Raw genomic sequence first — 144179 nt, 5'->3', positions numbered from 1 at the left:
CTCCAAGCTACTAAAACTGCTATTTTGAGAAGTCACACAGGTATTTCACGTGATGCAGCTCACATCACCTACCTTCAGCTCCTCTGCTGAAAGTGATTTACTTTCAAAGGAGTTTGTTTTTTCACAAGAGTTTCTGAAAACGTGGGGGTGAAAGCAATATAACAAAAATGAACAAATATGCCCCTTGCATCCACCAGAACACAATATATTGCTTAGTAACTGCTTGGGGCACATGGTGGTATCGTGGTTCTGACCGGTCAGTGATGCTTCACACAACCTCTGCTTAAAGAAACAACCCAGGTCAACCTGGCTTGTGCCAGCACCTCCTAAAATTCCTCACAGATGGCATGATAGCTTCATCATTATGATCAGCCTTTTCTATTAGAAATAAGTGTTATTGCTTAACAGTCAGTTAAGATCCCATTCTGTAGTCTCTTCGTAGGATATTTCTGCTTATTAAAGGAAGCTGCAGATTTCTGTTACGTGCAGACAGCCACTCGTGGGGATCGATGAAAAGCAGGAATCTTTACAGTTAAATCAAATAAGAACATCCTAAACCAACTCGCCAGCTCCCCATAGAGCAATTGCTGTGTGATCAGTCTCAGAAATCATATAGGAATTCTTACAGTGAAAGGACAGAGCATCTGGACTTTTATTCTCCTCTCAAGCTCTTTAAGGTTTGATGGTTGGGTTCTTTCTTGCTGGGTGAAGCAATAAACCGATTTTACAGTTCTGTCAGCTTCACTGCAACAGGTTGCAGCCTGTAAGACGAGAGCTCTGAAAGCAGCTTGCAAGCATTACAGATCTCTCCTTTCTGCACAACGCAATATATTAATTTCAGATTTGGAGGCACTGGTGAGCAGGAAGCCCTGCTTAGGCATCTCGTGGCTTGGGAAAAGACCAGAGAGGGCAAGGAAAGAAAAAGGCATAGCCTGACTTGTGCTACAGCTGCCCCATCCTGCAGCTCAAAGTGCCCCACTGAGCTGGAGATAGCTCCGGCTACCCCCTGCCGCTTTGGCACGTGAGTTAACATTTGCTGCCCTTGTAGCCTACTGCCAATTTTAAAAGATCTATACTCTCCAAGAGATAAGTCTCCAAGGAGTTATGTAGGGGCTGGTCCCAGTGCAAGAGGTCTCCCGAGTTCCCTGGTCCTCTCAGAAAGAGACGGATTGTTGTATCCCCACAGGGCCAACACATTATTCATGTGCAGCGTGGAAGAGAAGACCCTTTCTTTCCTTATCATTTTCGGAAGGGAAAAGACAGTGGGACACAGGAGGCCTCGAAGACCTTCTCCTCTTCCAGCTTGCCCAGCAGAGCAGTAGGACGCAGCAGATGTGATCCTCACCGCTCCATGCCGTACATTTTCGCTCTCAGCCGAAACTACCAAACTTCTACCAGATTTGGGGCCGAGGTGGCAGTTTCCCTATCCTGCAAGGAGTCCCACCGCAGCTGGCACTGGCCCCTGCTGCAGTTGGCACGGAGCTCCGATGCCCGGGGGAGCTGACAGCTCGCCAGTTAGGATGCTGTGACAGGGTACCGCCAAGAAGCCTGTGTGACTGCTCTCTTGCTCTGGGGATTAAGAGAGTTTTGCTACCGGGCTTGCCTGTGCTTTACTGAGTATTTAAAAGATGTGTTCTCAATGGTGATCAAAACAAATCTTTACTCTCTGCACAGTATGTATCAGAATGGTTTATTCTCTAAAGGAATAGCTTTTGCTCTGTGTTTGTCTTTCTTTTTGATTGCTACAATATTGCACAACAGAGTAAGTAATAATATCAAGCTCCAATATAGCTCTTTTCAGACAAAGCCCATGTAACGATCCTTTGTAGCACATGAATGCTATTAAGGAGCCTTGCTGCTTCGCTAAGCCGTTTCTCTGTTAAAAATACCATGAAATCTGATGTAAGCTTTTTCCGCTTTGTAAATATGGAAACTACTAACATTGTTCCTGTCTACCCCGGGTGACTCATGCGCTGCTGGCGTCATGCACCGAAGCGGCAGCTGAGCTCTGAAGTCAGTGCGTGCAGCCCAGCTGCATACCTGTCACCTCCGATTGACCACCCGCTCCATCACGCCGCAGTCGCTCGGGCACGAGTGCCATCGTCACCCGCGGACGCTGCTCCGGGGCTGGGGGCCAGGGCACGGGCTAGCCCCCAGCCTCTGCCCCGCTCCCGTGCTGCCTGCGGGGAGAGCTCGGAGGGGCTGTCTTGACTCTTTTTCCCCTCTCCATACAAAGAAGCTGTTAGGACATGCATTACTCAGACGGGAGCAGATCTTGCTCCAAGTCATCTTCCAAATCGGCAACTGCTTCCTTCCTTACCATTCACTCCTCCTAATTTCTTTGTATGCCTTCCTATACTCCCTGCCTGCTTTTACTGCTGCCTTTTTGCACAGGTACCCTTTGGGGCTGTATCCTCTTCTCTTCCTCTGTCCCTCTTGTAGGAAGAAAAGTTTAAGAGGCTGCTTGACTCCGGAGTCATGAGCCCGCAGATCCCGTGAAGTCACCATCAGTGCTTCAGAAATCATGGGCCTTGAGGCATTTTTATGGGACCTTTAGTCTTGCTCCTAATCTTTGTGCCAGAGGACAGGCAAAGGCTGAGAGGGTATGACATCCCGTGATTCCCAAGGATCTTTTTCTGCAAGAGAAACCTTTCAGTGGATAATGTGAATTTACAGCCAGTTAATGCTGTTATAACGGCACAAACGAGTAGAGGCTGCTACGAAATGTGCAGCGAGATGTGCAGCCGGGCGTTACCACATTTGGGGACATTTCCTGCTTTTAGTCCGTAGCTGAAGTGCACGGTCCAGGTTGCAGAACAGTCCCCAGGGCAGAAGCAGCCCGTCTGGAGTTTGAGGGTGACCAGCAGAAATTTCATGATATCACTCGAGTACTGATGCAGGAGGGCATTTCAGGAGCTTCTCTGCTGGTCTACGGTATTTAGGCAGGATTTCATTCTCATCCCTCAGGTGCTCCAGCGTGCCCTACACACACAAACAAATTATTTGAGCTTTACTAGGAGAGAAGATTGGATTAGCTAAACAAGCCAGATCAGGTTATACATTTCGGTGCAGTTTTATTTTCTTCCCTGCCACCACTGGGATATGTCCAAAGGGGCACATCTATAAAACCACCAGCATTTGCCATACAGGGAGAACTTGTTATAATGACCAAACATTTCTTAAGTGTGAACAGTTTTATTTGGGATCTGATAAAGGAGTCAGAGGTGAAAGGCACACGCAGTGCTTGTCTTGCCTTCTGACAGGACAGTCAGGAAATAGCATTTCTCTGAGCTTCCCAGCTGTCCGTCGATGATGAATGACTGCTTGTTTCCATTTAGCTCAGCTTCAGCTGGTCTGAATATATTCTATTTACAAGTGCCATGAGATTAGTTCAAGTTGCTCCAGACTTCAGTGTGCTGACGTTGGAGGAGATAAACAGAAGTAATTTGCTGATTCACCGTAATAATTTTCATAAAATATGAGTCAGGATTTTCTTCTGTCATGTAATGATGAAATTAGGTTAGCATGCTTTGCTGAGCACTTAGCTCTACTCTGTGTGTTCCCAGTGGCATCTAATGCTCCTACAGTATATTTTTGGAAGTATAACCAGATTTATGAGGCCACATCTTCTTCTGTTTCCCTTGACTTCCCAATAAACTAACGTTCACTACTCTGTGTCTTGAATTAGAAGCCTCTTCTTCACTCCAACGTATAGTAACGATACCAAGTGGATTTTCTGCAGGCTCTCACCTGTTGGACTATTAAATCTCCGTTTAAATTCTATGCTTATGTGAGCTTCTCCAAAACTGGACAGCTGGAGTAAAGTTTGCTGAATGTCCCAGGATCCACCTCAAATTACAAAGTAGGGAGATGCCTCTTTCCTCAGATTGCTCATTCATCTCGGAGCAGGGTCTTCTTCGCATCCCTTCCACATCGGACCTTGCACATGCATTACCCCTTCAACATGTCTTACGGTGTGTCTGCTGTCGCATTGGCAAACCTTCCTCTCCCTATGATTCTGGCGGTGCCTTTCTAGTTTCCTACAGTTAAAGAAGCTATTTCAGATTGAAGTAGTTACTGTAGAAAATGACATCAGCATTTAAATAGATTTCCTGAGGAAATGTTTTAATGGTCATTTTTATAGCTTATTTTGCGCTTTTTAACTTTTTCCTCTCTGGCCAAAGGTCAAGAAATTACTTCATGCAGACCAGAGCTTGAGCATCGGTACAGGAAAAGAGCTAATTCTGACTAATCTCATGGTTTTGATTGTTTTGATTCATTTTCATTCCAAGCACCAATGGCAGAAGAAAAAGTGAATTGCATTCTGTCTTCAGAGGGACCTTTTTGGATGAATGAAAGCATTCTCTACTTCTAGGTTCAGGCAATAAATAAACCTAACAAGTCTCTTCACATTTAAGAGTAAAACTCCATAAAGGGTAGCAGGAGCTATAAAAACCCTGACCTCAGTGGACTTCTCTCCTTCCACTTCCTTTAAGAGAAATTTGCACATCAAGTAGTTCGCAGTACTTTTTTTTACTCAGTAAGATCCACTTATCCTGCTATGGCTACCAAATGGAAAAAACAGGCAGGGACAGTTTAAATTCCTCCGAAATCTGGCCGAGCACTCAATGCAAGGTGCCTGGTGATGAAAGAAAGAGCTTACAGTGCTCTGACAGTCGTGTGTGCAATCTGCTGGCTTCACCCTGGCAGGATGGAAAGGAAAATTTCTTATGGTTGTGTTTCTCTTTTTGTGTCTGTGTGTGTTCAAAAGTGAATGCCTAGTTAACCTGGAAAGTGCACTTTCCCCCCCCCATGTTGTCTCAGAAGCATACACTTAAAATTAAGGCCCTGGGGATTTTTTTTTCTCAGATGATTTCCTTTGAGACAGAATATGCATCATTCATGACATGAAATTCTGGAGTTTTGGAAGGAAAAGGTAGTCCTGTGATGGAATTTTCCAAAGGTAAAGATGATTTTCTTCCACCCTGCTGAACTGCAGAATGGAGAGCTAAATGCGCAGGATATCTCAGATCTAAATACACGTGAGAATTGGGGAAGTGTAGATCAGGATCTGACCTTTACAGTTCCAAGCTTGGTAATCTTCAGCATTTTGCAACTGCCTTTATTGCTATCACAGTTCGAACTTGTTCTGCACATCAAAATCCCTATGAAATTTGATAAAATCTGAAAGTAGGGCTGGACCCCATCGTCACAGTTGAGGATTTAGGTGCTGTTATTCTAGCAAAACATGACCTTGCATTAGGTTATCCACTGCATGCTACGGACCTTGAGTTTTGCATTCATAAAACCCGATAAAGGGCACGGTTCCAAGCCTCTGTGAAAAATTGGCTGTGCTTCTAAAATTTTATTCAGCAAGAAATCAGTGCTGTGCGTCACTGGTCAAAAGATGACTAAGCTCTGGTTATAAATGATATAACGATAAGGATTTACAGCTAGATTACCCCACTTTATACTCTTCCCAAGTAATACCTTACTTCTTAACCAATGAATTAGAGATAAGCAAATCTTTAAACTAGGTGTTTGCCCCAAAGCTTTGCTGAAATGTATTTATGTATATGTTAATTGCTTTCTTGAATTAGGGCCAAAGTAGGAGGAGGCAGCCAGAGTCCAGGCTTTAGAGAGCGTTTCTTGTACATCACATCGGCAGAGAAGACCTGTCCTCAGAGGTTACCTTTAAAATCCTTATTTCCCAAACAAAGTGCTCTGGGTGAGATCCCGGCTTTACTGAAGTCAGTAGCAAAAGTCCCAGCAACGTCAGTGGCCCCAGGATGTCCTCACACAGACCTCCTTCTCCTTCGTTCAGTCTCCTGCCACTTTTCTACGTGTTGAAAAATATATTGCTGCCAGCCCTGTGATCACGTCCCTGGCCTGCCTGCCTGTGGCCATTCACAGCAGCCTGGTGACATCACGATGGCACGGACTTACATCCGCCTCCCCCAAAATGCGCAAAGAGGTAAAGGCACAATTCCAAGAAAAGCCAGCTCTTCCTGCCTGACATTAAATTAGGTTTATCAGCCATTGAATATAAGCTTTTCTCTGTATATTAAACACTATTCCCTTACCCAGCCATGCCATGGGGCTGGCAATTACCTAGTGATATGGAGTGAAAAAAAAAAAGATAGATATGTAGCTTTTACTTAGTAATTCACTGTTTTCAAAGCGCAGTAAAACCATTAACTAATTAATTTGCCCAATTAATCACTCAATAGCTAGATATACAATGGTTGGGCAGAGCTGCGGGCTTCATCCTGGCACAGGCTGAGTGTGCGCACTCCCTTCTTGTTCATCTCTCTGGCAGCGCGCTGCTTGTTCAGGGCCACTGGCCTCTGGCTCGGCTGCGGTGGCCCAGAGCCAGGCAACCGGAAAATACAGTTGTTGTAGCTGACATTTGGGTTGTGTTTGGAGTTTATTAGGATTTGCGAGTTACAAAAGTCTGGTCACCTTTTTTTTTTCTATTTTCACAAGTAGGAATATAAGTTAATATAATAAATAATAAACTAAGAAAACAAATAATAAACTAGTATAATACTATAATCTAATTTAAATATAAATACTTTTCAGAACTAGGAATATAAAATAATATAAACTAACTCGGTGTCTATGACATAAAATGAGGTTGGCTCATGAGTGGGATTCTTCAATTGTGAAGTGCTTTGTAATTGCTGCAATTGCTCTATCACTAGATTCATAAAAATGTTCTCAAGAGGAAAGAGACATTGAAGATGTTTTTAAAGGCCCTAAAGAATAACAGCTGGTTTGGGGATATTTATGTTTAACCAGGGTCGTATATCATTGCTGTGGATTCTTTTGAGATAAACAGTTAAAATCTTGCTTTGGCATAATACCAAAGAGCCAGCCTAGAAGTATCTGGGTGCTCTAAGTTAAAGTACAGACACGGCTATTTAAGTTTATTACATATATTTGCCTATGGTAAAACTCAGCTTAAAATACTTGCATAACCTTTTTGTGCCAAGGTATGCTTATCGTTATGAGTCACCGTAGCACTAAATCTGCACTTTTTCAAAAATAATCATGGCTTACCCATTCAGCATAGATTCTCAGAACAGTAAAGTAAATTATCTCTCATTTTAGTTCTGTGTAGTGGCAAAAAGCAAACTTAGACACTGTACAACAGCAAAAGTAAGGTGTTTAGTACTACAGTGGGATGGAAATGACCAAAAAAGGCACAAATGCCATAACCTCATCCCATACAGGGTTTTATTACATCCATCCAGTTAAGTAACTGATCAAAGATAATACATTTTGGAAGCCCACAGCTGGAAAGCCTGGTTTTCTAAATCTGCTGTGTAAAACTAGAACCCAGTCAGTGACATCACATATCGCACATAAAGGAGCATATGGAATGTGTCGAGAGGGACCGTCTCCTAGCAAAGCCGTGGCGGAGGGAAAGCCTGGTCCAACAGCTTGGAGGCCACGCAGCGGCCGAGCGCCTCTCCGCTGCGGGAAGGACTGTGCTGCAGGTCAGGCAGAATTCGGGGGTTCGAGTGACCAAACCGCAGGTGCTGGTGCTCACGTCGCCGATTTCTTGTGTGATTTTAGCTAAGTCACCTTAATCCTTCTGTTTGCATCCCTGGAACTTCAGGTTTCCTTACTGAGATTCCCTCGGCGACTTTATGTCCTCTTGCTCTGCGTATGTATGTATGCAGAGTGTATCTGTCTATTTATCTCCAGCGTATAACCAGGCGAGGGTCTGACCTCGGCTGAGCCTTCCCAGTGCTCCAGTAATACCAATAGCGGGGCCAGACCCACCAGCTTTTCCTGCAGGAAGGCTCTCGAAACTCAAGCAAGTTTTGTTCTGCCATTTCTCGGGGCGAATGAGCTGAGAAATGGGTCCCCAGAGGATGAAACCGTCTGCCGCCAAGCGACTGGGACCTTCCTTCCCCAGGGCTGGTGAGGTGATGGGACCTCCGATCCCCCGGCCGGTGGCCGCCACGTCCCTGCCTCAGGGCTCTGCACCCCGCCGGGGTCGTGGTAGAGAAACGCGGGTGGTAAAGCCGATGGCTTCGTTAAACGCCACGGTCCCGCTTCTCCCGCCCAGTCTCGGGCCTTCCCCTCACCTCCCGCCGCAAACGACCCGCGGGGCTTTGAGGGAAGGCTTGAGAGGGAGCGGGGAAGGGCTGAAGGCGGGGGTCGCCGGCGGCAGCCCCTCAGGGACGGGGGAACGACGACACCCTGTCAGCCCGCCGTGAGGCGGCGGCGCGCGGCCTCCCCCGTCAGGCGGCGGGCGGGAGCGCGGCCGGTTGGCGGGAGCCCCGGCGGCGGCGGCGGCGGCGGCGGCGGCCCCACCTCGGGCTGTGTGACGCGGGGTTGCCATGGCCACTGGTTTACGCTCCAAGGGCCGGCGGGGGCGGGAAGGAAGGAAGGAGGGAGGGAAGGGCGGATCGCTTCAGCACCAGGGCGGCCGCGGACAGCAGCGGCGGCGGCTCTCCCGTGAGGGGGAGCAGCGCCGGGGCCTGCGGCGGAGGAGAGGGGGGGGTTCCCTGTACGGTAAGTGTGGGTGTCCCGTGTGTCCCACCCCTCCGCGGCTACCGAGGGGGCTGAGGGTGGCCAGCCCACGCCGGGGTGACCTGCGTGGGCCCCTCGGTGAGGGAGGAGGGAAGCGGGACCGGGGATCGTTGGGCGGGGAGAGCTGCCGGAGGTCGGCGGGGATCTGCGCCCGCCCGCCGGGGCCGGCTGCCTCAGAGCTGGAGGGAGAGAGGCGGGAAGGCAGCGGGTGGGTGTCGGAGGGATGGGTCCGTTCAGTTATAAAACTTTGCAAAAACCGGGCACGGTCGCCTCGGGGTTGGCCTTTCGCCTCTCTTTGTAAGGCGTTTTCCGGAGAAACTTGTATCAACTGGTAAAAAGAGCGGTTTGGCGAATTGGCAGTGCTTTGGGGGGATGGGGGGGGCTCGTTGCACACGAGCTCTGTTTTACTACGGGCGTTTGCTGCACGAATCCTAAAAACTTCTTGAATTTTGGGCAAGAGCTTCCCTACCAAATTAATAGGAGAAGCGGTAGAAGCGTAGTACTCGCTACTCACTGTCCGATTAGATGCTGGGAGCTGTATCATCTCAGCTGGGTGGCATCAAGTAGCCCGAGCATGTTAGGCCTTTTCAGGTGTTCAGAAAGGGCCCTCCACGTTCCCCGGGGAGGAGAAAGCCTGGAGGTGACAGTCAGACAGCGAGCTGGGATTGTCTGCCCTAAACTATTTGCAAGTGCTCTTCGAATGAGTATGCCTGCATGCAGAGCAAAACGGGTTTCCAGCAACTCAGGGCTGGTATTCTGTGTCTTCCCAGCCAGGAAATCGCTCTCCTGTGCTCACTGCCTTCTCCCATCCACAAGCATGTCTGTTTGATACATCTGTTAAGCCGCTTGCAAATCTTTAACCATTTTTATTACTCCATCAAAAAGAGCATGGTTGACTACACAGGCGTACACATTGTCTTCCGCGTGCTGCATTAACAGTAATAGTTTGTTCATGGCTCCCATAAAAAGCAACAAGGTAGGTATGAAGGATGATGTGCATCACTGTTAAAGGCCAAGAAACTAATAATAAATGAAAGTGAATCGAGAGCAGGGACTCTCCCACACTTTATGTTCTTGTGTTCTCCTTAAACTGTAGAGTCAGATGTGATTTGTGTATGTCCCATTCAGAAGTGTCAAAATGATCCCCTTGTCCTTTCATCCTCCCGTGTGCTGTGGCTGCAGCATCCAGGAGTGAGGAATAAGGGCTTGATGTGTGGAGGGGAGAACAGCAGAGTCTGGATTATACCTTTGACTCCTTTATATCTTAGCCCTTTTGCATTCCCACAGCTTAGTTAAAAGAGAACAGTAATAATTTCTTTAATTTGCAGTTGCTGCAGACCTTTGACCTCGTGGTAGTGTTGCTTGCACACCGTCCCTGCTCAGCTATTCATTAGAGGCATAACTTTACAGCAAATTTGGTTTTGTTGCCTCATTAGGCATCAGACATACAGCACTGTAGTAAGGACTATGTGCTCTATAATGATTCAGCTGCCAGAAAGAGAGACGTCTAACATCGACCCTTGCAAGCAAAGGCCTGAACTTAAATTCCTGCCCCGGAGAGCATATCGACAGCTCCTGCTCAAATTCAGGAGTAACTGCTGACGCAGTAGAGTCTGATCATTTATGAATCCACTATAAATCAGGGAGAGATAAGTGGACCAAGTTCCTTGAAAGATCACATTGAAATCACATTGAGATTGAGTTATTTTGGAGAGTAAATTAAGCAGCACTTAGGCTGGCAGTGGAAATTCATTCATTAATTAACACTGCTTGAAGGAGTGAAATTCTACCCGTATTTTCAAAATGCTCCTAATCTGGATTGGTTTCCTGGCCTTCCTTGTTCTGGGCTCTGATGATCAGACTCCATTCTCAGCTGCAGCTGTGGGACTTCTGGGTGTGAATCAGGGCTCCTCACCTCCAGGATGGGTTTGGTCTGTGCCATCAGTGCTTGGCCATAGCAAGGGATGAAAGTATTGGTAGCTTGTGCTCTGCTTTGCCTCTTTCATTCATGTTGAGCAGCCCTTGGTGGGTCACCCTGTGGTTATTGAGGGTTGTTGAGTTCCCATGATGACTAGCTTGATAGTCATCTGCATATGGGGATAGAATTTGTCTTATGGATTTAGGACATATGTATGTCTTACATGTCATATATATCTTACATGTCTATGTTTAACTCCCACTGGTTTTAATGGATGAAGCTTAATGTACAGTTAAAAGCTTTGTAGGCAAACTCCAACCCAAATTTCACCATCAAACGATAGGTAACATGGAATGAGGGATGGTCCACATAAAGTAGAAGTGAAGTCAGAATTTATCTTACTGAAGTCAGATGCCTAGCCACGCGCATGCTGGGCCAGTTCTGCTCTCATTTACACCAGAGCAATTTCTGGTGTGAGAACTGAATTTATGCCACTGGGATTCAAACATAAAAGAAAGAAAGCTTTTGAAAATTACAGTCTGGCTTTTCCCCTTTGCCACCACAATCTTCATGCAAAAATAATTATTAAAAGCATAGGTACAGAATCTAAGATACCACAGGGAATCAACAACGTACCTATTGTCTACTGCCTTGCAGCATTAGAGTGCAGTACATAAAGGGAGAACATAGATAGCTGTAAAATTTGAGCATAATATTGAACATAGTTTCTTCATGTTGCAGAATTGCTCACAGATAAACTATCATTTCAGGTTGTTTCTAGCCAAGATATATTTGTGATCCTAAAAACCGTTCATTCAGTACATATTAACAAAAGAACGGTTTTCCTCCATAAAACACTACAAACTAGTACAGCAGATGTCAATTTATGTCAACATCAGCTGATTTTCTTCTCCATTACCCTTTCTGCTGGATCTTTGCTTGTCTAGCAGGTCCTGTCTTCTTGACATCCAATGTCATGTTGAATATTTTTTCGCATTTGGTGATAGAAAGCTTGACTCAGTCTTTCTCAAAAATTGGTGTCATCATCCACATGAGGGTCATTATGCATTATTGATAGTGATGGAAAAGTCACGAATACACACATCTTTGCTGCAGGGCCTTAGCCTTTTTCTTTGGTTTATCATTGCTTTATCTTCTCTCTGCATTTTAGTAATAATGTCAACAGAGACATTGCGTGCTGCCTTCACCATGACAGCGTAGCAGTACCCTGGTCCTGGTGCTGCAGCCATAATCTTTTTTCCTGATGTAGTTTCAGTGGAGTTACACAGTTTTTTACTTTATCACAGAACTCTAGAAAACATTGCAGTTATCAAAAAGCTGTTTTCTAGGGGGAACCTAGCTTTTACTGATGCAGAAATAAGAATAAACTCCCGTACAGCAAGTACTTTGAAGTTAATAAATAATTCATATATTTTTCCCCACTTGTACAACGTAACTCATGAAATTGGGAAAATAGCATTAAAAGGAAGTCCCACTAGTGTATCGTGTAGTCAAAGAATAACTTTCTTACATAAGCATGGAAATTAATTCATAAAAATATGAATTATATGTTAACATTATAAACATAAATAGTAATATAAATGAACAGTGGAAGACAGTAATATTTGAATAGGATCCCAGCTTGCCCTCTTATCAGTTCTGTGAGACACATTTCTGTGGAGGGTGCCAGCCAAGCCTGATCCAGGATACAGAAGTTTTTTCCAACTCAATTTAAACTCACCACTTGCTGTAGCAGTCACAAAGAGCCTTTATTTGGAGGGGTCCTAGACTGCTTAACAAATCAACCTGGAGCCTGTGCCTAGAGTTCATGTCTTCTGCCATAAAATGAAAATACTTCTGGAGTGAAACAGGATAATTGCTTAATAGCAAATACTTTTCTAAAATATGCAGAGCAGAGCAGGAGTGATGTGGAGAGGGCTTTATGGAACACGAGTGCATTTGTCTTCAGCTTTCTGGCTCACCCCAAGGAAAACTCTCCAAATCCATTGTACTACTGTATGTACTATCAACATCCACCCTCGATACTTCATTGGCTCAGTACTGATTCAGAAGAAAAAAAAAAAAAAATTGACTGAAAGAGCTAAATGCAGCTTCCAGCAAGGCACAGCATTTTTTGGTATGATCAGTAGAAAAAAGAAATGCATGCAATTTACTGCATGTGTTGTGTTGGAACCCTCTCAAAACAGACGTGACTGCAAACCTGGCAGTATCCTCTAATGCTTTCATGACCAAGGCCATCCCACAAGACAGGTTCTTGGGGACATTCTGCCACTTTTGTAACTCGCCGAGTCTCCTTTGGTGTAGATGGAGGCGGGGAAGACTCTGGAGAGTTTCTGGAGGGAGCCTTGACTTTGTAACACCCTGTATCCCCTGAAAACTGCCCAGAATTAGGACTGTAATGGCACGCTGCATAGCTCATCCCTCTTCCTCTGGCATCTGACGAGGAGAGATAATTAGGAAGATGGTTAATAGATGGAAAAGGAGGATCGTTTCATTCTTTACCTTGCCTGCTTTTGCTGCAGTTTAGTCATAATAATGAGAGTTTTTGATAAGTGAGCTTTGGATTGAGTCACTGGTATCTTGAGTGAGTAAATAGATTTTGGTATTAGTCTGAGGAGCTAAGCAGAGCAATCATGCACTGCTCTTGGAAGCTGGCAGGCAGAAAGGGGGAGGCAAGCATCTCTGGAGAGGGGAGGCAATCCTTGGCTCTCCTTCTTGCCGACTTGGGCGAATCACCTTGAAATGCCCTGGGTCAGCTGATGAGGCGTCCGAGCAACCTCCACGCTCACTGAAGCCCGTGGGACGTGCAGGCACCCAATAGGTTTGAGGGTCAATATGCCTCATGCTGGGACCTGGGAGTGGGGACACCCAAAAGCAGTGACAGACTAGGGACGTGCTCTCAAGCAGTATTCATGGCACGGGTGTCGGAGGGCGAAGCCCAAGGTGCAGAGCCATGAATTATCTCGTACACCCTGCTGGTTCTCATTATAGTCTTTTGCTCGTTATGCACAGAGACACAAGACTCTTTCAAGACTTTGAAATGAGTTTGTTGGTGCATCTTATCACAATTTACATTTTGAATTCAGGAATGGGGAAATGTTATCTTTGAGGCACAAGGTAGTTGTTGACATACATAGTCAGTTTTATTTTTGTTTTTACCTGAGTTAGAAAAATCCTGGAAACCAGGAGTACAGCATAATGAAATTACACACTTTTTCCTGTAATGATGGAGCCAATAAAAGGCAGCCATTGAGAATAATGTCCCAACAGCCAAAGCACTTCATCAATCTCAGCTGCTGCTTCTATGAACATATTATATAATAATGGGTGTTCTTCTACAAAAAAAATATAAAGGTCTCTCTCTCCTTCCCCTAAATATCACCAGGGGAAGCCATTAATTCTACTCTAGTGTTAATCTATTCTATCATGATGATATAACCATTAATGGGTATCATATATTCATTAAACCTTCCACCCTCACACAGAAAGAAATAACAATAGTTCATTGTTAAAAAGACTAAATGATGTTGTGAGGTTGTTTTTTTTCTAAGTAACTGATTATATATTTGTCAGACTTTTCCTCCAGGAGACCAGACTCCACATACTGAGACTCTTTTATCTAAGCAGTCCAGAACCTCTTTTCCTTGCCATTGAAGACATAACTGGCTTCTCACTTTGAGGCTAACTGAAGCTCAGCCCTTGCCAGTCTTAACCCTTTATTCCCAGCTGCAAACATGAGCCATCACTGCATGGATTTGGGGAGCAAGTCAGGGAACATGCATTCTTTCAATTAGTAGCCCATCATGAGCTGGAAAGCAAATGAAAGCTTCAGACAGGTCCTGGCACAGCAGACAGGTCCTCACAGAGAGAGGAAAACAAGTACTGGTCTTCTGGCAGCAGTAGAACAGTGTATTCAGTGATAAAACTCTGACTGCTGTAGCGTGGAGGAAAAATCCATAATATTCTTAATAAAATGAATAATACAGTCCATACCTCCTTGGGCTATCATTTCAGCTTTTCCTTCAGGTTATGCATATATTTACACTCAAGTCATACTTGCAAAGTTATCTTTACTCAGAAGCATATATACTTTCAGCATAAAAGTTGAGATTGTGGAACACAACTCAGCAACAAGGAGTAAATTCACATGTATATCAAATCATACAGGGGACAGGGCCCTACTTGGGAAGTTAAGGAACCTTGTGTAGGTGGTGTGAACTTTGTAGGTTGGGGTGCTGGAATGGAGGTCTTTGAAGGAAAGCCTAAAAAAGGCTACCTAGCTGTCGGCACGTCTTTGAAATGAGAAACAAATATAAAAATGTGCCTTTATGATAGCATACAAGTATTTACAAAAATAGTTGTAATTCCTGCATAGCCAGCCAATGGGCCATTCAGTGCATGGAAATTCCAGCAACAGGCTGAATCCTGGGCTTACTGTAAATGAACCAACAGCCTAGACTGCCAGGAAACAAGACCTTCCAGTCATCTGCATGCATTTTTAGAAAGAATATGAAACCACAACACAATTCATAATATTCAATTTTGCTGAGTTGTTATTAGTCCTATTTTTTATTATGATTCCACTACGTCCCTGCTAATCTGCATGTCTATTAATAATATTAAATTCTTACTCAATATCTCATAGAGAAAATAGCAAGTTTGTTAACATCCTTGCAGAAGATTAAGTATGACCTGAAACCCAGAGTCTTTATAAGCACTTCTGTGCCTTTCCACTGCTTTTACCTTATCATTTCCTACTTAAAAGGCTATTGTTATGACTGCAGGACTGCCAAGTTGTAATGCATGATTTATTATGTACAGCAGGTGACTGGTAGTTAACATTTATCTCAAAATGAATGTTATTTTTTGTTGGGGTTTTTTTCCTGCAGCTTTCCCCAGGAGGTCCGTGTTTTTGTCAGTGACAAGATGACAATTCATATTTTTTACCAAAGGATCCAGTGAGTCATCCTATTAACTCCACTGAAATACATGCTTGCCAATCGTCCTGCCACGGTAAGTCTGTGAGATTTTGCCTTCTGTCTGGAAATGTTATTCAGGGGTTAGTCCATTGTATGCATTCGGTAGTACAAATAATCTTTACCTAAAGCAGTAGCTTCTCAGTGATGACCACAGCCCCAGATAGACCAAATATTCCATATCACACCTATTTTCTTTAAAGTTATTAAAGTATTTTAGAGCAAATGAGAAGACTTGACTGTGCCTCATACCATGCTATTTGCAAGGGCTTGGTTTGTTTGAACCTGGAGGCCGTGCAAGAAGGAACCTTGTGTATTGCGGGAACTGATACAAAGGCATAATATATCTGGCCTTGAAAATGTTGCCCTGTGAGGGGATCCACATGCAGCTAAGAACAAGTGTACTGTGAGTCATGATGGAAAAATTTGACATCCAAAAAAACCCAGATCTCCAGGATGACGTAACACAGATTATGTATTTGTACTGGTTGCCCAAATTAAACTCCTTAGTTATGTTGTCCCTTCTGAGACCTCCCAGCTCATTGAACCAATATCCTGTAACGTTCCAGTAGAGGTGTAGGCTACTCAGTTCCTTTTCCCAGCTTTGTGCTATAGGAGACTATGGCTGCCCTTGGGTGGTACTTCTCTGCAAATCGTTTTCATTTGGGAGAAGGGGCAGTGCAGGCTGGTACATGACTCTGTTGCTTTTCCCTGTTCCTTAGGTTGGGTTGGAGAAAAGGTAGGACACATTTTTGTTGATAAAGTCTGTCCTTCTTTTCTGCTTACTTGTTCTGTCCCTGAAGGTGATATTCTGTGGCATAGTCCATGGAAACTGCTTGCAGCTTAAGTGTATTTTGCACACCATGCAACCTTATCTCACAGGAGAAGAGCATATGGCCTTGAGTTATTATTTGTTATTTCAGGGTAACTAGATGGTAACTGTACTGAAAACTTATGGCAACTCATGCGTTATCTCATGATAACGGGATAAATAAACACTATCTTCACTGCATGCATTAACATTAATGGAAGGAAAAACTCATGAAAAACACTGTCAAACCAGTTTAAATATGTCCCCATTTAGGATGCCCCAGATGCTTTACTGCTTCTACTTGTCTCATACACATTTAAATTATGACTGGGACTCCTTCTGCATTTGACATTCTTGCCTTCAGAGCTTATGCCACCTGCAGTCCTTAAGTCAGTGAGCATGCAGAATACTTTAAAATGTCCAGCTTAATAGAGAAATGTATCTTTGAATTAAATAAAGCTTTAGCAAGACATCAGGGACATTATTAGTGATGGATATAATGTGTATGCAGGAAAACCAATACAGAGATCTGAGGGGAGAATTGCAATAGTTACTTTGAGCATCTCTGGGGTAACCCCCAAAAGCAAGGCAACTACGGCAGCTGACAAGACATTTTGCTTGATCTGTAAAAGGTCCCTTTGCGACCGATTTCGAGTGCAAACAAAGACAATTGGAGCATTAAAGTATTCCATATAATCATTGTAAAACAGACAAATAGGGGAGCAGATAAAAGCAAAGGGAAGAGAATGGAGCTAACACAGCTGCACAGAAACTATTTCAGATGTATTCTGTTTGAGAATATCAGCACATTGAAAACCTTTGAAAATACACTGAAGCAACATTATAGCGTATATAAAAAGAGAACTGTAAATAGTTTATTGGTAAAATATGAGCTAAATTTGATGAGACTGTCCTCTAGACTGTATCTGTTTCTATAAAAGTTGTGTGGAATGCGAAGCTATCATTAGCATGGCAGATTTTCTTCATTCAGATATAAAACCAGATCTGCTTTTATTTTTTTTATGAAGCTGGTGTATGGCAGAGTGCTAAGAGGTGTTTAACTAAATCTTTTAGCATCATTGTAAAACCAAACTCATAGTTGTTTGGTCCAAACCCTGCTGAAGAAAACTAGAGCCTCTAATTTCAATATAAAAATAAATAATAAAAATTAGCAAAACTATGTTTAATGATCCCACAGTAACTAAGCACTTTTCCACATTGCAACCACTTCATCAGCTGAAGGTGACCATTCAAGGACAAGTTGGAACTCGAAGCAGGGAAATATTTTTCTAAACTTATAGTAAGGATAATATATCACAAAACTTGACTAGGTTTGATCCGTCTTATTCTGTGCTTCTCTAGCCAGTATACGTAAAAGAAAACATCCCGAAAACTACTTTTCCTCATCACTTTGTCTGACAGAGATCTTAAATAGAGCAGGATTCAATGTCCATTGCAGTTTACAGAAACATTTTAAATCCCATAAACAAAAAACTAAGAAAAATCACTAGGAGATAGTCTCAGTAAGTTACAAATACTGATGAAATGAGGAAAATAAACGCCTCTTTACAATACACAATTTCAAAGGCTATTTGTTCCTTTCACTGCAGTGGTGCTAGTGTTCATGCAGCCTTCCGTTTGCCCATGTATGGACTTTAAGATAGGAAAACACTGAATGTGAAACACATGAAATGCTTTTAGGTATTCAGGTGGAAGAAGTTACAGAAACTGAATTCTTTGACAGGGTGCAGCAGGGCAGACCTAGCAAAGGCTGGGACTGTGGGTGCTGGCGAGTAAGAGGTTTCAAAGTCTGTGTCGCATATATGGTTACCCTAAATGGCATAATGCTGCTGCTGGCAAAGGGGCAATGACATATAGCTGCCTCCAGGGATCATCCTCCGTTGCAAACATCACCAGTTTCCAAAGAATGAAGTGGTTTTCCAGCCTCTTTTCCCATTAACCAACCCAACCTCAGCACTTGCTTGTGTTCGGCTTCGTCTGGCTGCTGTGGTCACGTGCAGTGAGTTGCCTTCCCTTCATCCCTTGATCTCTCTTGTTTTACAAAATGCTTTGACTAATTGTAGCCTCAATACTGCTGCTGATTTATTGTAACTGAGGCTTACTTGCATTAATAATAACTCCTGACTTTAGCCTGAGCACCTTTGTAAATAAATTTGCCACTGCCTTAAGAAATAAGGTTCCTAATAACTATAAAATTGCCTGGAAATTGTTCTTGTTGCCAGACAAGATTAAGGAAAAGAACAAGAGAAAGTCCTGCTAGGAAAGTGCAGCATTGTGTAGTGGGTTGCAAACTGGAAGCAAATCAGTAAGTAATAGTAATAATAATAATAATAAAGACTTATTTAGGTCTAAAAGGTTTACTTAGGTCTATCTGTAAATTAATTATATTCTTGACAACTTAATTCCTGTTTTTCCTAGGACATTTTCCTTACTTGTCAAAGTTGAAGGCATTATTTCAGCACAAAATTCTTAGTATTTATTATAAGACATTTCCCAGACATTAATATTGAGGCTCTGAACTCACAAAGCATCACCGGATTCTCCAGGAATCACTTTAGAGAACTGATATTTTGAGGCATGACTTTTCAACACAGAAGAGATATTTACTGACATTACCTTTTCCTGTAATTTTTAAATCTTAGTATATTGCAATAAAATCTAAAATAACTAAAATCATGTAGCAGTAAAGGAAGGATTTCCAAGCTTATTTAGGGATAGGTCCATCTTCTGACTTTCAAAAAGTGTTTGAAGATGGTCCCTGCTAAAAAAGGGGATTGAATTTTAGCATTCCCTTCTCTAAGCCCTCTCTTTGACACCGCAGCATTAACCTTGAAAAACTCTCTCAAAGTTTTGCAATATCAGACAAATCACATGACAAAAACTACTGCTTATACAACAATTCTGACAACTGTAAGCTTGCTAGTAGATCGCTAGAGCTGGTCCACCATAATCCGACACATCAATAACACAGATGACAAACATGGCAGCAAAAATTTTATACAAAAACCTCTCCTCCCAACCTTCTCACTCCATCCAGTGTTGTGCTACTTCCAAAATTCAGAGTGGCTTTCTGTAACAGATGTTTTTTATGATAAACTTGTACTGGGATGTCATAAAGGCTATGAAGCATGGATAGAAGCTTTTGGTAATTTTGTGGTAATAAAGGAATAAGCGTGGAATCATAATAATAAATAGCTAATGGTAAAGTCATAAGCATGTAATATAGGCAGTGGTATGGATGGCAATTTCTCTCCCTTTCAGTTCAAATGTTGTATCTTCTAAATGCCTGCAGGAATGTGTGTATTTCTGAGGATGTACGCAAACATAAGTATATTTGTATGTTACGTATATGGAGTTACATGCTACGTAAACAATGCCAGGAACTACATGGTTGTGCCAGAAGTATAGGACTGAATCCAAGAGCTTCACACTGACAGTTCAGTGGCAATTAAACTACCAAATTTTTGGTCCTGATTTAGCCAACTTTCAAGGCATGCATTTAATTTCAAACATATGGTTAGTTCCATTCTTCTTAATGAGGCCAGAAAGGTGCTTGAAATTACGTATGCTCTTGATTAGCTTTCTTGGGAGCTGAAACTCTAGTAGAAGTATGTGAAAAATAGCTCTGTAATATTCCCAAGCCATTTGTCAGTTCACAAGTTACTTGAAATTACTAAAATATTCCAGAATGTGGAATCTGAAGGCGAGGGAAGGAAAATATAAGACAACGTACACATGTAGTCACTACTGATTAAGAAACAACAGCGTAGACTTTTTGGTAGTGTTATTACTCAGTATGATTTTATTTTTATTCTTGAGCTTTAGCTGAAAAAGTATGTTTTAGCCATCTGTCTGCAGAAACACTTCTCGATGTTTCAGTAGTATGTTTGCAGTGTTGGCAGATACCCGAAAGTCACTTCTTTCACATGGCTGGTGACTCACTGAGCTGTTTCAGGTCACACCTGACTACCACCTGAGTTTCGCATCTGCAGTCACTTTTCTTCAGTCTCTCCAAACTCCAGCTTTGCATCAGCCTGGCTGGGAGACACACCTTTGTCTGGGCAGCGGTCCTGATTGCTGGCTTCTGAGAAACAGCCATCTACCTGCAAGGGATTTCGTAGTTCTTCTGTGGCAAATAGATTATGAAGTTCAGTGTCATGGTATAATTCCCATCCTGTTTGTATGCAGTATTGAGGAATACAATGATCTTTATTTCTGTTTTCTTTTTAGTTGCTCAGGTAGTGTTTCAACAGCAATGACCTAAACACCCTTTCTATGTATCCAATACTTTATTGCAACGATTTTAAAATTATTTTTAGTTTCCCTGAATTTTCACTGGACTAAGCTTGCAGAAACCCAACAGAAATATTCTTAAAACAAGCCTTGGCTAACACACACAACATTAAAGGAGAAAGCAAAATTATAATATTTGTGCAGAAAAAAGAAATTCCTTTTAGTAATCAAAGTTGTTTTCAGTATCTGTACCTCCACCTATAAACTGTCTAAACAGCAGCTTCCCATGGGTTGAGGAGACCCGCATCTGACTCAGGAGAGTAAAGAAATGCCCCAATAACAGTATTGACTAAAGAATTTTTGCTCTCTTGAGTGATGGAGAACAGTCCTGCTATGTCCATAAATGTTCTCCTTCACCTGTAGCTCAGAGCAGCAAATACAGCTTCAGACTCAACGCACTGAGGCACAGCAGCCAAGCACTGGGGTTAATGAGAAAGCTATCAGTGAATCACAGTATCTGCCTGTGAGTTATTATGCAATTTATGAAAGAGTATTGAAAAATTGTATGATAGGATTTAGCAATAAACCTTTCTGATTTAACTGTCTGAGCATTAACTACCCCAAAAGAACTGAAGAAGCGTAAGCAGACATGAGGGGGCACAGCATGAAATGATACCCATGGAGTCTGGAAGGTTTTTAGCCCTCTGAACTGTTTCTGTTCTGTAATACTGACATTAATGTCAGGAGACAGTAAGATGAAGATTTGTATCTTTCATTACACCTCAGACACCTAATGCGCATCAATGGTTTTCTTTTTTGTAGTTCCTTAAATGCAATTCTTATATACTTACTGTAATCACATAATTGTATGATTGTGTTTAATTATATTCACAGTATACATAAATAAAATTACAAAAATAAAGCATTCAGATTTCCATTACAAAAATGTAATTAAAGTTTGCATATGATCAATCAGAAACATTTTAAAACCAATATGGTGGGGTTTGCACCTTTTTTTTCTCCTCATTGTAAAATGTAAATAAATTATCCATGCTAAGGTCTCTCTGATTGCTAAATATGATGATATGGAGACAGAATATAATATTAAACTGAGGAATTCCAGAGCCTGAACTTTATCCCATGTATTCTATAGGTGCTTCTTTACAGGCTTTCTTGAGAAGTTTTAGAATATCAGTGCAGACTGGAAGGGGTTTTCTTATTGGTTTTGCAAACCATAACTTGCAGCATTGGCACATTAATCTAGGAACACGGTTAATGGCTTAGAAGGAAAAGATTTTGCCTCAGAAACATAGTGGAAACAGCTTAAAAATTATCAGATATCCAGTTCTTAAACTGTAACAAGTGGTATTAAGGGACACATGCATATAGATGATCCATAGAGACTAAAGTGCATCCAAGATGTGGCTAGATAAACAATGAGCATGTTGCATCATTCCTGCTTTTTAAAAAAACTTCCTGATCTTTCAGTATTTTTAAGTATGCAAGTCACTGAAGATAGAGGGAGATTTCTAGGCAGGACAGAAAGAACAAATTTGCTCATTTTGCTCATTTTAGCTCTTCACAGTGAAATTTATTTGGACTTTCATTATAACCGCCAAGTATTTCATGTTATTAACCTTTGAGTAGGTTTAAATGGAATCTATATGGTTTACTGCATTTACTTTGAGTCATGGATTATACAATAACACAATGGTTTCTCAGCAGGATTAAAACCTGAGTACATTAAAATTCAATTAAAAGCCTGTGACAAGTGTAGTGGTTGACTCAGACCATTAACTGGGATTGTGTCTCTGTAAAATGAACTGCTTTGTCACTGTGCCGAGGAAGGAAGTTATATGTTTGTTATAACCGAGTGAAATGTCAGGCTCTCTTGTATTTGAGTAAGTTCTAACATTTGTCTCTTAATTTCTGTTTCTCCCTAGTTAGCCAACCGACATCACAATGACTGAGGACTCAGACCACAGATTCAGTAGTCTCACCTGGGATCAGATTAAAATCCTGGATCAAGTTTTAGCTGAGGTCATACCTATTCATGGGAGAGGAAATTTTCCAACACTGGATGTAAAGCCAAAGGATATCATTCATGTGGTAAAGGAACAGCTCATTGAAAAGCAAATCAATATTAGAGATATCCGCCTGAACGGTTCGACAGCCAGTCACATCCTAGTAAAGCAGAATGGAACCAGTTACAAGGACCTAGACATCATTTTTGGGGTGGAACTTCCAAGTGAGCTCGAGTTCCAGGTTGTTAAGGAAGCAGTTCTTAATTGCCTATTGGACTTCTTGCCAAAATGTGTTAATAAGGAAAAAATTACTGCTCAGACCATGAAAGATGCCTATGTGCAGAAGATGGTCAAAGTCTCTACCGACCACGATCGCTGGAGTCTCATCTCACTGTCAAACAACAGCGGCAAGAATGTAGAATTAAAATTTGTGAACTCGCTCAGACGGCAGTTTGAGTTTAGCGTGGACTCCTTCCAAATCATACTGGACTCCATACTAAATGTTTACACAGCAATGGACTGCAAACTGACAGAAGACTCTCACCCCACTGTCATCGCCGAGAGTATGTATGGAGACTTCAACGAAGCAATGGACCACTTAAAATACAAACTGATTTCCACAAGGAACCCGGAGGAAATCAGAGGAGGTGGCCTCCTGAAGTACAGCAATCTCCTGGTTCGTGACTTTAAGCCAGCAGATGAGGCTGAAATTAAATCTCTGGAACGTTACATGTGCTCCAGGTTCTTCATTGATTTTCCAGATGTTGCTGAGCAGCAGAGGAAAATTGAGTCATATCTGCGCAACCACTTCATTGGGGAAGAGAAAAGCAAGTATGACTACTTGATGACTCTGCGTGGAGTTGTAAACGAGAGCACAGTCTGTCTCATGGGACATGAACGAAGACAGACTCTGAATATGATCACAATTCTGGCTTTAAAAGTACTTGGAGAGCAAAATATCATCCCAAATGCAGCCAATGTAACATGCTATTATCAGCCTGCTCCATATATCAGTGACAGAAACTTCAGCAATTACTACATTGCTCACGGACAACCACCTATCATCTACCAGCCATACCCATTTCACATACAAATGCAAAGCGGCATGGTTTAGGAACACGATAACCTCCTCAGCACTTACACGCCTCTCTCTTTCCAGTTCTCTCCATAATAAAGGCCTCATTAAAGCAAGTTTTATCATCACGTTTGATTTAAGGACATATTTTTGTGCAAGTTGCCAAAGTTATTTGGTTCATCAATGTCTAAATCACCTTTAAGCAGATTGTAAAAGAAGCTAAACAGCTATCATTCATGAAGTATTTATACCCCTACATGTGTTTGGGCTATACTTTTTTTCTTTTCCAATGAAAAGAGAAGGATATAAATTGTTCTAATTTTATAAAATGAAATGCACTAAGTTCTGGGTTCTAAAAAAATTCTTAAGCCAAATTTAAATAGTGTAAATGAAAAATTAAGCCAATAAAATACCTCTCAGTAGAAATGCCTGATTTTAGAAGTGATAGTGTTCTGGGTACATTAAAGCAGATCATCCATTAGTTATACCCATGCAGTTCCAGCAACATTTATTTGCAGCACCTTTTGAAAATACGCATTGATGGGCTGTCTCTTGTTGGTTTGGGCTCGGCTTTACAGGCTCTAGTCTGATCACTCTTCAGGTCCAATTAGAGATGTGAGGTCCCTCTCCTCACCAGAGCACTGTTTAGTAATGGTTAATAGGAAACAGCCCTACCAAGAGCAGACTCAGCAGTTTTGTGTATCCAAAATTTCCACTGATCTGAGTGAGAGATTTGACCACTTAAGTAATGCAGCATTGGACCCCAGGATCTGCCTCACAGATAATGAAAGTTGTAAGAGATACAACGATTCTGATTAAATTAGTCTTGAAAAAAAAGGTAATAGAATGAGAAAGCAGATGAAAATTGAGCATATAGGCCTTGCTTTCTATTGCTAATTTGTTATTGATCAGAGATGCTTTAATGCATAATAAACAGAGTCAGGAAAAACCCCAAAAGCCCAGGACTGCATTGTTTTTAGGTGAATTAAAACAAATCCTTGGCAGTGGCATTTGAAAAAAATATTTTATACTAGCAATGTCCTGTATATGTTTAGATACCTGCACACATACACTAGTAGCAAATGAAGAGTTCTCTTATATCAGGAAGTAAAACATTAGTTACAAGTTTTTGTGTGTGTGAGTGTTTACCAAAGATAAGTTTTAAACATGTCACATAAGTGCCTCCCTGTGCCAGTTGCTCCGTGAAAGTCATAATGCTGTTGGCAATCATGCTAGAGAGCTCCTGAATTACAGAAAGGGAAACATATGCCCTTGGTACTGCACCGATGGGTCGCAAAGCGTTTGTAGCACTGATAGTCAGAGAGGTGTGCACCGCTTGCTTCAGTATGAGCAGGTTTGGGACAGATGGATCTAAGGTGTTCCCACTGAAACTCCTCTGGTGTAGATGCTGGATATGCTACAAGAAGGAATAGTATGAAAAGGAGATTTAGAATGGGTGCGGTTGTAAAATTGGAACAGCCAACTGGAAATGCAAGCAGTAGAGTTTCTTACATCTGATGCTTAACATGTCAGTGTGTCGTACTACGAGTTCATTGCTGGTACTTCACTATATGTCCTCATCCTCCTCATGTTTAAAAACATTGACTGCATTTTGTCTATTAACAACAGGTGTCAGGCTTTAGAAATTTCTTCTACTTGGGAAAGAGTGTTTGATGTATTTTACACAGAAATATGCTACATACCACTATTTTAAATCAATCATTTCTAAAATTTCTAAGGTCTATGAAGCCCTATTGCCAGTGAAATGTAGCTTTCCTTTTTCCCATTATATGCCTGTACAGTAGAACAAAGAGCTGTTTAAAGACAACTTTGCTGACCATCATCACTAAAGTCAACTCTTTTCTGTAAAATATATTGCAAAAAACAATGTTTCTGCAACGTAAGAAGGATATACTAATCTACTTGGAAGCTGATTTATTTTGTGATGTCTTTCATGAAAATAGTACTATTATTTTCGCTGATTTTTCAAGTATGTTCAATTCTGTGTCTAAAAGCACACTCTTTTTCACTTCCACTATTATCCTTCCATTGGCTAAACGATATTTAATAAAATCAGCAATTCTAATTGCTATGTTATCAAAAATGATAACACTATATTTGCATGTAAGCACTTCTAGGGAATTACCCCTGTCAGAAGGAAAATGGAGTGAAACATGGTGGATTTTTTTTGTTTTTGTTTTTTTTTAATTGAGCTGTTTAGATTACAAAAGGAACCTTTAAATTTAGTTTGGTATTTGCCAAATTAAATAGCACTGTGAAATTCTGAAAGAGCCTTATGTAGGTTATGTCCCTGCTTACGCTTGTGCTTCAACAAGGGCTGAAGAGCTGAAAACTGGACTGGGCAGAGCCGGGACTTTCCAAGGAATCTGCAGGAGTCAGGCATCCAAATGGCTTGAGTTTCAGGAGGAACTGGGCTCCTAAACTCCCTAAATTTGTTTGAAAAATCTCAGTCCATCTGCACTGGCCTGTGACCTTAATGTAATGTAGCCACATCAACTTGTTACTTCTCCACTCCTGGTTTCCTCGCTTGCTGGGTGGAGAAAAGGGTTGATCTTCTCAAGAACCGGGAAACAGATCCTCCAAGAAGGCATTTTCAACATGTCACGTATAGCCAATGATCCACTACGTGAAGAAATGTTTCAAAAAGGGGTTTTTTAACCAACAAGTAGAAACATGTATCACCCTGTATAAAGGACTGTAATTCTTTTTTTGAATCAGAGATTGTGAAGAGTATCAGGAATGGTGTACTAGCTCTGGATTTGCATAAACCAGCCTGTCTGCTTGTATAGCAACTGTTATTTAAATATATATATTTAATTCTGTTACGCCTCTGTTTATCCATCCAGGTTAGGTAAAGAAGGACTCAGTCAAAGTCCATGGAGTTAGTGGGAAGAATCCACCTAACTCAAATGGGCTTTGTGTGAGAACCCAGAAAAGAGTAAAGGACTTCTGTGAGTACCTACAGGTAAAGGTACAAAGACATCAATATGCAAAAATGTCTCAGGTATAAATAAACCCTTTAAATTTATTGAAAAAGGTCTTGTATTTCTTACCTAGAGGTAGTTCAGTTTTGAAGGTTAAGTGAGGTTTATGATTTTATGTATGTAAGTATATATATACATATATAAAATCTACATATCCACACATACAGGGGCAATTAACAAAATCTGATGGTTTTAAGTATTACCTTCCAAATGTTATAGTGACCTGGCAGCAGTATTTGACCTGGAGAGGTTTTTTTTCAAGGTAGTAGTGATTTGGTAAACTAATATTAAAAAGGGAATGATGTTGTATAGACTGCAAAATGCTGATATCAATGTGTAAGATGAAATACTGTAACCTCTTCTCCAGTTCTTACTGATTTTACTATGTGCAGATAAAAATCTACAAAGAATCGAGAGAGTTTTCTCAGTCACAGTCTCCTGAGCTTCATGTTTACATTATAATTATATCTTGTTGTTACAATCTGTTCAATAATTATAATACCTGGAAATTGTAATGCTGATTTTATTTAATCACATAAAACTTCTTAAGGTTTACAGCTTAAAGTAATCTAATGTTGTCAGGACATAAGTGTTAAAGTTTCAAGTGCTTTCCTAAAAAATGTCATTAGAATTTTGTGTTATATTGTAAAAGGTCTATTTGAAGCATATACTTTATGGTAGTTCCTTTAAAATGTAATTTGTGAGCTTTATACTCGACACATTACAAAGGTTTTTGCAATGGATAAAAGAAATGTAAAATTGTCCTCAGTCGAGATGTTATATCGTCTATTGTGTTATACTGAGCCTGCAGATCTGTGAAATAATGGATCTGATTTACCACCGCGTCACTTCAATTTTCTCGTTGTGTAATTTGACTGATGTTAGAGAAGTTACATCAACATAAATTCAGAGTTACACAGGGGTGTATCCAATATGATTTGCAGAAATATCTGGAGAAAGGACAGCAGAGAAAGTTTGGCAGGTCAGCACGATTCTTACAGCTCAGTTTTTGTTTGATACATTTTTCTATTAAACTAAACAAGAGGAAGGGTATTCAGGACAAAGCTGTTGCAGATGAAAGAAGTATTTCACTTAATGTGCCATCTGAAGCTGTTGAAAAAATATTGTAATGCTAAAAATGTGTACTAATCACACTAATTTGTAGGTCATTAGTCCACAGTGTTGACTAGTGCCTTTGGGTATTTGGGGAGCAATCATTAAAATAATTTTCTTGTTTAATGTATGGTTTGCTTGAAAAACCTTCATTATTCTGGTTGGACATCGATTCTAGCATGCAGACTTCTTCTAGCAGCCAAACTGGCATATTAGAACTGCAAGAGTGCAAAAGGTTCGGCTACGGTTCGTTAGGTCAATAAACCACCAACTCAGATTTGCTGCTGATCTGCTGTCAGACCTACACTGAAGGTTACAGAACAACGGATTCTTATGAATATCTTTGATACATTTGAATGGCTCTGCGCTAGTTGTCAAACAGGCTTGTGTCAAATATTCACATTTTAAGTGCCTAGATATATATTTATATAATAAAAACATGACTGTCTGCTGGGTAAATAAAATACTTGACAAACAATTTGACTTTACATATGCTTAAAAATACATTTTACCTACGCTGAATGCAAATTCCTGTAAATCTAAACACATATTTATACAGGCTGTAGAATTTCTGTTGAGTATGAACACGGCCAATGCCAGTGATGTTGGACCAAGGTCAGAGAAACTCCTACAAATTCAGAGTTTTTAGCTGGGAGACATAACCACATTCTTCACAGTTAGATTTCTGGTTGCTTACTTGGATTTTCCAGTTTTTTGGAGTTCGGGTGTTTTTGGTTAGTTGGGGTTTTTTGTTTCATGGGCTGGGTTTTGGACTACTGCTTATTAATTCAATCATATTTTTTAAAAAGGATAAAACAATATTGTTCTTTCTTCCTGGGAGTGTCAATACGCTGTTAGATCCTCTGGTGCCTTAGAGAGGAGGGGAAGGAACATGCCGGAGGTTTTAGCCCCATGTGAGAGCTTGGGAATTCCCGACTTGGGATGTTTATTGCCTTTTAGCCTCTTGCGGTGTTGACGACAGAGTAGAGACTTGCTGCCGTTCGCATACAGCAAAGATGCTGCCATTTGGTGGAAATGGGGAGGAAAAGCAGGCGGGATCGGTGTGCCTCCGCAGCCGGAGGATGCCGGAGAGGCTCCCTTGCCTTCGGCAGCACCTTCGAGCTGCTCCCCAAAACCCCTTTGCTACCAAACGCCGGATGAGATTAAAGGGATGGGAAGGGGAACGGCAGTCTGTTGTGCAGGGGAATCTGCAAATCTCCTCTCTGCTTTAATGACACTCATAAATTGCCTCAAAATGGTCTTCAATGTTTTACCACTTTGTTTCGTGCACGCGTAGCCAGCTCTGCTCGGGTCTCCTTTGGGCACCCGGTGCTGTCCTGAGCTCTGGGTGCGGGAGGGCGGTGAGACACCCACAGTCTGAGGAAATTTTTTTTTTTCTTTTTTTTTTTAACATTGCTCAAAACATGCTCTTTCCCCTGTTTTTCATAGTGGAATGGATAAATTTTTGTAAAAGCCTTCCCATTTGTTTAACCAGTAATAACCATTTAATCATAATTTCATTTCCTGACTATTTCTTTTCTTTTATACAGCCAGATTTTTAACAGTTTGCCTTTTAATAAAACAGTAAGTGGAGAAATGGGAAGGCAGCCCACATAGGGGGTTTTCCTTTCCTTAAATATTCACCAGACACTTTCCTGAGGAATTCAAAAACTAGGGAAATACATGAAGGAAATGGAGGGCTGTTTTGTTTTCTAGTCCCTGCCACCCCCCATTTTTTCTGCTCCATCAGTCTCCGTCATTAAATACTATTTCATAAGCAAGTGATTTTCTTCTTACCAGCTGCTTCCATATTCAGCTCCGTTTCATCTTGTACCATTGCAGAACCTGTGTTTCTGAAATCACAATTAGTTACCATGGAAAGCAATTCAATACCGTAATAAATACACTCGAAGGCTGCTCACTCAGCTATGTATTACAAAATAAAAATTAAAAAAAGTCCTCCAGAGAACTGGATCCAGATCACGTGCATATATGTTTATGGGCAAGTGTGTGCTTGTACATACACAGGTTAATGCAATTTTTTATTCTATTTTCCTTGTATGCTGGGTGTGTGTGAACACAGACAGCATGGCAAACCCCACCGAGATGCAGCCCTGCTCCCTCGCAAGCCCTACGCTCTAATATGAGCTCCCTTTTCCCCCATCCTATGTTTCATTTTCCTGTAAATATTCTCATCCTGTTGTTGATAGGAATTTATTTCGCACTCGTTCTGTTTTGCTTTCTGGAATAGACGGGAACATGATGCTGCCCATATGTTCCTGTATTTCTGCACGCACACAACCGGCAGCATTTCGGCGTCCACGGCAGATGCCCGGAGCCGGCCTCGCCATCCCGTTTTCCCCGCGGAGGAGACCCGGTGTTGGGAGCACAACAAGTCTCGGCTCAAGACACTGATGCAGCCCTGCGGTGCTCTCACCATTTATGCCAACAATTTCTTCCTCCAGAGTTTTATCGGCTCCTGACATTCTCCAGACAATAGGCTGAATTTGCAGCTCGTAGTTTTGCCTAAAGGATAAAACTGGATGTTGAAATATATCTCTTTTTATTGTATTGCCTGCTTATCCCTGGCAGTTCCCAGGTAATGACATTTTCCAATCAAGGGTCTGGATTCATTACCTGCCTTGAATGGCCTATATACCCCATCAGGTAAGCAGAAAGAACTGTGAACTTCTCGTATTAAAGTACAAACAACTTGTTACGCTTCCTTAGAAGTTGATTAAACTGTAAATTCCAGCCCAAGATGACACTCAGTCATGTTTCAATCAAGAGGCAGAAAGATGACCATAAGAAACAGCATCGCAGTTGTCAAATTTAATAGTGTGGGACAAGCACAGCTGCTGTAATACTAAACTCTAAATAATTTATTGCATTGATTAGTTCTTTCATTAAATAATGTATTCAGTCAATTAATTTCTCGACTCTTATTATAGGAAACCAGAGCGTCAGTAGTCTTTACATCCAACATGCGAGCCAGGCTCTCACTGGGGCTACCCGCAGAGACTCGTTTGGGTGTACGTTTATGTGCTTTTCTGAACTGAAATGTGATGGTTCTTCCATGGTCTCTAAGTAAGGTCATAACAAGAAAACAGGTCATAGTATAAAAACTAACAAAAACCTGTGGGAGAAGCATGATTTAGGTAAAAGTTTGGCTCCCCTTGGAGTCAACAAGGTTATTAAGTTAGACTATAAAGCAGACCTACAATAAAATATGATTTAAAAAAAATATTTTAAAATGGGAAGTGGTTTTGTTCTTCAGATTTAGAAACTGAGTGATTTCTCTTTATTAAAACTTGCTTTTACCATCTTTAGATTAAAAATATTTTTTGTTTGCTTTCTTGCTTACTTTGTTTCTGACACTTTCTCCCCCCCCAGCTTTTGCTGCCTCTTTTATCTCCCCTTTTGTGCTGGGATGTCCTTATGGCTTAAAACACCAAGCAGGGAGTCAAAAACCTCCCTCCTACATGTTCAGTGTATACATCTGGGCTGGCACCTCATCCCGAGGGTTTTGCAGGGACAATATTACAGGCAACCCCGTCACCTGAAATACAATTCAGTGTTTGGGAAGTATAAAAACCTCATCGATCTCCCCCGTTAGTGATTCCGTTAAATAGCAGAATGCGAATAATTGAAAGGTATTTTGGCTTTCACGGTGATTTGTATTTGCATAACAATGTATTAGTCAATGCATGTTTGTGTTAAACAACAAAAGGAAAATAATTTATTTTGTAAAGTAAGGCTGACTAATGAAATGTCGCCGTGGCAGCTGGGTCCCGTGACTGCGAAGGGATGGGGCTTTGCTTCAGGGCTCGTGCTGCGGTCTGGGCAAATGGATGTATGCACCGAACAGAGACGTGGTCACTGCTGGAGAGGAGATGTGATAAATTTAACTGTTTCCTTATTGTCGTATAACTGTGAATACCCAAGTCCTGGGGCTATTTTCAAGTATTATTATTTCATTAATCATCCCCTATTAAATAATTTTGCACTTCTCTACCTTCCTTCACTGATGTGCGGAGACTTTGTGCAATCACAGCATGAAAATAAAAAAACATCCATTGAAATGCCACCTCCTGGTAACTATCAGAGTGTCTCAGCAGCTGCCTTCCCCAAAGCAGCAGTTCTCCTAGTGAACAGCTTCTGAGTTAAAATGCTGGAGAGAAATTGGTTTGAAGGGTACAGCATTTTCCTGAACACCTGCTTGAAAATATTAGAGATTTTTTTAGCAGTTTAGCTCTGTTTACTTTAAAGGCATTAGGTCTTCAAATCCTTGTAGAGGGCTGGCAATCAGTCCAAAGGGCTCTCAGGTTGTGCTTAAATTCTGGAAAAGTCTTTCCTGGCTCTGCCCTCATAGTCCACCCCCTGAACTGGAGCAGTAACCCCCTCCCCTGCATACATGTATGCTTTGAAAGAATAAGCAAAGGTGGCAGAGCTGGGAACTGCATGTACAGGCTTCATGCAGCTCACGCTAACAGGGATTGACTACGGTTTTACAGTATGAAGTTGTAGAGCTCAATAAAAAGTAGGTAAGAAGACTGCAGTAAAAAAGAGAACAGTGAAGACAGAGGCTTTGGGGATTTTTTCAATTGCAGTTGCATCTTAGAGACTGTAAAAGCCAATTTTAGAGCCACTGGAAGTCATTAGAAATCCTCCCTTCGATATTGATGGGGGTTGGATCAGGCTCAGCCTTGTGCACATGGCTTTCTGCTGCTGATTTGACACGAACGGAAGATTTCATGATGGCTTTTCCTTTGAAAAATGCGTGTTGTCCTCCTCATCTCTTCTCCCCATTTCCCATTATGAAGCCTTCTCCGGGCTGGTCGTTAGAGCCCACGCCAATGACCCCTCCAGCAGCTCAGCCTTGTGCAAACACCAGCGGCACGACTCAACCCCGGCTGCTGCAGCTCGTGGCTGGCCGTCACCCGCTTTTACCCCTTGGCATGAATTGGTTTGCTCGGCTGCTAAAATGAGAAGGGCAATATGTGCATTTAATCAACCTGAAAATGAAGTACGCAGCGTTAATGGAGGTAGCGGAGCAGCTGAACCAAATCGAGCCCTCTGCTTCAGCAAAAAGTCAAAATGATTGAAATTGCAAACCACAACCTCTTGGAAACCCAGCAAAATGAGCACGCGTGAGTGATTTTTTTCCTGTGGACAGATTCCTTCCCAAACCCTGGCTTGTTTCAAGCACGGGCATCCCCCAGACAAGGACCATCAGGACATCAGACCCATGATAAACTCCACATTTCTGAAACAAACCTGCAATTTAAAATGAAAACTACAGCCAGGAAGATAGACGACAGCCAGGGGTAAGTGCATGGCAAAGGTGCGAAGAGTTGAGGAGCCACAAGGATTTTCCCAGGTCAGTGATTCCCAGGGGCCAGGGAACATGCCGGGCTGATGATACCCATCGATCTGGATGTCTGAGCTCCCCTGCCCACGCAGCGAGCTGCCAAAGTGGTTCTCCACCAGAAACCTTTTGCTGAAGCAGGTTAAAACCACGTTCTTCCCCATTTTGACAAATCAATGGTTTTCGCCAGAGAATCTCCCTCTCCTCCATCAGCTTCGGGGAGGGCTGGAGGCAAGAACTGAGGTTTGGGGTCCTGCTCATGAGTCCCTGGTGACCAAACTCTCGATGTATTTACACACCACCTACCTGCAAAAGCCAAGGAAGAAGGATCCCAGCCTGGAGCTGCTCCGTTTGTCAGGGCGAGATTCAGCAATCTCGGCTTTGCCGGTTTGGGAAGGAGAACGGAAACTTTTACCACGTCCATCTCCTGCCGGTTGACCATGAAGACGGACCCTCTGCCCCGCTCCTGCCAGGGACAGCAGCTCTGTGGAAACGCTGCTGGACATCATTATTTATGGCGTTTTAGTCACCCTGGAAACAAAGTAGATGCTACCAGACATGACTTTTAACACAGCTAATTATATCATTAGTGTCAGTACCACTTAACCACTGGCATATACCTTCCCTGGTCCAGCGCTGGCAACGTTGCCATGGGAATAACCCGGCTCCGCACCGCGGTGGGGATGTGCACAAGATGTACCAGGACCATGGTGAGGTGTCACAGCTTTCCGCCGCTCTTCCCAGGGCAGGTTTGCTGGCTAATCTAAGTTCTGCATTTGCTAAAAAAATACTGTTTGGGGGACAAGAAACCACTCATGGATTCAGTCAAATTTTTTAAACGGTCTGCCCTGAAACATTTCATGCTGCCATCCCTATGTGCGGTACTTCAGCCTCTCATTTCTCAACAGTGCTCCCGTTTCAACATCTACTGAAGCAAAAGAATTCATTAAAATAAAATAAATAAAAAAAAAAGAAATACCCAAGAGCAAAGTGAAAGCTTTCCTCCCTCTTTGCCCAGGACTTGGGAATCAGTCCCAGCAAAGTCAATAAAAATTTTAAGATTTCAGAATGGCTTGGAGGAGATTTTGGTGGGTGTACAAACCGTTCATCACCTGGCACAAGCCCCTGGCTCCATGGGGGATGTGACCACATCCAAGAGACACGGCCAGCCAGGACACGCAGCAACAAGAGCCCACCAGCCTCCTGAAGTCCACAGGCGAACGAGAAAACGCTGCTGCTTTTTCCTCCTCAGTTGTACGTACCTGGGGCCAAATCGTCGCTGATGTGTTTTCACAAAGTTGAACAACATTATGGCCCCACACACACACGAAGAATGTCAGCTTTAGTTTCTGAGTGAGAAGCAAACAGCTCTGTAATGAGCTAATAAATGATCCTTGAAAGAAAAATAATACTAAGTTATTAAATCCCTGTCCTGAAGGCTGCACACATCAGCTCTGCAGACTTATCAAAGCCATTTTGTTCCAGGAGCAGCCGTTACGGATGGGCTGGTGGGTCTCAGGCTGTTCATCAAGATCCAGCTATTTCACAGAGATGCTGTCATCATGGCCTGGCTGCGGCTGGCAGCGGTTTTGGGGTGATACGAGCGATTCGAGAGGCTGATCCTCCCGCAGAGTGGGAGGTGGCCAGCAGCAGTTTCTCAAATAGGAGAAATAAGGTGTGGGGCGAGGTGGGCGAGCTGGGTTTCTAAAGCAGAAACCTGAAAATGGTGTATTTGTGGAACCAGAGAGATCAGTTAAAAAAAATAAAGAAAATTACTAAACTGCCACTGAAAACCACGTGTGTGTCTGTTTTCCCTCGCCTGGGAGAGATGAATTGCTTCACTAGCAGATGATAACCAACACACCCAGCATGGCTGGGGGCTGCCACGGTGGGATAGCATAGCTTTAGATGGGGGAATATGTAAACTAACGGGGAGATAGATGTTATGGAGATGAGCCCAAAGCCCCAAGAATAAACCAAATTGCCCAGTGGATGTTTTTCAGCAGAAGACAAATAGTATAATTTTGGATCGTTCTTCTGGGGATTAGGGGTTCAGCTCCATGGTTTAAATGCAATGGGGTTTTGCACTCTTTTGGTGATGCTTATATTTATCTCCTCTGTCCATCACTTGTCACCCCACATGGGATGTCCCCAGATCCAGCCACGCACACACCTCTGACACCTCTTGACAACCCCTGAAGTCCTCCAGGTTCCTCTAACCGCTCTGTGCTGCTGCTGTTTCTTGGTCTAAAGTTAAAAAAAAAAAAAAAAAAAAAAAGGCAAAACGATCTCTCTTTCTGTCTGTGTGGATGAAACAATGTCAAAATGACTCAAGCCTGCAAATAAAAGCAAGCAAGTGGCTCTTGACTGGAAACCTTTTATTGCAAGGTTGGGGCTTGAGGGCATTTGTTCCTACACCGATGCCGTCCCTTTCTGCCCCAGCCCTGAGAAAGCCAGCGGGAGGGGAGGTTGGGCACTGTCACCCCATTCAGCAGCATGGTTTTGGGCTCTTCCCCCAGCTTTCTGTAAGGAAGACCTTGGGGGAAGGTAGGGCTGAAGGTCTCCAACACCCCAGCAGAACCCGTTCGTTGTTGTCGTTCTCCACGTACCGCTCAGCGCCGTACCCAGAGTGACACTGGGATAGATGCAACCCAGCCAGCACCTTTTTTGGGGTATTAAAAAGAAAAAAAAAAAAAAAAGCTAGAAGATAAATTTGGCCCTGAGGGTGGTGTAAATCCACAGACACTTTGCAGAAGCATCTCTGCTGCCCACCACAATCCCCCAGGCAGACTCTGCCCCAGGTGTCAATTATTTCAGAATTGACTCCAGCTGAAGAGCACCTGCTCATAAATATCCCCAAATCCTCCCACATCCTGTTTGTATCATCGCCCATGTACTTTGGTGGGAGAGAACATGAGTAAATGACTGACTCACAATGCCTTATTTCTCAAATTTCATGCAGTTTTAGAGTTTTCCTTGTATTTTACATTAAGATGCTTGTTCCTTTTATAACTTTCATTACAGAATAGGAAGAGCGCACGCAGACCCAAATAGCTCTTGAATTTATAAATACGGAGCAATCAATGTATTTTATTTTGCAATTATTGCAATAAACAAATGGGCTATTTCAGTAATGCTTGAATGTGCTCTGTAAGTAATGCCTCTCATTGTCCTTTAATTGTATGTATTTGGTAAATGAGCTTTAAAGCTTCTATTAGTATTCATTAGGCAGAGACTACTATACATTTTCTGCAAAATTAATAAAATAGAACTTTTCCCTCTGATCATGACGTAGCTGAGTCGCAGCCCAGTGCGATGCACTTCTATTACAGGTATGTATTACTGTTTCTTCCCAAAGTCGGGTTACGAAGGTTATGAAGTGGCTATTTTTAGTTAATGGCTGTGTAATGAACATAGGTGTGTGCACTTACCCATTTTCTTAGGATTTTCAGGCTGGAGTCCACTGTCGAGCTCGGAAAATGATACTTGAAATCCAGCTCACTCTTGGCACTGGGGTGCTAAAATGCTCCCGTGAGCATTACCGAGCCAACACCTTTGGGGTGTCCCAGTGCTCCCCTGGGTCAAATGGCCGAGGTCAACCCCAAAAGTGCAGAAGACACTGCCAGAGTCCCCTGGGGCAGGGGAAGAGGAGGTGGCCGACCCCTGCACGGGGCGATGCAGCGGCTCACGGCGGGGAGCCCCGGCTGAGCAAGACGAGAGCTGAAATGGGGAAAGACCATCCGCCTTTTACGCTGTCAGGGTTGTGCCACAGAGCCGTTAATGGACTGTCAATATTTTTCTGCCATTAATTCTCACTGCCCCTCACCATCCATGGAAAATCCAGTACAAGCAGGAGCCTGTTCTCAGAGCCATCGTTAACCCAAGCCCTTTTAGTTCCAAGCTCCTGCTTGGCAAGATACATTTTTTTCCTCCCTGTCCTGAGTTACGTTCTTCAGCAAAGTTTGTTGTCCAAAACCAGCCCTTGCTGCATCTTTTTACTAGGATCCAGAAGCCTTTATTCCTCTAAAACCAAACTATTTCTCCCTACCGGTGAGGACCACCTCTGTGATTGCTGGCGAGTCTTCTTCAAACCTTCACACTCCGCGTGGAGGAGCTTTAGATGGCCGTGAAGAGCTGTATTGAGTCAACATCCAAAGAAACATCAGCTGATAGCCTCTGGAGAGGCAGGTCCGTCTCGGAGGTCCAGCCGGAGGTGATGTGCGGTTCCCAGCGAGGTTAAGGAGAGCTGCCCGCATGGCTGGAGCCTCAGAGAAGTGGATGGGAAAGCATCTCACCTGCGAGCCAGGGCAGCACATGAAGGCAAGTCTCCTGAAATAAAACTGTCACCGCTTTCATCTCCTTTTTTGCTGCCCCCTTTTTTTTTTTTTTAGATCAGATATATTTAAAACAGTTCGAATTTTTTTTTTTTTGGCTGGGTTTTGAAACCTAAAGCAAAACAAAAAAAAAATTTGAAAAATAAAACAAATTGCCCAAAAAAAGGCTGAAGAACAGGTACAGAAATCCAGAGGGCTTTATAAATGCACACATATAGAGCCGAGGACATTTTTCCTAGCAAATTAATGAAAACTTGACCTAATGAGTCACTGGGCATTGGGTCTTAACATAGTGCAAAACACTTGAGCAGGTGGGGAAGGCGAGCCAAGGCTGAAGCAGGTTGTGCAAATGGGTGAAAATGCCCTCCCAAGCACACCCATGCAGGCAGCAGCTAAAACGGCTTCGTGGTGGTAAAAAAGAGACTGTGGACTCTCACAGGAGTCCAGACCCACCTGTGGAGCAGCTGCGCATCATCACTGGAAAAAGAAATTCCCATCTTTTGTCAAGGTGTGAAGATGTATTATAATAGAGGAGGATATAAAAGAAAAAAAAAAGTATGGTGAGCTCTGCTTAGAGATTTGTTATGAGTTTGTGTGGAGATGCTAACTTGGATCCTGCCAAGTGATTAATAACCCTGAATTGGAAAGATCCGTCAATCAGTTTGAGGAGCTGAATGAAAAATGGCCGAGGGCAGAGCAGGGGTAGAGGCTGCAGAACGCGTCTGGTTCCTTCAGACAGATGTAAAAAATGACAGAGGGGAAGCGTATTAAAAAAACAACTCAAACCCAATCAGGAAAGCTATGAAAAAAATCCATTAAAATATAATGAGGGCTAAGAAATTCAGAATATTACAATTTTCATCTTCCCATGCAGGCTTCCCAAAAGGCCTATTAAAGCAAGGCAGCGCAGAGAGGCGAGGAGTGTGGGCTCTCACTCCGAGAAGGCAACGCTTGCTGGAATACCAATACATCAGATGGTGAGAAAAGTTCAAAACCAGAGGATTACTTATCGCAAAATATGCCACCCCTCAAATCACAGCAAACTGTTGGATTTGGCTTTAAATCGCGACAGAAATGGAAGAAGTCGCATTGATTTAGCAAGGGGGGGATATTTAATATAGAAGGAAATGGGTCAAGCAGCTAATAGCTCTATATAAATATTTAAATGGCAACAGAGCAGCCCATCATGTGTACTGCCTAGGGATTTAGGCTAAATAAATGAAGTTGGCCTTTCCCACTTTATCATCTGCGAGTCGGTAAATATTTGGGGTCCTCAGTCACCAAGTAGAGACACCTTGGGAAAAACACCCACAAGCACACACTGAATTTTAAAAGCAAATAACTTCATGCTCCCAGACTCAAAGGAAAGAAATGATTGCTGGTTTCTGTTGAAGTCAGAATAATGAAGAATTTGGTTAATTTGTTGCTTAAAGGCAGCTGAAATTACAAATAAATTATGTAAACTGAAATCTTATCAACCTTTTCTTGATCCATTACGGGGTCAGGCAAGGACTGGCAAGTACATGCTAATGGCACATGACATTAATGCGTGGAAAGACAAACTCGAGGCTGCTTTTGCTTAAAGCACAGGAGGAACTCTGCCGGTGTTAATGGACATCCCACTTTAAGGCATCCCGAGAATCACATTCAGGGCGCGAGCCGTGGTGCATAGGTGATGCATGAATGATTCAGGTGTTTTTCTCTCTTCCAAGAGGGCAAAGCAGACGTGTGCTAGCACAAGCATCACCTCTCACTTTTCAAGGACAGAGCAGTATATTCCTTACCCAAACTTCAAGAGCTTGCACATCTCCCTTCCAGGCTAAACACTAACTAAAAATCACCGTACGAGTATTTCTCGCTGGCGAGCGCCTGGGTAGCTGCGAGCCCATGCCGAGCAGGGCAGAGGCTCGGCAGCACCGACCAGAAATAGAAACACTCTTCAGCAGAGCTTGAACTCGCTGCACTTCACCAGGCTTCGCTTCACGCATGGGGAAGGGACATGAAATAATTGCATAAGCGTGTTGGTGCTGGAGCATCCCTGGAGAAGGGGTGTAGGCACGGGAGGGGACAAATTCCGGCTGGAAGTTTTCAAACGAGCTGTCCGTGATTCAGGCTGGCAGCAGGCGTGAAGGGGAGCACGGGCTGAGCCGGAGACGACGTGCCACGAGCTGGAAGTGCCCAAGTGGTTTCCCTATAAAGAGGTTTTAAATTTTATAATTATATATGCAATGCAAAATAAAAGGTATTTCATAAGTCCTCCCTTCCCCAAAATAGAGCTGGGGAAGTACAACCCAGTGTGACCTGTGCTGTAACAGCACAGGGACAGAAAAAATATCTGGAAATATAACTGCAGCGACTAATACCAATCTCTTTTAATACAATCTCTTGCTAGACTAAGGCAATACATATATATTGAGCAGGTAATAACATGTTATCAAGGAAATAATATTCCCCCATCAGCTTTATTGGGATCAAAATTTACATCACTGTGTAAGGTACCCAAGGTTTGGCAATGAAACAACATTTATATCCACCCCATGGCTACCTCCCCTCTCCTTAGAGGAACATCTTGTTGAGGTAAAGAAAGATGGGGAATTATATATTATTGATTTAGATCTTGCAGCTTGTTTTTCATCAGAGGAGCTTTGCTAGTTCCAGTCAACTATCCATTTTAAGTCTCAACAAGAAATACTTTTAGGGGTGGAAAGAAAAGGGGCTCATATCACATTCACGATTCAAACACGTGTGTGGCTGCTGCCGAGGACGGCATCTTTCCCACGGCCCTTCAAAAAGGGCAAATAAAATTGTACCAGGCCTGGAAGAGTAATCCTGTGAGCATCCACAGCTACGGCACTGTCTGATGTATGGGATGATCTGGGTGTTCCCTTCCCAGGGCAGCTTCTGCTCTGGCTGGTACAGTCAGTGGTTGATATGGGACTTGAATAAAAGAAATATGAACCAGTAACTGGGTGCTAGAACAGACAAGGTTTCTCCTAAAATGAGCTCAAAATGTAACATTTTTCCCAGCTCTGAGCTGTATACAAATTCACTCTGAATGGGAGAAAACTAGGCTATCAGCATCATGAATGCTGCTCAGAGACTTGTTTAAAAGCTCTATTGGTTTCCTTGAAATGTCACAGATAAATGAACACAATAATGTAATATTGCTGTGCAAATCACCTGAGCAGATATTAAGCATTTGAATGACAAATAACTATTTGATGTAAAAAGCTGCACAAGATAACTTCCTAATACCTTGGGGCATCATGGCATGCCAGGTCAGGCTGACAGGCAGTTACTTTCAGCTGTGACAGATCAAAGTGTCCTTGTTGACTTTTCATGTTATTCTAGACACTCTGTTCTGGCATTCAGATGCGATGGGGGGAGCAAAACACACAGGTAGGGATGCTGAACGGCACCCGGGAGGCATCTACCACACCTGCCTCTCAGCTGTCCCCGAATTTAGCTCATCCTTGGCTCTCCTCACAGCAAAACCCAACTCTGCCACCTGTGCTATGAATATCAGGGTGATTTTTCCCAGTCCCCCTTTTTTCCCCTTGCTGCACATTTTAAGGATCATAGAAGTATACAAACTTCTTATAGTTGGGGTAACACACAACATTTATGAGGAGGGAGTCCTACACTCCCCACGTAAATAGTTATTTATGCCGAGGGGGAAGTAAAATGAAAACAGTGGACTTTCATTACAGGGGAGTAACAGTGAACCAGAGCTGTCACAATAAATAATGCGATTTATGAAACCCAGTGGAAAGCAGCGGACCTGCGTGTTTTCTGGCCAAGTCACGGCTGCCTGCTCCGGCTGGAGGCAGAGGGAAAACTCCCACGAGCGGTCACGGAGGAGGCAGGGGAAGGGTGCGAGTGGCCGTGTGTGTCCCCCCCAGGAGGGGCCGTGGGAACCGGGACCACAGCCACCCCGACCCCCCCGCTCCCCAAAAGCCTCTCCTCCGTATGTGCGGCTCCTGGCTTGCACAAGGCAGAGAGCAGGGGAATTGCCTATATCGAAGGAAATTTGCCCTGGGATATTATTATAAGTCCAGCTAGTTGCCTTTTCTTCCTGATAACCTCATTTTTCTTTTATATTTTTTATAAAATTAAATGTGCCCATATATAGTGCCATGTCTGCACAAACACCGAGACACAGGCACGCCACTTTATACTCACATTGCTCTTTTTTTGTAGGCGTTATTCAGACCCACTTCAGGTGCTCGTGAGAAACTCCACTCGCTCACTCCACTCAGCTCTGGTCTGTCACACTTTACCATCGCCAAAGCAGGAAAGCCGAGAGGACACAGCCACCCATCTGTTAATGAATCACAACCAAATGTCTGTAACAGCCAGTGTTTCCAAAATTCTGGCTATTTTTGCCAGAAATAGTTAATTTTCCGGTATATGGGACCTGCTTGGAGCAGCTGCATTTCTGCAGGCAGCATCCCCATGGATTGTGGTCCTGAAAACAGGAGCTGCCAAGGTGGGTGCGATGACCCCTGGTATCACCTCTGCCAGCCAGGGATAGTTTTGTTTGGGGGCTGTTTTGTCACTTGGGGGATATTTGCCATTTCCCCCGTGCCCCAGAGCCCCCATGATTTAGTTCCCCCACCGCTGCCCCTAAAAAGTTTCCTTGCTCAGGTTTTGGGGGCTCTGACGACTCAGAGGATTTAGAGCAGGATTAGGTTTTGCACCCTATGGAGAAGGGTCATTTTGGCTCATGTAGAGCAGAAATGCAATTTTTAACCTCACCTAGAGCACAGAGGCATTTTTACCACCCCAGATTTGAGTGGTAGAGGGTTTCCTCCCATGCTCCCGCTGCTGCCCCGGGGTGCAAAACAGCCCCAACCCACTGGCTGTGTTACACCCGGCAGGTACCAGAGGCAAGCATTAAGCATAGCCAGCTTTTTTTAAGGTTTATTTTAAGGTTAATTTTTTCCCTGATCTCTTAGATTTTTTTTCAGGAAGACAGACACACCGGAGGATGTTCAGATCTGCTCAAATAAGAGAATCCCAGAGGAAAAAGAAAAGGACATCTGCCTGCAGTACCAACCAGGAGACAACACTGCACCCAAGATACAAGCAAGAAAGCTCTAATAAAATAAATATGATTTGCTTAAAATTGAAGACAAAGATCTACCCACAGAGCCCATTGCCTAACAGCTACACTCAGCTGTTCCCCCCCTCCTCTCCCCCCAGCTCTCTAAATGAAAGCACTAGCCCAGCCTCTCCTTTTATTTACCCAGAACACCTGGTAGCAATTTCTTGCAGAACATAATCAGCTTTTAATTAACAGTCAGGTCATTTGTCACCTGCATGTGTTAAATAACAGAGTGGGTGCTCAGCTCCAGCGCTGGGCATCCTGCCCTCCCTCCTGCCTGCACCACTCTGGGGACCTTTGCTCACAGGAGCTGAGGTTATGTTTGAAGTAATACCCAGCGCTAAAGAAACTTTATTTCTTATAATAATTCTGCAGCGTTGATAGGGCTGTTGCATTTCATTATCTGCTGGTAATGAGATGCGCTGAGGCGAGACCCCTCTCCCCCGACCGCAGGGAGCTTCTGCGGAGGCTCCGAGTAGTGAAATAGGGCTGGCTTTGCTCCCGGTTGTAAAGTGAGGGTTGTTCAGGAGCAGAGAGGTGAGTCTCGGTGGCATGAGGTACAACCAGGAGAAGAAATATTTGGAGAGCTGCGCGGCAACACGCCTGCTCCGCCAGTTCGTCGGGGAGCGCCCGCGCTGTTTGAGCTGTGCCTTGGTCCAGCAAACAATAATTAAAGCAACTTCTGCTCTGATGCAGCGTCCAGCCGAGGGGGGAAGTGGGGACATTCGCCTTTAGTTATTTTTCAGAGGGTCCCCTGGTGCCTGGCAGGATGAGACCACCGTGCTGAGCGTGTCACAGGCGTGCCGGGTTCTTTTTTACCTACCAGCTCCACTGCCCTGCTTAATTGAGGGCTTAGATGCAAAGCGGCAGTGCGGAGAGGAGCTCGGAGGAAGAATGCTATTTTAAGTAAAGCCATTTGTTAATCAGGGTGGAAATTTACTGAGGAGAGGGGACCTGGGCACAAACAGAGGTGTTTTCCCAGATTATCCAAATACTGTGGGTTTAAAATACTGCTGGTGAGCACACCTGCTCATCCGTCAGGTTCACCCAAAAGCTTTAATGCTTTTCTCTTGAGTTTCTGTGCGGAAAAAAAGCTGGCCAAGTACTTTGCGTACTGGTTAAGCAGAGTAAATTTTAGCAGGGAAGGGTGGTATCGCCTTCCTCTGTAATGTACTGTTCTTTTGTGGCTGCTGCTCCAGGAGGTGTGGGCTCCTTTGGCAGATACAGTCTATGCAGAAGGAAAAAAAACCACTAAATGTAGAGGAATACCACAGAGAACTTTCTTTGTTGGTAGCTCTGGGCTGCAAAATACTTTCTGACATGTATCGATTCAGCAAAAAGTCTATAATATATAATAATGCCGCTTTGTCATTTTATATCCAATTATTTCTGCTTCACAACCTTGGGATTTCCCAGCTGAGCATCATGAAGTGGGCAGAGAGCAACCTTCACTTTTTTGCTTGCTCAAAAAAACCCCTGACGCAGGTGATGCTGGAGTAACTATTGAAATTCTTCAGCACCGGCTGGGTAAGAAGTCAGCTCCCACGACCAAAATGCTCTCTGGGTTTCTCCTAAATGTGTCTGCTCCCCTGATTTTTCTGGTCTTTGCTGCTTCTTGCGGGAAGCTGAGCTGTAACGTACCCCAAAATTCCTCTCCTAAGCCCAGTGTTGTAATGTCTGTAGTGAAGATGCACACCAGCCCCTTCAAACAGCAAAGTGTTAGGGCTGAGGGCACAGTCCTGGCTTGGTAAAGCCAGGAGGAGTCTATCTTGGTGGAGATATCATCACCCCCCTGAAATTTAGCTGCTCTAACCTGGAATAGCTGCAGTGACTCAAAAACACTGCCTGAACTTGTTACGCAAATAACCCATGTAATAAGTTTTATAAATGAATCGTTATTGATGCTCAAAACCACTGCAGAAAGCCCTTCCACTTGTGACCATTGCTCTAATTAAAAAGCCTTCCGCTCTTAAAACCTGTTGTCAGAATTAGGCCAAAAAAACTGGGTGCCACCTCGCAGCGCCCGACGAATCGGATCTCCCGCAGCCGGGCAGATGTGCTCCGCAAACGACAAGATAAGGACCGAGCCGAAAGAACATCTGGAACCATCAGGGGAAACGGCGTGCCCAGTCCAACATCTGCTTTGTACCACCTCGCAAAGAAAAGCCGTTTCAATTACTAGCGGCCACATACCCAGAAAGCTAATACTTGCAAACGACGGGTCATCCGCACCTCTGCATTTTCCCTGTCATCCCGCCTTTAGTCGTGGCGCGTACGAAGACAAAAAGCAAAATTACGCCATGCAAATGAAAGTGAACTTTCACATTAGCTTAGCTATTTATCTTCCCTTAAATACTGCAATTATCATTTCTATTGCACAATCATACCTCGCTGCTGCGGGTGCGTTATTAACATGCAGGAGCGGGGGCTCTCTTACGAGCTGTTAACATTCATTAGCACTTCGGGTCCTAACGCGGCGCGAACCTTTCCTCCGCTCGTCGTCGTTGGCTGCGTGACACCGACAGCACCGGCGACGCGGCCAGAAGCCGGCAGCGGCGCCGCTGACGGTGAATTCCGACGGTGGGTTCACCGGGGCTCCGGGCTGACATCAGAGCGTGCGTCACCGCGGTCCTTTGCAGTTGTCCCTGGTGACAGAAGGAGTCCGGAGCGATAATTATTTAGATTCCTCTTGAGCTCCAGAGGTTTCCGAAGGATTTTGCTTTCGGTGTCCTGTGCGATCGTGTTGTCATGGTGACCAGAGCGGGATGCTGGACACCAGCCTGGCTCCCCTTCTCAGAGGACGGGCTGGCCGAGTGATGAAGCTGATGGTTTCCAGCGGGGTTTTGCCACGCCTGAGAAGAGAGATATGTTAAAAAAAAAAAAGGGAAATTTTTTTCTAAAACAGACTTGGGATTTTTTGCTTAACCGTGATGATCAGAGATTCAGGATCCTCCTTATTATTTTGTAGAGTAAACATAAACAGTAAGAAGCCGCATCATGGGACTAGACTAAAAACTTCCCATGGTTTGAGCAGTGCTGGAGCAAAACTGGTTGGAGCGGTTCTGGAGCCGGCAGTGGCCAAACCTGAGCTGTGGCTCTTCCCTTGCGCAGATTGATATCCCTACACCGGGGATCATTTACTCCTGTGACTAAATGTTGTCTCGGCAGGAATAAGGCTCTATAACGTGGTCCATAAACTACTGGATGGACTACCTCTAACCAATTATTTGATTACTAATACATTCCTGTATTGCAATGTGAATTATCTGCAGACAAACCTCCCGTATTCTCCAAGCACAGCACTGACAAACCTGTTGCAATTTAGCAGGGCTTTGTTACTGAAACGGCCACTTCAGATCAAATCAAATCAAATCATTAAGTTTGGAAAAGACCTCTAAGATCATCAAGTCATATGCACGCTCCCTCCTGCCTAACCCATCCCTCGGCTGGCGATAGCTGTTCTGTATCCCGAGCAGCTCCAAAAAGATTTCAAGGTGTCTAACCAGTTTCGCCGACGGGCATACGCGCAGGAAGGGATATTTGCTGGTCTGCCAGAGACTGGCCAAAGTTTTGCTCTGCTGAATGAAAGAAATGATAAAAGGGGACTAGAACTGCTTCAAAGGGAACGTGTGCTGCCTTTACGAGGAAACAGCATTCCGGCACCTCCTGAAAGCCCTGGTGCTCCTGAACTGTGTCAGTGGATAGTGGATGCAAGCTGGAAACCGTTCAGGGAAACAAAGCCAACTCTCAGATGGTAGCTCCCTCAGCATTTGGGCAGGAGCTCTCGGGAACATCAGCGCGGTGCGTAGGACACGGTGCTGAGTCAGCAGATCCTGGCGGGGAGCCCGTGGGCAGTGCTGCCACCAGCTCCGCTGTCCTGGCCTTGACATTAAGTTTTTTTGGCTTCCATGGAGAGGATGAGGCTTTGTGCTGACGGGGGTACCAGAGTCTGATGCTTAGCTTTACAGCTAGGGTAATAACATTTTACAGCTCTTCCACTGTCAAAACAATACGGCTTTCACACGCCTGTAGGTTAATTAGACAAACGCATGGAGGGAATTTCTCAGCCATTAATGAACCCCTGGGAAAGCAGTGGGCATTTGCAACTGAGAAACGTGTTTCCTCCACCTCCAGCCCCACGCACCTCCCCAGCCCACCCGTCTCCCTTCGGGGTGGTTTTCCCAGCCAGCTCGAGGTGTTGTCCTCAGGTCTGTGCCCAGCAGAGCTGGGATGGGGATGCTCTGGTCCCCAAGCCACCTGTACCAGGACCACCTCGGCTCTGCTCGCTGCTGGCTGCAGCCCAATAATGCAGAGCAGGATGGGACACCTCCACTTTGGGGCTTCCTGGCTAATGCCAAAGGCCATACGGGTTCACAAACAGGCAAAGGAGCCATGCAGGGGCAGGAGGGATTCACTGTGGGTGCATGGAAAAGTCCAAATGGAGGGTATCACACTCCCTCCACCTAGTTTTGCTATGCAGATCACTTGCCATTTCAGCGTGAAAATATATTTACCTTCCAAAAAATCCAGCTGGTTGGCCACATCATAAAAAAAAATCATTGAAAACCAAACCAAAATGCATAAGGAGGGGGAGGACCAGTGAGGCAGAGATTCCCCAACCGGGGCAGAGCATCCCAGGGCTGAGCTGCTGCTGCAGACTGTTCCCTGGGCTACCAGCTCTGCTCACCCACACGGCAAATCCGTGATTCAGCGGGATGTTAGGATGTGCCGAACAACGCACGGAGATCGTCCCGCTGACCTTCCTGATTACGCCAACAGCCTCGCTATGAAATTGAAACTCTTTTCCCCAAATATTTCAAATACTATAAACTTACATCAATAATAAGAGGCACAGTTTCTCGATGGTATTAACCGAGCGTGGCTTTTCATGACTCCTCTGTTTTACCACTGTAACAATGCTGAACTTTCTGTTGTAAAGTTTCTTACGAAAGCCGTGTGTCCTGCTGGTCTGCAAGGAAGGAGACGTGCTTTCGCAGTGCTGAAGCAGGTCACGCTTTGCAACCTGTTTTTTTCAAAGCAGCTCAGCTGACGTCTTTTGCTGAACACAGTGTCCAAAACAGCCTGTTTGTGAAGTCCAGTCACTACGTTCATTAAATACAAAGAAACTGAAAGAACACAAATTTTACGTTGTCTATTTACTCACATGTCCTCGGCCAAGTGTTTCTTTTGGCGGACTTGCAATGCCCTGGGGCAGACAGGTCATTCGAGCCACTAATAATATTTCTTTACTCCCCTGTTCAGCCTATAATGACTACCTCTCTCTCCCTTTTTATCTCTTCTTCTTTTACCCCATCTGTGGTAATAAAGGCCTTATTCTTTAGCTGTACCTGAGGGTATCAGTCCTACAAGAGATATGTGCAAGAGGGCGAGATGCCACCAAGCATCTTACCTAAGCAGGATACACCTCCAGCTGAATTTTCATGGGATGTTGTCAAGTCGACAACAAACCTGCTTTTCCTTGCTACTCAGATGGAAACTTCCAGGCACAAGGAGATCCTGCATGGTGAAATGGGAAAGCAGGAGTGCTGCTGCACGGGGAAATCCTCCGTGGGCACTGGTCGCTCGTGGGCTGTATGAAACCAGAGGAGATACACCATGGGTTCAAAGTCTTCCTGGCTTACGCTTGCTACAGGACTGACATCGTCCACCTGGCAAAGTGTATAGTGTGGTGATCATTGAAAATACCTTTATAGTGTCACTTTTTACTTTATTTAGCTGTGTAGTGTGGAACGCATGGAGAACACTTCCCTATTGGCGTGTTTTCTCTCACTTTAACTGTGTCACATTGTCATCAGATACCCCTATTCAACCAGCTATATACTATGATTCTTCAAGAAGCACCTTTTCCCCTCATCCTAAAGCCTCTCCAGCTCTCGGATCTCTGTGTTAGTGCAGGAGCATCCTTGGAAGAGCCACTACTTCAGCTCAGCTCCTGGTTTACTCATGGTCCAGTTCTGCGCTCTTTGGGAGCTTGCCTTGTTTCTGGGCTGCCAGATTTGGCTTTTGATTATCCCGTGCTTTCTGGAATATGTTAAAAGCAGCTTCTGAAATGATGCTCAGGCCAGAGACACCTTACAAAGAGGGGACCTTCCTCTTCTGGGTCCTGGACTACCGCAGGCTGCCAATTTTAGCGGTGCCGGAGAGCTGAGGGCTTCTACTTCATCACCTCTCAACCCCTGGTGCTCCATAAAAACCCAGGGCTTGACCTTAAAACAGCCCAGCCGATACCTGATAGCTCCTTGGATCAGTACTACACAGACAACAGATAAAATAACACAAAACTCTAAAGGATGTTTATCTTAAAGAAATTAGTGAAGGCCAAGTAGCTACTTTCGTGGTTTTCTACTACTAGACAGATGTTAATCCTTAATGAATTTTGTTTGCGTGAATCCAGTAGCACCATTTATATTATCTGACCTTTGCTGAGTTGACTTATTAAGTGTTATAAATAACTACTCTCAATACGCAGTCAGCGTACAAGTGGTTTGTATAATGATTCAGGAACAATCACAAACTCATTTCTCACCGATAATTCCTAAGATATTTGAATAAAAAGAAGACTGTGTTTGCATATCTCCCCAAAAGGAAGTAATCTCCCTGAAAAATATTCTGGTTTGCAAACTGCATTAGTCAATGACTTTAGCACAGTCACTTTCACAAGAAATTATGCTAATACATGTGGAAGATTTCATTTTCCTTAAAAAAAAATGTAAGCGCAGGAAGACAGAGAACAGTCCAAATGACTGCAGAGAGGAACACTGCCCTGAGTAATTGATTGCAGGATCCATTCAAATAAATCATGCTTCGTTAGGGAAAAAAACCTAGGCAAGTCAAAATCAGATATAGCTGTAGCTTAGTCTTCAATAAACAAATAGCATTCAGGATTTAATTAGAATATGCATGCATTGTGTTACACCCAACATGCACGCGTTTAGGACTCGCTGCACTCAGCTGCTGTAAAAATAAGCACCTCTGAGATACCCAAGATAGCTAGAATACAACTCAAAATGTCACGTACCGTTTAAAACAGCAGCGCAGCAGATAAGCAGCGCTACCGTGTGCGGCTCAGCAGCCCCGGCACGAGCCCCGGCGTCAGCCGTGGGGCTGGAGAAGGTGCCCCCCCCCAGCGGTGTGGGGCCAAGATCCCATAAACCCACCCAAGCAACAGGGCCTGAAAATAATGCAATAACCTCCAGGCCACCCATCTGAAAGCCCTGATTTTTTTTTTTTTTTTTCATTTATGTGTAAGCATTTCTAGGCTACTTAATTTTGTATTCTAGGAGGGAGACGTGGAAAAAAGCTGTTCCCTGGGCGCCCGGCGCTGCTGACCCACAAGCTGTTCCCGGCCCCGTCGCAAGGCATCTGGGGTGAGGCGCGGAGCTGACGTCCCGTGTTTATTCCTCAGCCAGCGGACAAACCCCAGCGCGAGCACAAAGCCTTGAATATTTCAGCAGTGGGGATGTGACGCCTTTGCCAAAATCCCGAGTCCTTAATTGCCGGCTTTGAAAGTCGTATCTGTTTGAATAACACCATCAAGCTGTGCTTTAAACCAGCTTTTTAGTCAAAGGAAGATACAAATATTCTCATGTCCACGAAGTAAACCATTAAGTGAAAAAATCATGGGAAAGACTCTCTTGGATGAAGCTTATGGTCTGGTTTGTGAATCTTTAATATGCATTTCTGCAGCTCTGTTCAACACGGCAAATTCATATTCTCTTTGACAGAGTAGACATTTTCATGAAGTATTTATAGCAGCCAAGGAAAATAACCATATTTCTGGAGCTCTTAATTCACAAACATTGTTTTTAAAGTAATGGCTTTTTAACTGAGGTTTTCGGGAGCCTGTTCCAAAATCCCAGTCTTCCTTATTTACAGTATAAACAGTAAAGAGATCAAATAATAAAATGGAAGTGCAATTAAACCAGTTTTTCCAGTGGAGAATGCCTGCATCTGTAAGAATACGTGTGTAAATTCTGTCTGTTCTGTATGACTCAATTATTTATGAGCAAGGAGGATAACTGAGTACCGGGAAGGGCTGAGGCTGCCCAGCCCTGCTGAGGCAGGAGGAAAGAGCAAACCCAAACACGCTCTTCTGTCGTTGAAATGCAGCCAATCCTCTGGGCACGTCCCCAGCATGGTGAGAATAGCTTGTTCTTCAGAGAAAATGGCTTTGATCCATCAATTGATAAAAATCACTACATGCCACAACTGACAGCCTCCTACTACATGGGTATTTTTTCTACAGCTACGTTTCTCTCCATAAGCCAGTAATATTTAAGTGAAAGAAAGCACTACAATAAAACACTACTCATCTATATTCCTTGTTATCAAACATCATTTCCATTTGTTCGTAACTCTCTTTACGCTTCCAAATGCAGGTTTTGGGGTGGAAAAGGCAAGCAAAACGAATGTTCAAACTCCTCTTTGCTGCTATGGTTTCTCTGCCTTGCCTGCAGCCCTTTGCAAGGCAGGTTGATGCTTTAGTTCAGCCCAGGACTGCAACACGTCTCAGCCAAGCACCACTTCCAGATGCTGGTTTCAAGTGGTCACATCCCTCCTCATCTTCCACCAAACCCACTTCATCCCGACACAAAGCCAGGATCAAATATTACCTCTGCACAGACTTCTGCAAATGCCAACGCAGAATGGTTTTGCTGGTTTGGCTTGTTGATTTGGTTTTTTTTTTCTCCTTCCTGACCCAAAGGTCTTTTTTTTAATTTTTATTTTTATTAGCTATCTTTGGCTTTATCAGTGGTAAAGTCACGTGTGTCGCTCGGGCTCCTTGTTCGATAATCCTTGAACTGGGATGGAGAGATGCTTTTGAAAGAAGAAGATGCTTTGCAGTGAGACACATTCCTTCTTTCCACCAAAAGGAAAGGACTCCTGTAAAGTTAATGATAGGGCTTATATGCAAAGAAACGTTATTTCACAGACTCTAACTTTCAAAAGTCCTTAGGAGGTTTGTTGCAGCACACTGGAGGATGCCGGTTCCCCAGCTCTCCGAGGAAAGTCTTTGCCTCCCTGGTAAAGGTGAAATATTTCCCCTTTCCCCAGTACTCGGTGGCAGTGCCAGCCAGGGACACAGCTCCGCACGTCCTCTTGGGAGCCACGTCGCAAAAACAAGTGCGGAGAGCTTCTTCTCTGAAAGACTAATTCACATGCTGATGGTTCATTAGCTCAGGAGGGCATTTCAGAGCTAGTCCTGTAGCCATGGTGAACATTTTTCATCAGGTCTATGTTATTTTTTGCCACTTGCTGATTGCATTAAGGAAAGTTTAATTGAATACATGCCGATTTAGGCGAGACTTTACATTTCAAGCTAGCTGCTGTGCAGGATCCACAAACACAACCCCCCTTTGACATTCAGAAGTCATTAACCCCAGGATATATTTTTCTACGGCTCAAAGGCTGTTAACTCCACTCCTCAAGAGGACGAGCCAATATAGACAACATAGACTCGTTTTTCTTTCAGATGAGAATTACCGTAATGGATATTTAAGGTCTGGTCCAGACTGCAGAGGCCACAAGCAAGGGACAACAACTGAATTTTTGCCGTCATCCTCCCAGCTTAAGCTCCAGGTGAAGACTAGGACGCAGCTCCCGTTTCCAACAGCTCCCAAAACTTCCTTTTTTTTTTTTTTCCATGGGGGTCCCAAGTTTCAACTGATCTTCCAGACCAGAATGCGTTCAGTAATCCTTAAATAATCTGCTTGCATTAGTGGTTTGCTCTTCAACATCTTTTATGCGAGTATTTCAAAGACCTTTAATTAAGCCTCACAACCCTCCTAAGCTGGTAGGCAGCATCCCTGTTTTACACGGGCTCCACCGAATCACAGGAGGTTAAGAGGCCCCAAAAAACAAATAATAGGATTTGTGAACCTGTATCTGTTTCTCTAACTATTTATTCCTCCACCCAGGGCATGAAACAGCCTCGAGGGAACAACTGCAAGCCAGGACCAGATATTCAAGTTGGTTTTGTTCTGTTTTCACTGGGATGTCTCATGAAACGCCCAGCCCTGAAGCTGCCCCCCCAGTCCGCTCCCTTAGTACCCCAATATTGGGAATAATTAGCTTTCTCATTAGCAGACTAGGAAAAGCAGGGAGAGACAAGATTCTCCGTCTTACAGGTGATTTTATTTCCTTTCACTTGGTGGAAAAAGTCCTGTTGGTTGGAGGGTGAGACCCTTGGAGAGATGCGGGAAGGACCAGGGCTGCTCCTTCACCCTTCCTTCTCCAGGGGTGACTGAGTCCCGTTTTTGTCCCTCATATTACCACAAATATTTCAGGCTTCTGACCAATCGGCTCTGCCTGCTATAAGCTTATAAGCCGCAGGGATACGATTTGCTGCCATTAAAGTTGTTGGGTTTAACTGTGATTTCCATGGCAGGAAGATGAAAATCTAACAAATGTAAAAGCCTTTGCCGGAGCATCTGCATTTTATAAGTCACTTGATATTTTTCATTTTAAATTACTCCAATAAATGTGGCTTGCTGGTCAATTTAGCAATATAAGTGCTTCTGATGAGCTCCCAGTGCAAGACAAATAAGCAGGTTTCAGCAATATAACTCTTAATGTTTCATAGAAATTATTAAAAAATCATAAGTGAGTCTTGCTTCCCACTAATTGCCAGTTTACAATCACGTTCCCATTGCTTCCTTAAGGAGTTTCACCGTTCAGACCTTTAAAAAATGTACAAGGAACTTAGAGAAGACATTTGCTATGATTGATTGGATGCAGACATCTATAAAAAAAAAAGAATATGGGAAAACGCAAGCAATATCTCTGAGTTTCTCGGAGTTTTATGGGCAGCAGAAGACTTGGCTGCCGTCGTTACTGAAATACACTGCCTGTAGGCACAGATTTCCATTACCGGCGTATCAGTCACATGGGCAGAGAACGAGATAAAAAGTTGGTCCTTTGTACAATGTTCAGCAGAGGTAATTAATTGGGGATCGATTCAGAAGTAATCTAACTCTTTTTGAGTTTACAGTGATAAAATCATGATGGATGGGAAGGAGCAGGAGAAATTCCAGCCTGGCCGGACACAAAATGAGCTCTGTGAGCTCTGAGCAGCCAGCCGGCCCCGAGACTTTCCCAAGTATTTCCAAACATGGGTATTGACGGTGATTTTTTTGTTAACTATCAGCAGTGGCACTTCTCTCTCCATTTCAGTGGAGCCCATTGCAGTATTGAAGCTCTCGCAGCATCGCAGTGGAGGGCTGAGGCTGCAGCCTCGTACCTTCTTCTGCTGAGACAAGACTATTTAAAGCAAGTAAATGGTAAGTATTTATAAAGCACCTTTATAAGCCACATGTTTTTTTCCATCTGCACAATTTTCCCTGCCTCTGAAAGACGATCCAATTAACGCTGTTATGTCACTAGACCATCGTGTCCCTACCTGTAATCCTTATGGAAAAACCGGTGCCATCTACTACTAATTTTTCAGCACGGCATCCCTAACTGCTGTCAGGGTAGGAATTACTTCAGAGGATTATTGCGGAGCGTCTGCTCTGCAGTTTCAGCCTATTCCCTCTCTTTCCTCTTTGCCACACAGGTCTGCTGACCCCGAGATACTCTAATTGGGAATTCCCCAATTAACAGCATCCTCATTGCTTCTCTCAAGCCACCCAGGGCCATGGGTTCGCCATCCTGAAATACTCCCTTTAATACCCGCTTTTGATCCAATTATGTATCACGAAAGTCGACAGGCAGAGAAGCATCCCTGCTGATGGCGATAAACGGGGCAGACACCAGCGGGACGTCGGCAGGTCGGATGCGCCCGCCTGCCTCCAGGCGCAGGATGGATGCTGGATCCACACATGCGTTTGGAACTGGGGGACTGCAAGTAGATTAAAACCAGGGAATAAAATCCTGCTGCAGAATTTAATATTCCTATTGCCCATTTTTGAGGTGTGGCTACAAACCAATACTTTTTAAGCCTGTTATTCAGCGATGAAGAAGGATCACGACCGACCAGGCACGCGGTGCAGAACCAGACCAAAGTGACAGCCCAATATCTGAATGCAGAGCTGGCTTTTTGCGTTAGCATGTACAGCCTTGACTGCTGAAAGCAACATAAATCTTGTAAGCTAAAATAAAAAAAAAAAAAAAAATCATTAAGTTTCTTGTCGGCTCCTGGGGGGAATAGTGGTGGAAATAATGCATTCATGTATATTCGTTGTGTGCTGTAAAATAGTAAAGCAGTACTGAAGCAAAGGAGGTTGCCAGCACAATAACTTCGCAGCAAACCTTTCCCAAACTTTTCTGTGAAAACTCCCTAATTCCCTGAGCCCTCTGGATACCCGTGACAATACTAGCAAAAGTAATCCTGACTCTTGTATTTTGTCTAGCAGCTATTTCTTCTTTATGTTCAGATGTTTGTTATATCTTGGTGCATCATTAACTCCCAAAGCCTAATGGCTCAGGGCACGTAGCTTAGGTTTGAACCAGGATGCAGGACTGTGATGTATGGATAAAGGAAAATCTTTTAAAAATTCATTTTTTGCCAAGTCTTCAGAAAAACACATTAAGATAAGAGATCAGCTCCCGCCTGACTGTTACAGTGTTGGCGCCGACGGAGGCTGCTTCTATGCTATGTGAGCAAAGAGTCTTTTTCAGTTTTGGCATTTATTTCTGCATTTTGAATTGTACATAAAAATATAGAATATCAACCTGTCTTTCAAATAATTGCAATACTCCACTATATGCTACCAAACTAAAATGTAGCCATTTCTGGAGCGTAGAAGTATTTTGCAGCTATAGGTAATAAAAATGCTTCAGACAGAGCTAACTGCATCTCTCCAGAGACAACGGAGTCATTAAAACCCTCTAACTTTATAGATTCTTATTTTCATTAGTTTTTTATTTAAAGAAAGTATAAAACCCACCCACTTCAGTGGTACAGCACACTCACATGTAGTTAGTCCGGAAGCAAAGCCCCAGGAAAGTCTATTTTAAATAAGAAATCAATTTAATTTTGCAGCACAACTCCTCTTGCCAGTCTTCCCCAAAATTTGCTCAGAATTATAAATTTCAGGTGGGACACTGCAGCTATGAGCAATGCTGAGCAGAAGATACATGTGACAACATATTATATACTATTATATATATCATATATTACATATTATATTATATACATAGTCCATAATGAATTATAATCCATAACTGGGGACACGCAGCTGGATTACCCACCTAGCAGGTACTCCTTCACCTTCTCCCTGGTGAAGCGATTGGAAGCCTCGGCTTGAGCCCTTTTAACGGCGTGGAAGCCGTGCCACTGATTTCATAGAATCACAGAATCGTTGAGGTTGGAAAAGACCTTTAAGATCATCGAGTCCAACACCACCGTGCCCACTAAAGCATGTCTTGAAGTGCCACCTCTATGAGTTTTTTGAACACCTCCAGGGATGGTGACTCCACCACTTCCCTGGGCAGCCTGTTCCAATGCCTGACATCCCTTTCAGTAAAGCTATTTTTTCTAATATCCAATCTAAACCTCCCCTGGTGCAACTTGAGGCCGATTCCTCTCATCCTTGTGCCCCGTGTGCCGTTTGAGCTCTCCTGGATGCGCCGCAGCCCACGATGTGCATCCCTGGATGGGCTACAGCCCTGCATCCCTCCTGGCAGCCCCCGCTGCTGCCTGCCTCGGTTAATTAACTACTTTTCTCCTTCCCTGCCAGGCATAATACTAATTTTTATTTTTATTTTCTTGGCGAGGTCTCAGGCGGTGCTAGAAGATGGGCTTTGCCTGGGCACCCTGGCATTCGTCCATGCGATAATGTCAGCGTAGTAAGGGATTTCCCGAACGTGTGCCTGATGTAGGCAACCCTAGGACCTGGATTGCTTGGTAAGGGATGAACAAAATGATTTTCTACTAGTATTAAGGCTATTGGTAGCAAGAGGAATAATTCCTGCACTTTGAGTCGGCCTCTAATCTCATTTAATGGGCGGCGATGGGCTCCTCTAGTGGGAAGTAAATAGGAGAGCAGGGTCGAACCTCTTCTCCTCCTGACAAAGCTCACAACGGGAGGAGCTGAACACCGAATATGTTCCCACACCTATTAGTACTCTATCAAATAGGAAATAATTTCAAATATAACAGGTCGCAGGGAGCTCCTTCCTCTCTGATAGCACAGAAGAAAGATGAAAGGTGGTTTTGAAGAAAAAAATAAGTTTCATTTGACCTAATAGTACAGAGTGAATGAGAAAGCTTTAACCTATTGATTCAGGGCATGGCATAATGTGTTGCAATGATCCATTTCAGCGCTCTAAGGCTGTGTGTTGAATTAAAGAAGCATTCAGCATGCTCGCACTGAGTCTCTGAAACTCTTTTCTTTCAAACGCATGTATTCTTTGGCTATTGTATGAATTGTAGGCATTGTTTCCTTGCTAGCAAACTGTCTGAGCAAAATGCTTTCCAACATGGAAATTATTTGCCATTTTACAAATAAAATTATTCTATTGTATTCAGTGACGGATTTCAGAAAAAGGGCATTTGCTCCAATTTTCATCATTCTCCATTTTCCCTCTTCCAGTGCAGCTTCAAGGCACTATATTATGGCTTGTTTCCAGCCTTAACATAAAGGGAAACATTGCACATTGTGTAAATCCCGGCTCAACCCCTGCCCTTCTGCAGAAGCAGAAGCACAAGCCCCGGTGCTCAGGCTGTCCAGAAACCAACCTACTGCAAAACCCTACATTTTTTACCCCATTTTGCTCCTGGTATAAAGCTATTTTCCAAAGAACCTGTGTTTAGCTGGGAGGAGCTTGAGCAGTTTTGCTCCTACTGTCTCGTGCTGAGGTCATGCTGCCCACCGGTTCCCGCTGTTAAATGCCCCCCAATAAAACACATGCAGCGAGGACATCCCCAACAGTGAGTTTTGCATTCGTTGACGCGCGGCGGTGCCAGCATCGCCGGCTGCCAAACCGACCATGGGCTTCCAGAGCGAAGGGGGGGGTCACAAGCAAGCAGTTAAGAAAGACCAGCCCATAGCATCCGCTATTGCCAGCCACTCTGCTTCGGAAGGGTATAAAAAAGCATCTACCATCAGCAAAGTCAAACTTTTTATTTTCCTTTCGCCTTCGTAAAACTTAATGGTTCCTAAATCACTTTAAAGTTTCGAGGGGAAAAATTTCTTCCTAAGCAAAGACTTGGACCATCACAATTCTGAGTAAATTTTTATGGCCGAGCTATAAAGTGGTGGTAATGGAAATGCTGACAATCCTTTAGCCACAGTGGTCCCAGCTGGGCCCTCTGATAATAAATCACATAAAATGAGGAGTAAACAGGGCTTTCTGATTCACCAGGGCTATGTGCAACAGAGTGGTAAAACCAAGCTGGATTTTCAGCACTGTCGTGTGGGGGGGGTTCCCCAGCTTCTGTTTTGACCCAGTGGCTGGAATGTTTTAAATTAGTGTTGGGTGTGTGTTATGATTTTATACAGGGAATATTTCAACATATATGAATCTTTAATACACTGCTGCTCAGCTTAGCTCAAGAAATCTGAAAATTATCATGTAGCGACAACACAGCTTTCATAAAAACATTGTTATATGATGTACCAGCAAAATAACAAGCTTAAATTCGTCATGGTACTGGCTGCATGCTTGCAATCAATTTAGCTTTGTACAAATGCAAAAATGTTCCCCTTGGGAATGTGCTAGATATCAGATTTTTCCAGTGCCTATGGAACACTATAAAGGGATCAAAAGTGACCCAGAACAGCATGCATATGGATGTTTCACTGCACAGTCTATTAAAATGGCCCCAATTTAAAATACCTGTGGCCAAACAAGTAAAAATGCTTCAATACCCTCAGCACAAACTGGAAAAAATGGGGATCTTCCAGTGTCGGAGCAGTGAATTCACAGGTTACCTGGGCAGAGTCCGGCACAACCAGGCACCAGCGCTCAGCCACGAGCATCTCAGCTGCACAGCATATGCTAATGAGTTTCATTATTTAATAATAAACAGCAACATTTAATTAGTGCAACCATTACTATGCATAAAAGACTTTAATTACACTGGAGGCTGGTGGAAATGAGCCAGTTTGGGGTGAAGTTGAGTGGGAGGCTCAGCTCTCATCTGTGCGCTGAGACGTGGCCGTCAGCAAAGGCAGACGGGGTTTTGCCTTTGGTGTCTTCGCTGACGGTCTAATTACACACTGAAATCACTTCGGCGCGGGTTTTAGTTCATGGAGGAGGGGGCCATTCTCAATTTTCTCTCGGTTGTGTCCACGAGAGGTTGTCGCTGCTGTCGGGTGAGGAAAGGTGGCAGCGGCACTGGCTCCCGCTGCGAGCGTGCAAGTGCACAAGTGTGGTGCAGAGAACCCGGGGTTTGGAGGAAACGAATGAAGATTTTTAGTGCACAAAATGTCGAGACCGGCATTTCACCTATATTTTCGGGATATCACAACAATTTCCAGCTATTTCCCCCCTTACTCCAGATTAAACCACTCAGACAATGAGCAAAGGTGCGTGAAAAAAAAAGCAGAAGTAGTTGCAGTTCAGCCATTGTTTCAGAATATGCCGGGCGATGACAGTCCGTGGATCCTTCTCCAATTAACCACCGGTTGCCGTAGAAGCTGCCCGAGGCCGGACGCCGTCTGGTCGGTGTGGCGGGTCTGCACGGTGACGGTGCGGGCTGATTTCACGAGCCAGGACTTGAGCCGCGTCATTCTCTTGCACCTTGTATGCCAGAGCGTGCAGCCTCCCTGCAAACCATCCACGTTGCCCCCAGTTCCTTCCTCTTCCCCGGCACTTTTTCTTCTCCAAAACACATCTTCAGACCTGTTCCCATTTTTGGCCGGGCTTTCTTTCCCATCTGCAGGGCAGGGCATGGGGAGGAGGCATGGCTCCAGCCTTCATCCATCTCCTCCAGCATCCCTTGCCCAAACACTCACTCTCCATCCTTCAGCTCAGGAGGTGTCTAAGTGAGGGATTTGTAGCTTTCCGGAGCGGTCCATCTGCCGTGGCTGTTCCAGGAGGAGCACGTGTGAATCTACACATAAATAATACCTTGTGTCATCACCGGTGGAGACATTAGTCCTTGGTAGCCACGCGCCAGATGGGCTGGAGAAGTCTCATCAGCATCCTCGGCGTTGCCAAGCGGCTAAGTGGCTGCATGTGTTGTCACTACACAGGAGAGTAATTTTGGGACACTGCGTGTTGCCGGCTGAAAAAACGATGAAATGGTTGAACTGGAGTGAAATTACAGCTCACGGTTTATCCCTGGCCAGATAAAAGGAGGCAGGATGTGAACCTGGGGATGGAGCCCGCCGGGAACCACCACTCGGGTTGTCCTTCACTCCAAAACCCGTGCTTGTACATCCACCTGCCCCAAAACTGGTTGCCCCTAAACCCAGAAGGATGCTTTAGTGCACAAGAGTGAAAAGTATCTTCCAGCTTTGCCAGTGTTAGATTTTCTCAGGAATTTTTCAAAAATCTTTTTGTCAGTTAATCAAATCTTTCGTGGTTAATTTTATTCATTACATTGATTTCCTCAAGAGAATACTTTGAAATTGCTGAAAACTTTTATTTTAGCCTTTTCTAAATGAGAAGTAGCCATTTAAAGGAAAAAAAACCCACATCCCCAAACCAACCAAAAACACATTTAGCAATAACATACATGTGAAAAAACAGATTATGGCGAAAACACTTGAAAGAAACTGAATTTTTTAACTTTCTGATATGGGCGAGGGACATTTCAAGACCTTAAAAATGTTCTTGGAAGGAGAAAACTAGCACCTGCCCGACTGCCTTAGGATGCTGGTGTCTAGAAATGGGGGATATGGTGAGAAATGTCCCTGATAGCCATGGCCCAACGTGTTGGATGCAAGGATACGACCCAGCTGTGTGCTGGGCACGGTGCTGGCACCGAGGTCCGTATATTTGTGCGATACCTCCCACGTACCCAGGAACCCAGAGTTTTGCTGGTGGATGCAAGAAGAGGTCCAACCAGCTCTCCTGGCTCCTCCCTGGATGGAGACTGGGGAGGGGAGGACACGGATTGCTCATCATTGTTCCATACCCCTTAATTACAAAAAGCTTTTGACGTCCAGGCTGGATGTCCTGGTACAAAGATGTGCCGGGCTGAGTGACTTTGTGGAAGTCACCGTGGGTGGCCATGCCGGCAGCAAAATCCACCTTCTGCTCCTCCAGCCCGGGACGGGAGGTACGGCTGCTAAAACCAGGCTAGCACCCCAGAAATGGGAATTTTCACATCCCAGCTGGCCCCGTTTGCCCCGTCTGCCCTCTGCTCGGCTGCAGGACGGGATCTGCAGAGCAGAGGAGAGCTCAAAAGACGAGGCGGTGGCTGTGTCCGTTTCACCGCTGAGAAAACAACACGTGTAGCTTGAATTTCTTCAAAGCCTTCCCTGCTCTCATGGTTGCATTCAGCTGCCCAAGTTGATTCATAAAGGGGCATACATGGCACTGGAAGAAAAATCTGTCCTTTCCCTACTGAGTCTGTTTTCAGTTGCCACGTAAGTTGCAAAACCATTAAAATAAATTATAAATGTCTGGTTTTATAGCAAATTCATATTTTGCAAGTTTGAAAACTTCAGTTTCTTGTGGAACATATTTTCTTCCTGGAACTTAGTGCTTCTGCCTTTATTCATCAGAAATGTTTTAGTCTTAATTTAACATTATTCTGTTGCTGCTTTATGGATGAGAAACACATCGCTCTCTCCCCTGCTTGCATCTGCAGCAAAAACAAAAAGACGATATTCTGCACCTGTCCCTGCTTCACAACCAGCTGAAACGACACTTGATTCAACAGTCGCTAAACAAAGTGCAAGCAATGACTCAGTATGGAAATAAGACTTATTTCTTTTTAACTCTATTATGTGACAGCACAAGAGAGCGGGCATGCTTTCTTGTACGGCGGTGTATATATATGGTGTGCCTAGTTCAAAATCTTCTTCCAATGCTTTTTCAACAACTCTGAGACAAAAGGAAAAAATACTGTATTTTTCTCCTGCGCACGATACTGATGCACATCTGCTCGATTCGCTATTTCCATTTTTTAGACTTTAACTAGGCATGGTTAAAATACAAGAAAATGGAACAAAAATAGAGGAAATGGCTCAAGTCCCAGGCTACAGCCAACCTGCACTGGAATTTTCCCAGTATCCACCAAACTTTTAATAGAAACTTGTTTAATAGACCCCCAGAGGGGTGTCTTCCCCAGAGACTGTGAAGTTTCCACCCTTGAAAGTTTTCGAGACTTGGCTGAGCAAAGCCCCAGCTGACCTGGTGCTCGGTAGGATGCTGGACTGGATGAGCCCCACAGGACCCTTCCAATCAACACTGCTATGATTTTGATTTCCTGCTGCTGCTATTATTAATAAGGTTGAATCAAACCCATTGCTAAGTGTGCGGGTTTTAAGTACCATGGTCTTTGTACGCTGCTGATGGTTATAATCTACCAAATCCCATCTGCATTGCAGATGTGGTGTGCTGAAGTGGCCTAGTCACTTAATTCTAATTGCAGGTTGGAGCTTTAGGCTTTAGAAAGCCAAAGGTAATTTACTCATGATGATCAGATGATGGCGTTGCCTATTATTATCCATGTCGTGAGGGTATTCCAATGGTCTGCTCAAAAGTGGGAGACTGATGAGATGGGCACCTTTCAGGCACACGGAATAAGGACATTTACAGGAAAAAGAACCAATCCTGAAGCTACCCCTTGCCTTCAAAAACCGACAGAGGAAGAGTGGAAGAAGCTAAAAAGTATGTGGCTAGAGCAAACAGGTTAGAGAGAGGCATGGTGTAAGGTATTTTGGTGCTTTTGCATCTTCATTTGTCTCTGCTACAGCGTTCTCAATGGAAACTACTTTAGAAAAAAACTGTAAGGCAGAGAAAGACATTATTGGAAAGGGAATTGTGAGCAAAGATAAAGCAGGACACAAGTAGGGGAGGCAGCGAGGAGAAGAGCGGGCAGGTAAGGAGCATCTAGTCTTTTATCTCTTATCTGTCCTAAACAAAATCCATTTTGTTGTAGTGAATAAACCTAATACATTCCCAACAGCAGTAAACACAGCAATTTTTTTTGACTGCATAATATCGCTATTTAAAAAGCGCAAATTGCTTCTTTTGGAAAAAGTGTCTGAATGTTCCTGTTCCAGCACAGAACAAGCAGCATATGTACAGTGCTATCAAGATTGTTTATCTTCCCTGCTCCTCTATTCTTAATATTCTCCACTTCAGTTATTCTGAAGCCTGGCAGGCTCCATATGAAAAAATTGGGCAAATGATTTTAAAAGTAGCCCTTTCAGAGTTGAGCTGAGTGTAAAATAGCAAGCAAAATAGTCTTTTTACTGCAGTCACACTGTCCTAGTGTGGAAAGCTGTGGAAAGCCATGGAAAGCCTTCCGAATTGCTGCCCTTGCTGACAGGTCATCTTCGACCCTCAGAGAGGCACTGCCACGATTATTTCTCTTCCCATTTGCACAACATCAGAATTAAATGCAGAAATATCCACCTTCTGAAGAACAGAGCTTGGAAGCAAAAGGGCAGTGAGGGTCTAAGGGCCTGGCTTTGCTGAGGTCTACACCGTGTTGTCCAAGAGCACGAGAGGAGAAAGAGGATTACTTTTGGAAACCACTCTTCCACTCTTCCAGCTTTGTGTTTGATTCACATCTCATACGCTTTTAACTGCTTATCAGAAATTAAATACAAGTAAAAAGTGTTCTTTGTGGCCCACAGAATGATGTACTTTAATAATCATGCTTTATGATATTGGCTGCTCATGTTTTATTGCTTTCTGCCCACAATTTCATCTGAAAGTCACCAGCAGAAGTTCACTAGCCATCAGCCAGTGCCTCCAAAGCTTTCTATGGGTCTCAAGTTTATTGCTGTCGGAACGTTTTGGAAATAGGATCCTCTATTGAGAAATATGAGGGAAATGATGGCACTCACTTGCCCTAATTTTGTGAACCATAAAAAATACTGGGGCTTTCCTGAAGGACAGAGAGGCCACGTCTTTTTCCCATAAAATGCAAATGCCACAGGGTACATCTCAGAGACAGACTCCTCTAATCCAGACAGCACACTTGAGCGCTAAAATAGCCTCTCATTACAAATGGCTTTGTGTCATTACAAATGGGAGGTAAAATTCACTCTAAAATCTGTTTGTTACAATAAAGTTCAGCTTGACCCTTTAGCTTTTTGTGAAGAGAAAAAAATTATGCGTATTTTAAGTCAAAATGAGGACATGGAAATCGCGCTGGACTTTTCAATACAGAAGACCAAGGAAAAGTCTTCAACCTTTTCCAGTCCAAATTCATAAACACACCGTGTGAAGCAGCCATTGGAGCAAACCAAGGAGTCACGATGGCAAACCGTCCCAGCCGTGCCTGCTTCGGAGTCCGCTCGATCCAAAAGGACTTCCATCGGGATACGTTTCCGCACGCTGCAAGGAGAGAAACTACTAAACCAGAAAACCTGGATTAGTGGCTTCCAGTCTTGTAGCCAGGCTGTGGACCACGGTGACAGGTCACAGACCTGGAGCTCATCGTGGGGAACACGGGCACCGAGCAGAGACAGCAGCCCCGGGGAGACCCTACGTCATGTCGGTGCCTTCCCTTGTGCGGGGAAAGGCTGGGCTGGGCGGGGGGGGTGATGCAAGGATGCTCAATGCCCCTGACCCAACTCTAGAGAGGGTCAACAAGAAAAAGTGAATTTCTTTTATGTGACCCAACTCTAGAGAGGGTCAACAAGAAAAAGTGAATTTCTTTTATGTGACCCAACTCTAGAGAGGGTCAACAAGAAAAAGTGAATTTCTTTTATGTGACCCAACTCTAGAGAGGGTCAACAAGAAAAAGTGAATTTCTTTTATGCTTTGGGACAAGCACTAAAGGGCAACTCCAGCAGCTACGTCAGCTGGCACGGCCACTCTGCGTTCAGGGCAAAAGCTTGTGGTCCAGCTGGATGTGTGCCCAGCTGCGGACCGTTTGAAAATACCTACATCGAGCACAGCTCTGTCCCGTACCCACGCGCTGAAGTCGGTGTGATGATACAGAGGACAAACACGGTCTCTTGTGCTCAGCGAAGGAAGCAGGGACTGTACCCACCCACGGAGAACGCGCTGCCTCTGTCCCCGACTGTGTTCCTCCCCGAAAACTGGACGCGCAGGTATGAGTCAGGATGAGTCAACTCCTGCTGACAGCAGGGGACAACTTGCTCTGATTACCACCGGGCTGGCAGTTGTCCGAAGGGCCGGCGGGCTGAGGAGCGGCTCTCGCTGGAGGCAGTGCTCCCACACTGCAGCTTTCGGCCACAGCAAGAATCTTTAGGCAACACAGCAAGGATAAGCAAAAGCCATACGCGCCCCCTCGCTGCGTGTTTGTTCTGTAAAAGGGGTGACAGAGTCCCAGAAGTTCATATTAGCACCCAAAAGCTACCCCTTCCCTCTTTAGCAGGGCTCCGAACCACCCCGAGCCTGCGGCTGCCTTTAAACGGGAAGCAAATATACATCTTTTTGCCTTCTGAAATAATAATTGACAACAAAGACATAGGAGTAAAGAGAAAAAAGCCTGCTATTTCAAGATGCAGCGGGCTCTCCTAACAGATGTGTTTTGCCAATGGATGCTAATGTGCACAACTGTAAAAGCAACAATAAAAGACTCCCCTAATAAAAAACCTGCAATATCTTGCTCACGTTTGATTGTGCCGGGGATAAAAGAAAGTCCGTTACCCTGCAAATACACGTCTATCAAATTCATTTTGTTATAGTAAGTTTTAGCCATTCTAAGTTTTGAAAAAATAACTTTACTTTACTGTGTTTTTTAACATCAAGGTGTCGTGGATGGAGTGACGCACATCACTTGTAAGGGAGAAGTAGTGATATGTTCATGGATACAAAGCAGCAATTTAACAAAGTTTGATATTAAATGCGACAGTGGTTTAACAAGATTCGATGGCACGGGTCACTTGGTATATTTACTGCATAGAGGACAGGGTCAGACGAAGCTGTTGGGGAGACCCTCCCGTTGAGTCAGGAGGTCCAGAAAGGACCCCCCCGCCTTCTAACGCCTTCTCAGAGGGAACTTCAGGCGCGACTGGACCCAGACTTAGTCCCAGACTTGGTCAACAGTTTATGTCTAAAGGATTATACATGCGCAATCAATCCTTTCTATGACTCAGCTGAGATTTCGAAGTTCAGCATGCTGTTAATCACTTAACGAGAATCCGTCGCGGCAAGGAATCTCTTAACCTCCAGGAGTAACCTCCGGAGATGTCCCTGCTCAAGGGGAGACCCTGGCATGCAGGAGAGCTCGGCATGCCCTGGGCTGTCCGCTGGGGATGGAGTAAGATAATTGACTCGTAGTCGCATTTACGTACCGACTACAGGGGTTGGTTTCTTCCAAATTTCGCTTGAGACGGACATCGACCAGTGCTGTGGTTAGGTGGGCGCATTGTTCAAATTAGCCCTTGGCCATTGGGTTGTTATCCGTCTCCTCCGAACCCACTTTGAGCCGGACGCAGCCATCCCGACCAGACGCATCCCTTAAAACCGCCACTGGTGCTCACCACCTGAGCCGGATTACGGGAAATACAGGTCAGGTTTGGGGAGCACACCGCCACACCAGGTTAAGTAGCTGGTAATTATTCAGTGCAATGAGACTACCTGCGGCTCAGGCTGAAAACCACGCTGAGATGTCAGACCGATGCCGATACCCCTTCTGCACGCTGTGCCCAGCAAATCTGACAGCTCCCACCCAGTGTCCGTGTGGGAGTCACCCCCCCCCCAAAAGGCAATGCACCCCAAAAGATGCGTACATCAAGGTATAAAAAAAAAAAAGCTTGCAATTGCTCCAGGCTGATTTTCTCTTATACATTGCACAGCTGTAAATAGACGTTGGTAGCAAGAATAAATCATTGAAACTGGGTGTAAATTGGAATTAGGGAGCAAGGCTCTTCCCTGCAGCTGAGGACGGCGAGCCATGCGCCTCGAATACCTGCTGCTGCATCCCCATCCCTGGGTCACCTGCTGCCTCAGCATTGCCTGAAATACTCATGTTTCACACACAGGTACAGCAAATATTTGTATCAGGGCTCAGAGGGGATTTATCGTTGACTTTTTTTTTTTTTAAATATCTTTTGTTATAGTTTTGAAGCCACATACATAGCAAAGAAGTGAATGGAGCTACGTTATGTTAGGATCTGAAAATATTACTGGAAAACTTTATTTGTTCCTATGTCATCTGTATTTCTTAGGAAATGCATGCATTTAAAGCAGCATAGCTAAATAAAGTAACAATGATAGAAAAAAGCCCAATACCAGGTACTTTTCTCCCATCCTGCTGGCTGGCAACTGTTCTTCTGCCCAGTGGATGAAGTGACTCATGCCTTCGCTTGGCTCTATTTTAAGGTACCAGAATATCCAGCCTCTGCCTGAGATGGGGAATGGTTTTCTGTGATACAGATCATTTGTACCTGTTGGCTCCAGTCGCTTTCCTGTTTACTCTTACTAATAGAACACCGACGTCAGGAGTGAGTTGTTCTGGTACTTGGATTTCAACATATGCGCTCAAAGGGACCTCCTTATTCAGGTTTTTGTCTGTTCTGTGTCTGCTGTACCTTGTTAGCCTCCTTCCCTTGAATAAAATCTGCCTTTAAAGCTGCTGGTGATCCTTTACAGCGAAAACCACCGCGGCACTTGATGTTCTCTTTCAGCTTCTGCCAACCTTATTTCCCACGCCTGTGCTCCCGCGAACCTCTTTTCCCACAAGTTATAGAAATAGCTTATTCTGCATTATAAAACAGTACAGAGAAAATACATATTAAATGGATGGAAATCTTTAAGGATGAGCTGCAAGCCGTTCCTCTATACTTAAAAAAAAAAAAGCTCAGATGGAAAGCAGCTCTCATCCTTTAGTGAAACCCAAAAAGCCGCTGACGCAATGCCGCTCCCCCAGCAAACATCGCACGGTCGAGAGGCACGAGGAGTCACGCTGGGCACCAACCCCCTTTCTCCTTGCACTGCTCCAGCACGCGGTGTATCGTGACTCAATAGTTCTTTTCAACGCTGTTTTGCAATGTGTTACAATGGCAAATCACTGAGGGTTCAGCCAAGAACCGTGGCATTCACTCTGCTTTGTCTGCGCTTGATTTATACCCGTCAAAGACAAAAAGCGGGTTGTGTACAAACAGCGATGAGCAAATCCAAGGAAGGTTTCAAGGAGGAATAAGCTGGGAGCGAAGCACTGAATCTGAATTCTGTTTAGAGCAGGCAAGGAGCCTGGGCAGAAATGGGGAGATACCTTAGAAAGGATAATTTCCAGGAGGCTGAAAGGCAGTGGGTGCCTGGTCCCATAGGAGGGAGCAGAACCGCATCCCCTCGAGGTGGGAGCATCACGCACGCAGCAAATGCCGTGGGCTCAGGCCATTTCAGGGATGCAGCTGCACTGAAGAGATGGTGGTTGCTGTTACTTTTCTCCGGCAACGGGTGTCCGTAGGCTGGGACAGGACACAGGGGCTCCAGGTTACCTGCCTGAACGCTTGGGCAATGAATCCTCAAATGTCAGGGAAGAGGAATGCAATTCTCTAAAGGAAATTCATAGCCAATTTTTTCCCTCTCACTGTTAATCCAACCTGAAAAAAATTATGTATTCAGAGTGAAAGGCTTTATTTAAGACTTCTATTATTAATGGCAATTTTTTAGTGGTTGGCTACCCAGACTGCATATGGACTGATGAGACTACTGAAACAAAACCCATTTTCAGAAAACCAGACACTGATCCGAATTACAAAACCCAGAGTGGTTGCTTTGCTTTGAAAAGCCAAATGACAAACTACCTGTGAAGTCAGGATTGCACCAGGACTTTAATTACAGAGGCCATTTAAAGCCTTGGTTAATATTGCGCACTCCACGGGCAGCAAAGGTGACTCTGGACCCCGTTTCAAAGAAAAACTACGGCATTGCCATCGCATGTACATCACACCACGGCACTGTCCCGTCCCCATGTGTGACTCACTCCCCAGCCTCCGAGTGCTCCAGTAATGCAGATTGCTGGCGACAACATCAAACTGTCCTCTGGATCTGTCTTGAAGCTTTAGAAATAGCAGTTAAGAACCAAATCATTCCCGAAGAAGCTATTATCTACTCATCTCATCATCTGATGCTAATGTGAGATCCTGGCAGACCGCGACGCGCAGCCGTCGTTTCCATTCAGAAGTGGCATGATGGGAGAGTTGTGAGTATAATAAACTGTCACAAATCTCTTTTCTCTCTCTCCCACCATGAGTACTTTGCCCCCTGGCTGAGCAGAGACCGTAAATCAGCCCCACTGAAGAACTTCTTAGGTCTCTGCTCAGAAAAACAAAAGGATTTGTGCAAACAAGGCTTCAAACTCGGGTAAACAGGAATTTCCAGTCTGAGCTGCCCATCACGCTGTTCCCGTGATGGTTTGATCCAGCCTGAGCCAAGCAGGGCTGTGCTGGTGCAAACATCTGGTCCTCCTTGGTTTCTGCGTGTCCCCACTACTGCATTGCCCCATCGAAATCCCAGGTTTGATTTATTCCCCTGATTTTACACAGAAGCAGAAGGATTGGGGCAGGCTGTTAACGTGCATATTTGTGCCTTGCATTATTGCCTGTGGGAGCAACCTTCTTGTTAACATAGGCAACACCCTTTTAGATGAACAACCGCAAAATACAGAATTTTAAAAGTACACAATCCTATGAGAAGTACGATTCGAGTAACTTGAACAGAAGTCACTGCCCTCAGTATTAAAAAAAAAATCTAGTCAGTTTACTCACTGTTAATATGAGATTTTAGTTTCACCTTACCTTAAACTGAAAATAAATCTTGCTGTAAATTCAAGACTTGTTTTTACTGCTTAAAATTAATTAGCGACACAATCATTTCATGACAGTGTAGGAAATTAAGGAAAAATTGTGTGTTCATTAGTGATCAGTTTGAAAGACTTCAGTTCATCATTTATGTCAGTGGAGTTGTGGAGATATTTTTTGCCTAAGAATTATCAAAATGTATGTTCTTGACACAGCCTTGCTCAAGAAAATGGTAAAAAAAGTGCTTTGCATACCAAGATCGACACACAAAATAAAAAGAAATGTTCAACACAGAAGGAAACAAGAATAAAGAAATATAACCCTATTCTGATTTTCTAATAGATAATAAATGGATTTACTGGAGAGCTCAGGAAGCACCAAGTGTCTTCCCTTGGCCATAACCGTATCTGAGCCACGGAGATGGGCATTTTCGGGTGGGCAGGGACCTTAGGAGACCCCCTGGACCTGGGTGGGCGCAGGGTCATCCCTCGGGTCCCCCATCCCCAGCCCCACACAGGGACCATCTCCCGCAGCCTGGGCTTACAGCGCGGGGCAAAGCTCTCCCAGTTTCAGAGCTTAATGGCACAAGAAGGACCCGTGAGGACTCTGCTCTCCACGTGTCCATTTTTTCCTGACCTGGTGCCTGAATTGAGTGCTCACCAGATGATTATTCCCTTCCACTCCTCTCACAACAGCTCATTGTGCATCTTTCTCATGCAAAGCCGCTCGGGCTCTGCCGGCGCAATTTTACCGAATGAATGGGAAGAGGTTCATTGTTAATTAAAAAAAAAAAAAAAAAGCCAAAAAGGCGCTGAATACAAAGCAAATCACAAAAAAAAATACAATTGTTTTGTTCTCACTGGGAAGAGGAAAGAGGTTGCCATCAATCACCCACATGTACCCCCAGTGCTACTGTCACCGTTAATTCTGCGTCCCCGCAGGGATGCTCAGGGTCCTGGGGCCGTGGTGCTGCCATCTTTCAGGACTCAGAAAGGGCTTTCACCCCCAAACTGGAGACAGAATAAACAACAAGTGGCACATCCCTGGGTCTGAGCTTTGCCAAATTCCCCCTCCACTCACCCCACAACCCCCATTTAAACTTGACTTTTTGCCCAAAACCTCACACCTGGAATATCTCACTGAGCATCACTGATTGTTGTCTTCTTTCCTTTCCCTATTTCCCACCGAGGACATCGCCCTTAGTCAGACACGGCCTCGGCAGGAGTTTGGTATCTCCCTTAAGTCTTTTCAAATTTGCTTTTCTGCAGAAGAACACTGCTCGGAGCTGGTCAATCAAAGCAATTTTGTGCAAGGTCCGGGTTATTCCCCCAAACTTGGGTCTGAAATGCTGATAGAAGCAGTGCTCCCCTCTACACCGGTGAGTTGGAGCAACACATCCATGAAGACCCACTAGAAGGCAGTGTTGGAGAAAACTTCAGCAAAACTTCTTCTTCGGAAAACTGCAGGTCAACAAACCAAAGGAGTGGAGTTTCTAAGACAGGGACCCCTGTAAAAAACATGAACTGCTTTGTCCTAAATTATTTCTGGTAGATTTTGCATAAGTTGACTGCAGGAAGAGGCGTGGATGTCGAACTTCATCCCTGCCAAGGAAATCCGACAGCAATATTTTAACACTGGAAAACACAACTTATTTCATGCCTGTTAGAGAAACGCCCTTAAAAAGGATCTCAAATTGAGATGTGACCTGCTGCATGCTGCCCATGCAGATCAGGCTGCTGGGACACCAAAGACACCCCGTTGAAGTAAGCACCAAAACAACACTGAAACGAACCCAATTTGCCAATAAAAACCGAGGATGGAGTTTCCAACCTGTTGCTAGAAAGACAAGAAGTGGCTCCCCTGAATTTCTTGGCAGTGCTCCTTACTCCTGCAGAAAGGCTTGTGAGCCAGATCTCTGCCTTTTTCAAAGACAGGAGCAGCAGAACGTATTTGATGAGCTCTATGAATAGAGTTGTTGATTCACTGGAAAATACGGGAAAAACTGGGGGAAAACAAAACAAGTCAATTTAAACTGCTGACACATTTTTGTATTGGTGAATGAAACGTAAAAAGTGTTTTGAAGCATCACAATAACTTGGTAGCCCACACAGAAGAATGAATTTCTGATTTGACGTTAAGTACACTCGAAATAAAAATACCAAGTGTGATTTGGTATACAAAGCCTTTTTGAACAAAACCCCCACTTTTTGGAGAATTTCTGGAAATGGAAATATTGGGTGATGGTTTTCAATGGGAATAGTCTGAGGAAAACGAAAATATAATTCATTAAATCTTTCATCTTGAATTAAATTATATAAATATTTTGAATTAAGAATTTATCCTTGCTCTCGTGCCAGGGTGTGTTATTCAAAGGCAACTGGAGTACAGCAAAATGGAACTACAGTCCAAAACACTGATGCAACTTTCCCCTCCCCTTCTGCCAATGAACACGTATGTCTGGAGGTTTGGCCAAACAAATGCTGCGAATTGAACAGAACTCAGGGCTCTTCGTTCTATTCAACATTCAGGAGGCTTTTAAAAAGCTGCATTTACAAGAAATTATTCTGTATTTGTTGTGACATGAAAAATCAGCAGCGCTGAAGGGATAAAAATTCAGTGTTTGAACTGGAATGCAGGAGTCCTCCCGGGGTCTCTGAGCAGGAACGACGGACTGTTAAGCTGTAATAATCTACCTCGCCTTAAAAAAAAGGTTCTATAGGGTGATTAAATTGTTCTGGAGTTATTTGCTTGTCTCAATGTTAGGAAAAGATTTTATACTTTTCAAAAAAATTCTTTTGAGTGACATTTTTTCAACTGAAAGACTTTGCAAGTGAAAAGCAGTGTGTGCTGCCAGCACCGTTCTAAGGGCTTTGTACTTTTAAGCCAGCTCCTTTTAACACATTTTACTAAAAAGTTCCTCTTTAAATGAATCTCATTCTGAGCGTGTCGTTACAGAACAGAGCTAAGGGGTTTGGGTAGCCTGATTTTAACTTAACATGTTTGGCTTTCTCTTAATTTTCCCCTTAAATGTGAACTTCCTAAATTTATGATGCTCATTTGGGAAATAATTAAAACAGTCCTCTCGTGTATATTCTTTGAATCACGAAAGCAGGTCCTCCACCTTGGCTTCATTATCTCCAGGAATATTCATAAAGCAAATGCGCTCAAAATGAAGTCCCAACCTTTAGTCAGAAGAGAAAGGAAAATTCCCCATCCTGTCGAACGTTCATGCCCACATTACAATATTATTAATCACTCTGCTCTGCAGGAATCCATCTTCATCTCAGGCCAATATTTAATGAAAGGCAACTAAGCATCAGAAAAAAACCCTGATGAATAAACTCATAAAGTCTCATAAACCACTGAGGCCATTGATGGAAAGATCTGCTCCGAGCTGCAAAGTTTCTCCTCTTTTTCTCCTACTTCTTTAACTTCTCACCGGTCCTCGTAAGACAAATCAGGGCTATTTTCCTGTTAATCCTGTATATGCAAGAAAGCCCGTGCCACCGGCTGCTGCTGCAGCCCCACCAGCAAAGGAGCCGGCGCTCGGGGACCGTCACCTCGGCCGTGCTCCATGAAAACCCCTGGGAATACGCCCTGGCTGAAAGCACTGACGATAACGCACGTTGGGGTTTTTTTCCCTGCGCTTTATGGATAATCATTTACTGAGCAGCTCGACCAGTTCTGCAGGGCTGCTGGCACTGGTTGCTGCCCGGTGACCCGAGCCAGGGCTCAGCCAGGGCTCCGGAGAGGTTGTTTGCACGGAGCCGTGCTGGCGTTGCATAAAACGTGGTTAAATATAAGTTATGCCGCATTTGGATTTGCCGCCTCCCCTACCTCGCTGAGGTCTGGGGTTTTTTTTTCCTTCTCTGTACATCCTGGGAGTCTGTAAAGAGGCTTCGGTGTTTCCCAGGAGGCTGCTTTTGCATCTGCACGTGAAATGTGTTTTTTTAATATTAGATGTCGAGGGTGTTTCCCATGGTCTGGCCACTCGAGGCGGGTCCCTGCCCCGCGCTGGAGAGGCTGGTTGGGAGCAGGAGCCGCCGTGGCACCGCGCCGTAACGCGGCAAGTGTGAATAAAGCTCGTCCTTCTGCTCGCTGCCTTTATTTGATTTCCACTTTAGGAAACTTCCTCTGGGGTTGTTGGACAAACAGGAGAGAAATGAAGCACGAGAAGGCCACTTCTCCGTGAAGCTTTGCTGATGAAATAGTCATTCCCGTCTTCGTCCCATCATTCGGGATGCCGAGTTCAGACTCAGTGATTAGGAAATGGCGCAATTAAGGTTGCCTTTGCTCCCCTTATTCGTTAGCATTTTCATATCATCTTTAATTACATGATTGCATCTAATTTTTAGCAACGAGCACAATCTCTGGCCTCCGTCAGTGCCTGTCCTCAATTTTCTACAGAAAAAAGACCATTTCTTCTCTCAGATAAAAAGTTGTGGGTTTTTTTCAAATGAAAATTAAATAAAGAGGTAACTTCCATTCATCAAGTTTTGAATGAAAAAGTAATATTCATTTAGACCTCACAAACAAAAAAAACAAAGACAAAGCAGGCAGGAGCGGAGGGCGCTCAGCCTGGCTCCCCGGGGCACCACCGCTCTCGCAAGGATGGACATTCCTGACGCTGGGAATCTTCCAGGTCAACAGAAAGTATCCATACAGGGAAAAGAGGTACACTCATCAGGCTGAAAATTCAGTTTTCTAGATGCGTAAGAATTTAACCCAGTAGACACACCGAGAAGTCATTCTGCTTCTCTCTTCGTTAGCCTTGGGCTACCGGCTGCAAAGAAATAATTCACCCATCTACACTCAAGAGGTTACTGAGAAATTGTTTTATTAAGACTCAGCTAGAAGGGGAAAATAAGCCTAAAGGTGGCCAAGACAGCTGGGACCTGACCCTAGAAACTGCCAGGACACTAAGGGACCTTCCGTGAAGGGTTCCTGAGAAACTTAACCAGGTCCCGGTCCCTAATTTGAGAGGTTTTGGGAAAGTCAGGTGGTATCACAGGGACCAGAGAAAAGGGTCACACTAAGTTTCCAGCACACGTGCGATATTGGCTGGTTTGGCAACGTGCAGGTTGAAGAGCGAGCCCGTCTCCTGCAGTCTCCCAAAAAACTGCATCGTTTGCGTAAGCCCCCTCTCGGTGTCACACCACGGGGTGAGCCATGCAGGGAACCCGGCCACCCAGCCCAAACCCGATGAAAATGCAACATTAATGCATGTAAAAAACACCCAGGAAGTAGAAACTGGAGAAAATAAAGATTCAGATGCGGTGGAAGAGGCTTCACGCTGCTCCGTGGTGGCACCGAGCCAGCAGGTCCCCTGCCACGTAACAACAAATGTGCCAAAAACTTCAACAGGCTTTTCTTTTTTTCTCTCTCCTTTAAATAATAATAATAATAAAAAACATTAAAGTTTTTAAGCCAGGTTTCATAGTCTTAAAAGTGCTTTTCCTTGTTGGGCACTGGAGTGCTCTGGGTGCCTGCCCTGCAGGTCTCCGTGCCATTATGCAAGGTGTGCACGGTCCTCGTGCCATCGTGCAAGGTTTCTGTGGTCCTCATCCTGCTGTGCAAGGTGCGCATGGTCCCTGCACCATTGCACAAGGTGTGCACGGTCCTTGTGCCACCGTGCAAGGTTTGTGTGGTCCTCATCCTGCTGTGCAAGGTGCACATGGTCTCTGCGCCATCGTGCAAGGTGTGCACGGTCCTCGTGCCACTGTGCAAGGTGTACATGGTCCCCATCCTGCCATGCAAGGTGTGCGTGGTCCCTGCACCATTGCACAAGGTGTGCACAGTCCTTGTGCCACTGTGCAAGGTGTACATGGGTCCCATCCTGCTGTGCAAGGTGTGCACGGTCCTTGCATCATCGTGCAAGGTGTGCATGGTCCTGATCCTGCCGTGCACTGAAGTGGGTGTGGTCCCTGCACCATTGCACAAGGTGTGCACAGTCCTTGTGCCATCGTGCAAGGTTTGTGTGGTCCCCAACCTGCCGTGCAAGGTGTGCGTGGTCCCTGCGCCATCATGCAAGGTGTGCATGGTCCTCGTGCCATCATGCAAGGTTTGTGTGGTCCTCATCCTGCTGTGCAAGGTGCACGTGGTCCTTGTGCCACTGTGCAAGGTGTACAAGGTCCCCATCCTGCTGTGCAAAGTGTGCGTGGTCCCTGCACCATTGCACAAGGTGTGCACGGTCCTTGTGCCATTGTGCAAAGCGTGCATGGTCCCCATCCTGCCGTGCAAGGTGCGCACGGTCCTTGTGCCATCGTGCAAGGTGTGCACGGTCCTGATCCTGCTGTGCAAGGTGCACGCGGTCCCTGCACCATTGCACAAGGTGTGCATGGTCCTTGTGCCATCGTGCAAGGTTTCTGTGGTCCTCATCCTGCCGTGCAAGGCGTACATAGCCCCTGCACCATCGCACGAGGCGCTCATGGTCCCTGCACCGCCGCACAAGAAATACAAGACAGCGGCAACCTCTCGGGCCACCATTTCTCGCACGGATGGGGGGGAAAAAAATCCACGAGAGCCGCCGTAAAACCCTCCCGCTTTCTTCACCTCGCTGCCGGCGCGGGCGACGCGGTCGAGGAGCCGCAGGACGCTCCGCTCGGCGCTGTCGGCGCTCCCGTGCCGCCGGGGGCCAAGGACCCTTCCAGCCCTCCGCCATCCGCGCTTCCAGGTCAATGAGCTGCCGTCGGAACGCCGGGACCGCGGCCGGGTGCTGCTGGGCCTCCGGCTCCTCCACGTCTCGGTCCCAAGTCCTCCGGGCTTGAAGGGCCGCGGTTTGGCGGGCGAAGGTGGCTCGGGACGAGGGGATCGTCGGCTCCGGGAAGGAGGAGAGGGCCAAGGCCGGGGAGGGGAAAGGGGTTTTGCCGGAGGAAGGCGGCCCGGAGCGGGATGGCCGCCAGCAGCGCCTGCGGCACCGGAGAGGCTCTCCCGGCTCAACACCCGGTCCTCTCCGTCTTAAGACAAAGGGCTTCTATTCACCCAGAAAGAAAGAAACGCCAGAAGTGGGGGATCCTGCAGGCAGAGGAGGGGGCACCTCCGTCCTGCCCCCCCCAAAAAAACCCCAAAATCTTCAAAGGAAGAAAGGGCACGTACGCAAGCGCACACCGCAGTCCGCCTCGGAGCTCTTACCGTGCCGCAAAAAGCAGCTCCGGCTGAGGATATAACAACCACAGAAGGGCAGGTCATCCGATTTCAGCGCCTATTTTGAATCGAAAAGATGGGGCGGACGGTGCCCCACGACCGTCGGCGTCGCCTTGCACGCACGGAGCATCGCGCACGGAGCTGACGAGCGGAGGGAAGGAGGGCGAGTCGGGGTTTTTCAGGCTGGAAAGGAGCGTTGGGATGACACCGCTGTCCTGCGCGTCAGGGCAAGGCAGTATTTAGTCCGCGCGCTGCTGAAATGCATAAAAGTCACAATTTAATTCTAAAACATCTGCAAAAATTGCCATTAAAAAAAAAAAAAATCACTTCTACAAAACGCATTTCCAAAGTGCAGTGGAAGAATAATTGAATTGTTCTCTACCACATCAATATTTTATATCATGTATTTTATAACACGCATTATCATATATGACCTAAACATATGATGATATAAAGTACGTAACACCTATGATATAATATCTATGGGAGTGACAGCAGAGGGTGATTTGACAAAGGTAAAGCAGCTCTGAAGAGACTAATTTCTTCTAGCTAATACCATTTGATGGATGTACTTAGCAGGAAGGCTTCAGCATCTGTGCAATACAAGTTTAATTTTGTTCTCTGTAACCAACGAGGCCAAGAAAAAAAAAAAAAAAAAGCCCTTCTGTTCCTGGGGCCTGGAGTATGAGCGTTGCATTAAAAAGAAGATATTCATTCACATCTGAAAGGAATTGCCATTTGGCCCGCTTGAATCAGTGCAATAAAATGAAATGTCAAGTAAGTCAGGAGATTAGCGAGGGGAAAAGCCAAAATACTGTTTTGCAAGAGCAATACATGGCAGGATAGGCTTGGAAGAGAGCTGAACGCCAAGAGACAGGCTAACGGCAGGGAGGCTGTCCTTACTTGAATGCCTCGTAATAGCTATTTTTTGAGTATTAAACCCTCTGTGCCGGATGGGACACAAGGGCTTTAAAGCCTTTGCGCAGCGTGCGCAAGAAAGGCAGCCCCCCGCCAGCCCCCCGCTCCTCCCCGCTCGTTTTTGGGACGGCGCAGGAGACCCCCGGCCCCACGGGACAGTGCCCGGCCCGCGCTGGCCGCGACGCCAAGGCAGCTTTAAGGCAAACCCGGTGCCGTCCATCCCGCGGCCGCGGGCACCGCTTGCGTAGGAAAACCCCTGTTTAAACAATATTATTGCTGCTAGTTAACAAGAGGGCAAGAACAGTGATGAAAAAGGAGTACGTTATTTTTTTTAGCATTAAATACCCCTTAAAAATAGGTATAACCTCCTCCTTGAGCTGTATCTCACCACCTGAACCGACCTGCATCCCGCGGTGGCAGGAGGGACCTCACCCAGAAACCTCCTCCTCCTCCTCCTCCTCTTCATCATCCGCTCCGGTGCTGCTCGGGGAGGCTCTGCACAGACCTAGTGCCCTGGACAGTGTTTTTCACATAGTTTCCCAAGAAAGCATTACCTGTTCCTCTCCTTTTGCCCAGGAAAATGGTATTTTGGAGCCAGGTCAGATGATGAACTGGGCGACAGACCCCCCAGCGAGCGCTGGCCCTTGCCTTTGGCCGAGGTGAGGGTCTCCATCCTGTCCTGCTCGAGATCCGCACAGTTTATAAAATTTCTATATCCAGTTTATAAAAGTTTCCTTTTTTATAAGTATACAATTATCCAGTTGAATCAAAAAGTGATTTTCTTTTTACGTTGAAAACTCAATTTTAAGGTTGGTGGGTTTTTTGGTCTTTTTAGTGTCTAAACTACTTAGTAAGTAATGCAAAACCAAAGTAAGAGTTTATCTTTTTTTTTTATTAAGACAATCCCACAGCTGGAAAATGAAACATCCTAGATTACATAAGTGACTTCAAAAAAACTCTAGAAAAAAATCTTTACAAATTTACATTTGTACAATACAAAAACTAACAGCTCATTGCATATAAATATTACATTTGGTCTGCCAACAAGTGGCATCAAAATCCCTGAAGTATTCATTTAAAGGGACCTGAGATAGCGGATGTGAAGATATGGGCATAAATATCACCTGGAAAAAAAAAAATCAATATATAAAGTAGACATAATTCTAATAGTTTTGTGCATTTTTGGAGTATTTTTAAATCATCCAGAACACGAACTGTAGAGCCTAAATCACGTGAATTTCATCGCTCTGACATCAACTGGTGTTTCTAAATGAAGTCTGCTATAATGACTCATGGAGGAATGAATAGCCTGTATTAGTATTTCTACAGAAAAACAATCATCAGACTTTGATTTCTGAATATATCCAAGCAGCCACCACTGTCTGAGGAGGCCTTTTTAGGAAGAGAAACGGAGGCTTTTGATTTTATCTGCCAAAGAGCGGTGCAGCCGCGAGGCAGGCGGGAACACCAACCCCTCCTGCGAATATTCGGGCAGGACCTCGGCTCCCCTCGCCACCCTGTCTGCTTCTCACAGACCCAGAGATCGGGAAGATATGCAGTGCTTGCCAATTAAAAAAAAACCCCAAACTGAGAAACTGCTCTTAATTGTTCACTGGTTTAAATATTTTCCGAATATTTACACGTTTGTCAATTCCCAGATCTGGCTGCGGTTATCTACCGGGAGTACTAACTCGCAAGTGCAGCACTAAGCCGCTCGGTTTCACTTTAAATTCTCACAAACTCTTATCAGGTACCCACATCCATGCACATAAATGTATTTAAGCACCATTTTTATAATACTAGAGTTAAGGCTGTGACAGCAATTCCACTGGAAATCTAATTTTTCAGGGATTCATAGCACAGTTGTGTAAGTTTGCTGTGGGCTGAACATGACATATTAAAAATGTACAAGCTTCCAACAGGTCTTTGCATCTCTAATACTAAAAAAGACAACTTTTAGACTAAATTTTGCAGGCTGTTACTTACTGTACATAAAGGAGTTTTTTTCTTCAATGTGTAAACCTCTGATATACTAATATTTGAAAATTATCTATCGCACATGCGCAGTAATTTTCTATAATACATACTTGTAAGAACACAATGACAGCTCCCTACAATACTAAATATAGATTTATCCTTGGATTGTTAACTGCTCCTTCAGTCTATCATGTAAATAATTAGCATTTTATAAAACTTTGCATGATGGTTTTAAAAAAAAAATAAAATCAAGAAATGTAAACACACAAATACATTTTTTAAAACATTGAATTCATGACACAGACCAATGATAGCAGGACACTCCAAGTCAGGGCTGACAAGACATCCTTAAACCTACAGCTATTCAGTTTTCCCTGTCATTCGCTGCCCAGATTAAAGATGAAATATTAACCAAGTTCTTATGCAAAATCAGTGATTTAAACTTGTTTTCTCATGTTAATACTGTGTGATTTTGACCGGTTGTCAGAAACATTCCAGAGACACCCAGGAGCAGCCTTTTCAAATGCTTGACAAGGTTCATCTTGCTTTTTGCAGTCAAGAGAGCCTCCAAACATTGTCAAAAGCAATACATTGTAGTTGGGTCCCTCCACATTTTTTAAATTACTTGAAAACTCTCTTTACTATGCACCCGGTGTCAGTTCTTTTCAGTGCTCTATGTACTACGCAGTCTTTCTGCTTTTGTGCGGGAGAAGCAGCCGAGGTGTACATTTAGGAAAACATTCAGGGAAAATTGAAATAACGCGACAGGACGCAAAATTTTAAGCAGCCAAAAATCCTCCACAAATTATTTCTTCATCATTATATTTAGCTTGCTTATCTGCAGGGTGGGGCTGACTGGGTTAAGTGAGGTGGCCTCTGCTTAGTTTACGGAGAAAGGAGTGATAGAAAGCTAGAGAGGAGTGATAAAACTACCCAGACCCATCTAAGTTCAAGCACCAACATAGAAGTTTCATGGGTTATTTAAAACAGAAATATCTCGTGATGCTGGAAGCACGCAACTTCTACAAGGGTTCCATTAACTGCAATTCATGTAGCAAGGGGAAAAAAAAAAAAAAAAAAAAAGGAGTAATTCAGTAGACACGGAGCACACATGTTAAGGGATACCAGGTGGAACTAAGCGTTGTTTTACGCAGCCGTGTGTAAGGCAGCACAAAGGGAGCAGTCCTGCTGCCGTGCCTCCCTGCAGCCGCCGACGTCGGAGCAAGGGAAGGCACGTGCTGCCCCGTCCGATCGGGCAGCGTTTCCACTCGGGGTACGGATGGCCACAGAGGCGTGGAGCAGGCAAGAAGCCAGCCCTCAAACTTTCCATCTTCGTTAAATCCACCTCCGGCAATTTGGGAATGTTGCTAGTAAACCAAGTAAGGCAGATATAAAAAATATGGAAAGTCGTAGGAAAAGAGAGGCATAGAAAGAATTGAATCTTACAGTCTAGCCGAAATAAAATTCATCAAGACATCACAAGTTTCCAAAAGAGCATCATAAATAGCCTACAGGGGCAACCAAGGGAAGCTAAAGAAGAAAGGTGGAGCAGGGCAAAGAAAAACAAAAGGTGACAGAGAAAAGAAAACGCAGGTGAAGTTTGGGCTGAACTGAGACAACAGCACATCACTACTGCAAAATAAGCTTCGTCATTCACGCCCTGGTCGGGGAGAAAGTGGGAGCGCTACAGGGACGGCAGATTTGTAGCCAGGAGAAATCCGAGAACAAAGATGCAGACGACTTTCAGTCCCATCTCCACGGAGGATGGAGCGCTTGGGGCTAATGCTCTGCGGGCGAGGGAAGCCCCTCGGGGCGCGAGCCCCGTTTTCCAAGGTGTCCCCAAATGCTCCCTAGTGCCCCGGCAACTCGGGAGAGGGAGCACGCAAGATTGCACATCTAGAGAAAACTTCGAAGCACCTATACCCAAGAATTAATCCGACAGCAGCAGAGGAACCCCTGGCCTGCCTGCGCGCCTCGTTAGCCTTCAGGAATCTGATAGGTAATCTGGCCTTCAAACCCTTTTCTTAGGCAGAGTTTTGGAGGTTTTTGTTAAAAGTGCAAGGAGAGAGACTATGGTCCTGACTCTGCAACCCACCGGGCAGGGCAGCCTGCTAGGAGCTCGGCAACCCCAGGAGAAGCTGGCTGAGCACCCAGGCTTTGGATCAGGGAGCGAGACGGTACAAGGTTTAAATCATTTTACTGCTTCCGCTGCACCTGTTGGGTTAATACTAAGTTCTCTGCAACGATAAGTGGCTCCTGATAGGATCTGGGTTTTGAGAGAAAGTGTCAAAGTTACTACAAAATCATGATTATTCCACAGAATGAGGCCATGAGAAATCAATTGCCTAACTCAGAGAAAGAATCCAGATACGAAACCAAGTAAAAATAACATCTCTAAAACCAAGTTATTTCGTTCATGCTTATAAAAGGTTCTCATGCACAAAAAAAGCTGCTTTTTTTTTTTTACAATAAGCAATAGTTCTGTTGTTCTAGCACACCCTGCTGTCTAGCTCTTAATCATGTAACACGTGATTAATACTTACGCCACAGCAAAGTGATGCTTCACTGTTATCTTCACAGTACTTCATTACATAGAAAAGATACATTTAAGAACATATTTAATATTATTCTAATTGCTGCTAAAATACACAAACTTATAAAATGATTTCTCTGGAATCCACGTGTTTTATCTCTCCCCAACCCCTACACAAAATAAATAAGTAAGTGGATCTTCGGCCAGTCAGAAATATATGAAAAGCATTTCTTTTGCATTTCAAGATTTTCAGGCTTTAGAACAGAAACCATAGTGTTTACATTAGCTCAACAGGACTGATCTAAAAGGGGTATGATTCTGACTATGAACTGATGCACACATGCTATACCTGGTTACCATATGTAGAAGGACCAATCAGTCAAAGAAATAATACATTTCTTATAAATATATATGTGTGTAAATATATATACATATTTATGAGAGAGATGATAGGACAGGTGTTTATATTTTAAAGCCCAATAGAGAACTAGGAGAGCCTCTGCACTTTTTTCTTCCCCATCAAAACACAACTGAATCAAGTCCAGAAATGGATTACAGCTGATTCAAAACATTCCTTAAAAAATTAAAAGTGTGATTTTTGTACTGTACCATAAACTCATGTTAACACTCTGAGCAATTTAGGATATACTCTCCTCCATCACAAAACTAAACCTCTGCATTTTTTCAAGTCATTTTGCATCTAACTAGGATTTTTGGAAAGCGAGATAAAATAGCTAGTGCTTAATATAGAAAGTCAAAAATTAAATTCCTTCTGCATCTGAGAATATACATGGGTCACTCTTTGCTGCCTGAGGTTTTCCAGAATTATTGACCAAGCTGTGCACAGAACTTAAGGATATTGAATGAAAGTTTAAAAAAAAAAAAAAAAAAATCTGAAAAAATCCACCAAAACTTTCTGGTCTCTTTTTTCGTTTGTTCTCTCTGTGTAATTGAACTCACTCTCTTAACCAAGCTAGAACTGTCAGGTTCGTTCAGACAACGGGAGGAAGTTGAAGTCCCATATATATTCCAGCCAGACCCTACGAAGTAAGAGGCTGCTCATCTCCAGCTCAGCCCACGCCAAACACCTGTTTCTGTTCACCGAGGAGCAAGACTACAAATGTCGTCACGTACTGTACTACTACTACCAAAATGATTTCTGTTTTCAAGTTAGCATTTTTCAGGATAACAAGAGTACAGTGCAACACGAATTCTCTTCTGGAAGCTTGAGATACAAGAGTCCGCCTGGAGGATGTGAACGGGAGCTTATCCGTACTGCCAGCCACCAGAGGTACTGGAGCTCCGTTCAGCTCCCTCATCACCTTCGAGGGGCAAATTAAACCAAACACAGATTTGCACCGAGCAAGTGGCAGCAGAAACGTGTGGGAGACACTCGGCCTGTCTGCACAAACGAATCACCCTCTGCCGAAAACATTATGCTTCTGAAACCTCTGATAATTACTTAGATTTCTTCTCATTGTGTCAATATAATGGAGATATAGTTACTCTACAACTTCGTGAGCAATTCCATCCCTCTATGCTCCCTCTTGCCTCTTCTTCAACACGTACTGAATAATAGCATCTATTTTCTTTTCAGTTTCCAGTAGTTGTAAATAGAGGTAGCTGAGCTACTATTAAAAATCACGTTATGCTTTGAAGAGGAGGAACCTTTCAAATGTTGAAGTTACCCCTTAGCTGCACAATCTCTATTAATACTATAAAAATATGAGAGGACAAAAAGAAAATAGATGCAAGTAACTTTTGCATTTGGCACCTTTTGTCTAGATATTCATACTTCTCAAGTATTCTCTTTTTAATAAAGTTAATGCACACATAGGACACACCACATCAAAGGTTTGCTACATATTTACAAGGCACCAACCCTTTGTCACTTTTTACATGAATAAAGAACCGATAGAAAGCACATCAGGACCCCCGTAACTGTAGTATAGACATACTTCAGTTCAGCACAATTCATGAACGTTTGGCCTGGGAAGATTAAAATAATCCAGATCCTTCTTACAATATAGAAACTGTAAACATTTTATAGCTGCCTTTAGGATTGGTGTATTGTGCAAAAGTTATAATTATTACTGTGTATAAGGATTTATGGCAGAAACCACATAAAAACTCTGTAAGAAGGTGCTATTTCTATAATACAAAAACAAAACAAGGGAGAGAAGTCATAATCGTGACTCAAAATGTCATGTTCTTATTGAGAAGCTGGAAGCCTCTTTAATGTGATGAACTTGTAGTGTGTGGGGAAGAATTTCTGTAATTTAAGGCCTAATGAATAAGGCTTGTTTTGACCAATGAAGTGTGGCGATCTGAAGTTTTAAAACAAACGCAAACTGACATAATGGAAAAGCACCACTGTGAAACGTGAGTGGAGTCCCCGCACAACTTGCTTGGTAGATTTTCTGGTAAAATCCCTGCAGTAGAAGGCCATTGAAGTTCTTTTAAAATTGTTCCAAAGTTTTTCATCTGTCAATAATTCCATCCCATGAGATGGCTGACCCTGGCTTTTTCTGTCATTTTCCGCACCCTGCCTGACCTGGAAGTACCAAGGTTCAAAGGATCCTCGGTGTGCACAAAATTGTCATTATCGGAATCGTCATTGTACAAGACAGTTCTCCTGCCCTCGTTCCTTGTTTTGATTCGAGGCGGTCTACTGAATCGCCCTCCAAACACGTTTTCACCAAATTGTCCTCCAAACAAATTTTCAAATTCATCATCTGTAATTCGGGCACGTTTCGCTCTGGTGGCTCCTCGCGAGGCTCCTCTGCCTCCTCGGCCTCTTCTTCCTCCCCTGCCGCCACCTCTTCCTCTGCCACAGCCTCTTCCACCTCTACCACCTCTTCCCCCTCTACTCCATCTCCCCCACCTCCCCCATCTACCCCTCCTCCCTGTCCCTCTGCCCTGCCAATTCCGTTTCCCACCGGTGATTTTTCTTTTGATTTTTCTTTTGGGTTTTTTGGATTGCACAACTTTGCTGTAGTCATGGTCTCCATCAATGTAATCCTGATCTGTTCTAGATGTTGATTCAGAGTCTGAATCGGAGCCACTTCTGCTTTCAGAACTTGAACTGGATCCCGATTCCCCACTTTCTGATGAAGACAAACCAGACTTTTCCTTTAGTTCTCTCTTCTTCTTTTCCTCTTCCTCCGCCTCCTCCAGATGCTCATCTTCTTCTGATGCACTTAGCAACTTCCTCTTGACTCCTGTCCGAGGTTCTCTGCCATCACCATTTGTAAGTGGTCCATCAGGAGAGTGATCTAAGCAAACACAAAATAACCCTATCGGTTATCATCATCACACCTGAGCCAGACAGGATACAGAAAGTGGGATTCGCCTCATCTGCCTTTGAGGTGTGCTCTGGGGATGATCCAGCTCTGAGCTACTCACCAGGGATGACCTTTATATGCTGTGGAGACCAACAGGTCCTCTAAGGGGAAAATTTATCAGACAAAGTAAACACAGTTCATCTTATCTGGAAGCAAGGACTGCAAACTCTCTTGACTAGGAGTTCAGTGAAGGCCAATAGTGAATTGAATAAAAGGGAAGTGAATAAACGGAGCCCAGAGTGACTAGGTTAGACACAAACATCTAACATTTAGTCAGGTGAATGCTACCTAGGGTGCCAAGGCAGAAAAAACTCTAAAATCCATTTCAAACCTATATACGTTGAAATAACACTCTGCAAGCAGTATTTATTCCCCATCAAATGCATGTTCTCAAAAGGCTTAGTCCAGGAAAAACCTGTGGCAAGCACAATTTCAAGACAGTAAATCACCTGAGAAAACTCACCAGCATTGCTGAACACCTTAACTTAAAAACATATAAAGTATCTCGCTGGCTTGGGACCCAAAATACTGTATGTTTTCAGAGTTACGAATCTGACAATGAAGATTAAATATCTTCTTTAACACGGGATATGAAAAGCTCACCTGCAACATACAACACTGCTACAGCACGGTAGTACGGACTTGACAAAGGCTTCAGGGTTTCAGCCAAAGCTCATTCAATGCCTATCTCAGTGGAAAGTCTGATTAACATGTCCCAGAGACAAAATACCAGTTTTCAAACAGTGTTTCCCTTCTAATCACAACTACTTAGCCTTTGATAAAAATATTTAAGTTTTTAAAAACTTTTTTCATCTTTGCTTTCCACTTGATTAATAAAAGGACAAGGTTTTGGGGTGGGGATTCTTTTGGTTTGCTTTGCTTTTTATAACTCCTGAAGGAACTGTAATTCTCAAGAAGTTTAAGAGCAATCAAGCTTTTCCATCTGGAGAAATTTTAAAGGACCTCACTGAAGTGCATGTGGCATCATGTGCATGCCACACTTCAGACAAGAGACCACAGAACTGTAAGAAGTTCAATTCATCTTCTAAGTAAGTTCAAGTAAATTAAATTCTTTAGTATGGTTTGGGAAAACAGTATAATGCTAGACTCAGGCAAGAATATTGTAAGCATCAGACAGAAGCAACATCTTTCATTTCTAGTGAAACCAGTCATTCAAAGAACAGAGTACTTATTATTTCTCACCTTGTTTCACTGGTGTAGATTTACTCCTGACTGGCCTACTTTTCCCTGGATCAATGATATTTCCACTTCGGTTCTGTGCATTTGAGCCTGAGGAAGATGGCTGACCTTCCATCTCTTCACCAGTGGCTGAACCCAGGGGTTCTTCTGCTGTATCTGAAACTTTAGACAGGACACCACTAATGTGACAGAGTCGGTTTTATCCTCTATTTATAGGGTTGTAATGCAAGACATTCTAGGGAGGTTTTGTTTCACCTGAGCCCAAGTCAGGAGGTTAACCTCGCCAAGCTGCCTCTGCAGTCATGAAGAGGCAGATTCCTCCAGGGTGTAATCCAAAGTAAGCTTACTGTATTCATAATCGCTGTATGGGAGAAGCCCGTATACAGAAAGCCCAGGCTCTTGTCACTAGATTAATTCTTACCAAGGACAGACCCAGGTTCCCTATTCTCTGACCCTTAACAATAACTTACCAACGACAGCTGGAGGGCCAAGTTCAGCTAACACAAACTACAGACAACATATTTCCATGACCTTGCTACTTGCTCTTTCAACAGGTGGGTTTTGCATGTGTCTCATGCATATAAGCTTTAATCTGGACATACAAGTTGCTGCCAGAGAAAGGATGTGTTTTAGAAAATTTCTCCTCACCATGAGATGAAACTGAAGAACTAGTCCTAGTCAAAGGCAGTGAGGTATTCTGGTTGGGTTTAGGTTGAATCTTCATTTGCTTCTGTTTCCCTTTTGGGCTGAAGACACAAAATATCCCAAAGAGATAAAACTGTTAGTACCAAAAGACTCAAAAACGAAAACAATTTCCCCTGCAAAGTGCCTTGTTTTTTGCAGCAAATGCTTAACAGACGTGATCTCTTTTTCCCAGTTCTTGCACAGGTGTAGTAACACTAAAAATAGTTAGAATATCATTCTGTTTGCTAAAGGCATCTGAGCTTGCAAGAACAAGATTTTATCTCACCCTTTAAAACAAATACTCAGTTTACTCAGGTAATGTATCATACAGAAGTCAGAAAAGTGTTATACAACACTTTTTTCAACAGTTACTAAATGAAGGCTAAAAGAAACTTGGTCTTCTGTTTCCCCCAGAGGGAATACTTCTAATCATATAGTCTTTCACTTACCAGAATTGTGCACAAACTACAAATTGAGCATGGAATATGAGCTCATGATTCTATCACCCAAAAGAACAACTGCATCAGGAAATGAGCAATACTGTTACTGACTGCTTCTTCATGAAGGCATGTCTACCACTGTCATCTCAAATGACACTGATAGCAAGTCTCACTGTCGTTACGTTACCTAGATGCTCTACTAGTTGAGGGTGAACTGCTACTGCTTCTTAGCCGTTTTCGGTACCGTGGCCTTTTCCTCTTCTGACATTGCATTGCTGACTTGTACTCAGAGATGATATTTTTCATGTGATTTTCAAATAAGGCAGATAGTCGAAGTGTCATGCTGTAAATCTGGAGTGAGAAAGCACGGCCATACTTATTAGAAGTTGAATAACTAGAAGACCAGGGCGGGGGGGGTGGAGTGGGGTGGGTGGGGAATCACAAATATGCCCAGACTTTGTAGCACAAAAGTAAAATTTGTGGTGATGCTCAACTACGAGGTTCTTTACAGATAATTTCCTTCCATGGCATATGCGTATTCTTGCAACAGAAAGTGTTTCCGTAAAAGGATTTACTTACTTATAGTACAAAATATTTACAGAGTTAAAGGAAAAAGGCTATTTAGATTACTGAAATACAGCCTCCTTTTTTAATCTCTATAAAGCACGGAAGCACACCATTAGATAACTTGAAGTGCCAAGGAAAAAAACAATTGAACTTCACTGCCCCTCACCTTTTGTCTTTTGCTTTAACTCCCTAGTGACAAGTCCTTACACCACCCCTAGAGAGCTGCACACAGAAGCCAGCTAAAATGTCCTCATTCCCAACTTCTGTAAGCCAGATGTCAAAATGCTTAAACCATGTTCCTGTCCTCTTTCTAGGCCTTCCCTCTGTGTAGCCTCATCCACAAATTCACTCATGGCTATTTCTCTGTATTTCAGACTGTATTTACTTCTGTTCAAGATTTTACCTTGGATTTGTTTGAGTTATGAAAAACTAATAGTTCAAACTCAGCATAAATAAAACAAAGTTCTTGATTCCTTCCTCACACCCATACCCTTCTGCTGCATCCAGTCTTCTGAAAATTGTGTTAACACCATCAAGATGTTATCATCATCTTATACTCAGACCTCTTCCCATTTCTTGCAGTCTGTCTGAATATAAATTCTCTTTGATATAGAGTTTTCTTTACATTCATATAACTTGGTTTTTGCCCAGACCCTTTTATTTTAGCAATGTCGCTTTCTTTAGCTCTGGCATGTAGTGCCCTACCCTTCTTGCCTCCATTCAAGATGCTGTTGCAAAGATGGTAAAATGGGCTAGAAAACCTCAGGATGTTGGCCAATATTTGGCAGCAGATGAACCTGCAGTGGCAGAGGGCCCAGCTGCGTGCCCCAGCCCTCCAGCAAGGATCACCTCACTGAGGCACTTCACAGTATTTAAGCAAATGGATATTGATGGGCCACTCTGTTAAAGTAATTTGGGAGTTGACTCACAAGCTGTTCAGTTATTAATACACAGGGAAGTTCCCAGGGAGTGTGCAGCAGTAAATAACTCACCAAGACTACTCTCATGCCAAGCACACATAAGACACACTCAAATTACTTGTCTTCTTGCAATCCTCTACTGATTGCCCTTCCATAAAAGCAAGCAAAAGTTACTGGTCTTCATCTTCAGCACTTAGCCACAGCCCACCTTTCAGCCCTTATTCAACACCAAGAGTTCAATCGGCCTTCAACGACGGCAACTTCGTGCTTTCTCTCACGCTCACTAACACACGGCTGGAGTTCCCCCCTCCCACAGCATCATCCTACTTCAAGCTTACTCTCATCATCCAGTTTACACAAGGCTATTACTCCTCAAGCGACAGGTACGGTCACACAACCTCCTGCTTCCTCCCATCTAGCACCGTTTACATGTGCACTGAAAGCTCTTTGCAGCACTCTGCTCCTCCTCCTGCTTGGCAGCACCTAGCGTAATAAAATCTTGTGTCACACCATGTTAGGTGCCCCACACAAATTTTACAGTAATATTAAATTCCATGTATTATTGTGCTTTAAGTAATAGTATCTCAGTCTAGTCCCAAATGGCACGTATTTCTTGAATAGTCTGTAAGTGTTCCTGTTTCTACGCAAGAAATATTAGGTAACTTTGTGACCAGCACACTTATCTATGCTAAATGACATGTTTCAGAGATGTGATTTTGTCACAACTTAAGCATCTTATTGAATATGCAGCTTTTCCTTATAATAAGGTCATTACAACTTAGTGTCTGGAAACACGGTCAAAATTCTGCCTGCTTTTATATTATGAAGACATCAACCACTCAAATTCTATTTTGCATCAACAGTGGTAAAAACTGCATCTGCGTTCTCATGCCAACTCGTGATTTTTTGAGCATAAACAACGTATCATTAAAACATTTGAAAATTTTAGAATTGTTTGGTCATTTAGCTTCTTAGGAAAAGCTGACAAACAATGTACTGCGCAGGAACACATATCAAACATAGCCATGTTTACATGATCACTCATACACTTAGTAGTCATTTTACCTAGCTTATATAAAAATATCTATATTCTAACATTTTGATCTCCCTTTTCCCTCTTGCCATATCCTGCTTAGGGCTCCAATCCAATCCATTTTTTTCTGCCTAAGCAGATTCCTATTCCTGCACGCAGAAAAAAGCAAGATTGGCACCTGAGTAACACAGGCAACACTGTGCGAAAGTCTTGCCAAGTACACTAAGTAAACTAGAAAAAAATTAAGTGTCATAATGCTCTCATCTCCTCCAGCAGTAGAAATATTGCATAATACTTGCATTAACAGCAGATTAAAAACAGATATATAGAGATAGATAGATAGATAGATAGATAGATATGCAGTTATCAAGCTGATAGCCTTGTTTCCAGGAATAAATTACTGAAAAAATAAAAGCAACTGGTGATCAGTTTTCTGCTGCAAATATTCAAAGAAATAGTTGCAACAGTAACCATACAATTTATCAGAAGCTTTAAGTTCAGGAAGTTCAGATGAAAATGAAATTCAGAAGTGATCTCCGTGAGCAGAACAAAGCAAATTTATAACCATAGGTCCCAGAACTGACATATACTACTTATTTTATTTCACAATGCAGTGTTTTCCTCTTCAGATGCAGACCTTATTTCATGCACTGTACTCATGCGGGGCCAGGGTCTTTGTAAAGAAGGCATTAAAATTTATCACTTACTCGAGACTTTTTATTAGGAGTGTAAGCTTTAGAGTTGCAGAATATTAAACGAATGTCTTTGTAGAATTCCAAGGGACTAGTGTAGTTTCCTGCTTCCAAGGTTTCTTTCACAGTGCTGAAGTCCATAGGAGTGTCTACAATATCTCTATAATCCTGTAAGAAAACACAAGAAAATAATAAAGGCTGTCAAATCCTACAGCAATAAAACCACCTAAGTGTTCACCCACAACAGTGGCTCCCAAGTAATTCTTTCTACTTGAGAGTTACTGCAGATAATTCTCTGAAAACATCAGTGCAGAGAACATGGGGCATTCCAGCTCATAAAGGGAGAGGTTAGAAACATGCCCAGCATGAATGTTTTGCCAAAGGATAAACAATAGGCTTTTTTAATTTTGAATATGGAAGTTGTACTTACAGGATAGGAGAAGAGATCAACTGGCTGTCTAAAGGGCTCAGAGTCCTCTCTTTCATAAATCAGGTTTAACAACTGCTTGCATTGCTCTTTCCAAGCATCAGGACTTGCTTTCATGGGCTGTCTTTTTATTCGTCGTCTTACCTGCAGTGAAACAGATGTATTTTGTCATTTTTCAGAATATTCAAATTTTTCATTTTAAGTTCCTATTAATTTACCAGTGTTCTGATTCAAAGCAGATTTTCACAATTAAAAACAGAATTGCAGTAAGATTAAAGCATAGCTGATGGCACAACAATATGCAGTATGCAAACTGCAGAAATATGCCTTTTCTGGTAATATATAAACACTGAAACCCATGAGAGGTATGCAATATTTTGCATCCAACCTTGTTATTTTTATCAGCTTTCGTCCAAATTTGACTGAAAATTGAATCTGTTCTAGGTATGTTTCAAGTCAAATAAAAAAACAATTCTTCGGCAATTAAGTAAATTTTTCTGCACAGTAACTTCCTTAGTCTGCCAACACCTACATACACATGCAACTGAATTCACATAGTTAGTCCTACAGACTGCTGGCCATGACAAATTTAAACCATTCCAGACCTAAATGAGTGTTTCAGTACCTGGTGTACTTCCCTTCACAAGCTAGACCAAGCAGAAACGTTTACTCACTCGTCTTTTTCCAGAGGAAGTTCCCGGAGCGTCTGAATCTACATCTACTTCTGCCACCTAAAGGCAAAGTTAATGATTACACACATGCATGCTTGTATGCACCCTCAGCAATAGAAAAAGGGTTAAAAACCAGCCAGCCAACAACGAAAACCCCCAATTTTAAACTACTCAAACGCAATGAATGGTTCAAGCGAAACAGAAACTAGTTTCAAACTAGCAGTCACGTAACTTAAAAAAAATTTTAAAAATTAGGTGGATGAGCTGTTTCATCTCTTTTTCAAGTCTGCTTCCATAAAAATCATACATAAACATGTGAGAAATATGAATGGCTTATTTTCAGTCCTTAAAACTCAGCTGAGTCCCAGAATTGCAGAGGTCTATTCCACTGCCTAAATGTTCATGCTCTGAGCAGCTGTACTGAGTTTATTCAGGTTTCATGTAGTGACTGACTTACATCAAGTGTATGCAATATTCTTTTCAGAATCTGGATTTAGAAATTGCAACAAAACCTCCTTTGTACACAGCATTTTACCAATTATTAAAAATAAATAATGTTGAGATGACAGGAAAGATCCTACAAAGAATACGAAAGTAATTTCTTTCCTATTTTAAAACATACTATAAACCAAAACATATTATAAACCAGCTCTTTGAAAGGCTGGAGAGAAAGGAAGGTGATATAGTAGCAATTATGGACACTTCTGATCACTGCTTGACACGGAACAGATGAGCTTCACAACTGACACAAGAAGGTTGAGTTGGGAAAGGAGGGTGTGCTATTTAAGTCATGGAAATCCCTCATTTTCTTCAAAATACTCTTTTAACAGTCTGTAAAAATAGATGCCATTATTATATCTTCAGTTTTATAAAAGTAATTAAATTATGACATTGTAGTCTGGATTTTAAGTTTCAATACGAATCTAAGACAATAGCACCAGCCATAAGCATATAGGTGTTCAAGCAGCATCACGTTTAACTTAAATATTTCAAAACTGCAACAAAGGAGTATGTCTTGGGGAAGGGAGGAGGGAAGAATCCTCCTAACTAAATCTTACATCAGCTCATGTATTAGAAAGCAACACTGTAAAAGTAAAACAAACCCAGGTGACTTTGGTTGTAACAGGTCACTTTTTTGTAACAGAAACTGCAGCAAATTTCAAAATGTTTACAAACTGCATTTAAGGGGAGAAGGCGTAAGGAGAGAGAAGAAGTTGGAGGAAGTGATATCTAACCCAGTTTCTACCTGTCATTTCACTCCAAGGTACAACTGACAGGAAATGACACAGAATTACATAAGAAATCCAGCTCTGCTGCCTCACTGACAATAGGAGAGCTGTCATCCTTCTGGTTTTGACAGACTGAATAACAGCTCCAGTTCGTATTTCCCTTACTTACTAATACTTCCTCACACAACAAAACATCATGTACTGAGAGGAGATTAAATATAGGCAGTTCCAAGAATCATTTTTACTTACTTAAGGGAGCTTATTGCCCCTTAAGTAAAAAAAAAAAAAAAGGTGAGCAACATAAATGGCCTAAATAGGCTTATCTCAAAAAGTCAGTGCAACTACCCATAAAATAAAAACTCAACAAAAAAAAATCTTTGCTCAAATTTCTTCTAAGTGCTGAATTTAAAAAGGTAAGAAGTTCTGACGATCAGACTTAACGGTCTTACCTCCTCTTCATCAGTACTGCTTAGGTCTTCTGCTTTCACCTTGTTGTATATTTCTAATATATCAGTACAACTCTGATCCCTGCAGGACAGTAACAAAAGCCAAAATACATTATCAATTATCTCAGAAACTCAAGGTGTCAGGTCTATAAAGTAAAAAAAAAAGCCTACCCAATGAAGCGAAGTAAGACATCTGTTACAATTTTGGCTGCTTTGACTATAGGACTGTCTGGCTCGTTGAAAGTCCTGGCATTATGTTCAATGTATCGTACCTCCCACATCAGTGCAGAGATTCTTCTAAAAAAAAAAACCAAAAAAAAAAACCCAAACAAAACCAAAAAAAAAAAAAACAAAACAGGAAAGGGGTAGTGAGGAAGGTGTACATTATTTTTTCTTCTGAGTTCAGTAGGATTCCTCAGTAAAAAAAGGAATTAGCTAATTCAGATCCAGGAGAAACAGGTTGCTAGAGACCAAGGTAAGTGGTTTCTGTTCACATACTGCTGACTGGCCCAATGTGCCAGGCTGCGACAGCTTTGTGGAAACAAGATGTCCCTTGTCAAATCAGCAATGAATGGAATGAAAGGAGGAAACAACCCTACTGAAGAAGACTGCTGACTGCTCCCACTTAGAGAAAGCCTTAGAGATAAGCTGGTCTTCAGAGGGGAAAAAAAAAAAAAAAAAAAAAAAAAGAGCAGGACATTATTTATTCCCAAGTTAACTAGAAAAACTGAGATTTCTAGTTTACAGCACTACTTAGCCCACTTCTGGCAACTGCAGTACATCCAAAGCATCTGGTTCAAAGGCAGCAGAGATACAGATGAAGCAAATATGCTCTGCCTTCAAACACATCCAGAGAGTAAGGCTCTGTACGTTACACAAAAAAGACGCAGATCCAGATATACCAGCTTTTGTCTTAACAATGTGGCCAAAAGAAATTATTATTCAGGAAGACTCACTTTGCCAAAGGCCAAATAGAATCTGATCTTATGCTGTTGACTCATCGAAGAAATATGTTGCTGAAGTGGCATTACATAGTATTCAGCTAAACATATTGTCCTTGATGGGGCTATAGTAAATGTAGATTACAAACAAATAAAAATCCAACTGACCTATAAAACCTGTTTTCAAGTCTCCTCCTGATTGTGGTGAGGTCAGTTGGATAAGCAACAACAGTGCAATACATGGGATAGGCACTAAGGTCCACCGGAACAGCAAAGGGATTAGAAATGTCTGAAAGACAAATGATCAAAATAATTTAGATGCCTCAGAAGATACCAGAAGGGCAGTTATAACTAGACTCCTTATAATGGTTTCTGGGTTTCTTTCTAAGAATTCAGCAAAAGCAATACAGATCTACAGCTGGATATGTCATTACCCAAAGGGTAGGATTCTTCCTCTTGTACCATCTGTTAACTACTCTTGAAAAAGCATTTTTTGTTTAAGTATTGCATCTGAGATTTGCATGCCAGCAGCTAACCATATTGCTAAAAAGCAACATGGCATATGCACTTACAACAGGAATACTATAACAAGCAACATAAACTAAGAATACAGGCATGTCCTATGTATAAATATAGGGTAGAATTTAAATCATAGTGTGCTATTGAAGGGCTACAAACTAGTTACAAGGGTTTTTTTGGTTGTTTTTTCAGAGGTTTAATTCAATGTTAAGCTCATTCATATTTAGATATGACCCACTGAGAATCCCCATTAACCTGAAAGGAAGCAGGTCAAGCCCCAGAAAAAAAAGGAGTATAACTGAAAAGGACACCATATGAAATTTAAAAGGCTCTTTTCCATTATTTAGTTGGCACATTTCAAATTCTCCACACCAACCCCCAACACTCCATCCTATCTACTCTTTAGTCATGTGCCACCACACTGATATTCTTAATCCTTCCACCTTTTCTCTCCAAACATACCAAGGGAAAGAAGTTGCTCAATCCCCCGGATTACTCGTTCACATTCTTCATCTCTGGAATGGGCACCCCATTCTCCTTCCTGGGGTTTGTAGAGAAGAGCTGTCAGCTCATCTGGAGTCACAGGAACTCCAGCACCAACCTCCTCCGGATAAGCAGCTAAATATGAAGAATTCAACAACAGTAAGTACTAGCAGTGGCAAAAAAACTATTTACTTTGTATGTGTATGTGAACTCAACACACACTTACTTCCTTCTGGAATTGGTTCCATGTCCCATGGACTCATCCTCTCTCTTTCATTATTGTCCCAGCTATTAAAAAAAATATATTCAAATGCATAAGTTAGAGCTGAATATAACAATACACCTTTTCTCTACCAGACTTAAACTAAAAAGGTCATGCCTATTAGAAACAAGACTTGTCACTTGCTACATTCCAACTCCTTATTTCTCTCTTGTATCTCCTATATATTCACTGCATTGCTGTTTTATGCATTGTTTTATGAATAAGTTCATAATTAAATAAAAACAAAGTGGCTGATTACGTATTTAAATGGAAAAAAGGATCCTAATTCTTGAGGTACACGCTTAATATGTAAACATCTAGGAGACCCAGAGCATGTAAATGTGTGTGATACATTACAGCTATGTAAATACTTACTGAACACAGTAGCACTGGAAGGAACTATCGGGATATTCTGCCTGGAAAGGCTGCTGACTCTCCACAGTTCCAAACCACCAAGCGTCATCTATTATACTGCGAAATCTATCCCCTGTAAGGAAGAAGATTGCATTCAGCAAAAGAACAACATAAATAATTGTTAAATACTTCTTTTTAGAGAATCAACTTCATCTTTCATAAATGCACTACTTCAATTCTTACATTTTGCACTACTGCCCTTCCCCTAAGGGAGGACTTTAGTCACAGCTGCCTCCATGCCTCAAATCATACTGTAACAGTAGCTGCTTCTGCTATCACAGGCCTCATAACACTTTCTCTCATTTCTCTGTTTTTTCTGCTACAGGAATTGCAGCAAACATCAAATAAAGTTTCCAATGATCGCTGTAATACCATGTGTGGTATAGTCCTTTACATCATGTAATAGAGACGCTGTATCCTATTAAACAGCTGCAGAAATGTTGCAAAACATATGGAAGTGGAAAAAAAGTAGTCACCTATTTGCCAGTTCCTTTCTTTGGCTTCATTATAAAACTGATGCAGCACAAGGAAGTCAATAACATCTGGCATATCATGGTACCTTCATGAAATAGACAAAAAAAATTGCTTCTATAACCCATAAACATAGTTCCACATGTACAATACAGAGAGTCTCCAAAAAGAAAATTTCATGCATTTTGTTTTCAAGTTTGCTATAATAACTAATTAACGCCATCATCATGCCTTGCAAGAGACAAAAGAAAGGAGAGGGGGGGGAAGCTTCTAAACTGCAAGAAAATCTCTTAAAGAACGTCATCAACATTTCAGTTTACTTACTTTATGGAAAATGATTCTCCTGTCATTTTGCCTGTGATTGGATCTAGGAATGCTAGCTTCAAGCAGCAGAGCGTAGGAGGCCCAACTTCATATTTAATTCCTACAGTCTTCACAAATTCTTGTTCCTGTTTATCAATAAGCATGGAACAGTGTTATTTTAACTTGCTAACAAAAACATCCATGTTAAAGTACCAAACATTAATAAAAACCAAATATATTTCCACTCTACAGCCCAGGTAATTTCACCCATAAAAGTGTTCTTTTCCAAATACTAAAAATCAATCACAGTCACCTTAAAAAGAAAAAAAAAAAAAAAAAAAAAAGACATAAGATGCCCATTCCCTTGGTAGATTTGTGAACATTATACCTACAAATTATTTTTTTGTAATAAGGTTCTAAGGAACATACCCACTCTGGTTTTAACCACACTGATGGCACCAAAGATTATACCTGACCAAACCCAGGGCCTCTCACCCTTGCATAGCAACATGCAGGGGAAATAAAAGGAAATTCTTCCTCTTAAAGTGGAAATTCAACAATAGCCTTTATGTTCACATCCTGTAAAACATCAGCTGGTGGTAAGGACTCTATCCTAAGTGAAATGCCATTTCCTTTTCCTTACAAACTGAAGATGCCTTTGAAGATTACAGCTAGAATCCCTGAATACCTAGGACCAGTAACCGGATGTTTTTCCAGTAAAGCAATTGTTTTCATTAATAGAACCACTGGCATACACATATATGAATATCAGCATACATGTGTGCTCTTCTCTTGATATGAAATCTGAGTAAAGCAGAAAAAAATATGGCAACACTGTGGATTGAGTACTAAGGGGTTCAAAGTAAAAGGATAAGAAAAATCAACATAGCTATGTAAACCTGGTATCTGTCCAAGCATATGTTGTAAGATCTTGTCTTGCCCTTCCAAGAATTTAAGAACATACACAACTATATGCTTAGCTAGATCCACTCTTTAACAGAGCTTATGCATACATTTAGGTCTTTGTGCCATGATGTCTTACTTCTTACTATAGCATTAAAAACAATAAATAGAACCTAGATGTTCAGGTAATTGTAGAGCGCTGACAGAACTACAAACAGCTTTTGAGTGGTGGGTTCTGAATTAATCAGCGTTAAAAACAAAAAGCAGGGCAACCTGTTCCAGTGATTAACTGCTCTCACTTTTTCTTTTATTTAATATTCTACATTTTTTTTATCCATCAGGCAAGAATACCACACTAGATAAACTTTCACATTCTTTAATATCCTTCTGGCTTCCTATCAGGAACTGAACACATGTAAAGGCTTTGTGTTAATGAAAACAATAATTTTAAGATTTACAATTTTAATTTTTATATTAACATTTTAAAGTGATGCTTTCTTCATATTTTTCATACTGGTTTTTAACGTCAATTTAACATTACAGAGACATTCAGCTCTTGAAAGTATTTGTTTAACTTACCCTGAGTTCCATTTTGTTCCATGGTTGTTTTTGCATGTTAATACTGTAAATTTTTGCTTTCCTTACTGCCCGCACATAAGCTTCATGGCCTTGCCTAAAGTATATGATCTTAAAAGAAAATATAAAACCCCCATTATTTTACTGATAGTTCTCTTCCTGTTTATTCTAAAATTTCTATGAACACATCAGGCATCATCCCTTTCAGAACATACTGCACACTTCAGTATTTCATTATAAAGCACTCTTCTCCTTAAAAATATTGATATCAGCCCCCAAAGTCACACCTGCTATGTGCTTTCAGACTTGGGATCATTAAAAAGTGTGCAGGCTTGTCTGAAGATGCACAATCAATTCTTCCTGCTACTCCTAAGTCACATGTGCACAAAAAGAGACATAGGACATCTATCTGTAAACAACTGATTGCCTAAGAATAAAAAAAAGTTATCAAAACTCAGCCTATCTTGAGCACGATTCACTGAAAATATTGCTAGACATAACAGTCCTGACCAAAACAATCTCATCAGTGTAGGCAGGAATTTCAGAATTGCTACACTTATTACCTCATCGCCCATTTGTGGGACAAAAGGTGAGCGGCGGGGTATAGTATCCAAGATCCACTGTGGGGCAAGCCATTCTTCACTGGGTTCACCTTCCATCGAAAGCAGTCCACTTGGTTTCTTAAATATATTACATTAAATTTAGAATGCAAGCTGTAATTACTGCGGCAGAACATATGAAAAACTGATCATACAGCACTTATTGAAGATAATTAGATATAAGAGCAAAGCAAATGCTGGAATGTCAATCTTCTAAAAACCTTAACTGAACAGCAGGGAATAAGACATGTTCATTAAAAACATAATAGAAGGTTAAAACGTTCATAAATAAAGAGATTATATTTCTTTAGAAATATTCTAAACATCTTTAAAAATACTAGGAAAAAGAAACCTGACAATGTAAAATACAATACAGGTGCATTATAATTTTACAACAAAACCACCTTGGAGTAAATCTAACTGCAGTGAAGAGCATAAATCTCGGAGAAAACATGCCACCTGCATGAAACATGGAAGTACATCTATGTCACAAAGCAGCAAAACAAACAAACAAAAATACTCTGGTACCACTGGTACTACAATTCCTGTGCTGTCCATAGGTTCTTTCTTACTATATACTTCTTGTGAAAAATTTTACTTTGAAAACAACTACTCAAAATAAAATTTATATTCATAAAGTAAAAAAAGACACTAAAAAATTTAAAATGTTAACCTTTTTTCTAGGCTGTTTAAGTTTCCTTCGTTTGGGCTCCAGTCCTTTTGTTCCCTTCATATTTTCATCTTCAGAACTACTACAGATTTTCCGAGCTGCCTGCCTGGTTTGTCTCTTTGGCGGCTGGAGATTAATTCCAGCATCTGCTGTCCAGTCAGAATATTCACTTGATGAATCACTGTAGATAATAAAAAGTTGTAAGAAAGAAAACAGCACTTCAGTTTTCACACAATGGAGTGAAAGGTCCAAACATGCAACCTGCTCTTCTGGTTATGTGGAACAGATGTCAGGATTAGCACAAAATTTCTCTCTCATGTGAATTTAAAGAAAACCTCAGTGCCCTCTAATTTATGTATTTCAGCAAATTATTTTATCAATTGCAAACTCACAGTAAAACTACAGTTATGGCTGATACCTATTTTCATACTAATTATTTCACTGATTCATAGACTGACTTCATAAGAACTGACTGCACAAATGCATGAAAAATTTAGAAAACTAGAGCACTCTTCTAAAAATACAGTTCTGACTTCTTTAATATCCAAATAACAAACATACAGTATTTATATTAGCTGATGGCCCTTCTAGCCATAAAAGCATAACATTAAGAATAAGAAAAGAGACTGTAAAAATTGTACACAAATACATACTGACAACAGAAAAAGCTGGAAATACTGAAGTATGAACAGAAGATATGTATGCACTTCTATCAATATTTCTATCGCATATGACTAACTGGCATTGATTTTTTCAAGCAGTTCTTAATTAAAGACAAAGTTTTCTTACAAATGGTCTTTCAAAACTGTTCTTGACTTTGGGGGGGGGGGGGCGGGGCAGGACGCGACATGGACACCAAACCCACAAAAAACTACAATATAAAATGCTCCATGAAGGACTGGAAAAAAAGTCAGTCTTCAAAATTAAGAAATTTTCACACTGGTTTTCTGTTAAATACTGTTATAGAAATTTTTACAATTACTTAGTCACTCATAAAAGTATTTGTCTGTTCACAGACTCCACAAATTTTGTTGGTTACCATTTTAAACTACCTAAGTGTACTAGACACTTTGCTTCCATGTGTCATAAGGTGTAACAAATCTGTACTGACTTGTAGTCACAGTAGCACAATACTTACTTAAGTCTTACTTATGTCTTACTTAAATTACTTAATAAGCTAATGTTAACAATTAAGAGACCAGTAAAGCTACCTGGAACTGCTTTCACTTTGCCATGCTGCCACAGGATCATCCATAGATGCATCACTTGTGCCAACAGTCTCATCTTCCTGTATTAAAAACAGAAGCTTTCACTTTGGGGCCAAGTTTAAAATGTATCATTTTTGTTTGCAAGCAAGTTGTAGGACTTGTCTCACCTGAGGAAAGCTTTGTATTTAAGGACTGGTTTAGCTTAAAGTAAGTCCACAATTTCTTTCTGTCTCTTAATTAATATCATACTACATGCTTATGTAATTCCTATAGAAAGAGATCTGAATTTTAATGGTATTAGAACCATAGAATGAGTTCTTATTTAAGTGTTTGATTAATAAATTTTAGTGTCAAGTGACCAGCTTTATAGCTATTCTGTACGCTTAACACATTTACAAAGTGACAATGTTCAGTCTCTTTTTACTTTGCATGCTTAATGAGAACAAGTTATATTTAATCCGGTATATTTTAAGTTCTTCCCTTGCCAATATCAATGATTAATACCAATACTCAATCTCTTTCAACAGCAGTCTACAGATGAAGATGAAATCAAAGTACTGAATATGACCTAGAATACATGTGCTGTGTGAAATCCCAAAATAGCAAGTGGTTTAACACAACCCAGTTAAATTTACTTGAAAATGTTTCAGATTTCCAAAAATACCCAACCTGTTTTAAGCTAGTTTTGAATACTGTACGGGCATTGAGGTAAACGATCCTCCACTCTCCAAGATCAACATACTACAGTAACACCATAAATCCAAAAGAGTCAATGATCTGAGTGTTTCTTCCTACGTGGAGAAACTTGAAGCCTTAATGGTAACAGCGCTCTCAGCACATCTGCTGTCAAACCACACTATTTGTGAACACGGAACCTATTGAAAGAATCACTTGATATATCAGACCTCTGAGGAGCTGTCTGATTCTTCCCGTGCACGGGCACTTCGGCTTGCTCCTTGCTGACTGTGTTCTATGGTGGAGCGTGTTTGGTAGGCATGCTGGCGTTTGCGTTGGTTTCTTCTCAAAGACCTTCCACTTCCTGGTTGGTAATCGTTCTTTTATCATGGGACAGGAGGGACAGAAAGAAAAAGATTAGAGATTTAATAATGAATTACACAGTTAAAAGATGCCTCATTAAAGTGACCATATGTTGTATCCCATTTACAAATGACAACTAGGAAATCTAGAATTAGAATTGAAAAGATATCTTTTACACACTCGTGGTTTGTTTCAGTGCACATACAGGTGTGGGTTTTTGGTTCAATATCAATTCTACTTTTCAAAGTAGCAGTCCTTAGAAAGGAAGTTATGGAGAAATATCGTTTTTTCTAAAACATACCTGCAATCTCTGGGTAAGATAAAAGCTAGCCACTTAAAAAAGCGTGGCACCTCTAATATTTCTCCTAGTTTCCACGAGTCAAACTGAACACCCACTGTGGCTCTGCTCTTTTCCCTTCCCAGCATCTTCCCACTACCGAAGCTTTAAGGATAGAGATTTACCACTGCTATTTGCATATTAGAGTATAAAGACAGACAAATTACAGATACAGAAGGAAGACAGAAAGCCAGAGAAACAATTAGTATTATTGAGCTTCTAAATCATTTAATAAAATTGGTTTGGCATGAGAAACAATTAGTATTATTGAGCTTCTAAATCATTTAATAAAATTGGCTTGGTGGTTTTTGTCTTTTTTTTTTTTTTTTTTGCTCGAAACTGCCTCACACCCAGGTTCTCTCTTCTAGTGAATTAACTTACCCGTTGTAAGGTGTGGGATGGCTTTCTCTTCTTTTCAACAGTGTATAAATTAATTTCAATTTCACCTTTGGCAGCTCGACATTCTTCCTGGACCCTAATTATACATAGGAAACATCCATTTTATTCAAGAAATCACCATATAACTTGACAGTCTCATTAATATACACATTAAAATACTTCTGGTTCCCTTGCTATAAGAAATCTGTGCAAAAGTCCTCCTAGCAGCATCCACAAAAACTTCACTCCTGGAATCACAAGTCAAGGAAGCAAACTTGTTAGTTGAGCATGCATAATTATTTTCAAGTAAACTGAAATGTATTAAAATTATTTTCAAGGTTTTTTTAAAATAAAGCTTCAGACAAATGTGGTATTTGAACTACTGAAGAGAGATTCAATTGTGAAGAGAAGGAATTACTACTTTCAACTCTCCAGCAGAGGCTACCACTCTAATCCTAACATCTGGATTTCAAAACAAACCAACCAACCAACCCACCCCCCAAAGCCAACACATTTCTGAAAAATCATTTTTTAAAACTCATAACAGGTGTAGGGAGGAATCATTAAACATTACAAAATTTAATCTTTTTTTCCTGTCTCACGTAAGATCTTACTTGCTGATGCCTGGAGGAAGCTCATTCACCACAACTCTCCTGCTCCATGCCATGAGATCTCTCTCCGTTGCCATTTGACTTCGGGGAGCATTGTGATGCATTTGCCGGACCCCTTCAATCTGACCACTTCTCCGGAGGCCAACATTTGGTGGAGATGTAACATCCAAACCCGGACTTCGAAGAGCTAAGGAAGAAAAAGATTTTTCATCACTTCCATAAACCACCAATAAAATCTAGAATTTAAAGTTTAAGGACTGAACAGAGATTCTTTTTTGGCAATAAACAACACTACGTTAAGTGGCTTTGTCTTTAGCGTCAGATGAACATTTTTGTGTATTTGCCTCAGACTACTGGAGATGCATATGCTACTGTAACATCACTGTGACTTGCTATATCTTAGAGATATCTGAGGCAAGCAAAGAATATAATCCATGAGAAAAGTTTTAAAGGCACTTAAGTGACCTTCAAATCAAAGTCTTGCCAACTGCTTAAAGGCTCTGAAATCATGACTCTTAAATTCTATTGTACAGGAAGAGATGACGTTGACATCTAAAATAATAGACTGCTGCAAGGTTTAAGGTTTCTGTTCTACCTCCATTTGTGCTGTGTTTGTAACACTTATCTACTGTGCCACAGGCACTGCTCCTTCTCTGGGCTTTTCGTCAGGTGGTACAGCAACACAGTGTGACATACTCAGGAGGAAACAGACACTTTAGGTAGCAAAGTGAGACAAAAAGGCTGATAATATCAGAATCACTGGCATCATTGCCTTAATTTATCTCATCATTTGGGAATGCATCAACACAATTTCCACATGCTTAAATATAGTTCACCACATGAATATATTGCATTCACGGTTGTGCAAACCTATATAAAAAAAATTGGCTATTAAAATAATCAGGTACTGTATTCATACTCTAACTTAAACAAATGGGCAGTTCATGTAGCAAAGTCACTGATCAATGGAAGTTCTACAAGGTAACTACTTTAATTTCTATACTACTCATACCTGGAGATTCCCTTTCACACAACTACAGGGAAATACAAATAAAATTGAAAACGGAGATTGCACAACATGTCAACCTACCATAAGAAGCAGAAAAGACTTCTTGTGAGTTGAAGCTGGTTTCTAGGCCACCTTCTTGACAATACCAATTTAGATCAAAGCAAGTGTATTTTCAGCATCTTTCACTAGTATTTTTCCTATTCCTTCCTGAATTTAAAGACAAGCAACTCCAAATCTATCAATCCTAACGAGCTTTGCCAGGAAATCTAATTCAAACGTGTAATCAGTCATTTAACCTAGAACTAATTTATTAGCAGATGTAAATTTTTTAAAAGCTCAGGATGACTTGCAGCACAAGTCCACAGCATCTGCTCCCTTACATCATCCGCACTGAGTAAGCTGCCTTGCAGTCAGCTGTTCACATCTGATTGAGTTTGGTCTAAATTTTTAATCACTTTGTGTATTAAAAATAAAATCACAGTAGCAGAACACTTACCAGGAGAATGATCTCAAGCTTTCTAAGGAAACACTAAGACAGAGCAGACACATTTATTTTATAAACACTGATGCTCAGCCTTAGCATTTATGCTGCAACAGGAAGCCATTAGTCTGTCACAACATTGTATTCCATTGACATTCTCTAATTATACACTGTTATCTTGACATTATGCAGTTACAAAAGTGACTGATATCAAGACAATACAGTGAACTTTATGTTTATTTTTTAGGTAAGGTTTATAACAGGAAATAATTACAGTCTAATAGTTCTAGGTAATCAGATACAGCCCAGTCAGACCATTATGTGCCCTCAGCTGCACCTTAAACTTTTAATTTCTCTGCTAGCATCAGCTGAATGTCCAAGTGCTCCACACAGGTTAACAAGGTGTGTAAGAACAAGACAGAAAAGCATCCTCAAAGACATAGTCCCAGAACTTACACTAAAACATTTTGATTAGTACATTACGGTGCTTTAGGAAAAGAAATGATGGAGGTAAAGAAGGGACACTTACCTCCATTAACAGAGTGGGATCTATTGAGTGGAGGGTTTGGAAGAGTTTCTCCTTCATTAATTAGTCTCAGATCTTGCTCCCTCTGTAGCTCTCTGATCATTCCATCAAGGATACTCTCATCCTGGTCATTAGTTTGCTGCCCGATGACTTGTTCAACTACTTCGCCATCACCTTGACAAGAATAAAGCCACAACTGCTTACAAAATGATTTCTGTTTTACTAAACACCATAGAAACAATCAAACTTAAAATTATGCACAATTGTCTGTTGCTCTGCAAAACATCTGATCACCAGTTGGTCTTCTGCTCTCATGTAATAAAAGGAGGCAAAGTTTAAAAGAGAAGTTATAATAAAAACCTAAAGTAAAAGACCACACGTAAAATATAAACACAAACCCTTAAAAACAGCAGAAAGAAATAATGCTTCAGTAGGTAATAATGGAAGATCTCTTCTGGAGACCAGCATTTTGCAAAAGTTTATATCTACAAGGAAAAAAAACTGTTTTAAGAAACAAAAGGTATTTTTTCATTATCCATCTTACCTTCCTGCTTCCTTACTCACACACACAGTTACACTGAGGCTAATGGGACAATACTTCATGCATGCTGCCATACACCTAGTAGAAGTCCACAGATTTCAGAATACTGCGGTCTCCTCGTCTTGCCTCCAGTCAGAGTAATTCCATACACTTCCTTTATGCCATAAACCCACCCTATCTCCTCTTCTACCTCTATACTGAATTTAAACCACTAGTTTGAGAAGACAACTGAAACATACAAATCCTTACAGTATCATCCTACCGAGCTGGTGCTCAATACTGTGCAATACATGTATTATGCATGAGTTTTAGACAGCATACCATTAGCTACGTATCCCAGCTGAGGAATAAGTTGTTCATCCTTGCAATTTTCCCTCCCTGGTACCAGCCGCTGGAATCTCGTGGGATGAGGATTTCCATCAACATCCACCAAGAATGGAGGAGGCATAAGATGTGGAGCCTGTTGAGTCTGTTCGTCCAACACATAGTTATTTGCATCACGGATCAGTGGTCGGTAATCCGTATGGAAGAACATCTGATCTGGAATCTGCAAGACAAGCAATCTAGTAAATAAATCAATGGCCATTTGCAGCTGTCTTGCTGCTCTGGAATGGCTCCCATACCACTACTCCTACACTTAGGATCAGCAGAAGAAATGTTATGACAGAGAACAGATTCCTACCACAAATGTGGTTTACTACCAAGGCCTGATGCAAAAATTCAATAGTAAAATATGCCAACAGAGGTGAACAGATAATGTTAATGCTTTGTTTCCCCGTCTAGAGATTCTCTTGTCTAAATCTTTTTGATTTAGGTAAACAGCAACTGCTTCATGATCTAATTACTATTTTGTCTGGAGCAGGGCAAGAGAATAAACTGTAACACAAATACTTCTAAGACAAAATTAGGTCAAGACACAGAAGAGTTTAAAATTAATTTAACCCACCTTTTCATAATATTTATTGCATCCAAACCCAAATAGTAGCAGATGTCCATGAGAGTCTGTGCAGGCAAAATGCTGTCCATCTGGTGAGAACTTGCAATCAAAAACAGCTCCATGGCCTTGGCCCTCAATCTGTATACAAGCACAGAGCATTCCTTTCACAATCATGCATTCTCTGCAAGAGCATTTTTACAAAAATTTCACCTGTGCTCCAAAAAGTATGTAATCCTAATTCTGTGTAATTTCTCATCTCGCTCGAGACTGATAGGAACTTATATTTTTTCCACTTAATTATTAAAGCTCCACTGAACAATGAAGTAAAACCTTCCATTCTCTCTTTGTCCTGAAATTTCAGTACAACTTTTAATGTATGTTCTGAAACAATGACCTAGAAGTCTACATTGTATGTTAATGGAAGACATAGGGCAAGCCTGCACCAAAGATCTCAGACATGCATTGGCTCCGTACAAGCAGGTTTCACAGCCCCAAGTGCCAAGAGGCTAGCTCAGGTCCTGAAGCAGTACAGCTGCATTTGCTCAGCACTGGAACCAAACCAACAAACCTGGCACTGGGCGCATTAAGATAAATGCAGCACAGAGCCAACCATACTGTTTCCCAGACCACAGCATTGTGCTACAACACACAGGCTTACTGGTTTTCTTTGCTCTACCCTGGGAGTCACTATAATCTTCTGCACGGTATAACCATGCCCATACACATGAATAATATTCAGATGTAACAGATCCCATGAAAGACTTGCTGCTACACCTACAATATGCAAAAACATACCTTGATATTGTTTACTGAGGAGTACATGGTTTTCTTTTTAGTATGTAGGAGTTTTCCCCTAATCCTGTTGTAACATTGGTCACAATAGGTATGTAATGAAATCTGCTTTTGCCTTAAGATCAGTTTTACACAATTGTGGAAATAACTAACTAGCTAATTAACTAACTAAATAAATAAAACCCCAACTCTTCCCTGATCATTCTTACCATGTTAAAGTAATTGCGAATTTTTGTTCCTTTGTCTATATCCCAAACAAAAATATTTCCATCGTGACCCGCCGAAAGTACAATCCTTTGGTCAAACGGATGAGCTTCCAGAACAAAAACTTCATCATCGTGACCCTGCAATGAAAGCATGGTGAAAAAGAAAGTAATATTTCTCCATGTAGTATCTCCAAACATGCTAGTATTTAGTGTGAGGACATCTCAGTTCAGGTAGTCATCCATGACAGCTCAATTTACTGGATCTTAGACTAGAACTGTACTTAGTCAACATTTCTGCCAGAGGCTTGGCATTATCTCTGCCCACTTTGTAAGTGCCTCGGACTGCAGCTCAGCACAGCTGAGATGGACAAGGATGGGGAGGAAGAAGAAATCAGCAGCAAGGACAGCTGCGGCCCTCTAATCTGGGCACAAACGGTGGCCTTCAAAGGGCTCCCTTGTCAGCCAGCAATCACCAGGGTCTAGCAGCATTTTGGTCATCAGCTCCTTTCCCCGTGATACATACTCCTCCCAATAAATATAAGACAGGTGGCATACTTCAAGACAAAACACTCCTCAACAGGGGGAATGATGATGCAGTTTAGCCTCAAATCCGTTTCAGAGTTGAACTATAACCATTTGGGATTACCCACTTGAATTTTACTCACAGATAAGCTGTGAAGAAGCTGCCCTGTGGACGAGTTCCACACTTTGAGAAGGAAATTGTTGACTGCAGTGATGACAGTGGCATCGTATCTATCCCAAGCCACCATAGTAACCTTCAGTTTAGTTACCTTGTCCTCCCCAGATGCTACATTGTTCCTAAGGAAATCAATAATTTAAAGAAGAAATAAATCAATAACATACAGAAACGTTTAACAGTGCTAATTCAGTATGAAATTAGGGACAGCATGGCTGCCACCACCGTGACTACTGGCTAATGCAGGAGAATAAAGGATGGCTTCTGTAGCGGTAAAAACTGGATAGAGAAAATATTCAGTACCACTAAGATTTATAGAGTTTTATTTCCTTAAAAAGGACAAGTTTCTTTTCTGTTCTTCTTAAGCGATCACCCTTGCCTATCCCAATTCTTTCTTTCAAGCAATTCAGTTCTATCAACTTTTTTCCTACAAGGCATTTTTCTTATCAGTCATTAATATGAGTAAATTCTATAATGAGCAAAAACGTGCTAAATAAATCCAAATCATACTTCGACAGTGTATTGGGTTTTTGTGGCAAGGTTTTGATAGCAGAGAGGTTACAGGGGTGGCTTCTGTGAGACACTGCTAGAAGCTTCCCCTGTGTCCGACAGAGCCAGTGCCAGCCGGCTCCAAGACGGACCTGCCGCCGGCCAAGGCCGAGCCCATCAGTGATAGCGGTAGTGCCTCTGTGATAACATATTTAAGAAGGAAAAAAAAAGTTACAGCGGGCACAGAAACGGCAGCCGGAGAGAGGAGTGAGAACATTTAAGAGAAACAACCCTGCAGACACCAAGGTCAGTGCAGAAGGAAGGGACGAGGTGCTCCAGACACCAGAGCAGAGATTCCCCTGCAGCCCGTGGTGATGAAGACCACGGTGAGGCAGGCTGTCCCCCTGCAGCCCAGGGAGGTCCACAGGGGAGCAGATCTCCACCTGCAGCCTGGGGAGAGAAGACCCCACGCCGGAGCAGGTGGGTTCCCGAAGGAGGCTGTGACCCCGTGGGGGACCCACGCTGGAGCAGTGTGCTCCTGAAGGACTGCACGCCGTGGAAAGGACCCATGCTGGAGCAGTTCGTGAAGAACTGCAAGCCCTTGGGAAGGACCCACGTTGGAGAAGTTCGTGGAGGACTGTCTCCCATGGGAGGGACCCCACGCTGGAGCAGGGGAAGATTGTGATGAGTCCTGCCCCTGAGAAGGATGAAGCAGCAGAAACAACATGTAACTGACCGTAAACCCCACTCCCCGTCCCCCTGTGCCACTGCGGGGGGAAGTAGGTAGAGAAGCCGGGAGTGAAGTTGTGCCTGGGAAGAAGGGAGGGGTGGAGGGAAGGTGTTTTGAGATTTGGTTTTACTTCTCATTACCCTACTCCCATTGATTGGCAATAAATTAAATTAATTTTCCCCAACTTGAGTCTGTTTTACCCGTGACGGTAATTGGTGAGTGATCTCTCCTGTCCTTATCTCAATCCATGAGCCCTTTGTTATATTTTCTCTCCCCTGCCCAGCTGAGGTGGGGGGAGTGATAAAATGGCTTTGGTGGGCACCTGGCGTCCAGCCAGGGTTAACCCTCCACAGACAGCTAGCTTATTAAAAATGTAACTATATGAAATATAAAGAATTCTGCAAAGCAAAATGCCTAATAGATTTATCCATTTCTGCTTTTTGTTATTGTGCATATTCAATTACAAGGCCATTTACAGAAGTCACTTGAGGATGTCAAAAAGAAAAACTCAAAACCCTAACTGAACCTGAGAACCAAATCACCATATCTCACCTCTTAGTTGAAAACTTAAGGAAAAGTACAATGTTAAGAAACAGGCTGGACATATATATAAGCATATCAGCATGTGATCAATGAGGTTCTACTAAAACCTCTTTCTGTGAGATGAACTCTGTTTGACGTTCTTACTTTGTATATAAAATAATAAATATTCTGCAACTATTAGAGTAGGGAAATACCAATGTGTTAATCTTTTCTTTTGGGGCCTAATTAACTGTGTAACTTAACAGATAGAGCCACGGCATTTTCAATACACAAAAAACATGCACTGAAGTTAACTCAAAATGGAAGTAAATAAATAGTTTTCAATATGATGGAAGATTTTGGTTTTTGTGTAAATGTGGCTATGAAGTGTATCCTGTTTCAGTTTGGTTTACCCTGTCATTTTAGTAGCCATATCCAGGACCACACTCTTCCAATCTTGCTGCTGATAGTGCCATATTCTTGCTGTTCCATCTCTGCTTCCACTGACAAATCTTAAGCTATGGAAAAAAAAAAAAAAAAAAGAAAAAAAAAGTAATGAAATTCTGAATAAGGATAAGTCACCACTGCTTTTGGTCTAATACCCACATGCCCATCATAAGATCTTATTTTCTCACTATTCAGTAGCTTCGCTATGGAGTTTTCCATCCTCAGCAACAGTGTGGGCATGCTAAATCCTGTGGCAAGAATATTTAGGAGCTTGGCAGAGGACTGTCATTCACCTTAGAAAACGTTGCTACAAGCACTTATTTTTATGTTACTCCGCCACAAATGTGTACACACACATGTACACAAGTATATATATACATACCTGTGTATATATACTTGTCTTACTCTCTATATGCCCACACATAGGCTTGTTTAACAACTCATAAAATATCCATGAACTTCTGCCACAGGAAACAGGCAGCTACAGAACACTGGCAAGCCAAGAGCACACCCATTCACACCAGCACAGAAGCCAGAATGTATTTAATCTTTTTTCAACACTTATTCTTTATATTGTTTGTGCATCTCTGATCTAGAGAATGTAATTAAAAGAACAGTGAGGTTACAATTTTCATATCAGATATTGTACGGTACAAAAGAGTTTATATCCCACAACATTAATTACATTTGGTTACAGCTAGCAGATGGCCTTGGAATGACTTCAATGTCGTAATTCATACAAGCTGCACATTCCCTTTTTAATGACATCAGCAAATCTCTGGAGCAGTTCATAGTGGCAGCAAAGAAAGAAAAACTGCATGCCAGGAGTCCAGCATAAATTATAATACATTAACTTAGGGAGAGGGTGAAGACAGGGAAGGGAAATACCCAAGTTGAACATAAGTAGGTAGCCCTGCCTGCGAAGTTGAATATGAGTATTTTCTTTTTTAAACTCCTCCTTGTTTAAAAAATTCAAGCATCCAGCAAATGCAGTTAGCTACATCATAATGCTTTGTCTATCAATGTCACAGAAATCATTTTTGTTGAGAATTTTTAAAAAAGCTCCTCAAGTAATACATTTTCATAGGATGGCCAACACCTTTAAAAGTATATTCCTTTTACATACAAAATTACATGTAAAAGGCAAGCCTATTCAATTTTATTTTAATAAGTGATTGTTTCTCCTTTTCAGTTTCCCTGGTCTGAATTTTTTCATCATGATGAAAAATGGTTAAAAAATGCTTGTGACAGGTTTATTTTCTTTTTGTTTTTACTTCTTTATATTAAAATAAAAAGGAAGCTATCACTTCTCCATTAAAAGCATCACTATAGCATATAATTTTCAGTGACTATGTGACCTAATACCCCCACTGAGACCTGTGCTCTCACAGCGCTTGGAAGGAACCGTTAGTACAATTATAGCAGTACATTCCCACATAATTTTACATGACAAAGATCTCCAAGTACAGGTGCAGTTCCACTGGCAAAGCTACAGTTTTGCTTGGAAGGCTCCTGCTTGCACATATCCCTTAAACCTCCTGCCAAGCAAAATAAGGAATATGAGCAAAAGCTGGCATAAGCCCATTTACATTAACATGTTGATCACTAATCAAAGCTTGTCACGCCACTCTCCAACACAGCTGTGCTGCAGAAGTCTGACACACAAACACGCCTGTAGGCACCTTTATACGTTTTATCATGAGCATCCTGACTTTCATTGCTGCATAAGAGAGAGCATCCTGACTTAGCACAGTTGTAAAAACTGAATGCTCTGCAGGTTGGAATGGTTCGCTTCATAAACTTTAAGACCACATGATTACTGTTATCATCTAAACTAATTAACTGGAAATTCACATATTTGCCTAGAAATTCACATATTTGCCAGGTATGTCATCAGAGATAAGTAAATTATTATGAATAATAAAGCAGACCAATTAACCAAGGACTGCGAGTTCAGAGAGCATGTGATGTGCGTGTAGAGTAACTGTCCCATATACTCAGTTCCAGAAACTAGTCAAAGTAAGTACTGTAGCTCATCATTAGTCACATAAATGAACACAGACTCACACAGTCTTCACTCCAGGAAATGTTAAGATTAACCCATTGAACGTGACACTAGGTGATGTTAAGCTATACAGATGTACTGGTGACTCAGTGAAGACTAAAGATAGTGGGTTGCAAGGAGACACCACAAAAATATGGTAGGACACTACTGAAGTATTACATAAAAAAAATCCAAATCCTTGTGGAAAGCCAAACAATTGTAATGAGAAGAATATGTGTAAAGCAGAGTTTTAATCTCAAATGCAGACAAATTAAGCAGGGGAATTTTATCTACTAAGCATCTACTCCTGGATCCAAATTTGGGATGCGAGGATCAACTGAACATTAACATCCCATTGAAGAGCTATTCTTTGCTTATTCCCCCTTGGAAGTAAGTCAGTTTTTTTGGGTTTGGTTTTTTTCTGGCAATTTCAGAGTTACAAAAATACAAGATGAGGGATGAGGGCCTGTTTATTCATCCTATCACGTTTATCACTCTAGAACCTCACAGAAGTTGAGCTCTTATGAATTTTGAGTGTGTTTATGAAAACAAACGCTCTTCCCACATTTTTCAGAACTCTGAGCACCAGAAGAGACAACTTGCTTTTTCAATGTGCCCAGAGAGAGACTTGCAAAAGAAATCATTCACCAAGGAATTAAATGAGACAGATAGTAAAGGGTGGATGGCCTTATGTTTCAGCAACATATCAGCAATGTCATATTATTTGGAAAATGTTTTCAAATTATGCTAATCGCTTGCTGCTTTCTGGTCCCCAGCTGGTATAAATGATACAGATAACATATGCAAGAGAAGTAAATTTTAACAAAAAACCCAAACATATACATAATCTATCAACAACACTATCAGGTTCAACATGATTCTTATATGGATCATAAATAAGAGCACAGTGAAGTAATGAAAAAAAAAAAAACAAACAAAAACCCCCAAGATAAAAGGTAGTTCTACAGTTCCTTGTTTTCATTATGCATGATACTCATCGTTTAGATGCCACTATTTCCTTGATTTCCTTCCATTTCACTTCTGACAACACACTAAGTCTTATATCCCCTTTCAAGTTTATCTTCTTTTCATAAATGACTGCACTGAGTTTGTACATCCTTTCGGTCAGTGCAGACAGCGTTGCTCAGATGCTAATCTAAGAGCATACTTTTTTGGAAGTCAGAGTGTCACATTCCTGTACTACTTACTACAGAGAGGACAGAGCAAGAGCAGTTGGTAAAGAAGTGGCCTCCTCATCTGTGCCCCAGTACAAAAACAAGGGAATATATCTGCTTTGAATGTAAAAGCTACCAAAAGTGCTCCTGTCATTGGTAGCTTGGCCTCCCCTTTGCCTCTAACTTGGCCATCAGCACTGGCTATGTCTGGCAAACAGATATGTGGTACAGTGACCATGCCCTTTTGTTTCCTGCAGCTCCAGAAAAACAGATGCCCAAAAGTCACTAACTCAAACAACAGCCACACCGATAAACAGACATGTGTATGTGCTTATTTTTCATCTTGCTCTAACAGGACTGAAATGATAAAGCCAACAAGCTTTTTTCCCCCACATTTAACCTGATGTTCTAGTTAAGAAAAAATAAGAAAGAAAAGTAATTGAGAAACCAAATCCCTGATCCCATTATAAACAATGAATATACTCAGATGTTTTACCAGGTAAAAGCACCTCGCAAGAGAGGCTCCTTTAATGAAGATCAGACCTGCAGACTTACTTGTCTGACCATCTGTGTATGTGTAACAGTTCTAACTTTTGCTTCAAAGTACATTTATTATAATGCTCTTACTCCAGAAGTAACCCTTTCTGTATTTAACAAGGCTACCTGTGAAGACACTCTTACAAAATTTGGTTTCCAATTTGCTCAGTTTAAAAAAATACAAAACAAAAGCACAGTTACAGAACATTTTTGTTGTTACAGCAGAAGGCAGCAAGTCCAAGTTTGTGGATATGACACACATCTTGCAATGTACTTTGAGCAATTTGTCTAGATTAATCAGAGCCCATTTGGTCCTGTTGCACCAAATTTTCTCTGACAAGTTATTTGGAAAATTAAATACCATACTTCTCATGTCAAAATCCCAGGACAGCCACTCACCTGTCACCATTGTTACAGAACTGGACTGCAACCACTTTGTCCTAAATAGAAGAGAGGAAAAAAATAGTAGTAAGTGCTTTGTAAACTGAAACACTCATCCAAAAAGATCTTAATGATGAGCTTCTATTTAGCAAATTGCATCTTCCTGTACACCTCCTACAACATACTATCTTACAAATTCAAGAACAGAAAAGTCACATTTGATGCTAAAACTTGCCCAGGCATATTGTGTTAAACATTGAAACAGAAAACTTCAGAGGTGATGGTTTCGTGTTGCTCCAGAAGTAGCTCAGAGACAGAAACGATTTCTGACTCGGTCTCCCTGACTCTTAGACCTTCAGGAGGAAGAAGCTGCAGCAGCTCTGTTCTTGCCTGAGCACAGTCTTCCTGCACAGTGCCACAGGACCGTACACACCCCGGGGTAAGCTCTGCCTGGGGAACTCTGCACCTTTTAGACTCCACAGAGTTAGCAGGAATAAGGAACCTCAGGAGCTCACAAGGCCTGGTAGGTACAGCACTCAACAAGATGGAGAAAGAATCACTTAACCAAATAAATGATCACAGCAGGTTTGCAATTTTTAGACCTAATGTTAAAGTGCATCAAAACATTTCATCAAAAAAATGCAAACCTTGGCTTTATTTCTACTTATAAATTGTTGAGAAACAAATGTTATGTTTTAGACATGGTTTTGCAATTTTTTTATTTTGCTAAATAGTTGTGTTGGCTACATGCATTTGCTATCTTCACTCCCACTGACGTCTCTAGCTCCTGATAACCAAGTGCCCAGTTCAGGATTTTTTTTCAGGGGTGGGCTGACAGCAGTCTGTGGTATGAAGAAGAGCAGACTTTCAAAATAAAAGGAATTACGGTTTATTCCAAATATGAACTGCTGAATATAGAAAACATTTTTTCTTTTGTGAGCAAAATACGTGTTAGATTTGTTGGTTTGGAGGTCTGAGACTTATATGTGAGAGCCATGACTCCCACTGAAGTTCAGTGAATCAATTTAGACCTCAGCTTTAATCCATAAAATATTGTTAAGGTGGGCAGCTGGGCTATTAAGGTTCAAAGACAAATGCTCTGAACTCCTCACAAGTGACAGCCCTATCAGTGTTGCTATAAGCTTGCCTTTCTGATATATTGTTTACCATGCACATAATAAATAATGCAATCATCACCTGCTCTCGGTAACAACTAAGAAATGAAGAAAGATTTGATATTGCTTTAGTGATGCTTCTTTATGGGGTTTCATTAAAACTGAAACATTCAACAGTTTTAATAAAAGCTATCAAGACTCAAACTCAAAAACTATCATTGAAAGTCATTGTACAGATATTTTAAATAGTTTTACGAAAACCCTTCTGCATTACCTGAGAAAGGATGCTTTTAAGCTTGCTTTATTTTCTAAATGAAATTACCATCATGATCCAAAGTTTGACTGCACACTCTAAAACCAGAATGACTCTGTTTTTTCTTGTTATGCGGATTTGTGGTCACAACTAAAGTTAAATACTCAAGAGTAAATTTAATAGGAAAAATCACATCATGCATGAAAACTGCTTTAATTCTTCATTCCAACACAGACTTTCTTCAAGAATATGGGAAAATCATCTAGTCCCTCAGTTTGCTGGGGGAATGAAATACATAAAGCATATTTTGCACACATCTTCTGCCTCAGAGGAATTTAAAAATAAACATACCACAAATTTTCAGGCATTTAAATACCAGAGCATTGAGAGCCAGCTCAACTCTAAGGACAGAAAACAAGTCAAATAGGATGTACAAAATTGAAGTTCCTGAAATAAGGTAAAGCAGGGAAAAAAAAGATTTGCTTTCCAATTTGTCTCTTACCGTATGAGATTCTAACTCAGCCATTTTCTCCGGAGATTCTGAGCCCAAATAATAAATTCTTATCACGTGGTCAGTACTACCTGTTGCAATGAACATGCCACCTAAGAAAGACAGTGTTTTCTGTGAGAAGAAAAGCCATCCAAGGAACAACTGACTTTAATTACTGCTTTATTGTCAAAGCAGCAAACTACAGTTTTAAACAGAAAATTTCAATGTAATCGAAACATATGTCCTGAACAAAGCAGTTAACTCTGACAAATTCTGCTTTGTTCTGTATTTTCTCAGACCATATCAGCTTTGAACTATGAGCTCTACAATATTTTCCAGTTGCAAACCTTTCTGACCAAAGGAAGAGAATATTGCAAGTTACAACATTCATCCAACAAACTATTCTGCTTTGCCTCAGAAATTAACACAGCGTTCTTCATCAGCCTATGTGGAAAATTAGATGGAGAATAGTTTCATGTTCTCACTGGTAAATATCAAAGAAAATATTTAAGCGCACCTTCAACATCTGTTTGACACACATCCGAGAAATTATGGCTGAATCAGGAGTCAGTGATTAAGCTATTTTTTTGTAATGTTTGCTCTATTTACAATATTGCACAAAAAGGGCACTATTGTGTAGTTTACTGCATTGAAATGGTTTTAGTTATTTCAGGATTTCTGGTTTTAAAAAAAGGAATGTGGGCAAGGCTCACATGCCTCTAGAACAGCTCTCAATTTCAGATAGCAAAAATTAATGAGAAATTACATAATTTTGTTTCTAAAAAAATCACTATTTTTGAGAATTCAAAGCCGCAACAAAGGATGTCAGTCAAGCTAACATTTTCAAACACATTGAAATGATCCTCCTAGAACTTAGCCAAATGTGGAAGATTAGCAAAAGTGTAACCTTCGAACAGAGGCCACCTGACTGCCAGATTTCAAGAACTTTTCACTCAAAAACTTTACAAGATAAAACCTTAAAAGAACATTACAAAGAAAAATCTCTGATGTGCAAAACAACAGACTGAAAGCATAGTCTTCCTTGGAAGTAAATCAAGACATTTTATCTTAAATTATAGAAAAAAAAGAGAGAAAAAGCAGCTTGAGGCAGATGCTTAGCATGGAAAATTTCAAACAATCACAATTTGACAGTGCTATAATTAACTGAAAAGGGGTTTAATACCATTTGTATTAAAAAAGAAGTAACAGTCCTGTCACCAAAGGAATTATAGTTCATAAAATACTTTCAGCTACCTTACAATGCATACGTACCGGAACTGAAAGATGAACAAGATATCTGAACACCAGGCCTGGACCTCTCTGCAAATTTTACAGGGCGATCCCTATATGCAACAACACAACATTTTTACTTTTCATTACTTTATTCCGATGCCGTTCAACAAGAATAGTGCACTGCAGCTCAGCAGGTTAAGGTCAGTTGGCCCATCCTAAGTCTCTTTATTTCAGAATTCTCACCTAAGCTTGCTAAAACTTATTTTTCATTTTAGTAATTTTCTTCCTTAGTTTAGTAAGAAAACTATCATTTTCTAAATTGAAAAGACTATTTAACTTATTTATCACGATACTCACCAATTCAAATCTATTTAAAACAGAACCTGGCGAACGGTTAGTCTAATAACATTTACTCCCTATTAAGTATGAGTTTAATGTCGTCTACATATGAGTGGTGTTCTGATTAAAAGCAAATAAATTCTTCTGCCTGTACATTTTGGACAAGGATTTAGTCCTAAACATAAAAGCTGAAAGTTCTTCCACAACACTGGCTTGCAAAGCACAAAACCCAGAAATAATAGCCCTGATCTCTGCCTCCCCTATGGGTTATAATGCCATAGACTCCCTGAAAGCTCTCCCTGCCCCATACACTGGTATGGCACTCCCGCACAGTGTGTCTATGGGAGAACATATCCCGAGAAACTTGTTTACTGAGAAGGAACATGCCCTTATTTAATTATCTCAGCATTCCTCTCCATGCTAAAACTCAAAATAAATTCGTCCTTTATTCAAGATAATTAAAATTATCTAAACAGGCTTACTTAAATTTCATGGTGTTAGCGTGCCACTGCCAGAAACAGATTGTTCCGTCAGCACCAGTAGAAGTGAGGTATCGTGTTGTTCCTTTCCTTGCCGGAGAGAACTAAAAATAAAGTTGTAACAGTTAAACCAACTAATTTCTTTCTCCCCTTACATGCTGGAAACTTGTAAATGGATGTTGATACGAATCTTTTTCACGAATATATTAGCTTTCTCACCGGGAGTACAGAGAGCAGTATGAGGGATAATCACAGAATCTGAACTTCCATAAAAATAAAGCTGAGGAAATGGAAAACACCTACATTTTGACTAGCAAGTCTTTGTTTCTACCACATAAAAGTTAGTAAATTGGAGAAATGAAACAAGCCTAGACCCTTTTAAGGGGGCAACAAGATGAGGAATTACTTCTTTCTGTGATAGAACTGGATCAAATATGGTAACAAAGACAAAAATGATTCCTGCATCCAAGCCCAACAAAAAACAGCAGCACAGTAGGACTCCCACTCCCTCCCTCTTCCTGAACCTCTCCTCTGCCTCTAAGGAGCAGGAAATCTTTTCATTCCGAAGCCTCTCACTTTAATTTCGTAACTGCAGCAATACCTTTAAACCTCTGGCTATCTGGTTTTTGATAAAGGGATCAAGCACTGGTTCCTCAAAAAGCCATGACTGATTGTGATTATTCTCTAAATTACCAGAGTTTTACAAAAAGCTTGTGAGTGATGCATTAACATATCACATTAACAAATAATATACAAAACCAGGTTGTAAAATATGTATACAAAACAATCACCTTAAAGTAACTAACTTGTGGCATAGTGAAAAATCAGATGAAATTGGAACTGTAGGCAAGAGGGGGAGAAATGAGACTCCCAGGGACTACTGGCATGTTGGAGAAGACTGTGATGAATCTAAGGCAGCAAAGCTCCAGAAGAGAGGGATTCTCGTTTCCCATGTGTTCTCCCCTCTATGTGCATAACCTGCCAAATTGCAGGGATTGTCTTTTTTATCCTGGAATTTTATTTTGTTGGAAGTTTCTGCCTGGCAGTTGTGGTTTTTTTTAAAGCAAATAAACTGCAAATTACTAGCCATTACTGACTGTGCCACCACTAGACAACTGGGTGCCGGCAGTTTAGTCTTTTTTTCTTTGTCCTGTTCCGCTATTGCTCACTGGGCACTTGCCACACAACTGAAACTACATGGGCGCAAGCGCAGATTCTCTGCAAACCCTGATCTGTGCTGTACTGCGGCTGCTGCAGTGTCTATGTACGGTACAATATCCAGAACGGCTCTTTATGGTACAGGCCAAGATAACGAGCAAATAAGCAATGTGAAATAAGGATTTTCAGCTGACAGTATTCCTCTGAAATATAAACATTCTCTGCGAACACACGACTTGGTTCAACCGCTATGCAAGGACTACCACCAGAGATGCCAGCCATGTCTCCCTGGCTCAGCTGGTTGATCTGATGCTCTCGGTAGCCATGCATTTGCTAGATCTAGGGAAGCAGCAATGGGACCACATAGTTAAAGGCAGCTGGAAGAAGCAGGATCATCCCCTCAGGCAGATGTTGGCCACTGTGCAGGACTGAGTTTGCCAGGAAACAACACCCTCGAGTTGGGGCAAATCTAGGCGCCAGAGATGAAAAGATATACTTGATCCCCGATTGCTAGTCCACATCTCTTAGTACCATTTTAATTCAAGGGTTTAGGAATAAAATGTCATTCCTTACCTGTATGGAAGTAATGGAAGCTGAATGGCCCTGCAGCACTGCAACTGGGGCACAGGTTCGAAGACACCATACTCGGACTACTTTATCACAACTGCCTGCAGCAAGCAGCGTGTTCTCGTAGTTAACAGCCATGTCAGAAATTTCAGCTGAGTGTCCTCGCAACGTTGAGAGCAGGCGCCCATCATCTGTAGCCCAGATTTTGACCAAACAATCATCTGACCCCTAATGGCACACAAAAATTTCCAAAGATTATATAAAATAACATACACATTTTATGTGTGCATAATACACATGTGCGCTGTAGACAAACAGGTATCTAAAGCACTACTGCGTCATGAACCTGCCAGAAGAACAACTTCAGTGGGATTCCACAGAGGCACAACTACCTGAGTTTGGGAATCACCTTGTGGGGTCAGGAATTTAGATATTTATAAACCAGAAGCCACTCTCTTATGTTTCATACTAAGATATGATTACTGCTGTTAATACAACTCCTCTCAGTACAGTTCAGTAGTAATTAAAATAAATTTAAGAAGATAAAATGTTTCATTACATACTACCAAAAGACCTATTTATCTGTGTGAGCCGGATCAAGCCAGTAGTAAAATCAAAGCGATCATAAGACTTAAGCTCTAAGGAAAAAGAACACTTAAGCATCTGAGGGATCTCAGAGCCTCTGCCGTGCTCCTGGAGCTGTAAGGCAGCTGTACCATGAGGTTCAATTTCTGTTAACAGAAGAAAGTTGGACCACTCAAAGAAAGAAACCGTGCAACATCACATGCAACTGAAATGCTATGTCAGTGAGATTTCAGTTCCGGACAGGACACAATTCAAAAGCATATCCAATGCATATCACTGTAAAATATTTTTACTTATAGTAGCAGCTACATAATTTCATACTCAATCCCAGCATTACCAAGAATTTTTAGACAGTTCACAGACCTTTCCACTATTCAGATACTACAAAGAATACTAACACTAGGGGGCTAGGATTGCTACTATATATTCAGGAACATAACACAATAAAACTAACTGCAATATCAACATCATTTGACTTTACATTACATTTTATTAACTGCAGCTAAATTCAAACACAAATCACTTTCAGTTCTTCATATAACTGCAGATGAGAAAGATTTCTTTATGGCATAAACAAAAATGGAAAGGCCCTCACTGTGACCCAGAGTAATTATCATTAACAACATCTCTATCTGATCAATTTATGAGTGGAGAAGCTAGCAAGAACACAAAGGCAACAATTAGCCTGCCAGATAATCTGTTTCTAAACTCCTATTGATAAGAGACAAGGGCAAAGACAAGACAAGACAGAGATTAACATTAACAGTTAAAAGATGCATTATTAATTTGAAAAAGCTGTTAATTTTTAAATATGCACAACAAAAAGCAAGGGCAGTATCACAGAAATGTATGTTAAAATATTCTGGAGAAAAACTTAAAATAATATTCTTATATTCACTGACATACTACAAGTTCTAGAAAGTAAATTTAGTTGAGAAGTAAATTGCAGATGAAGTAATGAGGTCTTCTATTCATCAACAAGTTTTTACTGAAATGTAAGGAAAGGATTGCCAGCATTTCCAAGGTTACCAAAAGGTAAAACATAGTTTTAAAAAAAGTGTTAAGATTTAACCCAGCAAGCAGCATGCAAATTAAATCCAAATCCCAGAATACTGCAGGTGCCATTCAGCAACAAAGATGATAAATAAAGAAGAATGAGCACATGTCTCAAGTGAGGGTTGCAAGCTTTGGACCTGAACAACCCTGCTGTAAGGTTCTACATGGGGAAGCAAATAGCTGACTAAGTTTCAGTCTACCAGAGCCGTGAGCAATTTTAAAATACCAAGTCAAGTGAAAAGTGAAAATTAGCATAGAAAGAGATGGGTTTTCCATACATTTAAAGATTTTTCTTCCCTTCTTTTTCTGGAAGCCATGTCTGCATCTCAATCAGTGACTAAAAGGCTGTTGCAGGACTCAAGAAAGAAAGAAATCAAACCAAGCAAAGCAATCTTCCAAGAAAAGTACAATTTTTAAACTTACTGTAAAAATTCTTCTCCCACTGCGATCAAAGGCTATACAATAAACAGATGACAGATGTCCCAAAATCCTCTTATGCATTTTCATGTGTTGGTAGGTGGACGTTGGGAACAAGTGGCTGAAACGTCCATATCCAGTTAATTGCCTGGCAGAAATTATATTTACTGGGAGAGAAAAACAAAACAAGAGGAAAACTAATACATTAATTTTAACCAGAGCTCAAAGTAAATAAATATTAAATCAAATATAATATTTGGTAACAGCTTTATTATTATAATCAATAAATCAGAGCCCCTTCCACCTTATCAGAACATTCTGTAGTCTTGTAAAAAGAAAGCCCACTCCTGATGAAGCCTTTCAATATCTACCACACCATACACTGCACCTGCTTTCTTATACAAAAATTAAAGCAAAATAAAGTTCCCATCACAGCTAGAAGTTATTCCAAGTGTTCAGTTCATGAACAGGCAACAGGTACATTTATTCTACATGGATTTGGCAAACATGGTATTAGTAACATATGATTTCCTTAAAACAATTACAACAAATTTATTTTTTGAGTATAATAATAGTTTAAGTGCTTTTTTTGTGATCAAAATCCTTCTTTGAAATGAGTTCCAGATCATACGTGAGGGTCAACGGTCTTCCACATGTTTCTCACAAAACCTCTCTCATTATAAGCAGCAGCAGCAACATCGATGCATTTCTATGGTAATGTAACTGAAGAATAAGAAATACGTGGCACTAATGGAAAAAGCCCCAGTCAAAAGAATGGCAAGCACAAGAAAAAACTGCAACAACAACAAATTATTTCATATTGCTAAACCTATGAGTCCTTACAAGAACAGCCTGAAATCTAAATATAGAAAAACATCATGTAAAAAAGCACTGTTAGCAGTTTCACTGATGATAACTATGAATCTTTCCACTAGACAAGGAAAGGAGAAAACAGGCACCTATGTGCCTTTGCTGGCTTATGGCTGTAGAACACAGAAAGATCCTAATTCTAATCTTTGATTTGATGCGTAATCTGAGATCATTTGGGGTACTGAATTTCACCTATCCTAATTTATACCACTTGAACTTTGGATTTTAAAGTTTTCTTCAATGGCACTTAAGGATCTAACGTTGCTATATCAGTGGGTTTCGCTGAGTCCTTGCGATAGCAGGCTCCCTGAAGAAACCCCTTATCTTGTCTACTGCACATTGAAGTAGGCAGGGCTTCACAGGAGCGGCACGAAGCTCTTTAGTGCCTTTCAGTCCTTTAGTTTAAAAGTATAGTGAACAACTTGACCCATTTTCTTAATTGTATCAACGTAGCATTGCCTATCTACACAAAAAAGATTATGGAACATGTTAAAAAAAAAAATCTACAAAGTCGAGAAGCACCATTTTAAAGGGTTACTAACCCATAACACTTCTGTAAATTTACACAACTGAAGTATTTATATACAAGCAGAGAGATAAATGGGCAAGAAAAATAAATTGTTTCCAGATTTGCAGAAAGTATTTTCATTTCTCAGTTTTATGCTCTGAAATTTGGACTATTTTTAATCACTCAATGCAACTGAAACACTACATATGAGAAAAAAAAAAGTTCCATAAAAGGTGTAGATGCTTGCAAAAGTCGTCAAGCTCCCAGCGTGACCTCACCTTCAGTCAATATTTGTTTTTCATGTAAAAACACATATTCAGCAATACTAAAAAAGCAAAACACACTAAACCAAATTAATTTACTATCGACCTACTATTCAATTGATATCTGATATTATAGAGTAACTGTTACATGAAACTGTCTCCCCTAGCAAAGTAAAAATGAAATCTTTAACCCTTTTTCCCCACAGGAAGGCACAGAGATCCTGTAGTGATAAATGCTGTACAAAGGTACCGTCAGGTTTGCCTACACATTACTCTATTTACTATTTAGGTATGCCATCTTAAAAGTTAAGTTCTTAAAAATGTTACACCTCCCCTTCCCCCACACTGTGGACACTGTTAGGACAACACAGAGGTGTAGTCGTTTAGCAATACAGTAACTCTGCTGTGCCTTTCAATGCTTAAATCACTTAAGTACATAATAACAGTGTATCTGCCTTTAAACAATTTCAAACTGCTTTGAACATTTTTTCTTTTAAGCACACAAAGAACTGCGTGAATCAAAAAGGTATACTTGCATCTCAAAATATTCCCAATAATCACAACACCTTCTGCGTCCTACAGTGTTCCTATGCAATCCTTCTGAAAATTTACCGCTGCTGTTTGCTGTAAATCACACGAAGCAAACTCTAAAAGGTACAGCGAAGAGTCAGGCACCTAACTCACACAGCCTTTCATTTGGCCCTTGGCGCCTAACTTTTCCGGTCAATTCCCAGACTTGCAATCAGTTCAGCTTCAGAGGACGTGAAAGTAATTTCACTTTTTCTGTGTCTATTTCCCTATTTGCACAATGGGGACAAGACTCCTCAATCTCCCATGGATAATTAAAGAATAAGAAGCACTGCTTATGAAACGCTTCAATCACAAGTTTCAGAGAAATACAGAACTACTGTTGTGCCATAAGGAGTATCATCTTCATCAAAGCAACAGCATCTTTGAACAAAAAGTAGCATGTATTCAATGTATCTGATCCTCACTATAGAAATGCTTAGGGCATACCAGAAACCTATGCCACACACACAAAGCTGTGACCGAGATTTTTGTCTTCCCACACTTTATAAACTACCACTGCCTTCAAAGGCACTGCAAAGTAAAAACCTGCAACGAAACAAAACAAACCACCCCAGTTCCAGTTCTCCTATTTTTTGGTGGAAGATTAATACACAATATCTAAATAGGGAATTCCCCACACATGACAAAAATCCCCATTAAGTTTGTTTTCTTCAGTACAATAAAGTTATTGCCCTCACAAGGCCTAAAAGCACTAAAAACCCACCCAAATCCCACACAGAGAAGTAGCAACATAGTAGCCCTAAAAACTTTTAGCAACCTATCTAATTAGCTGCTGTACTTCATGCCATATTGGGCATAAGAGCTGCCAAGTCTACCCCCTCACTATTCCCTGCCAGGAAAAACTTTCAAAACTGCATTGATGTTATTTCACATAAAAAGTGAGCACATCTAGCCTTCTTGTTAAAAAAAGTAAGTTAGTTTTGTCCACAAACAGAAGGGCCTCCTTCTCAGATGAAGTTCCTCACTTCCAGCTGCTGAAATGACTCCTACCTAGGTACAGAAATGCCTCTGATGCTGCCATGAGAGGTGGGCTTTCTCTCCCTGCTCCCGCCTCGGCACCAGCACAGCCAGCTCCTGGCATGCTGGGGAAAGCCCTGGCTTACAGACACACACCAGTGCTTCCTCGAATTGCCAACCTGTCGTACTAACCAAGGGTGACATGGTAAAATGCATGCATTTTTCTGTTTCTTTCTCACAGTCCTTGGTCCTTGAAGATCACACCTTCGGGAAAATTAGAGTTCTTGGTGCAAGTATGGGCACAGTTGCAGGGGGCAGAGGAGAGTCATATACGCTGTACAACAGTAATTCTTGAATCACAATCCATTCTACTAGCAGTAACAGCACAAATGTAAAAACCCTTGCAAGAAAGCTCACCTAGGAAGGATAAAACCAAAACCCCGCAACAATAACCCATCAGTGAAAACGAAATTTACAAAACAATCATCAGACATCACAAATTTCAAAGTTAAGTCACAGCTTCAGAAGGAATTAAAACATTTCACCATGGACAAAGTCACCTAGCTGCAGCAGGTTTCAAACTGCTTCAATTCTTCCTCTCCCTATAAACCCTTGCCTCACTCCAGTTTTTGCAAGCGAAAAATAGAAAACAGAATAGTGGTACAAACATTTGTCTTAAAAATAGTTTCTCTAGTATCAATGGTGATGACTTCACATACTATTTTACCCTCTGAAATGATCACTACAACTTCATAAAGAGGACATAACATCTTACATAGCCAGGACATGTAATGAGTAAGCTGTGACCTCATCGCAGGGCCTGATCAAGCATGAAGATTGGGTACCACTCACAGTGTGCAGAAGAAACACAAGTCTCGATTTCACAAGAACGCTGGGAAATAAACACAGTTGGCTCACACATGCAAAATATCTTCTCAGAGAGTGGATGTGTGGCCACAAAGACAGCTAGACCCAGTAAAAGCACCAAAAGAACGAAGCGTTCCAGCTTTCATAGCTGCTGACCTCACAGAACTCATTTACAGCAGAGAAACATCATTGATTTCTGACCTCATCAGAGCACTGCTATTTGGCAGGCCTAAGGTAGCTGGATCACCTTGACTGTAAATTTCCATAGAGCTGAATTGCTTGTTCATTGGGACTATGCTATCAACTTTCTGCTTTCAAATTCTCTGTTATTTTCACTAACAACAGTTACCCACATAAAGATTTTCATACTTGGGTTAGAACAGCTCTGGTAATCAACAAAAGAGGGAAAACAACCTTCTTTCTAATCTGCTTCGTGTTGCCTGCCAAAAAAAAAAAAAAAGTCCTGACAAAATCAAAGTCGTATTCAAAAGCAAGTTTATCATATGTGAGTAACTCCCATTGCTGAGGTACTGTATGACCAATCTTTCAGCCTTCTGACTGGAAGAGCACAAAGGGAGTCTTAAACATACCACTACTGCAAAACCTGCAGAGAAACAGTCAAAAAGACCATCATCACTGTATTCACCTTGTTATCCTGTCAGCAGCATAAAGCTACGACAGCATTTTCCCTTCCTCTCCTCCCCCAGCAGATCACCACAGTCCTCCAAGAGTCAACACACAAACAACATGTGCCTGAGAACGACTTCCACAGGTCAGCACTTTCTCGGAGACTCCCCCAACCAGAAGATTCCTGGCTCTGCACAAACATGCTGGGAAAAGGCAACACTGATTTCTTGCTCCAGTTCCACTGTCCATGACCTTTTAATTTTGGAGTACAGATCACAAGGTTGCATCCCAACCCCAACCAGATGGAAAGGCAAACCACTGCAGCTACCGACTCTTCCAGCTGGGAAGGCAACCACAAGTAATCCCATTCTCACAGCAGAAAAACACACTTCTGGTGGTAAGCTTAAATCTTTATTACTGGAAGGGAAACAATGTAAGAATTTTTTTAGCTGCTAGTTCTATACCTTATTTACCAGTCTACACTGGCAATTACGTAATCATTACATCTCACTCATGAACACAAATTATTATGGGTGTCTATTACTTCAGCCCAACTACCTCAGCAAGTAATTCCAGAAAACTCAATCTGACTAAGCCAGCACACTATGGGAACTCACAATTATGCCAAAATATTAAAGAGGCTGGGCATACTTCTTCATCTTGTATTTTAGAACAATACACACGCACACTGCAGCATCTGTGGCTGTCACTACTCACTAGAAAAAAGCACCCGTTTTGCACAAATATACACAAAAGAATTTTGTGATTTCCACTTCATGATTAACAATGGGAAATCCCAAAACCAAACACCTGCCTCCTGTACAGCTTAAGTATAGTCAACTTCTTATTTTAATCTTTAGATGCATTTTCCTCTCCTACTGGCAGTTTATGTATCTACACCAAGGAGGACTGTACTCTTCCCAGAATCAATACTTATAAAAATTCATTCCTGGCTATAAAAGACCCTTTCCCATATAACACCTTTGCATTTCTTAAAAAATGATTCATAGGCAAACACCAAAATCAACAAATCATTCTGTTCTCTACGTCACTAAACAGTCACCAAGCAAGCAGCCCAGACCTTTGTCATGAAAGCATGACAAATGCTGAAGTCCTATCTGCTAGTATGGTTCATTAATAATACTGCATATTCCAAAAACACATGGTCTGATTCTCCTCTTATGAAAGAACTGATCCAGGAGTCCTTACAGAAATGCAACTACAGAAGTTGAGTGTGTGCAATAAATCTATAATCCAGCCTATTAGTAATCCATCAGCCCAACTGCTAACAATAAAATAACTGCAGAACCAGCCTAAAAGAGTAAATACATAGATATGTACAGAAGTAACCATACTAATATATGGAAATAGTTTTCTTTTTTTAACGTCCACAGTATGACTCATAAATTATCTGACAAAAGCAGGAAAAGTACTAATGCAATAGCTCCCTATGCACTAGTTCCAGGCAAATGGCCATTTCTTTTTCATACAGAAGACCCATAATTAACTTTGCTATTCCATCACACTGCTGCCACAACACCACAGACCTTATGCAAAGCGTGCTATCGATTTCAACCACAAACAGCCCAGGCTTTGTCACTTTTGTGTCTGACAAAGATCAATTTTTCGTAATGAGAGAGAAAGCGCAGAAGCACAAATAGAGGAACAGACATGGTAAAAACAGAAGACTGCCATCATCATCCGTACAGCTCCAAAGGGATGGGAGAAACATACGTGAATGGATTCCCTAAGAAACCAGGAAAAGTCTATATATTTGCACAAACACTAACATGGTAAATACAGATCAAATACCCTAGTAAGACACAAATCATGACCAACAGGACTTATATTTATGCCTGTAAGAATCAAATTTGTTTGCTATAAAAATAGTTAATGAAAGTTCAGACCATACAAGGAAAATACTTTTCAGTTCAAGCAAAACAGAGAAGCTCTTTGATGATATGTAAGCTGAATGCCTACGTATATCTATGCTTTATACAAGTTCTTTATCTAACTATGTGGATAAGTGAAACTGAAGTAATACAAATGTTGGTTTGGTGATTATTTCCTTTTTGAAGAGGGATGTTGCAAGCCGTCTGTTTTCTGTCATAATCAAACTAAAATGAATTCTTGAGTCAAAAAAGTTCCCTGGGAGCCAGGCACTTTGTTCTGGCTAAGATTCCTGAAGGAAAAGATTGTCTACATGCTCCTGTGACCATGCCTATTCAATATTATAAGCATATGTACATATTATGTAGGTGTATAATAAAAAAATACTTAAGCACATTGCTCTCTGAACAGGAAGTTAACGTGCAAAGCTTTTCAACTTGGCTGCAATGTTTTAACATGTGTACACACCTTATGGAATATCCAAGCCTAAGTAATACGGAAAGGGTTATTCTGTTGTCAGTGAGAAACTTTTTTCAGACTAATTCACAGTGAAATGTCAAAAAAGCCATTAGTGCAAACCCATACTAGTGTTTCACTCAGTAACTGTAACTTTCAGCTAGAACAGTAATAAAAATACAGTGAAGAAAAAAAAAAAAAAAAAACCAAAACACCTTATGTATGTTTCAGAACTCACCCACGTTCGGTGGTTTCCCATAATTTACAGGTAGTTCGGGAGGCCGGCCCCTGTGAAGAGCTGCAAATGCAGATCCTTTCCATAGCGTATGTCTGAAGTCTGTACCAGCAAGATTAACAGCAGGTTAGTGAAACAATCGGCCAAACCAGGTCCAGCTGACCTATTCTTCTTAGAATCAAGAGCATCAAGCACCACTCCCAGCATCCCAAAATGAAATTTTGTCTTTTTAAATAGTTTGTCAGAGATCTAACACTTAAAGGAGATTGCTACTCTGATTTCTAGTTCCTAAGCAATATAACGGTAAATGGTTCAGCTTATTTTTGCTTCATCTTGGTGAGTAGGGAGCCTAAACTGACGGAAAGAAAAAGAGAATGGAAAAAAGGGGGTGCACTTTGTATTGAGACAAGATTGAACTTCGGCATGCTTTTAGTCCTTCGGCAATCCCAACACATACAGGACCTCTTCTTATGAGCTGTACATTCGAGAACACACATACACGCACACGTTTGCTCCCTGAAAGTGGGAAAAGTGAGATTTTTTTTTCAATATATCTGTTTTCCTGCAATTGGTGGCAATATGCCCTTGTTTCAGATTCTCCTCTGCACCCCACCCCCCAAAAAAAATTGTTTTTAAAATGAAGACTGTTTTCTTTAAAGACTCTCCAGCTATCTGCTGCCAACTGGCCTCAGAGAGCCTTCTCTCTAGAACAATAGTGATTTTTCTGAGACTGTTCAGAGTGCCTCAGAAATTAGACCTGGACTTCTTCCATTTCTGGCCATCTGGAAAGAGAGAAATGAGCTTCCATGGTGAATAAGGACTGAAACAGAAGGATAGTGCCACAGATTGGTGGATCTGTGTATCACCCTTTAGATCTCTGAATATGAAGTGCACAAGCTTACGTGACTCAAAGAGACTCCCGAGAGCACCTTCTGATTAAAATCCAAACTGTACCACAGAGTATTACAACCATACACATTAAAAACAGCACTCATACTCTCTAAAATAGATCAAAATACCTATAAATACTAACGGTAAATGGAAACTTCATACTGATGCACAACTAGAGGGAGCGGAAATCCATGTATTTCAACTTTGAAAAAGGTAAGCTGTTTCATATTAGTGAGCGTGGTTTACACACCAAATGGCACAATATCACAGCACCTTTTTCTGAAGGGGAAAAAGCTGCACCATTAATCTAGTAGAAATCTCTTTGCAATGAATTTATCACACGGCTTAGGAAGCACTGCATCTTTCAGTGATTCATCTAGCCTCTGTCCCCTAATTCACCTAAGAAACTTCTGTTTCCCTGCACAAAAATGTTTATTTTCTCTTTACGTTTTGTTGCTGTTTTCTTCTAAGATGCAAACTGAATGTGAAATGAAGGAATGTTTCTCTGCAGACCTCCCTGCAAACCTCAAGTTCTCCACCCTGTTATAGCAAAGCATAGGCCAAACAAGACTCAGCCCCAAAACTTTGCGTAAGGAAATGTGTTTGCAAACAGCACATCCCTCCAGGTGATATCCAGTGGATCAGCAGAATGCTACAGTCCTTGTTAGCATCAGAGTGTGACTTCACAGCATGCAGTAAATTAAGTGCTCAACTGCCACTGAAACAGGAAGGTCCTGCTCTCCCATCCCTGCTCCTCTCCCAGAACGATGCTCCTGCTGCCTGTGCCACCTCCAGCACTCTGATCCTTCCAAAAGCTAATTTAATTCACTACAACAGCAATAACAAATTTTGCAACATTTTAGCTCTCTGAATCAGCACATCACAGGATCAAGTAAGTTCTGGCTCCTACAGGGACAAAGTGGCAGGGACGTGGAGTGAGGAGGAAAGGGAGGAACCACTCTTTTCAATAGCAGATGGCTCTCAGATCTGTTTAGTTTTAACACGAAACTGTGCTCTCAGGATCATTATCTCAAGCAGCGTAGTTTTTCAAAAGGAGTAGGACTAGTGCTCTATTCATGAAAGGAAAGGGGGCTTTCGTTCAAATTAACTTGAAGCAAGGACAAACAGGAATTACCATGGAAGACTCAGTCTCGCCTTCTCCCACCCTCTAACTGCTGCCCCAAATGCCACCCTGCCCTTGAAGCCGACACAGCTGCCTGCGTGGCCAGGGAATCAAATAACAGGAACAAATGGAACAAATCAGCCTGAAAAACAGCCCAGCAAAATATACAGACTGCTGGGTTATTTTAGACACAGGCATGTGTAAATGAAAAAAATGGCTGTATTTCAGATGGATCAAATCTCTAATCCAGTTCATCACACCATTTACACAAACACCAGTCCAGCACACTGGGGAGGAGAGGAAGAGGAAGCAAGTAGCAGGATCAAGCAACTGTAGGCAAGAACTGCTTAAGATGGCATTTTCAACCAAGGAAACATGTATGTAACAGAGCCAGCAATAACTGCATTTTAGCAAGACTGCAACAAGAAAGCTGACAGGCATAGGAGACAAACCAGGGTTCACGCAGACATACACAGACACCACAATATGAATCGAAACAAAAGGGGGTTTGATCATTAAAATAAAAGTCAATCACACATAAATTGAGAATCTTACCTTTTGCGGCCCTTAATAGAGACTGGCGCCCGACACCTAGCAAAGTCTGCACACCTAGGACACTCTGTGGGATTTCCTTGTCTAAAAGGGGTCCAAGTCTCTCACAGATCCTAAGAAGATAATCCGGAGGGATGTGTGCATTGACAGCCACCTAAACATACAAATAACACAGATGTTTGAATATTGTTTTATTCTTGCTTCTAGTGGTATTTCTCTGTTTGGCTCGTATTGAAGTGTTAAAGTTACTGAAATCAAGTCTAAACCCCCTGAAAACTCCCTCAAAATTAATTACACCAAAGATGTCTTTTAAAGTGACATGGAGCGTTGAAAAAGTCAGACCAGAAATTTCAGGTGGTAGTAGCTACAGTCGTGATTTAGGATACCCCTTAATAACAAACAAAAACCCCTGAAACTCAAGAGTTCCCAGTGCAGTACTCTGATCAAACAAAGTACTGCCTGGGGAGGTTTTTTAAGCCTTTTTTACCCTTCAGTTCATTCTTTTCACATTTCTTGCTTAGCTGAAACACCCTTGCCAGACGCTCACATTATTGTAAGAAGCACACGTGCCAAAGCCTAAAACCCCTAAACATTATCCTAATAGCAATACCCAGTCTCCAGTTTTTAGCTCCTGGGAGTAGGTATCTTGAAGACCCACACATGTAGGCTCCTAATTTGTCACGTCGAGAAAACATTCTTCTTTTTTCCCTTTAGACCGAGACTGTTTTCTATGGAGAGACAATAGTTTTTCTGACAGTCTGTTCAAATAGCAACTAAACTGTGCTTCATCATCCAGAATGTCCTGCACTTGCCTGACTTTTACTATATTTACTAGCTGGCATCAAAAACCCAACATCAGAGCTTACTTAGCCCCTTTGACACAGGACATACAGCTACACCCATCTCCTTTTTAAAGATCGACAGTAACACGTCACTCAGCTCTTAAGTACCTGCGATGGACGATGGAAAGAATAGTTGCGTTAGAACTATTTACAACTTTTGTATCTGTTGCAATATTACGAAGAAAGAGTTTGTCATAAACCAGTTTTTTTGTTTTACCAAGCCACAAACTAATGCCAAATAATACTAAAGCTGACCTGAAAGGGCCAGAACAGTGGTCATTGTAAAGAAATAATAGCAGGCATGTGCCTGCACACACCCCTTTCTCCTGCATGACCACTTCATATGTGTCCAGTGACAGGGCAGTTCCCTCCTGGTGGGACAGGACAAGTTTTTGTGCAGCTGCAGTGAGCCAGAATGATTCCCCAGCCTGGCTAAAACCACAGCCAAGCTCCCCTCTGCATCAGGACTGGCATTCATCTACTGCGGAGGGAGCCGTTTCAGCTCCCCTGGCTAGGAACGCTCACCCGGCAAAAGAAGGGAAAGGTTTTCTGCCAGGTTTAGCAAAGCTGACTGTGATTCAGGGAAGCGTCAGAGCTGGTGGAAAGGAAGGAACAGGACCACTTCTTTCAACAGCAGAGCATCATCTGATAGGCCCAGGTATCCTGCCTACCCAGACCCCAAGGATATGCCCAGCTCCTGCCCCAGCACACCGGAGGGAGTGGCACACATTGGGAAGGAGGAAAAGGTAAGTACTTCACTCAGACCTGCTGCCAAAACATTGTTCGCTGAACTATGTCATCAAACAGATTATTACTACTTGTCATTGGGAAATCGTTCGTTCCAATTGGGCAACAGCAGTGGTGCTACGGGGCTCAAGGCAGTGAGTCATGTGCTGTATAATGTAATCACCTGCACCTCAAGCAGGATCAACACCATCCCACAAATAAGATTTTAAATTAAAAAAAAAAAAAAGGAAAGGCTTTTCTAATGATATATACAAATTATCATTTAATTAAACCCAACCACAAAACTCTTCCAATCCAAATGGAATCTCTTACAGAAGAGAGACAGGCTTCCCCACACATCCTTTCAGTCACTGCATGTTAAAGATACGGCTCTGGTCTTTTGATGGAAACAGAAGAATTGTACCTCTGCAGGAAAGATAAACCTGATGACTGCATTAACATGGTCCCATTCCATGACTTTTCATACTGTGAGCGTCAAGGAATGACCCCATGATTGCTCTCTTGCACTGATTGGTTTCTCCAGCCATTCTAACTTCTCCCCCACCCCGCCCCAAAATCACAGAGTTCCAAAAGGAGTACCTTCCCAATTGTACAGCCAGTGAAGTTTGGTGTATAAGCATGAATTGTCTTTCATTGTAAATTACATGATATAACACAAGTCAAAACGAGATAAAAGGATTATCCGAACTTTTGTATTTGCCTATTGTTCTTAGTCATTCCTGAAATATTATAAGTGTGTTAAAGCTACAAATTATTTTATTATCCTGCATTAGCCTCCCTTCAGTATGTAAGGGATCTGAGAGGATCTGAAGCAAATGCAATTCTAAAGAGAGAATCTGTAATTTAATAAAATCTGAGTATGAAAATCTTTTTTTACATCTCTGATAATTAGTAACATGCTTCTCGGTCAACAACTGCCAATTCTAGCAATTTATCAAGCTTAAGATTAAAAGATCAAAAAGAGTAACCAATCCAGAAGCTGTGGAATTTTACATTTTGCTTCTAGGGTAGGAAAAAAACTAAACCATATCACTCTCTGGAAATATAAAATTTCACAGAAAGTCCAAACCGTTCTCCTAGTGTAATGCAGCAAACCGCTTCCCTTTTCACTCGGGAGCTCGCTGGTGTTGAAGTATTGCCGCTATTCTATGTCTAGAGAGAGGTGCTGAATTAAGCCTGGCAGCAAATATCCTACTGTGGAGACAGAGCACAAGTTATTCAACAAGCAGTGCTGAGTAACTCAGTGCATCTACTCAGAAACGGAAAGGCATTTTGTTGCTTAAAGATCCGCAAATTAAGCCACAGTTTTATAAATAATAGCAAAGAGACCGACCATCAACACCTGTGCGGACCGGCCAACATTCAAAGATGAAAGATGTATGCGCCAGACTCACGGAGCACGTGGCAGTTATCTGCACATGCCTGGTGGCAGTTTGCCTGGGACATCCAGACGTTAAGCAGCTCAGGGTACCAGACATCTGCTTGATCGCTGCCCAGACCAGAAAAATTGGCAAATCCATCATGGAGCCAGAGTTAAATCAGCACAAGTGAGCTGCTGAAGCATCTAGATTTTAGCACATGGTTTTATTCGATTGTAAACTTTTCTAAGCGACATTTAACATGGAGCATATCGCACAGACCAGGCAGGTATCAAAGTGACCATTCACTTTACTAACATGCCCTACTCACCAGATTTGCCACCTGCAATCAGAACCACGCCATACTACAGAAGAAAGGCTTCTTTCCCTGCACACTTTCATGTTTCTACAAGACAGAACAGCCCAAACAAGCGGCCCTTAATCTGAATATTATCACTGTTGTTATCACCAAACAGCTACATAGGCAGGCAGCAATAGCAGCAAATTCTCCTGGAGATTTTTTTCCATAACTTCCAGATAAAATGCTTAAACTGCAGCCCAGAGCAAAACAAGCAATTCTATTTTCAGGTTCCCAAAAGAACTTCAAACAAAAATCCTTCCTTTCACCTCTGCGCGAGATAGCTGTAAATGGATTTTAAGTATCCTTCCAAAACATGAAGCTGCAAACATGCAGCTGAGAAAAACAAAGTCTCCCAAACCAGATTTTCATTAAACGAAGGATGGGAAAAGGCAAAGCTCAGCATCAGTTGTAGCCATGCCTCTTAGTGTATGCTAGTCCAAACCTCATATGGCAAAATTAACCAACGGCAAGGGTATTGTCACCCCCTCAAATATATTAGAAAATGTTTTTAGAATATTAGAAAATATTTTAGAAAATTATTAGAAAATTAGAAAAAATTAGAGACAAGTAATACAGGCCAAAACCATGCTTAACAAGAGCTTTCAAAAGAGCATGTTAAAATAACGCAGAAGAGCTGAAAAAGTTCTAAGGGAGAGCAAGTTCTGCACCCTGGGATAAACTATTAAGAAAAAAATGTTTTGTTGCCTTAAGATCTGAAGGACCCTGTAAAGGTCAAAATGTGAGAACACAAGAATGCCACAGCACCACAGAAGAGTCCTCTGATGCAGTAACCACACAGGTCTTATGGATCTAAAAACTTTCAAGATTTGGGCAAAGCGAATCCCTTCTTTTAAAAAAAAAAAAATCTACATAAACAACCATGGGTGAATGTAACACAGTCAAGACTGCTTGAACTGGTATATGCAAATAAGTTGCTACAGTGATAAGCAGCTGCAAATAAAGAACTATTAGTGAAGTCACGCCAGGGCTAGGAGAAAGTCATACCCCTAAACCTGTTTATGCCTCTGTTGTTGGAGCATTACCATGTAATCTCAAAGACTACTGAGCAAAGGGTCCTCACTGGGCAGCTAAGACCACAGGCAAGAAGCTTGTTGATCCCTGAAACAAACAAAGAAAATTCCCTGGTATGACTGCCAACAATTTCTCCTCCAAGGAAGGTTTCAATAAACAGGAAACAAACAAACAAAAAAAAGACTCTTTGTGATTACTACTTATAATAAGATGTCTGTCTTCCCAGGGATTGGAACCAGATAGCTCTGAAACATCTCTTTTGGGAAGCCCAGCAAAACATTGCTTCAAAGCACAGACTAAACTTGATGCAAGAGCTGCATAATGGCAGCAACACAGGCAGCAACGCAGACCTTCGAAGATGCCTTCGTACCTAGTCCCATGTGGGCAGGCAGGCAGTTGTGCATCAGCAGCAGATTTCTAACCTCTAGGCAGTCGTACGACACTTCTCTCATTTGCCAAAATAACAATCAATTAAGAATCAATTGACAACTGTATCAAGAAGCAGCAGAGGAGACCAAGAGGACCAAGGCAGCTGAGCAAGCAGGAAGTTACTCAACACCTCAAATATGGAATCTCAGCAAAAGAAAGCTCAGATACCGGACTTGCACAAGATGCCAACAGTATGCAAATACACATGAATTTAAAATGCCATTATCCACTCGGTTTCCCCAGAGAGAACAGGTTGGAACTACCATGCTACCAGATGACATTTTCCCGAGGTGACAAAACCGTAACATCTCTCTGCTGCTAATGCTGGGATTGGCAATATCTATAAATAACAGCACCTCAGACTCATAGCTAGTTTTAGATCAATGCAGATGGGTAAGGCAGAAACTCAAAGCCAAAGCCAATAAGCTGTTCCACACCAGCACAGCCATTCAGGGATGCAAACTCTCCACTGTCCAACAATAGCTGATTTTCTGTTTTTCCTGAAATTATACTTATCTTCAGCACCAAGACCAAAGTGGGCTGAGCCAGAAGAGACAGCCCATCAAAAAGTTCTTGAAAACCAGACCAGAGGCAGTCATCTTTATCAGGAACAAAGAAAGATAATTTCAAAGAGCAGGCCACTGGAGACTGCTCTGATAATCTGAGTCGGTTCAGCTTGACTCGTCTGTACAACTGCTGACTCCGCACTGAACTGCTATGGTTAATTTAAAATAGGAGTACTAACTGCGTGCAAGTTTGACATACTTCAGGCCTTCATAAGTAGAGCGAGAACCCTCCCCTTTACAAACACGTTTCATGTCTCAAGACCACCGGCAGTCAGTAACAAAGTAAAAACCGCTCTGGAGTACACCTGGACAATTACCTAGACAGGCAGCCACATGTTGCACACAAAAAGTACTCCAAAGTAGAAATAAGCGGAAAAGACAAAGGGAACACAAATGCACGTAAACTAGTATTCTCTGCGTGGTTTTGCTCACTAGGTACGATTCTTATTAGCGTGTCTTAAATTACTCTTCTGCCTTGCGGTACCTGACATTTAAAGTAAAAGACCAAATTCAAATAAAAAAAGAAAAAGAAATCTCAACAGAGAGTTTTCAGATCTTGACTAAAAGCTCGAGTGAAGTGGGAGCAAACATTCCCTAGATAAAAGTCACCTAGTAGGCGATTTGGTTGTTACATCTTTACCGTTTCCAAAAGCCCCAAGAGCAATAACAACATACTCAATAGCAAGAGTATCGGTCTATTTTCTGAAAAATACCAACGCTAACCTGAACAGTCAAACTGAGAATGGAAAACAAAGTTGAAAACTCAGCAATTAGAACAAGGAATACTTTGTCAGATTGGCCAAAGCAGAATACTGGGCAAACAAACAAAGAAAAAAAATCAGACTTCTCTGGGTTTTTCAACTCTCATTGGGTTCGATTATCTCAGGCCTGCCTGACCAGTGTAGTTGCAACACTAGACAGAGATTGTAACTGAATTTGGTTTTCTGTCTGTAAGTGCTGAAAAAGGAGAAACGGGTAGAAAAACACTTTATCTCCAATCGCTAGCATCTGTAATTTATTTTTGGTTCATTATGTGACTGAGATAACCGAAATGAAGGTCAGAGTTATTTGTGTTCTTCACAACCCTGGCCTTGTTCTAAACCAGACATTCAGACATCTAGCTAGCCCTGAAGTCGAGTAGTTTGGGTTAATATACAATCATCTGCACCCAAGGTCCAAATTCCAAATACATCAGAGACCCTAAGCAAGGAGAGGAAAAAAGGCCCTTCTTCAACATCCTCAACAGGGAAAGCTTCAGTCTGAGGATTAATAGAGAGAAGCTCAGTTCATCCTACCCAGCACCAACCTGCCTCACTGTAACGATTCCTTTAGAGTCCTGTTCCTCACTGTAAATCATGTTAAACAGTTAAATAATACCAGAAAAAAAAAGGCAATCTAAAAGGACTCATTACTGTTGATTAGTTTAAGATGGAATAAAAAAATCTTATACTTATTTTTGATAATTCTATACAGCGAGAAGCAATTTCCCCTTAACTCCAAGACTCACTTTACACCAGTTTGTTTCCCGTTTCTGAAATTTCAAAGAAAAGGACACAGCTTCACCAATGCTATCTAATACACAGAAAGAAGGGTTTAAAGCTTTTCTATCTGTGCCCCATAGAATTAATGGAGAAAATGTATACGTTAATGTAACTGATTAAGCAAAACCAGTATGTCTGAAACCAGACTTCATGCTGCCACCGTTAATATTCCTCTCGGGTACCGGGTGCAGTCACAAGCTAAGCCTGAAACAGCCTATAGTTAGATTTCAGGTTCTCAAGGAAGACCGTACAGCATTAAAATTTATTGAATGCAGTACTTACTCCATGTCTGTTCACTCAATATACAGTCCCAGAATTATCCACAAGAGGTATGATGAAGCATAACATTCTTCTTAAATTCTTAATACACTTTGGAAAGGGAAAGCCAGCAGGTACAAACGTCTCATCTTGACGCAAGGAGCTCTCCCATCTGCATCTGAGCTCCTACAATATTGCTAGAGTGGAAAACTGACTCTTGAGCAAGCTACAAAGCAGTTTGAGCAACAGCGATGTCAAAATCCCACATCACCATTGCACTGTGCGAGATGGTACTTTCAATTCCTTCCAGGTGGGGAGACAGTGATGATCAAACGTATGCGGTTTATCAATATTATAAAAGCTATTAGTAAGTTTACAGCATTCCAACTGCTAAATCACCACTATACGTTATTACCCAGAGCTCCTAGAAATGAAAACAAGGCCATCCGCACCCTTTGGAAACAAATCAAAATGACTTTTCAGTCCCGCTGCTTTCACGCGGAGGCCGGTAAGAACACGCGCATCTCCGGGCCCCCCCACGGGAGAAGGGCCATCCCCACGCAGCCGGCCCCTTGGCAGCACAGAGGGAAGCTGACCTTTCTCAATGACAGATATTCCTATGGTTTGTATCTAGCAAACGCAGCCACTCCACATATTTCACAGCCGTTTAATAGTTTCAACGTCACATTTCCTAAAAATCTCCCCCCCCCTTTTTTTTTTTAAGGTATATTAAAGCAGGCCCAGCCGCCCCGGTGAGGAGCAGGGTTGTACCAGAGCCTGCCGCCGCAGGCCAGGAATCCCTGAACCAGACCAGCAGCTCTGACCGGCGACGGGCCCGGCGGCACGTCGACATGTAATCCGCCCCCCCCCTCCCCCCGGCCCGGCCCAGGCCCCGGCGCTGCCCGCCGCCCCCCGGGGCCGGGCGATGACAGGAACCCGATCCCGGCGGCCTTCTTCCAGCCCACGGGTGCCCGCTGTGTTTTGGCCACGCCGACGTTTCCCCTTCGGGCGTGGGCGGGGGGGGGGGGGGGGATACCGAGGCCTTGTCAGCCCCGAGGCCCTGTCGGCGCCGCTCACCGGCAGCCCGGGGTGGGGGAGTGGGGGGGGGACACGACACCCTGTCGGTGAGGCGGCGGGGGCACGGGGGTTGCCAAAAGGCGGCCGGAGCGCCCCGACATCCCCGGGATGGGGAGGCCCGTCAGGAGAACCGCCCCCGCCCCGGCTGAGGAGCGGCGGCCGGCGACGGACGCGGAGAACCGGCCCCCCCGCCCCATCCCGTCCATCCCTGCCAGTTCCTCCGCGGCGTCGCAGCCAATCAACTACCGCCTTCCATCGCCTCCCGCCGCTCTTCGGCTTGTAAGACGCGGCGCCATTCGCCGGGCTGGGTCCCGGTACGTGCCCTCAGATAACCCTCCCGGCCCCACAATAGCACGTCGCAGTCAGTCACGGCACCAAGCAGCCCCCCCCCCGCCGCCGCCATACACCCCCCCGTCCCCTGTCCCGTCCCGGTGTGTGTGTTCCGTGTCGTGTCCCCCCCCCCGGTCCGCTCCGGCCCGGCCCGCACCCCCCCCTCGGCCCGGCGGCAGTCGCGGCCCTCGGCGGGGCTCAGCCCGTAGCCCCGTGAGGGAAGACGGGCGTGAGGAGGAGGAGGAAGAGGAGGGGGACACAGCACGGGACGGGGAGCGGCGGCGGGGGTGGGGGAACTTGTCGGGGAAGTCGTGAGTGAAACTTGGCTCACCAGGTCCTCGAAGCTCCGGCGGTGCTCCTTGCCCTGCCAGTCCAGGCGGCGGGGGATCAGCTGCGGGAGGGAAAGAGGGTGGGAGGAAGGGGACGGGAGGCGGCCGTCAGACCCCCTCCCGGGCCGACCCAACGCGGAGCGACCCCTCCCCGGGCTGGGCGAGGGGAACCCCCCCCCCCCTTCCCCTTCCCCAGCCCGCCGGTGCCAGCCCGCCCCGGGGAGGAGCCCCTCCACCGCTGCCCCCCACGGCGGGGGCACCCGCGCGTTCCCGCAGGGTCTCCCGGAGCCCCGGGAGGAGATGGGCCGCGTTAGACGGGGACAGGGCAACCCCCGACATATCCCCCCCCCCCCCCCTTCTCCCACCACGACCACCACACACACACACCGTCCCGAGGGCTTCCCCCGTCCTTGCCGGGGCAGGCGCTTACCTGGTGCTCCTCCAGCTCCTCCACCAGCACCTGGAGGAGAGACGGACACACAGACACACAAAGGACGTGAGTCCGGTGTCCGCACATCAGCCGCTTCACACCCCCCCCCCCCCAACCGCCGCCCTCCTGCCCCGTCCCGTCCCCGGTCCCGGACCCCCCCCCTCCCCGGTCTCCCCACTCACCTGGGCGGATTTCTTGCAGGGTCCGGACTGTAGGAACCGGGCGATCAGGTAGTAGAGCTCTGCGGGAGAAGGAGACACGGTTACACGGGGTGGGGGGGGTGGGGGGGCGGCCGGCGGGGCGGAGGGCAGTCGCGTCCCCGTCCGTCCTTCCGTGTGTGTGTGTGTGTCCCCCCCGCCTCCGCCGCTCTAGCGATACCCACCGGCTTCGAGCTGGGTCGGGGCGGCCGCCGTCGCCATCCTCCTCAGGAGGCCCCGAGGGGGAGGGAGGAGGAGGTGGTGGTGGCGGATCGCGCCCCGGGGAGACGCCGCTCTTTACTACGGCCGAACCCCCATAGAGAAAACCCCCGTTCCCCCTACGCGGCGTTGACCCCGATCCACCACCCGCCCGGCTTTCATGGTATCGTCCTTCGCCTCATAGATATCCCGGCCCGGGAGAGTCAAAGCCGCCGAACGGGGGGGGGCGGGGGGGGGGGGTGTGAGGAGAGGGGGGGGGAGGTGTGGGGGGGTGGCGGTGGTGTGTGCGGGGGGGGGGGTGCAGCGCGCGCCGCCCGCCGCACGGGGGCGGTGCGCGGCTTCGCGCGAGGTCGGGGCCGGGAAGTGGAAGTTGGGGGGGGGGGGGGGGGGGGGAAGAGAGGAAAGCGGCGGCGGGAGGCGCGAGGAAGGGGGACGGGGCGGAAGCTGCCGGCCGGAAAGGGAGGGGCGGTGACGCAGTGGCCTGAGCGGTAGAGGGGGGGTGGGCGGGGCTGACGCCTCACAGAGCGACACTTCCGGGTGGTGGCTGGGGGATGGCGGCGGGGCCTCGTCACCGGGGCCCTGTCACCTTCCTCTCGCCGCGATTGTCGCGACAGGGGCGAGCCTGTCCGTGGTCCGCCCGTACCTCAGCCCTCCCGGTTCCGTACCTCAGCCCTCCCGGCCCCGACCCTCCCGGCTCCCTGTGTGGGAGCTGTATAGGCCTCCGGGCGGCCTGCTGCCCGGCAGCGACTGGGAAATGGAGGCCCGGAAGAGAATTAATTTTTTTTTTTTTTTTTTTTAAAAGAAAAGGCAGGGATTCGGGAATCTTGGAGCTGCCTGTCTGGGGGTGGGGGTAGGGGTACAGAGGCCACGCACGGCTGCTCTCTGTGAAGGCCTGGCTGGCTTCCCTTAAGAAAGGCCTAGCTGTAGGAAAATGGTGCGAGGATGTGTTATTAGGTACGGGACAGCGGTGCGGTGATCTGCTGGAGGCACAGAAAAACGCATTTCCTTGGCTGCGTTCGTGAAACCGTATAACCCGCCGTGAACGCAGACCGAGGTGCTCAGGACAGAGCCTTGAGATACAGACGCCTGGCTTTGGGCAGCTTGAGAAGTGTCTCGATAATTAGAGGAGTTGGAGTCATTGCGCATCTGGCCTAAAGTGGGCTGTTACCAGCGTGTCCTCACCTCAGCATGTACAGTCGGCGATGTGCCCCAAGGGCCGTAGTCCTGCTAAAGTTACAGAAGGGAGGGCGCTGGGTGGCTTCTGGAGCCAAATTAAAATTGTTTGCTCCCAGTGTCCAGGAAATGAATGTACGGTTGATAAGTACCTGTCCCCTTCAAGGAAAAAAGGGTTCAATATGAGTCACTGTAGATATTCTTAAAGGAAACAATTTTATTTTTTTTTTTGTGGGAAGCACCCTGTCAAAGCTCCAGAAATTCACGTCACTTTAGCAATGAGTTGCTAGAACATACTAAGTGAGTTGACGGCATTCTTTAGTGTAAAACTGTGTTTCGCCACCATAAATACCTGGTGCTCGGTATTGGAACTCCCTGAGCCTTGGCAGTGTGCCAATCGCTGTCATAACTGGAAAATAAAAAAAAAAGACCACTTGTCTTCGTGCTTTGAATACCGAGAGCTGAATCATCTTAAGTCGATGCCGTTGAAACATTAAGAATAAATTCATTTTTGGCGTATATTTCTAGCACCTACTCATGACTAGGCTTTCTGTGAAGTGCTGTTTCAGAGGATGCAGTCCTTCCTGCTGGCAGCCTCTCCTCAGGATGCTTCAAGGTACCCGACCAAGCGCCAGTAGCTCTCTGGAGAAGGAGTGGGGTACTTGACATTCAGCTGCTCCACATAATTCACCTGTATTTGCCTGCCCCTTTGTACGGCTGTGGAAGTTGTTTATTTTGTGCCAGGAGCTCAGATTAACTGGGTGATGTGTAGACCTTGTTTCTTCTTCATTCTCTAAAGTTCTCAAGCTGCTAACGAGAGTTTAAATGTATTAAAAAAAAAGAAATCGCTCACCAGGGTAGCTCTTGGAATCTTTTTTAAGGCAGGTTCATTGATCGGTTCATCACTAGCAGAGACGCGAGGTGCTGCCTTACCAAGCTGCGAACCTC

At 42.7% G+C, this 144179-nt stretch overlaps 2 protein-coding genes across 4 annotated transcripts; one reads left to right on the top strand and one right to left on the bottom strand.

Annotated features, from left to right (window-relative positions):
- Window positions 1-15442: 15442 nt before the first annotated feature.
- TENT5D (terminal nucleotidyltransferase 5D) lies at window positions 15443-23665 on the top strand. The gene is made up of 2 exons (XM_075054062.1): window positions 15443-15499; window positions 22471-23665. Exon 2 carries the CDS (start codon window positions 22490-22492, stop codon window positions 23663-23665), a length of 1176 nt encoding a protein of 391 aa, XP_074910163.1. The 5' UTR covers window positions 15443-15499; window positions 22471-22489.
- A 54642-nt stretch (window positions 23666-78307) lies between these two features.
- BRWD3 (bromodomain and WD repeat domain containing 3) lies at window positions 78308-142265 on the bottom strand. Of its 3 annotated transcripts, none has more exons than XM_075054462.1 (40): window positions 142025-142264; window positions 141825-141883; window positions 141643-141672; window positions 141215-141274; window positions 132346-132496; window positions 129780-129878; window positions 122519-122709; window positions 120461-120682; window positions 118733-118833; window positions 117951-118021; window positions 116691-116791; window positions 114839-114879; window positions 110650-110754; window positions 108464-108617; window positions 107802-107936; window positions 106810-106938; window positions 106185-106410; window positions 105326-105496; window positions 103310-103493; window positions 102699-102792; window positions 101848-101997; window positions 100946-101022; window positions 99738-99915; window positions 99029-99145; window positions 98469-98576; window positions 97008-97132; window positions 96689-96771; window positions 96174-96285; window positions 95763-95824; window positions 95516-95671; window positions 94703-94823; window positions 93765-93890; window positions 93597-93675; window positions 91922-91978; window positions 91251-91391; window positions 90836-90988; window positions 87796-87959; window positions 87133-87230; window positions 86488-86646; window positions 78308-85215 (listed from the first exon to the last, which is right to left on the bottom strand). In XM_075054462.1, the coding sequence occupies exons 1-40, from the start codon at window positions 142059-142061 to the stop codon at window positions 84428-84430; spliced, it is 5415 nt and encodes a 1804-aa protein (XP_074910563.1). In that variant the 5' UTR covers window positions 142062-142264; the 3' UTR covers window positions 78308-84427. The 3 variants fall into 3 exon arrangements, with proteins under 3 accessions (XP_074910563.1, XP_074910564.1, XP_074910565.1); XM_075054463.1 differs by having other exon boundaries at window positions 122519-122679; XM_075054464.1 differs by lacking the exon at window positions 98469-98576 and having other exon boundaries at window positions 142025-142265.
- Between the last annotated feature and the right edge of the window lie 1914 nt (window positions 142266-144179).

Source organism: Buteo buteo, chromosome 22 (genome assembly GCF_964188355.1).
Source record: "Buteo buteo chromosome 22, bButBut1.hap1.1, whole genome shotgun sequence".
Classification (NCBI taxonomy): Eukaryota; Metazoa; Chordata; class Aves; order Accipitriformes; family Accipitridae; genus Buteo; species Buteo buteo.
This window is presented reverse-complemented; position numbering and strand designations above follow the sequence as displayed.

What these genes read in the sequence shown, in the direction of transcription:
- TENT5D (XM_075054062.1), top strand. Translation starts at nt 22,490, where the DNA reads ATGACTGAGGACTCAGACCACAGATTCAGTAGTCTCACCTGGGATCAG.
- BRWD3 (XM_075054462.1), bottom strand. Translation starts at nt 142,061, where the DNA reads ATGGCGACGGCGGCCGCCCCGACCCAGCTCGAAGCCG. An exon ending in TTCGCAATTACTTTAACATG is followed by an intron (nt 106,939 to 107,801) that starts GTAAGAATGATC and finishes GCTTGTATACAG; the next exon opens with ATTGAGGGCCAAGGCCATGG. An exon ending in CTCCTAATAAAAAGTCTCGA is followed by an intron (nt 87,960 to 90,835) that starts GTAAGTGATAAA and finishes TTCTCACTCCAG; the next exon opens with ATTTACAGCATGACACTTCG.